Raw genomic sequence first — 109,246 nt, 5'->3', positions numbered from 1 at the left:
ACTGGATCTGGTGTTTATAATTTTTGATGCTCCGACTCAGATTAAAGAGAGGAAAAGTGAAAGTTGCTCAGTCGTGTCCAACTCTTTGCAATCCTGTGGGCTATAAATCCATGGAATTCTCCAAGCCAGAATACTGGAGTGGGTAGCCTTTCCCTTCTCCAGGGGATCTTCCCAATCCAGGGATCGAATCCAGGTCTCCCACACTGCAGGCGGATTCTTTACCAGCTGAGCCACAAGGGAAGCCCAAGGGAAGGAGAGGAAAGGACTTGAAATTTGGTGGGTAGATTTTCTCTTTATTATCCATGATAATGAAAGAGAAGAAATAAAGATAATCTCTATTTCCATGAAGGCAAGTCTGACCTCTAAATCCTCCTGGGAAAGCTGAACACAGAATACCCAGTCCCCAACACTGAATACGTAGTCCCCAGCAGATTACCACAATCAGCTCTCATAATACGTGGATCTTAGCAGTGTCTTAAACACATACCTGTGAGCATGCAGTAGATCCTCATGGAACATTCCTTTCGAGGATGAATACTTGTCCCCCACAACAGTCTTGCTCAGACTCCACTGCTTTCCCCAGGTCCTGCTCAATCGACAGGTGGTGAGCAGACAATGTCACCTTTTCAGAAGGTGGTGGTGGTCTTCACTGGGAACAGCAGTATTTGTGTTCAGATAGGGTGGTTGTGTGTAAGGCACTCAGGCGCTGTTCTTGATTTCTCTAGATTAATCCTGCCGGAAATGAGGTCTGGGGTAAGCAACTTCAGTGGTCATTCAAATTTCAAATTAATGACCTTCATCCCAGATCTGGAGAGTCATAACCCCTGAGTGTGGGACCCTAGTATCTGTTTTTTAATGAGATCCATAAGTGACTGCTATAGATGGGAAATTCTGGTAAGCAATGTTCAAAGTCATTTTCATCTTTGATTGCCCACTGGGATCATTTGTGTATTTTTTAGAACTACCAAAGACGAATTGACAGAACCCAGGATCAATGATATCTCAACGAAGTGGCCCAGGTTATTCTATCATAAGGCTGGGTAAACACTGGGAGGCTCCAGGTTCATTTCTGAGACCTAGTACAGGGTCTGGGCCCTGGGAAGGCCTGCTCCGTACAGACGTGAATGGGGGGCAGTCAGTCTATCTCACGTTCCCAGTGTCAGCGGACGTGCAGGTGTCTCTAGGAGACAAGGGAGGAGAAACCCACACAAACTCCATAAAGAAACTCTGTAAACGCACAGATTTTCCCAGGCCCCCCTAAGCAATGGAAGAGTTGGAACACCCCTCGCTGGGCGTGAGGAAGCCTCTGGTTCTCACTCCGATTGCCATGGAAGATTACCGGAGCAAAAGGAAACCCTTAGAGGATTTAGGACATGGGGAGCGGAGCGGGAGAGGGACCTCTGTGGCGGCAGGACACAGAGGCCTGGACTTCTCGAGGGAATCCCCAGTGAGCAGAGCCGCCCCAGCCACAGTTTAGGGCCTCGGCTCCTCCTTCACCTTCGGACATCAGCCCTGCGCAATCTGCCTTATTCATCCCCACCTACCTGGGTGTGTGACTGTTGTCTCCTTTTCTTCACATCCCAGGGCTCCTTTCTTTGTTCAAAAAAAGGCAACCAGGTTCAGTTCAGACACAGCAAGACCTGCTTATTTAAAAAAAAAAAAAAACGGAACATGACTCATCCCCGATATTCTACAATTTCTGATCTAGTACAGTGTTCAGTGGAGAAGACAGTCCACTCTAAGTTATAGAAAATTATTTCATCAAATAGTATTTCCTGACAGCCCCTTTAAAACACTTAGGAAACATTTCTAATTTGCAGTCCCTTAACTCTACTTCCAAGTACTATTCAATCAAAACTAAGGAATATACATGTATACATGCGTCTGAGTCCCTTTGCTGTTCACCTGAAACCATCACAGCACTGTTGATTAGCTATACCCCAATACAAAATAAAAAAGTTTTTTTAAAAAAAAGGAATAGATATCTGATTTTAAGATGTGGGCAACACCTCATTTCATTTTAAATATCTAGAATGATCACTGATCAAGAGTGAAAAAGCCAGATCAACTCAAGACATGAGGACAAGATGAAACATCCTGAAGATTCTTTTTTGCATCAACAAACCCCTATTTCCTTAAAACGATTCTACTTCTCACCTGTGCTGATTGTAGCATTTTAAGATACCTGAATATATACTATAGGAGTCTTGTTTTCTTTTCCTGGAGATTCTAACTGTAATAAAACGAATTCCTATACATGACTGTGGAATAAAATTGCAATTTACAGAACATTTACTTACAAAAGCCTGAACAAAGGTGAGAGCCTCCACTTTCAAAAGCCATCTACAAGTAAAGGAAAATGAAGCAGTCAGGGGGAGTATTCACATGAAATGTGGTGGGTTCTAACATCCATCGCTCAGTAAATCCCTCCAAGACCCTATTAATGATGACAGGAAAATTTGCTTTTCAGTCGAGGAACCTGGGCAGACAGCTCCTGAATCAAATGAATAAAATTAACATTAGCTGTAATGGGACAAACTGGTATCAGCTGACCAATGCACACATCATCACTGCTGGGATAGTTTTGACGAAAAATAATGACGACGGCAAACAAAAAAAAACATTAATCTAGGATATCCCCAGAGGTCCAGTGGTTAATCCTCTGACTTCCAACGCAGCGGGTGTGGGTTCAGTCCCTAGTTGGGGAATTAAGATCCCACATGCTATGCAGTTTGGCAAAAAAATTAATACAATTAATCACGAGAGCAGGTTAAACACATTTAAAACCATATATTAACTGTCATGTCCCGTACTTGGGTGTATTTTAAATAGAAGTGTTTCCTTGAGGCAACTGAGAGCTCTCTTAGAACTCTGAGTTATTCTAAGCCTTATAGCAAGAGCTTTACTGCTGGACTTTCATTATCCTTGTCTGTACAGACTGATGCCACATCCAGGCAGGACCCAGACATTGCATATTCTCCTTCTTCACTGAGATGCCAGGACCCACCCTCACCACCAGTGGGAACCTTGTATCAACACATCCCCAAGCTGACTTGAAAAAAGGGCACATTTTCAACATCTGCACATTGGTAATTCAGGGCAGGAATTCCTCATGCTCTGAAGAGACCTTGGATGGAGAAAATGGAGAGAAGGCGATGGGATATGAGAGGAATATCCTAAAGAGCGAACATGGGGTATTACTAGGAAAAAAAAAAAGTATTAAAAACTAAATTTGTCAGCACCACCCAGAGGTCAGAAGTAAATGTTCACAATTTCTAAGTACATGGGATTTCAGTAAGAAAGGGGGACCCAGCCTCTGATGTGGATCACAGACTTTACCTGAAAACCTGCCCCTTCCGCCTCCACCTCCATTTCTAGGTCTCTTTCTCGGGCCATATTATGCAGAGAAGTCACACCTGTGCATCTTTGAAGGCATCAGCTCTGCACTTTCACCTGTTCCCATGCTCTGAGGCAGGTGGAAAAGGGGACACAGCCTCTAAAGCAGGACAGGGTATTCAGCTGCAGACGATGGTTTAGTCACTGTGTCCGACTCTTGCTACCCCACTGACTGTAGCCCGCCAGGCTCCTCTGTCCATGGGATTTCCCAGGCAAGAATCCTGGAGTGGGTTGCCATTTCCTTCTCCAGGGCATCTTCCTGACCCAGGGATTGAACCCAGGTCTCCTGTATATTTACCTGAGATGCTGCCATTTCCTCTTCTTCTTCCTCCTGCTCCGAGTTCTTTTCTCATCAATATTGTGTTGAGGGGGGCTTCCCGGACAGTCCAGTGGTTAAGATCCCACGCTTCCAATGCAGGGGGTGTGGGTTCTGGTCGGGGAACTGGGACCTGGCATGCCGTGGGGTTTGGCCAGAAAGTTAAAAAAAATATATGTTGAGGAATGATATCAGCATCTTGAGATTATGGCTTGAATGGCGTCAGCACAGCGCCTTCCCCGCTTTCCACCAGACCCACAAGCCAAACTTTCAAAGCCCAACTTGAAAAGGTGATAAGGCCAGTCTCTCCACTCCTTTGTCTCAGGAGAGATTCAGGAAAAAACAGGTCCGACATGGAGACCAAGGTGTGAGTTTGTCCTTTGTTGTCTACACGTGTTCTCTCTTCATAAATGTCCCGAAATGCTGCAGGCAGGGTATGTGGGCTGCACTAGCGTTCCCCTCCAAGCCTGCGTAGAGCAGACCATTGCCTCTTTCTGAAGTCGGCCTCAGCTCTCGCAGATGTACTCAGAAGGCCACGTGCTTAACCCTGGCCTCGCGTCAGAATCACCTGGAGCACCTACTTAAAGCAACACTGACTCCCCCACAGGGCCAACAGACAGGCTCTGGGAATCACACAGCTGATGCTCCGTCTTAATACTGGTCATGAGATCCTAACAGGCACTCAGTTATACACTGAATACGGACATATGTAATCCCTACATATTTTGAATGGCCATCTCACATGCTGTTTCATTTTGTGCAGTTTTTCCCACAGTTTCCAGGCTGAGTCTATTTCTAGGAAAATGCATTATTTCAGATACAAAATTGCACACTTGGGGCTCTCCTCCTTGAATTACTTAACAGGCTTCTCCTTAACACTGCCCGCTCCACTGCATGAGTAAGATTATATTTATACATATGTGATAAGCACACAAGCATGCATTTACTTGATTTACTGCTCCTTCTGGCCCATAAAACTGTATCGTATGCCATTCTCTTATGAATGACTGTTTAATAATTACACTCAGGAATTACAGAGGAAAGAGTAAACTAAAACCTGACCAATGTGCAAACGCAATTTATATACATGTATCTCAGAAAATTAGGAAATCCTCTAATAATTATCCAAGAAAAACAACAGGGGGATTTCCCTGGCAGTCCAATAGCTAAGACTTCACCTTCCAATGTAAGGGGTGCAGGTTCGATCCTTGGTCAGGGAGCTAAGATCATACTTGCCTCAGGGCCAAAAATCCAAAACATAAAAACAACAGAAGTAATATTGTAACAAATTCAAGAGGCTTAAAAAAAAATGGCCCATGTTAAAAAAATCTTTAAAAACAGAAATAAAGGGAGTTCCCTGGTGATCTAGTGGTTAGGATCCAGCATTTTCACTGCCATGGCCTGGGTTCAGTCCCTGGTCAGGGAACTGAGATCCTGAAAGCTACGTAGTGCAGCCACCCCCAAAAAACCCTGGGGACATCCCTGGTGGTCCAGTGGTTGAAGCTCGGAGCGTCCACTGCAGGGGACTCAGGTTTCATCCCTGGTGGGGGAACCAGGATCCCTCCTGCCACTCGACCAAACAAACAAACTTCAGCAGTTCCTTGCTACAAACTGAATAAAGTTCAAATTAAAAAACCAACAAACAAAAACCTGAATACTCTGCAGTTATGAAACAAGAGAATGAAGGGGACTAGAATTAAGAATCAGTAATCAAAGAGACTGGCCTTTTAACATAAGAGTTATGCAAATATGGAACATCTCATGTATAAAATCTTGTGCATTTTATTAAATTGCAATTGGACATTTTTATTGATATTTTTTAAAAAGAGTGAATATCACAAGACACACTGGAGCCTGACTTCTGTTCTCTGAAATTCATTTGTATCTCCTTAAGAATTGATTCCTTTTCTTCAAGAGGGAAGGCCATCTCATCAAAATGACAGACCACTGACATCTACAGTAGGAAAAAATTTACTGTCTCCATTAAGCACTTCATACATCTTGAATTAGAGAACACAGTTCTATTCCAGCAACTGCCAAGCAAATGGATACACCATTTCTGCCCAAGACATAATGATCTCTGTACATTCACCTTACTCCTTTTATTATAAATGTCTGGTGTTACAGGCACATACCTGCATAATCCTGAAAATTTAGTGTTTGATTCTAGTCTTTAATACGAACGACAAATTGGTTCCAGTCCTTAAGAGTATATTAAAAGTCAGGCTGAAGTATTACTTGGACTCAACACCAAGACATCAAGGTCATTGTGAATTACAGATAGAGATTATAATCCCAATCTCTTTTTGCTAGTTCAGCTCAAGCTTCAGAATTATTTCATCTTCCTGTATGGCTGTGACACTAAACCAGAATCAAACCCTGAAGAATCACTTTCTCTGATGTGAACATGTACCTAAATTCCTGACACCCTTTCTTCCATTGAGAAAGGAGACTCATGGAGAGTACCCTTTCAGATTGAAAGAAAAAAATTATCACCTGACTCCTTTCTATGCCAGGATGGGTTCAGTGTGATGGTCAAAAGACAGCCAGCACTTACGCTGGAGGGAGGTAGTCATAAACCTAGGTATGGGTTTGTGGAACTTTCCTGGTGGGCCAGTGGTTAGGACACCGCCCTTTCACTGCTGTGGGCATTGGTTCACTCCCCGATTGTGGAACTAAAATCATGCATGCTACATGTGGCACAGCCAAATAAATAGACAGGAAAAAAAAAAAATCTAGGTATGGGTTTGTTATTGTGAGACTTCATCTTTCCTCAAAGAACAAATATCTTTTCAATGTAGTAAGAGACCAGTTTTGGAAAATGGAAGATATTTGTGAAAAACTTCATCCCAGTCATTAATTACTGAAAAACAACTACAATCTACTAGTTATTTCCAAAGACATTATTGAAGAGTTGTGAGAGACTTTTGTTTTTTAACTTTATCCCAAAAGTAAAAGTCAGAAAGAGTCTCAAGTGAAAGAAGCAGGAAATACTGAGTTGACCATGGAAACTGGAAATAAAGGAGACGGAAAGATCTTATAAAGGCAGTAAATAATCAAAAGTCTGGTGGCCCATCAAGGGGAAGGAGAGCCAACCTGAAAAAGTTCCCAATGGCCAAAGGGAGATCTCCTTGAACAACAAAATAAAGAGCACAGCAGTGAACGATAATATGACATACTCAATAAACACCTAGGGCTCCGAATCAATCTTAGAAAAATAACTACAGGAATAAGCGAAGAAATATATTTCTTATACAGAAATGAAGAATAAAATAGGGAGTTGTTCCTCTTTCATAATGGAGACGCTTATTCCAGTCTCCCCGCCCCAGCCTCTCCTTGAGTTATGAGATGCACTTAGTGATTTTTGGTGAAGAGGAGAGCATGGAAAAGGAAACCAGGCCTGTCATGGCATTATGGAAAAACCTATTTCAGGCCACAGTATAATGAGGATCTTCCATTTGCAATATCGCTTTCCTTTAAATTGATGTTTTTTATGTGTGCAGAGAGCGTGTCCTAGGGTCATTAACTTACTGAGCTCACCGGGCAGGATGTGGGCCTCAGGCCACCATTGTTTTTTCCTCTGGGGGCAGGCCCTGTTGCGTGGTTCTGTTGCTGATCAAGCCTGAATAAGTAAACCCGCTTTCTTGAGTCATCATTAACCTACAGGGGTCTCCCGTATGTTTTTTCCTATAACCCCCTAGTGGGGTTAACAATGTAATCACCTACTTTGTCCCATTAGTCTGTGTTATCTCAAGTATGACTAAATCAAGAATAAGGACTGAATATTTAAGATGTGGGCAATGATATTTTATGTCATTATATATTTTTTAGTATTTATTTATTTGGCTGTTGTGACACGCAGAATTCTTGATCTTCATGGCGGCATGTGGGATCTTTAGCTGTGGTATGCTGGGGAATTTTTCTTTTGTGGTGATAAGAAGGTCTGGAATTAGACAGTGGTGATGGCTGATAAGCATGTAAATATAATAACAAACTACTGAATTATACACATTAAGTGAGAAATAAATAAAATTCTAAAACCAGAAAAAAAAAGTAATACTGATCTATCAGGCCATGGGCTGTTGAAACTGGGCATCTAATTGTCAGTTCCAGGGCAAGGTTCTATTGATCATCCAGGGTGCACAGCAGAAAGACAAATACAGATAAACAGTTCATCCTCTTATCAAGATAACATATTCTGAAATGAGGAGACCCAGTGAACAGTTCCCCATCTTCTTAGATGGAGACATGTATCTCTCTGCGCTTTGAAAAATGACTAATCTTCATTCTAGAGAAACATCTCATTGTATCCTATGGTCTTCTGCGGGCACACCTGTTAAATTGAGAGTGAGAGGGTCTGGGTCAGCACCAACCATCCTTAGGTATCCAGCAGGTGTCTGGATAGGAGGTAGGGTCTCCTCAGGACAACACTGAGATCGACTTTTTGCCCTTTCCACGAACTGCTCAGGGAGGCCAACTCTCAGCACTCTTCACGTCTGGCCTTGGTTGGGTGCCTGACCCACACGTGTGACCACACACTGCAGGGCTTTGCATGGCCGTCATCTTCTTCATTGGTACAATAATTGGGTCAGGTTAGATCAGGGAGACCTGAAGATTGTTCCTGGGGGCATCAGGGACCCTCAAAGGGGTAGGAGGTGACTGGTGAAAGAAGAGTTCTGAGACCTGAAGAATGCTGGTAGAAAATGCAAAACAGGCTCCTCTTCCACAGGACCTCTCCAGGGCTTTAATGTGCTGATGAGGGAAGCAGGATAGTCATAGCGATTCAGAGCACCAAACCCTGGAGCCACACAGTCTTGGTCTGACCTAGTGATTTGGGCATTCATTATCTGTGTGATGTTGGGCAAATCACTCAACCTCTCTGAGACTGAGTTTCCTTACCCCTAAAATGAGCATGTCCTTTTCATTATAGGGGACTGGAATGCAAAAGTAGGAAGTCAAGAAACACCTGGAGGAACAGGCAAATTTGGCCTTGGAGTACAGAATGAAGCAGGGCAAAGGCTAACAGAGTTTTGCCAAGAGAACACACTAGTCATAGCAAACACTCTCTTCCAACAACACAAGAGAAGACTCTACACATGGACATCATCAGATGGTCAGTATCAAAATCAGACTGATTATATTCTTTGCAGCCAAAGATGGAGAAGCTCTATACAATAAGCAAAAACAAGACCAGGAGCTGACTGTGGCTCAGATCATGAACTCTTTATTGCCAAATTCAGACTTAAAGAAAGTAGGGAAAACCACTAGACCATTCAGGTATGACCTAAATCAAATCCCTTATAATTATACAGTGGAAGTGACAAATAGATTCATGGGATTAGATCTGATAGACAGAGTGCCTGATGAACTATGGACAGAGGTTCGTGACATTGTACAGGAGGCAGGGATTAAGACCATCCCCAAGAAACAGAAATGCAAAAAGGCAAAATGGTTGCCTGAGGAGGCCTTACAAATAGCTGTGAAAAGAAGAGAGGTGAAACACAAAGGAGAAAAGGAATAATATTCCCATTTGAATGCAGAGTTCCAAAGAATAGCAAGGAGAGATAAGAAAGCTTTCCTCAGTTATCAGTGCAAAGAAATAGAGAAAACAATAGAATGGGAAAGACTAGAGATCTCTTAAGAAAATTAGAGATACCAAGGGAACATTTCATGCAAAGATGGGCTCAATAAAGGACAGAAATGGCATGGACCTAACAGAAGCAAAAGATATTAAGAAGAGGTGTAAAGAATACATAGAAGAACTAAACAAAAAACATCTTCATGATCAAGATAATCATGATGGTGAGATCACTCACCTAGAGCCAGACATCCTAGAATTCGAAGTCAAGTGGGCCTTAGGAAGCATCACTATGAACAAAGCTAGTGGAGGTGATGGATTCCAGTTGAGCTATTTCAGATCCTAAAAGATGATGCTGTGAAAGTGCTGCACTCAATATACCAGCTGCTGCTGGTGCTAAGTCACTTCAGTCGTGTCCGACTCTGTGTGATCCCATAGATGGCAGCTTACCAGGCTCCGCCATCGCTGGGATTCTCCAGGCAAGAACACTGGAGTGGGTTGCCATTTTGGAAAACTCAGCAGTGGCCACAGGACTGGAAAAGGTCAGTCTTCATTCCAATCCCAAAGAAAGGCAATGTCAAAGAATGCTCAAACTACTGCACAACTGCAGTCATCTCACACGCTAGTAAAGTAATGTTCAAAATTCTCCAAGCCAGGCTTCAGCAGTACTTGAACCGTGAACTTCCAGATGTTCAAGCTGGATTTAGAAAAGGCAGAGAAACCAGAGATCAAATTGCCAACATCCACTGGATCATCAAAAAAGCAAGAGAGTTCCAGAAAAACATCTACTTCTGCTTTATTGACTATGCCAAAGCCTTCGACTATGTGAATTACAACAAACTGTGGAAAATTCTTAAAGTGATGGGAATAACAGACCACCCGACCTGCCTCCTGAGAAATCTGTATGCAGGTCAAGAAGCAACAGTTAGAACTGGGCATGGAACAACAGACTGGTTCCAAATCGGGAAAGAAGTATGTCAAGGCTGTATATTGTCACCCTGCTTATTTAACTTATATGCAGAGTACATCATGAGAAACCCTGGACTGGAAGAAACACAAGCTGGAATCAAGATTGCCAGGAGAAATATCAATAACCTCAGATATGCAGATGACACCACCCTTCTGGCAGAAAGTGAAGAGGAACTAAAGAGCCTCTTGATGAAAGTGAAAGAGGAGAGTGAAAAAGTTGGCTTAAAGCTCAACATTCAGAAAACGAAGATCATGGCATCCGGTCCCATCACTTCATGGGAAATAGATGGGGAAACAGTGGAAACAGTGTCAGACTTTACTCTGGGGGCTCCAAAATCACTGCAGTTGGTGATTGCAGCCATGAAATTAAAAGACACGACACTTACTCCTTGGAAGAAAAGTTATGACCAACCTAGACAGCATATTAAAAAGCAGAGACATTACTTTGCCAACAAATGTCCATCTAGTGAAGGCTATGGTTTTTCCAGTGGTCATGTATGGATGTGAGAGCTGGACTATAAAGAAAGCTGACCGCCGAAGAATTGATGCTTTGAACTGTGGTGTTGGAGAAGACTCTTGAGAGTCCCTTGGACTGCATGGAGATCCAACCTGGAGGATTCAATGTGTCAAAGTGGGGCTTATCAAGTCTGTATATCACAGCTTGGCCTTGGTCCCTGTGGGAGCTCAGAAGGAGCAGCACATAGTTCCCTGGGGGTTTGGAAGGATGACCAGGAGGTTTCCAGGGAGAGGGGAAGGGGGAGGGAATCCAAGGCAAAAGAAAAAGCACAAAAGCATGGAGGCGGGATGACAGGAGTGGACATGACAACTGCTGAGATGCAGACGTGGGGGTAACGCAAGCATGGTGAGCAGGAGTGTGAGGGAGGCAGCAAGGGAGAAGCTGGAGAGGTGGGTTGGACCAGAGCCCAGTCTCTAGGAGCCACAAAAGCACCCTAGAAAGCTCCTCTGTCAACTACAGCAAGTGGTGGAGGACAGCAATGGCGTGCCACATGCATGGGAAGGAGGGCCTGCCTGGGGACGACCCTTCTCAAGCCCAGCCTGATGGCTAAGATGGTCCTCTTTCTTGCAGGGATCACAGAAGGAGACCCGAGTCCAGCCGTCAGGCTCAGGAGAGCTGAGAGGGCTCTCAGACACGGAAGCCCCGAGGGACTGGAGTTCGGTGAGCATCACACTTGAAGCTACTCACGGAATGAAGGTGCAGGCAACGAACAGACGATTCTGACTGACATTCACATGATATAAGATACAAAGCACTCAACATCACAGTAATCTAAGTCTATGCCCCAACCACTGACACCGAAGAAGCTGAAGTCGAATGATACTATGAAGACCTAGAAGTCCTTCTAGAACTAACACCAAAAAAAAAAAAAAGATGTCCTTTTCATTACAGGGGACTGGAATGCAACAGTAGGAAGTCAAGAGATACCTGGAGTAACAGGCAAGTTTGTCCTTGGAGTACAAAATGAAGCAGGGCAAAGGCTAACAGAGTTTTGCCAAGAGAACACATTGGGTCATAACAAACACTCTCTTCCAACAACACAAGAGATGACTCTACACATGGACATCATTAGATGGTCAACACCGAAATCAGATCGATTATATTGCAGCAAAAACAAGACCTGGACCTTACTGTGGCTCAGATCATGGACTCCTTATTGCCAAATTCAGACTTAAATTGAAGAAAGTAGGGGAAACCACTAGACTATAAAGGTATGACCCAAATCAAATCCCTTATGATTATACAGTGGAGGTGATAAACAGTCATGGGATTAGATCTGATAGGGTGTCTGAAGAACTAAGGATGGAGGTCCAGAACACTGTACAGGAGGCAGTGACCAAAACCATCCCAAGGAAAAAGAAACGCAAGAAGGCAAAGTGGCTGTCTGAGGAGGCTTTACAAATAACTGAGGCAGGAAGAGAAGTTAAAGACAAAGGAGAAAGGGGAACGCAGACCTACCTGAAAGCAGAGTTCCAGAGAATAGGAGGAAGAGACAAGAAAGCCTTCCTCAGTGAACAATGCAAAGAAATAGAGGAAACCAATAGAATGGGAAAGACTAGAGATCTCTTCAAGAAAATTAGAGCTACCAAGGGAACTTTTCATGCAAGGATGAACACAGTAAAGGACTGAAATGGTAAGGACCTAACAGAAGCAGAAGATATTAAGAAGAGGTGGCAAGAATACACAGAAGAACTATACAAAAAAGGTCTTAATAACCCAGATAACCATGATGGTGCGGTCACTAACCTAGTCAGACATCCTGGACAGTGAAGTCAAGTGGGCCTTAGCATTACTGTGAACAAAGTTAGGGGAGGAATTTCAGCTGAGCTACTTAAAATCCTTAAAATGATGCTGTTAAAGTGCTGCACGCAGAAAGGCAGTAAATTTGGAAAGCTCAGCAGTGGCCACAGGACTGGGAAAGGTCAGTTTTCATTCCAATCCCAAAGAAGGGCAATGCCAAAGAATGTTCAAACTACTATACAATTGTGTTCATTTTACATGCAAGTAAGGTTATACTCAAAATCTTTCAAGCTAGGCTTTGGCAGTACATGAACTAAGAACTTCCAGATGAACAAATTCCCAACATTGGTTGTATCATACAGAAAGGAAAAGAATTCAAGGAAAACCTCTACTTCTACCTCACCGACCACACTAAAGCCTTTACATGGTTCACAACAAATTGTGGAAAATTCTTAAAGAGATGGGAAGACCAGACCACCTTACCTGTCCTGAGAAACCTGTATGTGGGTCAAGAAGCAACAAAACTGGACATGGAACAAGGACTGGTTCAAAATTGGGAAAGGAGCATAACAGGCTGTATTTTGTCACTCTACTTATGTGCCAGCGGCAGCCTGTTCATTCAAAGGCCTATGAAGGCCTGGTGCCCAAATGAGAAGACAAGAACAGCTCACGGCTCATCACGGTCACTCACTCACTCCAAGGATTCCACCCAAGATACTAACTTCAAGCAAGATACTAACCTCAACAGGATACTAACCTCAACCTCAAGCAGCTCCTGCTGGATTAGTCCAAAGTAAACTTTAAATCTCAAGAATCAGACTGCCTTACTGTCCAGGTCACAGCCTAACCCCGGGTACGCAGATACAAGGAAACAGGAGAAGCTGGCCTATGACTCGTGATGCGAGAGGCAAAAAAGTCACACCTCTGCAGAAGTGGGGAGCCAGTTTCGGAATTCTCAGCTTCGGAGGAATGTCCAAAACATTTCGTTCAGTCTTCCCTTCTACTCAAGATATCCCAAATTCCCAAGGTGTTTTTTTTTTTCCTTTTAGTTGCTGCAACTAATCCCCGTGCCGCAACTAACACCTGGCGCAAAGACAAAGATTTTTACCAGCGAGAGATGGGCAACAGGCTTCTCACCTTGAGTCACGTGGAAAGTAGTGTTCAGGCAAAAGGGCTTAAAATGAGAGAGTGCAGATAGGTGTGCGTCTTCCTCGAAAGAAGACTATCCCAATTGGAGAGCAGATTTTACCTTCCAGCTAAGAGAACAAGCCTCAGTCCCCGAAGTCTCTTCCCACCTACAATGGATGATTTAGCGACTTCGAGTCGACATATACTCTCCTGCTTCCGCTTTCTGCAGCTCCAGGCAGCAGACGAGGCGATTCTCGGCGTCCCCAGCCTCACTTCAGCCCCGCCCCCCGAGCCCCGCAGCGCCCCTCCTCCGCCTTCCCCACTAGACAGCCCTGGGCTCCCGGGCTCCACCTTGTTTCCAAAGGCCAGCTTCAGCGAACCGAATGTGCCCTGGGTGCACAGGAACTTGAATACTTCCCAGAAGCAGCACCACATCGCTCCACGCAGCAGGAGGTGCTGGGAGAATCCCGGGGAGGCGCCTGGGAAGGCAGCTAATCCCAAACGGCTTTCGGCCTTCCTGCCACGTGTGCGCCCGCCGCGACAGACATCAGGCTGGATCGAGAGAGCTCAGCGATTGGACGGCGGCCCCACGTGACGGGACGCTCACGTTGGTTGGGTGGCCAATAGAGGCTCAGCGAGGGCGTCGAGGGGCGGTCGCCGGCAGAGACGCCGGGGAGCCTTGCCTCCCTGGTATGCTGCTTTCCGCGTTAGGTTTAACTGCGCAGAACACTCCTGGCCAGATGTATGAGGTAGACTGTGGTACTGTGGTTGCTGTTGTGGAATAACTCTTCGTGGCCTAGCAGTTTGAATCCTTGTCGTTCGGTGTCAATACGGGCTTTCCCTCCCAGGTGTCGCCCCACATCTGTTCAATCAGACTGAAGACTCCCCAGAGATCTACATGCGCCTTAGATATGCTTGGGCACAGAGTGCCAGAGACCTGCAGACTCAGCAAGAAAGCGGACTTGGGTTAAGGCTTCTGACAATTCAAAAGGCCTAGATGTCCCAGTGCCCAATATTGTGAGCAGCTCATTACCGATGCTACAAATGTTTTGAGTGATAAGATAAAATTAAGAAAGTTACTAATACCATGATGTTAACTAGAGCACCCTGAACTGGGACTGTGGAGGGGAAGGAATACCTCATCCCACATTTATTTAAAAAGCAATGAAAACAAACCTCAGAGATGGCTTATGGACAAAAGATGACCCATTGAGTTCTGGGAGACCCACTCGAACTCTCCCTCAACTTCAGGGGTCAAAGTCACAAATTTAAGAGGCTGCAGGGGCCAGGGAGAGGATATGAATGTGCAAAATTCCCCATACCGGTTACAGTGAGTCAGGAAGGATGGGTGTGGCCTGTGATGACCTAGGGAGTGAATGGCTTGTGTCTTATGCCTTCTGTCCAACCTTCCCTCAGCCTCGTCTTCTCTTCACTCTGTCCATTTCTCAGTTAAACAAATGAGCTAATAATAATATATATTCTGGGCCAGGCCTGTTCCAGGCAGCAGAGTTGCCAGGATGACTTAAGGGCCTGGCATTCCTTCAGTTTTGGCTTTTTGCAAAACTCAGCTCTAACTCCGTCCTGAGCTGGCCTAAGGCTTTATCTCCTTTTCCTTGATCTGATTGACTTTATGTATTGAATTGTGGCCCCTAAAAAGACGTTTTCAAGTCTTCATCCCCAGTACTTGTGAATGTGACCTTATTTGGAAACGGAGTTTTCTCATCCTGCAGCGGCTTGAAGCAGGATTTCCGTGGCCAGCCAGAGTGCCATAGCTCCAGGCTGCAGCAGTAACCTTCATGGTAGTTGGAATCACTTTTATGGGGCATTTTTTCTGGCTTTTATGTGGTCAATCATCTTGCTTTGCCTGAAATGAGTATATACCAGACAGAGCAAGGTATATACCTGGTGTATCTCAGGGGCCTCTCATGTGTGAGCACATGCCTCTTAGCCAAGATGGGTTCTAGGGAAGAGGCCTATGGGTAGGTTGATATCACTTACATGAGGTGATGCCCCCTCCCTTTTGACCTCCGAGGAACCTTTCTGTGCATGTATTCTCACTGACCTTGAGAATGAGAAATTCGAGGTCTCTTATCTGGGCAGGGCTCAACTCTTCTCTAAGTCCTGCTACTTTGGAGTATCTGTCCACGGGGAACAATTCCAGCTGCTGAGCCTGGGGCCCGTCTATCTCTTGCCTCAGAGTCATTGCAAATGTAGGCAAATTAAGGTCATTAGAGTGAGTCCTACTCTGACTAGTATTCTTAGAAGGACATATGTACACCTATGGCTGATTCATGTTGTTTGACAGAAAACAAAATTCTATAAAGCAGTTACCCTCCATTACAAAATAAAAAGGAGACAGAGGTGGGAGAAAGCCACGTGGCCACAGAAGCAGAGACTGGAACCATACATCAAAGAACCAAGGGACCTTCTCCTGCCATTTGCCACCGAGGGCTGAGGCCTGCGGCCGCCGGGAGCAGACGAGCAGCATGGCCGGTGGTGCCAACAGCAGGGACGGGGCTCACGCCTGGCAGCACGTGTTCCTGCTCCCTGCATTCTCAAAATGACAAATTTTCGAGATGGAAAACAGATTAGTGACTGCCGGGATTAGGGAATATTTAAAGGATACTTCAAAGAAGATGAAAAGTGGGCTTATGTTTGTAAAACTGGCTAACCCATGTTCAGGGGAAGGAGCCATTTACTTGTTCAATATGTGTCTACTGCAGCTTTTGAAATAAAAGTTTTCAAGGAAAAAAAAACATTCTTGGTTTATAAATGAATCAGTTCCATCAGGAGGTCTTCTTCACTTTGCCACACCTATGGACCCACTGTTTCTGCTTCTCTACTATCTTATAAAGGCTGATACAGAGGGGAAGTTTCAGCCCCTGGATCAAGTTGTGATGGATGACATGTTCCCAGATAGCATCTTGTTGCTGAAACTTCCTGAACTTGAGAAGTTACTTCGACATGTGACAGAAGAAAAAGAAATAGATATGAAGAAATACTACAAGTACAGCAAAGAGAAGACCTTAAAATGGCTAGAAAAAAAGGCTAATCAGACTATGGCAGCATTAAAAACCAATAAGGTAAATGTCAGTGCCCGGGTACAGTCTACTGCATTCTTCTCTGGTGGCCAGGTTTCCAGGGACAAGGACGAGGATTATGTTTGTTATGCCCATGGTCTGATATCTGATTATATCCCTAAACAATTAAGTGATGACATCTAAATATTTAAAACTTCCAGAACCTCCAGCTTCAGTGCCGAACCCTCCATCAAAGAAAGCAAAGTTATCAGATTACACTAAGTTTAACTCCAAAGATTTCAAGACTGTAAAGGAAAATAGCAAAAAGACTGCAGCTCAGAAGGCTCTGGCTAAAGTTGACAAGAGTGGAATGAAAAGTATTGATTCCTTTTTTGGTGCAAAACATGTCAAAAAAACTTAAGATTTGAACCTTTGAAAGTGAAATTGAGCAAAAATATCTGCCTTCTTCATGTCCCACTTTCATCCTTCCTCCTTGCTACTATACTTCTGAACCCTTAATTACCACCGTTTGAAAAAAGATAGGATGAGGGCAATTTTCAGATTCACTCAAACATTTCTTTGAATTTTGTGTTTCCTGAATATGGGAAAAGTAATTGTGAAACATCATGGCTTATAGCCTTTGGAATTTATTTGACATCATGAAAAGTAATCAAGTGAGTAGGATTAACCTTTAGCATCACAAATTCCTCAATAAACTGACATGTGACAATGGAAAAAAAAAAAACAACAAAAAACCAAGGGATGCCAAGGGTTGCTAGTAACACCACAAGAGAGGAATGAAACAGATTCTCCTCTGGAGCCCTCAGTCTTGACAACACCCTGACTTTGAACCTCCAGTCTCCAGAACTGTGCAAGAATAAATTTGTTGTTTTAAGCCATCCAGTCGTTGCAGCAGCCCTGGGGAACACATACAGATTGTTGATGAATAAATCAATCTAGAAAAGAAACGGAAAATTTTGGTAGAGCCATAATTGAGGATTTATAATGTGGTTAAAACATCTCAGAAAGCTGAGAACTGTTCTACCTGTTAAAAGTCAAGGCACAGTTATATGATTTTGAAGAGGGCTGTACATCAAATGATGTATTATTGACAGTTTAGATAACCGAGAACTAAACACCATGTGATCCCTTATGAAATCAAAATGGAATATTATTTCAAGGAGTTGTCTTCCTGATGATAGAATATTGCCTTTTATGGTTCAGCAGCCATTTATGTCAATGGGGAAAGTTTGGCTGCCACACAATGCAGAATCAGGGCAAAAGATGTCAAAGAACAAAGATTTGTTTATTATATTTTTCTTGTCTTGCTATAAAATGTGACTTTTATTTCAGGAGGTGATAAGATTCACGTTTCTTTATTGCCAGCCTCACTGCACTACATTCTCCCACCTCTAGGGCAGTCAGTGTCTGTATGTGACCTTACACTGAATTTTTGTTCGTTTTTCATTTCTGTCTCTTGGGGATTTACTAGTATTATCTGTTGAGAATTCAACCATGCATCAGTTTTCTATTTTTTTATTTATTATTTTTGCTGCATCAGGATGTAGTTGCAGCACATAAGGTCTTCCTGTGACATACAGGATCTTTCATTTTGGTGCAGGGACTCCAGAGCTCATGGGTTCACTAGTTGTGGCGCTCAGGCTTAGCTGCCCCACAGCATGTGGGATCTTAGTTCTCTGACCCTGGTTCGAACTAACGTCCCCAACATTGGAAGGTGGATTTTTAACCACTGGACCACTAGAGAAGTCCCTGCATTAATTTTCTAATTTTTTTTTCTGCAGCATGACTGACGTATAATTTACAAACTATAAAATTAACCTATAGTGCAGGTAGTTTCATTTTTAGCAATTTTATGGAGTTGTACAAGCAGCTCCAAAAACCAGATTTACAACATTTCCATAATATCCCGAAGTTTCCTTTTGCCCATACAGAAATTCCCACTCCCACCTCCATGCAACCAATTATTTGCTTTCTGTCACTTTTATGGACATTCACATAAATAGAATCATATGTGTTCTTTTGGGTCCCTCTTCTTTCACTTATTATTTTTTTCCCCCAAGGTTCATGCATATTGTAGTATATGTTGTTGTTTTTTAATTTTACTGTTTATCATGTGTAGACACTGTTCAATATCATTAGTCTTTAGGAAAATATAAGTGATACACTACTTCACACCTGAGAAGATGACTACAGTAAAAACCTGACAATAACAAGTGTGGGTGAAGATGTGGAGAAACTGGAACACCCTACTGGTGGAAACATAAAAAAGCACAGTCGAACGGTACATTTAGAAAATAGGCAGTATCTTTGAAAGTTAAACACACACTCACCAGATGACCCAGCGATTTCACCTCTAGGTATCTCAAGAGATGTGAAACGTATTTTCACACCAAGACTTACATGGAAGTATTTATAGCAGCATTATTCTTAGTAGCTTCCAACTGCCAACACTTCAACTTATAACTGAGCAGGACTCTAAAGGGCCTTCCGAGGATAGACGCTTCCTCTGCTTTAGCTCCTCCCTAAGTACCTAGATAATAGGATCTGATGGCATATTTCCTGAGGTGCTTTATAGATGCCAAACCCCCTGCTAAATGGAAGGAATTAATGACCATGAGTGCATAGCCCCCGACCTTCTGGCATCTAAGGATTGATAATGTGATGTGATAGGACCCTGTTACCTCACTATCAGTCAATCAGAGTTCCATTCAGTGAGTCGCTCAGTTGAGTCTGACTCTTTGCAACCCCATGAATCGCAGCACCCCAGGCCTCCCTGTCCATCACCAACTCCTGGAGTTTACCCAAACTCATGTCCATTGAGTCGGTGATGCCATCCAACCATCTCATCCTCTGTCATCCCCTTCTCCTCCTGCCCTCAATCCTTCCCAGCATCAGGGTCTTTTCAAATGAGTCAGCTCTTCACATGAGGTGGCCAAAGTACTGGAGTTTCAGCTTTAGCATCTTTCCTTCCAATGATCACCCAGCACTGATCTCCATTAGGATGGAGTGGTTAGATCACCTCGCAGTCCAAGGGACTTTCAAGAGTCTTCTCCAACACCACAGCTCAAAAGCATCAATTCTTCGGTGCTCAGCTTTCTTTATAGTCCAACTCTCACATCCATACATGACTACTGGAAAAACCATAGCCTTGACTAGATGGACCTTTGTTGGTAAAGTCATGTCTCTGGGTTTTTAATATGCTGTCTAGGTTGGTCATAACTTTCCTTCCAAGTGTTATGCCTGAAGTCCGATTTACCAAAACTGAGGGACTAAGACATCCACAGCAATGCAAACGTACAAAGGGGTTTATTGCTAGCTCGAGCTAGGGCTCAAGTCTCATCCAGCGCAGTGGAGTCTTGACGAGAGCCCGGAGCTCTGAATCACATCACTTTTATACAGATGGTTCTTTGTTCCTGTAACAGCATAGCTGATTGGCTAAACCGTACGCGCCCACGGGACTTTTAAACCTCAGATCCCCATCTGGCCTGGCGCGGGCGGGGTTTTCCTGATTGTCTCAGGCTGGGGCTACGGGGATTTCTTCTGATTGGTCGAGCTACACTGCCTGCGGGAGTTCCCAGTGCCTTAGCTTTCCTAGAGACTAAAACTCAGACCTTAGCCTGCCCCTTAGAGCCTATCTTGGCTCCAGTTTGGTCCTAACATTCCCCCCTGTCTTTTGATCATATAGAGGAATCTTCCTCTTTATTTTGGGACAAGGCCTGATATTGTTGCCTGAGTATGAATAGCTGGACGGTATTGATACACTGTTTTACAAAGGTTACAAGCTTATTTAGGATACATGGGCCAAAGGTGAATATTAATAATAGCACTATGAGAGGGCCCACCAGGGTGGAAATCATCATTGTCAACCACAGAGACTGTTGGAACCAGGATTCAAACCATCCCTGCTGGGCCTCTCGCTCTCTTTTTCGTTGGGCTAGCCCCTCCCTCACTCTGGCCATAGATTCTCTTACTACCCCGGTGTGGTCTGCGTAAAAACAACATTCTTCTCCCAGAGCCGCGCAGATTCCCCCTTGTTGTAGGAAAATCAGATCTAACCTCCTTCGATTTTGTAGGACAACCTCGGACAGGGAAGTTAGTGATTTTTCTAGGTGACTAATTGATTCTTCTATCCGTGTAATGTCTTCATCTACAGCTGCCCGCAAGGAAGTGAACCCTTGACCTTGGAGAGACAGGGCAGCTATCCCAGTTGCTGCTCCGGCAATCCCAATCCCATGGTTGCTAATGTGATGGCCATGATGGGCTCTCTCTTAACTCTGTTCCCTCCCAACTGATTTGTTGTCTCCCCAGCCCAAGAGTTGTACATAACTTCTTCAGGGTGATATAAGATTTTGGGAATTACAGCCACCAATACACAAAACTCTTTACTCTGATTAAAAACTGATGCATGTAAACACGGAGTCAGCGTGGGTATGTGAACAGACCCACCATCCACCTGCCTCAGGCACAATCCATTTTGTTTTATCTAATCTTGTGAGATTGGCCGTTTGGGCGCACAAGGGAGTTTTTTTAGGTGGAACTTTACCTAAGCAAAGTCCCCTTCCCAAAACTTCTCTCATAGTGAGACCGACCCTATGTTCTCCCCAGTGACATTGAGGTGGATCTGTGCTGTTGGACAGGTTGTAAGAAACATTTAAGCCTATTGCTTCATAAAAGGGAGGGTAGAGAGCATAACAGAGCCAACAGGAGTTAGCTGCATTTGGGTTAGACTGATTTAAGGTTGTAAAGGCTGCCTTAACTAGAGTCCATAATGGGTCTGACACATTTTTGAGTCAGGGATGGGGGTCGAGGAGCCAGGGGCCTCTGTCTCATTGTTCTGGTTCCCCAGTCGGGAGACAAAGGGCATAGGGCTCAGTGTTGTAGCCCTCTGAGTCGGGTATACCTTAGTTACTTTCTGTGGGCCTGGATTCTCAACCCGATTAGGGCCTACACTTTGGGTCCGGATGGGTTCCACTGTCTGGCTAATAACTAAAATCCCTCCAGGGTATGGGCTGGGCCACCTGACGTTGAGCTGGAAACCCCAAGATAGCCCAGAAATCCAAGACCTCTCCTGCTTAGCCAACTCCTGATCGAACATTATTTTCACCTGATCAATCTTGTGCCAGGGTGTGTTCCGGGCTCTGCCTTCGATTATGTCTAGGGGATCAGGCAGGGGATAGACAAACAAAAAGTTGACCAAGTCCCGGTTCCCTACCTCCCATTTCGCTGCCCCGTCAGAGGAGGTCACACAGCTCCAAGACTTACAGAAGTAATGTTGTAGGCCCCCGCAAGTCCCCCAATTGTTTTTCACGTGTCCAGGGCATGCCCAGAATCCGTAGTCCCTCAGCCATGTTCCCTCCCAACCACTGTCGATCAGTTTCCCCAGGCTAAAGTACAGATCTGGCCACCAAGTGTTGGGGGGTGAATTCCGGTGATCGAATTGAATACCTCCCGAGTCAGTCCGTTCTGAGGTGTCCAGGTGATTTTGGCAGGCTGGTGCGGGTTGTGGCTGGCTGTCCCAGGAACGCAGAAGTAGGCCACTATCAGGAGGATCAAAGCGATTCGTCCGGGACCTGCTGCCGGATGAGCTTCAATTTTAGAGGATTTAAGAGATGTGGTGTCACCTTCCACTCTTCTCGGGCTGCCTCTCGTTCGTCTGGAGTGGCACGGCGTACGTGGTTACAGTGCACCAAGGGCCCAATGCTGTCAACCTTCAAGGCAGTGGGGGTAGTAAGAAGAACAACATAAGGGCCCTTCCACCTGGGTTCTAATGTTTTCGACTGATGTCGTTTGACCCAAACCCAGTCCCCCGGACCAATGCTGTGTGAAGGGATTGTCCCCTTCTCTTGGCCTTCATGGATTTCTTTTACCAAAGTCCAGTTGCGCGCACGCACCTTGCTTAAAGCCAGTATAGCTTCTTGGAACTGCCGCAACAAAGGAGGCGGCTTGATTTTTCCCTCACAGGTAGGGCATACGGGAGGGGGACCCCCATAAACAATTTCAAAGGGGGTCAGGTTCAACTTGTAGGGTGTATTACGCGCTCGGAAGAGAGCGAAGGGAAGGAGAGTCACCCAGTCCCCGCCAGTCTCTATTGCCAGTTTTGCCAAAGTTTCTTTTAGAGTCCGATTCATTCTTTCTACCTGCCCTGAGCTTTGGGGATTGTATTCGCAAGGAAGTTTCCACTTGGTCCCCAGGGCTAAGGCCAGTCCCTGAACAATTTGACTCACAAAAGCAGGTCCGTTATCAGAGCCAATAGTTACCGGCAGCCCAAACCTAGGCACTATCTCCTCTAGGAGCTTTTTAGTCACCATTACTGCTGTTTCCCTCTTAGTGGGGTATGCCTCCACCCACCCAGAGAAAGTATCAACCAGAACAGGTAACGGCACCCATACTTGCCTGGCCTTACCTCCGTAAAATCTATCTCCCACTGTTGTCCTGGCCTCTCTCCCCGGTACCTTATACCCGTATGCTGTCCTTTTCCTGGTCTCATCATCTGGCACACCTTGCAGGCATGGACTATGTCTTGTATAGTTTCCTTTTGTTGGGGAAACCACAGACGTGCTGTCTGTAGAAGTGCTAGAGTCTTTTTCTCCCCGAGATGGGTGGTCTGATGTAGGTGTGTGCAAAGGTGTCGACCCAAGTCAGCCGGAAGCAACAGGTTGTCATTTAGGTCCCGATACCATCCGTCTCCGCTCACAGGTCACTTGGTATTTTCTTGAATCCAACTCAGATCAGAGGAGGAGTACTCACGGGTCGGGGGCAGGGTTCCCATTCCCAGGGGTGGCAACCCCACAGTCAGTATGTTGGCTTTGCAGTCTCTGACGGCTGCCTCGCGAGCTGCCACATCGGCGGCACGGTTGCCTCGAGCCTTGATATCCTCTCCTTTTTGGTGCCCTGGGACGTGTACTATGGACACTGCTTGAGGCCGGTGGACTGCTGCTAGGAGTCTGCGGATCTCAGGTAAGTTTTTAACTTCCTTTCCCTCTGCTGTCAAAACCCCCTGCTCTTTATATACTGGGCCCTGAATATGCACTGTGCAAAATGCATACTGGCTGTCGGTATAAATGGTGACCTTTTTTCCTTCCGCCCTTTCCAGTGCCTGTATCAAGGCTATTAATTGTGCTTTTTGAGCGGATGTTCCAGGGGGCAGAGCTTCAGCCCAGATAACCCTTCCTGAGTCATCAACAATTGGTGCCCCTGCCATTCTCTGTCCGTCTCTCACAAAACTACTTCCATCTGTAAACCACACTAGTTCACTGTCTTTTAAGGGCACGTCTTTTAGGTCTTTCCGTATGGCCGCCCCATCTGCCAATATCTCACCACAATTTGGAGGGGGCCGTCTTTCTCCGGGGCGGGCAGGAGAGTGGCCGGGTTCAGGAAGCAGGGTGTCTGAAAGTGTATCCGGGGGGTATCCAGCAGCAAGGCCTGGTAATGGGTCAAGCGGGCACTGGAGATCCACTTACCCGGTGGCTGCTTGAGAATCCCTTCAATGGCATGGGGAGTGTGGACCAGGAGCCGCTGTCCATAGGTTAACTTGTTGGCATCATGGACCAGGAGAGCAGTGGCTGCGATGATTCGGAGGCAGGGTGGCCACCCAGCGGCCACCGGGTCCAGTCTTTTTGAGAGGTAGGCTACGGGTCGCCTCCAAGGCCCCCATTGTTGTGTCAGGACTCCCTTTCCTATTCCCTGTTTTTCATCCACAAACAGTTGAAAAGGCTTAGATGGGTTAGGGAGAGCAAGGGCCGGGGCTTCTAGCAGAGCCTGCCGGAGTTCTTGAAATGCCTGTCTCATTGGCTCTGTCCAAGTCCAGTTTTTACTCTCCCTACTTCCTTCATATAGTGGCCGGGCCTTTTCGGCGAACCCCAGGATCCACAGCCTGCAGGACCCAACAGTCCCAAGAAACTCTCTCACCTGGCGGGGAATTGCTGGCTCGGGGATCTGCAAAATAGTCTCCTTCATGGCCTGTGTTAGCCATCTCCGCCCCTGCTTTATCTTATACCCTAAGTAAGTGACCTCCTGTCTAGCTAGCTATTTGGGCTTTTTTCGCACTAGCCCTGTATCCTAATGTCCCCATCTGGAGGAGGTCACCTGTTGCCTCTAGGCATGCCCCCTGGGTAGTAGCAGCCAACATAAGGTCATCCACATACTGCAACAGCACATCGGGGTGATCAGCCCAGTACTCACGGAGGTCTTCGCCCAAGGCCTCGTTGAACAACGTTGGTGAATTTTTGAATCCCTGTGGGAGGCGAGTCCAGGTTAGCTGTCCTGTGGTTTGGCTGTCCTCATCGGCCCATTCAAAAGCGAAGATCTCTTGGCTTTTAGGGGCCAGAGGCAAACCGAGAAAAGCATCTTTCAGATCCAGAACTGTGTACCAGACACAGTCCGGCGGCAGGCCACTCAAAAGAGTGTACGGATTGGGGACCATGGGATGAATGTCACTCACCCGCTTGTTGACCTCACGAACATCCTGGACTGGCCTAAAATCCATTCCCCCAGGCTTTCTCACCAGTAGTAGGGGGGTATTCCATGGGGATCGACACCTTCTGAGAATTCCTGCCTTCAGGAGCCGTTGTATGTGTGGCGTGACTCCTCGTCAGGCCTCCTGACTCATGGGGTATTGCTTCACCAGTATAGGGGTGGCATCCGCTTTCAGTTCGACAATAATGGGGGGGGGGGTCTCTGTTTTGCTAGTCCTACCCCTGCCGTTTCTGCCCAGGCCAAAGGATATTTTTGAATCCAAGGTTGCACGGTAGGGTCCACAGCAGCCGGGGGGTGGGGTGGGGGGCGGTGTGTGGTCCCGGCTGGTACAGTTGGTATTCGTTTTCCAGTGCGAGGGGCAGGACGTGAACTGGATGTCTGGTCCCATCCATAACCGATATCCTCCCGTGGGTGAAGTGGATCTGCACATTGACCTTGGATAACAGATCCCTTCCTAGCAAGGGTGCTGGGCATTCCGGTATCACTAGAAAGGAGTGAGACACTCACTGGGTCCCTAAGTCCACCTGACGTTTAGGAGTCCAGCAATATCGTTTTGTCCCAGTGGCTCCTTATACCCAGCTAGTCTTTTTGGACATCGGTCCCTCTTTGCGACTGAGGACCGAGTACTGGGCTCCCATATCTACCATGAAGCTGACCAGTTTCCCCTCCACATAAATAGTTACCCAGGACTCGGGAAGGGGTGCCGAGTCTTGACTCCCCTAATCACTATTTTCTCCTGCATATAAAACGTGGGCTCCCGGGGAGGGTGTCTCTCTCTTGGGCGGTCCCCCCACTCTGTTTCTTTTAGGACACTCATTTTTCCAATGTCCCTGCTCTCTGCAATATGCACATTGGTCCTTTTTCAGCACCTGCCTGGCTGGTCTCCCTTTATCCTTTAACCTGGTGTCCTTAGTTCCCTGGGGATCGGGCCCCTGTCTGGTCCCCACCAAGAGAATCTGAGCCAGTTCTCTCTGATTCTTCCGGTTCTCTTCGGCCCTATATTCCCTTTCTTCCCGTCTGATCCGTTCCTCCCTCTCCTCGGGAGTCTCCCTATTATTAAAAACCCTTTCTGCCGCCCTCACTAGGTCTTGTATTGATTGCTCCCCTAGCCTATTTTCTGCAACTTTCTCCTGATGTCCAGGGCTGCCTGATTCACAAATGCTAGTATAACGGCCATGCGTGATTCATCGGCCTGTGGGTCCATGGGGGTGTATTGTCTGAAAGTTTCCATTAACCTCTCTAGGAAGGCTGCAAGGCTCTCGGTTCCTGTCTAACCAAATTTACCTTGACCAAATTCATTGGTTTCCTGGCGGCTGCTCGGAGGCCAACGATAAGAGTCTGGCGGTACACTCGGAGACACTCCCTACCTTCAGTGCGCTTGAAATCCCAGTGGGGTCACATCAGTGGAAATCCCTCATCAATCAAATTAGGCTGCATGGTGGGTCTTCCATCTACCCCTGGAACGTTTTTCTATGCTTCCGACAGAATCTGTTTGCGTTCTTCTGTGGTGAAGAGCACCTGTAACAGTTGCTGACAATCATCCCAAGTGGGGCTATGAGTGAATAGGATAGATTCTAGAAGGTCAATGAGGCCCTGGGGTTTTTCTGAGAATGAAGGGGTCTGAGTTTTCCAATTATACAGATCACTAGTGGAAAAGGGCCAGTATTGGTATGTTCGTTCTCCGTCTGAGCGGGACGGCCCTGCCTGAACGGGGAACACCCTGACTGTTGAGGTGGGGGCCTCTGAGTCACCATCGTCTGCCAAGCCAAGGACCCCCCTGGTCCTTCCTCGCATCCCTTGAGCAGGGCCCCCTTCCTGGTTTGGGGCCGAAGGTTCAGTGCCTCTTTGTGTTCCTCTGGAAGATATCTGCAGTACCTGAGCGAGTAAAGGCGGTTGTACATAGGGAGGTGGGGAGAGATCGGTTTCCAGGTCAATTAGGTTAGGATATAGTGAGGATTCCTGGAATACTGGCTTCACCCGGCCATCGTGATCTTTATGCTCTTCCCCTTTAGATGCGTCTACGACAAATACCTGTGGAATTGATGAAGTGGGGGAAGGGGGAATGAAGGATTTCAGCCAGGCTGGTGGATTTTCCACCAGATCCTGCCAGACTAAGACGTAGGGTGTCTGGTCCGGATGTCCAGAAGGGCTGGGAGCGAGCATCTTTTCCTTAACGGCCTGGATGGTAGGCAGGCTAAAAGTCCCCTCTGGCGGCCATCTGACATTAAGAGAGGGCCATTCAGAAGAGCAAAAAGTTATCAACCTGCTCTTTTTCACCAATAATGATAAGTTTTGTGCCCTAGATTTGAAATCAGAAAAGTGGTTAGCCATGATGGATAACGGAGTAGAAGCTCCCTGACCCATAATCACAGGGTTAATTACAGGAAACAAAAGGAACACACCGAGAGCAGAGACAATGCCGGCACACACAAAGACGCAACAACCGGAGGACAAACAGACGTCGGCGGAGAACACAACACTAGGTTTCCTTTGGGCCCCCTGAGTTTTCTTGCCTCCTAAAGTTACCTTACTGAAGGGCGTCCACTGCCCACCAGATTCGGGATCGAGGGAGCAGCACTCTCCCTCTCCCCTGCAAAGCCAGCTGCCTTCCAGTATGTCTGCAGGGCCTCGGCCTTACGCTAGCTAGGGCGACTAACCCGCCCCTGACCAGACCTGACACCGGCGTTCAGATACCCTTCTTCTAAGTGAGGATACCCCTTCTGCCAGGAGGGAGTTATTCTTCCCAGTTAAAGGGATCCCGGACGAGCCCCCAAATGTTATGCCCAAAGTCCGATTTCCCAAAACTGAGAGAATAAGACATCCACAGCAATGCAAACGCACAAAGGGGTTTATTGCTAGCTCGAGCTAGGGCTCAGATCTCATCCAGCGCAGTGGAGTCTTGACGAGAGCCCCAAGCTCTGAATCATATTTACTTTTATACAGATGGTTCTTTGTTCCTGTAACAGCATAGTTGATTGGCTAAACTGTAGGCACCCACAGGACTTTTAAACCTCGGATCCCCATCTGGACTGGCGCGGGCGGGGTTTTCCTGTTTGGCTCAGGCTGGGGCTACAGGGATTTCTTCTGATTGGTCGAGCTACACTGCCTGCGGGAGTTCCCAGTGCCTCAGCTTTCCTAGAGACTAAAACTCAGACCTTAGCCTGCCCCTTAGAGCCTATCTTGGCTCCAGTTTGGTCCTAACACAAGGAGTAAGCGTCTTTTAATTTCATGGCTGCAATCACCATCTGCAGTGATTTTGGAGCCCCCAAAAATAAAGTCAGCCACTGTTTCCACTGTTTCCCCATTGATTTGCCATGAAGTGATGGGACCAGATGCCATGATCTTCGTTTTCTGAATGTTGAGCTTTAAGCCAACTTTTTCACTCTCCTCTTTCACTTTCATCAAGAGGCTCCTTAGTTCTTCTTCACTTTCTGCCATAAGGGTGGTGTCATCTGCATATCTGAGGTTATTGATATTTCTCCTGGCAATCTTAATTCCAGCTTGTGCTTCCTCCAGCCCAGCATTTCTCATGATGTACTCTGCATAGAAGTTAAATAAGCAGGGTGACAATATACAGCCTTGACATACTCCTTTTCCTATTTGGAACCAGTCTGTTGTTCCATGTCCCGTTCTAACTGTTGCTTCCTGACCTGCATACAGGTTTCTCAAAGAGGCAGGTCAGGAGGTCTGGTATTCCCATCTCTTTCAGAATGTTCCAGTTTATTGTGATCCACACAGTCAAAGGCTTTGGCATAAGTCAATGAAGCAGAAATAGATGTTTTTCTGGAAGTCTCTTGCTTTTTCGATGATCCAGTGGATGTTGGCAATTTGATCTCTGGTTCCTCTGCCTTTTCTAAAGCCAATCAGAGAATGGGGCACAAACTGACCACAAACCCTGGGACACCTCTCCCTCACCTTACCTTTAAAAATGCTTTGCTGAAATCTGTAGGGGAGTTGGTGCCCTGCAATGAACCCTACACCTTTCTTTACCACAACCTGGTGTCAGTGGATTGGCTTTACTGCATACGGAGATGTGGGTGAGCTAACCCAAGTTTGGTCTGGTAACAAAATGTCTGCTGAGAGGTAAGTAAATAAAATGTGGCTTGTCTACAAAACGGAACATTCAGTTCAGTTCAGTCCAGTCCCTCAGTCATGTCTGACTCTTTGAGACCCCATGAATCACAGCATGCCAAGCCTCCCTGTCCATCACCAACTCCCGGAGTTTACTCAAACTCATGTCCATCGAGTCGGTTACTCCCAATAAATAAAAAATGCTGATACACAGAAGTTCTTTAAGGGTGTTACAGAGTCCAAGCTTGTTCTGCTCGCTGCATGACAGACTAAGTAACCAAGAGATGATGTGTTGAGGCAAGGAATATGACTATTTGGAAAGCCAGCAGACTGAGATGATGGTAGACTAATGTCTCAAAGCAACCATCTTATCAGGTTTTTTTTATAGAACAGAGAGTTGGGGAGGTGAAGAAGTAAAGTTAAAAGGCCATTATTCTGGCAAATATCTCCTGGAATGGCCAGCCCTGGGAGGATGTGTTAATTCCTTCCTTTCTGTAGTCATCCATAGGTAGACAAGATCCTGAACAAAGGCATTTTGGTTTAACATTCAGGCCAGAGGGACAGGGTTCTCTGAGGCAGGCTGTTATGTATGGACAATATCCTTTCAGTGAACAAAACTAACGGGAAGCAAAGGTTAAAATGAAAGAACAGATCCAACATGGAGTCAATTCTTCCCTGTAATAAGGGCAGGGTTTCTGTTGGCTTTGATCACTGATGACCAGTGCCTGGCATATAGTAGCTGCTCAGTAAGTATATATACTCAATAAGTATATGATGAATGAACACTATAAATTACATTATTAAAATGTATATTTTAAAAGTATTTTATTATATTTTTAAAAAGGCCATATTTACAGTAACAAAAAAGGCTCCTGAGAACACTTCAAGGAATATAAAAATAATCTATATTAACAAGTTTGCTATCCATACACACTGCGAGTCACTAACTTCACTGGAAGTTTTGAAACCCCTGTATATTGTTGGAGTTTCTGATGCAAGACTCAAAGGAGATTATGGCAGTATAGAAGGAAAAAATTAATCTGGCCAACATCCCTGTTTCCCTGTAAAGCCTCAGTTACAGGCTTTTATTTTAAAAAGGAAAAGGTTTTCCAATATTTACAGGTGACTTAAAAGGTTTGAAATGGCAGCCTCTAACTGCAGACTGCCAGTTGCCACAGGTATTTACAGATGCAGTGTTCAGAAACTTGAGGGTCAGCCAGCCCTCCCCCCCGCCACCCCCACATACACCATTAATAGTTATGGCTCTTAATTCAGTTCTACTAAGTAGGCATGGGTAGCTCTTACTTTTATAAAAGGGGAAAAAAAAGTCTCCCAACAAGGAAGGCAGTTGATCTGGATCTTTATGGCTCATTCTTTTTCCTTTCTTTTAAAAATAAATTTTCAGCACGCAACTTTTCTGACTCCTGGTAATTTTTAAGGAAAAGAAAAGAAAAAAATTTAGGCTCTAATTCTTACAGTAAGAAGTATTCCCAGCATTCATTAAGTTTAAATTTCCACTGATAAACTACTTAACAGTAAACAAGAATCTCATGGGTATGATAACCGAATTATGCTTGGACTAGCAATGGCCAATTTTTTTCCAAGCAGTTAAGTGATTCAATAATTAAATTTTAATTAAATAATCATTTAAAAATCAGAATGAGCTTATTTAGAACAATCAGGTGTTTACCTCAGTAAGCCTGACATTTTCCTTCTTCAACCGCACTACGTACTGGATCTTCTGATGGAGGTTTTGGTGACCCACCAACTTTCCATTCTCCTCGGCCAGACACTCCACCTGTTTCCTTAACAGTTCCATCTCCTGTAGGGAAATCAATCCGGGGAAGGTAAAAATGAGCTGCTTTGAATTTTTCATTTAAAATAACATTACTAAAAAAATAAAATAAAATAACATTACTGCATGCCTTCCAGGAGAAGAGGGAGGGAGAGACAGAGCCCTGGCTCCCAGCTTTCGTGACCACACATCTCTACATGCTCTGAGCAACTCTCAACTACAGGGTGCCCAATCGCAGCCAGCATCCTTATGCTGATCGGCTCTGTTCATAAAAACCAACACAGAAATGCACCTGGCATGTTCTCTCTTTTTCTTCATACAGCTCTTCCAACTTTGATCTCAGTTGTTGCTTTTCTTGGAATGCTTTAGACTCCAACATTCTGACTCGTTTGACTTCCTCAGTCATCGTCAGGTATTCAGTCTCTTTGTTCTGAAGGGTGCTCTGGAGCTGCTCCAGGCTGTAATGGGAACTATCGAGTTATAATATTCCAAAGGGACACAAGTGTAAGACAGTACTCAAATCAGACATTTGTCACCCAAGCCCAGGAGTTTGATTTGAAAGTATCACTAATATTTAGTCTTCCCCTTCTGACAGAACAGGAAGATAGCAAGCGTTGCATATAAGCTTTTTTTTTAATGCTTGCTTACCCCAAACTTACATTTTGCAAAGTTTCATAATCCATTTTTTTATACAACAAAAAGTTAGAATGCAGATTTTTAGATGTAGCCCTTGGAAGAAACTGTTATTTAAGTATTGTTAGAGTCTGCAAGATTTATTCAGTGCCACTTAGAGTAATCATTTCTGATTTCAAAAACTGGTTCTCAGACGATGGGAGAGTAGTCATTTCTTAAAGGATATGCACTTTATGCAACTATCACTTGCAAATAAACATTAAAAAGAAGGGTTACCCATGGACAGACCTAGAAATTGTCATATTGAGTGAAATAAGCCAGACAGAGAAAGACCAATAACCTATGCTATTGCTTATATGTGGAATCTAAAAAATAAAAATAAAAATTTATACAAATGAACTTACTTATAAAACAGAAACAGACTGATAAGACTTGAAGAATGAACTTATGGTTACCAGGGGGAAAGGGTGGCAAGAGAGAAATAGACAGGGAGTGTGGGATGGACATGTATACACCACTGTATTTAAAATAGGTAAACAAGAAGGGCCTACAGTATAGCATAGGAACTCTGCTCAATGTTGTGTAATAATCTAAATGGGAAAAGAATTTGAAAAAAGAACAGAAACGTATAACTGAATCACTTTACTGTACACTTGAAACTAACATAACATTGTTAATCAACTATACTCCAATATAAATAAAAAAGTTGAAGAAAAAGTGTTCAAAATAACTAAGTGTTCAAAAGGGAAAGAAAAAAGGATTACCAAAAAATTATACAGAATTTCACAAAACTAACTTAATCCTATAACCTTCCCAAAGAAACAAATACTTTTTATTTATTTTACAATGCATATGGAATACAACACTGATAATTTAAATGACGTAATACAGAGAATATATCATTTAAAGCCAACAACTCCTAGGGCAGTGTTTTCAGACTACATTCCATGGAAACTCAGGCGGACAGTGTGGGGCTGGCACTGATGTTTTCCTAATTCACCTGGAGCTGTTCTGCATTTGTCTTATGAATTTTGCTTTTGTTTGATGAAAAGGCTTTGTGGCATGGCAGACACTACAGTTTCCTACCCATTTAATTTTTATAAAAACTCAGTTTGGGAGAAGAAAGGCAGAGGACAAGCACACCCAGTTCCCGAAAACTAGTAAATAATAACTGGTCTGAGCTGAGCGTGGTTATCTCTATGCCACTGCCAGATACTGGTTTTCTCAATTTGCCCTGCAGGCATACTAATTTTGGCTAAGGAGACAAAATCTTGAGCTCTCCTGTGAGTATTTTTCCCCTGGTAAAGTCCTTTTGAACCCACCACACTGTAAACTGTGATCCTCCTGTGTATGTTGTTTGGAGCTGCAGCAGCCATCTTGCAGCCAAGAGGTCACAAGCAAGGGTACCAAATGCAGAAGAACAGAAAGAATCAATGATGGCATCGCTGAGTCAGTGCAACTCCAGAAACACTGCCTACACCACTGTTGGCTTGGTATTCAGTTCTTTGTTGCTTTTTAAAAACATCTCAGTTGGGACTGATAAAACTGTGTGTGCCATTTTCTGAAGACTGAGTCACTTGCCACAGTTTGGGCTCCTATAGTTCCAGGGACAGTGTATCACTGGAGATTCCTGGTTACTAGATCATGAAATAAATTACATATCAGCTTAGATGCTTTCATTCTTTTTAACTAGAAGGTCTCAATTGGGTATTATTTCTAAAATAGCTACACTTCTACAAACTATACAGCTGGATTATCATAGAGCCAGTAAGTGATCCAGAGTGCTGTCCTAGCCCTGCAACAAACTGGCTGGGAACCAGTTGCCAAACTGCTCATATGTAGATAAAAGAGTTGAACAAAGCTCCATTCCAAATCTATACTGTTAAGTATGTGATTCTATGAAGCAAATGACTCAATAACTGAGTAACAAAACTTTAACAAGTTAAGTGGTCTTTGTCAGCTGATCATTAAAAAGAATTTTTGATGAGAAATCACTATGTAATTTTTGGCGTATTAACTTGAACTAGCTTAAATAACTGAATAAAAATATTCTAACAAAACTTCTTCCATTGCCATTTAGTTACTATGTGAATAAGATTTCTCAACATTTATATCAATAGATCAAAAAAAAAGTAGGACTAGAACTGATAGTGAATACTGTCTGATTCCAAAATTAAGTGTAACAGAATGAGCTAAATAAAGAAAAAGCATTAAGATAAAATTCATTCAGCGATGAAGTTCCAAGAAAATTTTACCAGTATAATAATTACTTGTAAAAATTTACAATAAATTCAGGATATTCTAATAATTATAATGAATACACAATCCATAAAAATACTCAGAACCATATGAATATGATCCACTTTTACAAATTACTTATAATTTCCATACATATTTTCATTGCTAAGTTATATGACTGGGCCATCAACTAAAAGTTTTCCAAACACTATATTAAATTAGCATATAATTCTGCATGGGAACAGAATGGAAATAATTTCAAAGGAAAAAGGAACAATGTAAAATTACAGATTCAGGAATTTCTTCATGTATTTTTTAAATGGAGAGAAAGTATCAAATAATTTTGATAACTTTTAAAAGAAATCAGCAAGAGCTTTATTTCTAAATATCATTATTTTCTGTGCTCAAACTTCTATCCTTTGCAGTAATTTAAACTTACAATGAAAAATTTTAAAGTCAACTCCAAAAATGTGCAAGAGGGTACATGGTATTTCAAATGTTGGAGAACCTCTGTTCCTGATGAGATTTATTCTATTCAGAGCACACAGTAGCTTTCTAATGTTTTATCACTTTGTTAGTACCGACTGGTTTATTTATTTTGAACTTGATTAAAAAAATACCCTTTATTATGTTTAGCAAAGAATGAGGCAGTCTATTGACTATGCCAAAGCCTTTGATTGTGTGGATCACAATAAACTGTGGAAAATTCTGAAAGAGATGGGAATACCAGACCTCCTGACCTGCCTCTTGAGAAAACTATATGCAGGTCAGGAAGCAACAGTTAGAACTGGACATGGAACAACAGATTGGTTCCAAATAGGAAAAGGAGTACATATCAAGACTGTATATTATCACCCTGCTTATTTAACTTATATGCAGAGTACATCATGAGAAACGCCAGGCTGGAAGAAGCACAAGCTGGAATTAAGATTGCCAGGAGAAATATCAATAACCTCAGATATGCAGATGACACCACCCTTATGGCAGAAAGTGAAGAGGAACTAAAAAGCCTCTTGATGAAAGTGAAAGTGGAGAGTGAAAAAGTTGGCTTAAAGCTCAACATTCAGAAAATGAAGATCATGGCATCTGGTCCCATCACTTCATGGGAAATAGATGGGGAAACAGTGTCAGACTATTTTGGGGGGCTCCAAAATCACTGCAGATGGTGACTGCAGCCATGAAATTAAAAGATGCTTACTCCTTGGAAGGAAAGTCATGACCAACCTAGATAGCATATTGAAAAGCAGAGACATTACTTTGCCAACAAAGGTCTGTCTAGTCAAGGCTATGGTTTCTCTGGTAGTCATGTATGGATGTGAGAGTTGGACTGTGAAGAAAGCTGAGCGCCAAAGAATTGATGCTTTTGAACTGTGGTGTTGGAGAAGACTCTTGAGAGTCCCTTGGACTGCAAGGAGATCCAACCAGTCCATTCTGAAAGGAACACCCAGGAATCAGCTCTGGGTGTTCATTGGAAGGACTGATGCTGAAGCTGAAACTCCAATACTTTGGCCACCTCATGTGAAGAGTTGACTCATTGGAAAAGACCCTGATGCTGGGAGGGATTGGGGGCAAGAGAAGGGGACGACAGAGGATGAGATGGCTGGATGGCATCACCGACTCGATGGACATGAGTTTGAATGAACTCCGGGAGTTGGTGATGGACAGGGAGGCCTGGCGTGCTGCGGTTCATGGGGTTACAAAGAGTCGGACACGACTGAGTGACTGAACTGAACTGAGGCAGTTTATAAGATTACATAAGTTAAAAGATGAAACTATATGAATAAAATAAAATTATGTCCATAGAGAACATATAAAGAGACCCAAAGTCAAGACCAGAAGAATTCAGAGTATCCATCTATGGGTCTGAGAGGGCCTCGAGGGTTTAAATGCAGTGAGAAGGAAATCTGGTCGGTTCTCATTGGTCACACTGTCCAAGAAGCGAAAACCCATCAACTGCCCCAGGGAAACTAAGTTTTCCTGGCACTTACTTCTTTAAGACGCATATATATTTTTAATGGCTTCACATGAGGGACCCCTTTAGCAAGAGGCATTTAAGGCAAGAATTTTGTAACCATCTACTGTGTTCACATACTATGTTCACTATTACAGAAAGGAAAGAATTTTCTTACCTTGTGGTTATAATAATTATTTCTTCCTTTTAGAGGAATACTGCCTGGTATTAATAAAGAAAAGGTCAAAAACAACTTGAATTACAAGAGTGTACTTACTTTCCTTTCATTATCAGCATTTCTTCCACCAATTTATTCTATAAGAGGATTAAAGAAAGAAAAAGAGAAAATGGCTTAAGTTCTTAACAATGCTAAACAAAACACTGAAAGTAACCAGTTCACTCATGTTAATAAATCCATGATAATAACAAAATATTATAATAAAATACTGATAAATGATAAAATAATAATAAAAGCAACATCCTTTTTAATACAATCATAACTCAGTGTTCACAGAATCACTATTTACAACCACCAAGACCTGGAAGCAACCAAACGTCCATGAATAGAGGAACGGATAAAGAAGGTATGGTACACAGACAATGGAATATTACTCAGTCATAAAAGAAGAATGAAATACTGCCATTTGCAGCAACATGGATGGACCAAGAGATTGTCATATTAAGTGAAGTAAGTCAAACAAAGACAAGTATTTTATGGTATCACTTATAGATAGAATCTAAAAAAAATGATACAAATGAGCTTATTTATGAAACAAACAGACTTACAGACATAGAAAACAAATCTATGGTTACCAAAAAGGAAAGGGGGAGAGGGATAAATTAGGAATTTGGGATTAGCAGATATAGACTACTATGTGTAAAGCAGATAAACAACAAAGTCCTACTGTATAGTATAGGAACTATATTCAGTATCTTATAATAAAACACAATGGAAAAGAATATGAAAAAGAATACACATATAGATATAACAATCACTTTGCTGTATACCAGCAACTAACACAATGCTGTAAATCAACTATACTTCAAATACAAAAAAAATGGGGGGAATATCCCTTTCCATAATCCCAAATACACACATGTACTGTGCCCTTTAATGCTTCAAATAGGATACTTGCTTCTAAATGGAGAACTCTATGTGAACAACAGGCTTACTATTTACGCATAAAGACTACTTCACTCTCAATTTTCAACTATAGCCAAATAATGATAGTAAATATCAAACTTAAGTGGGAATACAAAAAAGGCAAAATTTCAATAATAAAATGATTTTTAAAATATATAACGATGAACGTTAACTATAAAAGCATGTCTCAGAGAAGGAAAACAACTATTATGTAAAAAAAAAAATCATACTTTAGCAAGTCTTTCTTTGATCACTTCTTCTTGTTCATTCTTCAGCTGTTGACTGTCTGAATGATTCTGTTTGCTGCATAGATTAGGAAGGGAGGATGGGAAACCACTGTCAAATTTATTCAAGTATCAATTTCACATCTACTACACATACAACAATGCCAAGGTGTGTGGTACTTGAAATGCAGGAATCTGACTGCTCCAATGAAAGATCAGTTATCAAACAGGCTGACCCCTGGGCTGTAACTTTCTTCTAATCTTTCATGAAGAAGGTTCTGTATGGCTCCTCATATAAGGAACACAAGGCTATGAAGTATTTTAAATTGCGATTTTATAAATGATCTGAAAATGTTCTGTGTTTCATGCTTAAACTAACTCTTGATAAAAGACAGTATACGATGTACAATGCTTTTCTTTAATATGTCTGGACATGGGGGTGGAGCATATGGAAACTAGGTGAGCAGACTATGAGCTACCTACATCAGAATCACTCAGAAGGGGAAGGTAAATCCCTAGAAGAGGATGCTTAACAAAATAACCATCTCCTTTGCTCACTAAAACTTGAAACATCTAGGAGGAACTCCCTGGTGGTCCAGTAGTTAGGACTCTGTGCTTTCAGTGCTAAAGACTCAGGTTTAGTCCAATATCACACGACTTTCAAGCAACAGAGAGGAAATAGCCCGGTTGTGGCTGCCCCTGACAAGATGCTGGGCCATTAGCAGATCCAACTAGAAAACTGCCTGAGTCAAAACCAACACACACACACCTACCCAGACCTAAGACCAGACCTAAGAGAACACCCCTCTATAAAGTTCTTCCCAGAAGCTTTCTCTCCACTGGAAGCCATCAAGCAAAACCAAGGAAATTCTTTTTCTGCAGGCAGAACCTTGATCCTTGTCTTGTTGACGTATATGCTCCCCGAGCTCCAACCCCTCTTTCAGATACAAGTAGACAGTTTGGTTCAACTATTTATTTCACACATTTGAAATTAATTTCAACAGCTCTACAGCAATAAAAAGGTCATCAGGGTCGGCAAGATCATGACGACCTTCTCCATCTCTGGAAAACCCCCTCATTAGACCTGATGGAGAAGCAACTGATGAAGCAGCTCCTGGATCATCGAGAAACATCACACATGCTGTGAAACCTACTCCGACTTCATTCACTCAGCAGTGCCCAGGCAGGCCAAGATTCAGCCCACAGAGTTCTTAAGGCTCTTTCTTACCTGTTGTCCTTCTGTCTTTTGATATCGTCCAGTTGACCTTGCAGGAGCCAGTTTTTCTCTCTCAACTGCTCAGCCTCCAGGCGTAGGTTTTCCATTTCACACAACTGCTCCTAAAAACACCAGATCAGGTCTTTTCAGAAAACGCATGACAGCAGACATGATTTTGCTCCCCAGGCCATATTAAGACAGGTATTCTGTTTCAAGTTCCCTCCACGCACTGAACACTGTTCTGCATATCACTGGATTAAAAAGTAGACGATGAGAAGCTCTTGGGGGCTCGGAATGTGATTGATTTTCATACCCCTATTGTCTTAAACATAGTTCTTTATCAATATCACATAAATCAGACTTCCCTAGTGGGCCAGTGGTTAAGACTCTGTGCTTACATTGCAGCGGGCATGGATTTGATCCCTGATCAAGGAACAAAGATCCCACATGCCATGGGGCAACTAAGCCTGTGAGCGACCACAACTAAACATAAGGACTCTGGAGCCTGCATGACACAACAAAAGATTGCTCATGCTGCAAGGAAGATCTTGTGTGTGGCACCAAAAAAAAAAATCACATTAAAATTAAAATTCATCAAAATTCCTTTATGAGAAAAGATGAACAAAACTTACCTACTTTGGTAAATATTCTATTTGATTCTATTTCATAGATTCTAATTGTTTAAAAAACTGACATGCCACAGCCTCAAAATCTTAACTGTATTCTAACTTGAAAATCATGAGCACAACCATCCAGAAGAAATAAATACTTGTCTGTAAGGAGTGTTCTTTTTTATTTTGTCTATTTTTGGCTGCCCTGGGTCTTCATTGCTAAGCAAGGGCTTTCTCTAGTTGTGGCAAACAGAAGCTAATCCCTAGTTGCGGTGCCTGGGCTTTTCATCATGGAAGTTTCTCTTGTTGCAGAGCATGGGCTCGAGGTTGCGTGGACTCAGCAGTTGTGGTGCATGGGCTTAGCTGCTCCGCAGCATGTGGGATCTTCCCAGACCAGGGATCCAACTTGTGTGCCCCGCATTGGCAGGGGGATGCCTAACCACTGGACTACCAGGTTAAATCCTGGAGCAACCATTTTGATTTACTTCTGCTGATCTATTTTTTTATTTCTTTTAACCTGACCCAATTTCTTCTAAGTACCAAGATTGTATCAATCCAGGTAATAAAAACGATCCCCTCTATCCTATTCGTATAGTAAGGTAACTTTGTTCTAAAACAAATACTCACTGCAGAGGGATGAGCTCACGGACGATCTTCTATGGAGCATCACACCCTCCCTACCCGCCGCCCCCCACACCCACACTACACTTACCCAGGCACTCCTTGACACACCTTACAGCCCTAACATCGTCCTAAACACACTCTCCCACACACAGAAACCATAGCCTCCACAAGTGAGGTGAAAAACCTTAGAAGGAAGTTTAAAGAAATGGCAAACAAGAGAAATGCACTTTTTCACTATCACAGACATAAAGAACGCCTGTAGCTCATTAAGAAAAAGTTCAACAACAGAGAAATGGGTGAAAGATATAGCTCATAGAAACAAAACACCAAAAGATGCTCAATCTGACTCCTAATAATAAAAGCACAAATTAAAAAATATGAGATGTGTTCCAGCTATTAAACTGGCAAAGATCTAAAAGTCTCACAGCACTGTCATGAGAGTAGCTGGTGCAGCCTATATGATATGATACCATCACAAGGCAAAAAAAAAAAAGGGGACAGGGAGACTGTGTTTAAACACCTGGCTACAGATGCATTGAAAAGCTCTCAGAAACTGACTACACCCAGAGCCTTCAGGGACAGCAAACCAGGTAGCTTGGAGCTGGGCTGAGAGGAAAACTTTTCTGCATCTTACACTTCAGTTTTGTTTCTTCTGAATTGTGGATCCTCAGTCACCATGAAAGATACTGCTTATTTTGCAACATTAAATTCATTGAAAAAAATTTACCCAGTTACCTTTATCCTGAGAATCTCAGCATTTTTGACTTCTCTCTCTTCATTGAGTTTTGTTATAAGGTGTTGCAAAGAAATCTTAGAGGCTCTCCAATCTTCTATCTCTTGTTCTTGTGTTTCCAGGAGTTTTGCCAAATGTGTTTGAAAATGTGGTGGTGTTTTAGGGCTCTAAAACAAAATCAAATTTCATCCAAATACCTGATGAAGTAGTTACAAAGATTTCATTGGTAAATGAAAGACGGTAAATGTATATGCCACCCATGAAGAAAATACACAGGCCACACATAGTTTGTCATCCTAATTCTTGTCCAAGTAAAACAAATAAAACACTGGTACCTTTTCATCAAAAGCAAAAAAACAGAGAAGGTGTTTGTGACAATCTTTTTCTGTAAAGACAAAGCTAGTCTTAGCAATTTTCAGCTTTCATCGTTCACAAAATCGCTTATTCCTCCTGAAATGCACTCTTGTTTATGACAAGTACCTGGGGATAATTGGCAGCAGAATCCATCACATGTTCTAGTTGCCTCATTTTGAAGTTATATTCATTCTTCTTCTGTTCTACTTCCTCTTTCTTTTGGTTTAGCTGGGGAAAATTGAACAGAAGGTTACAAATTGGACAATAACATGGGGACATGATCCAATTAGAATAGACAATCTTCCCTGGGCATGTGGAAATGGACTACTTAAGTTATTTTTTTCATGACCTGTTTGATAATTTGAAATTATTTCCACTTTAAAAGAAACTTCTTTTTAAGCTTCACAAGTAATCACATGGTCATCTGAGGAAAATTACAAAATATAAAACCACAATAGCCAAAAATGAGGATGGAAGTCTGCCATAACCTTTTGCCACAGTAGTCAGAACTTGCTGGCATGTGTCAAGGGTCGAGGGTGGGTAGGAGGACAGCCATGCAAGTCTGAACACAAGAAGCAACCTGTTAAAAGCCCACCTACACACCCTGCTAGCCTGCTTTTCTGAATGTGGAGAATTATTCAAGGCGGTGACCTCATGAACTCAACCACCATGCAGCCCTGCTTCCCCCACCACCATGCCCATCCTGAGTAATGCTCCCCCTGCATCTCACCTCGTGCTGAAGTTCCTGGATGAGGGCATCCTTTCTGGTCAGCTCCTCCTGGGCCGACTGCAGAAGCCCTGAGTGCTTTTTCGAGGCCTCGGTGAGCATGTTCAGCTGCTCAGTGGCGTGAGCCAGGTCCTCGCAGAGCATGTCCCTCTGTTAGGGGACAAGGCCCATGGAAGAAGACCCTCTTAATTGTGCCGCCGCAGTATCAATTTACAAATCATTACTCTGCAGAATTTTTAAAGTGCTAGGAAAGTGAGAACTTAAGTGCGAACTTTAAGTGAGAACTTTTTTTTTGGCTTGTATGCTAATCCATTATAAGACAAACCAAGCAGTTAATATTTAAGTCATCAGGTCTAGAGATAAATATTACAGTAAATTCATTTAAGTACCCAGATTGAAGTCTCACTGCTCTCTGCTCCTCTCTCCCCTCACCCCCATGTAATCAAAGCTGATCTCTCTTGCCCTGGGAGGACTCCAGGCACTGGTCTCTAGTTTACCTGTTGTCTCTCCAATAGATTCTATAGATGGGAAGGTAAACAGTTATAAAGACAAGTACCCCTCAGCTAACTGTGTTAGAGCATCACAGGCCATCAAAGTTTCAGGGGAGCAGCTTGATAGAAAATGGCAGAGAGAATTAGAAGTCCCAGAGGTTGCATGCACAATTCCTATGTCCACAGTGTATGTAATCTCTACAAATTAGAGCAGAATCTGTTCCACCTAACTTTCCAAATTTGCATGTATGAAAGTCAAAGTGGTACTTGCTCAGTTGTGTCCAACTCTTTGAGACCCCATGGGGGACTCTGCTAGACTCCTCTGTCCATGGGATTCTCCAGGCAAGACTACTGGAGTGGTTAACCATTCCCTTCTCCAGTGGATCTTCCCAACCCAGAGATCAAACCTGGGTCTCCCACATTGCAGGTGGATTCTTTACCGTCTGAGCCACCAGGGAAGCCCTGTGCATGTACATGTGTGCGTATAATAGTGTATATTACATATACATTAAACATACAATATTACATATACATCATAGTATGCACACCTATACTTGATAGATCACAATATCTCCCCATATACTTATTTTTATGACAGTAAGTTCCCTACATATGAACCTTCAAGTTGTGACTGTTCAAAGGTGTAGATGCATATTTGCACGTCCAATCATGGAAGTTAGTTCAGGCGTCGGGCATGCATTGTCACGTGTGCATCCTCTGCAAGTGGTTTTGTGCACTTCACTGTAAACGACTGTATATAGCGGTAGTAGTACAGTATCGTTATTTCAAGCCCAGGATGTCCAGAAGCAAGTGTAAAAGCAGGAGTGATGCTCATGTGCAACAATTACTGAAGCCCAAACACCCTAGAGCTCGGGCTCTGCAACAGGAGAAGCCACTGCAATGAGAAGCCCAAGCATCGCAACTAGAGAGCAGCCACCATTCGCCGCAACTACAGAAAGCCATGTGCAGCAATAAAGACACAGCACAGCCAAAAAATCTTTGTTGGACTTAAAAATGCACTCTTGAAACGGAACTCGTTCATATGTAGGTGACTTACTGTATATTATTTTCATTGAGTGGGCTCTATTTCATCTTATGGATGTATCTTTTAACCCTCCACTCAATATTTCAATTGATCTGAATTTCTCACTACTGTATGGATCTTATTCTCATATCTAGATTATTTTGTGCTGTGCTTAGTCACTCAGTGGTGTCTGACTCTTTTTGACCCCATGGACTGTACCCCGCTAGGCTCCTCTGCCCATGGTGATTCTCCAGGCAAGAATACTGGAATGGGGTGCCATGCCCCTCTCCAGATCTAGATTATTACTTTAGGCTAAATTTCTAACTGTGCAAATTTGAAGCATATGCAAAAAATTTAAGGCTACATGCTATTACCAGATCACCTCCCAAAAGGCTGAACTTAAACTTCACCGAAAGTTCAAGTAATCCTCTTTCTCTGCATATCTTCAAGTCTTAATATTCACCAGTTCTAACATCAAAAAATAATTCTTATTTCAATTTGCATTTTGCTGACTTCAGAGCGACTCCTGGGTCACTAGTTCTCCTTCGGGAAACTACTCTGCCTAAGCTCTTGCATCTCTAGCCACTCACAGCTAACTGTTCCTCTTGATGGGGATCCTTCACAAACATTCACAACTGCCATGCTTCCCTCCCTAGCAAAGTCCTGTACAAATACTATCTCCTTCTGGAAGCTCTTAGGAATTCTCCAGGCATAACTGCTTCCTTCTCTGGGCTCCCAAGTCCTTTATTACCTCATAACACATCTACCTCTTAAGCTAGACTGCATGCTTCGTGGTAAATAACTGTGTTTCAATCATTCTTCTATTCCCAAATGCAAAACAAGTACAGGCTGTATGGCAGGAGGGTTCAATAAATACTCGTTGAATTTGTTTCAAGGGTAGCAAGAAAACTATTTGTAAAGCAAGCGCGAAGCAGTATACATAGTAGGCTCCATCAAGGTATACAGGACTAGCCAAAAATATTTCTGGAAGGATACGCGAGGATATTGCTTTATATATTTTGAAGTTTGAACCACATGACAGTACTGCTTAATTTTTTAAAAAATACATTTACATCAACAACAAAACAAAATCTGTTTTAGCTAAAACACAAGAAGCCACTCTGAGGTTAATCAGCCCTTCCTTTGCTCCCTGTTGCTGCCACTACATCCAAGTAAGGGTAATTTCCATTCTGCTTCCTTTTCAGAAGAGGGTCAGTTATAAGAACTTAGCATGGTGTTAGCACATATGAATGAAGATAAATCAACTGAACAAAATATAACAAGCTTAGTGTTATCTACCAATTGTGTAACTACCTTAGGGAAAATGGTCCTAATTATGACTTACTCCTTTTAAAAAGTCTTATATTTATTCATGAATATACACATAAACATATTGACAACTAAAAAAAGCAGAAAGAGTCATGATGTGTTAACATTTACCTCTATGTCCTCAGAGAGTATTCTCAGTTTCAGGGCTTCTTTGAGATCCAGAATCTCCGCTTCCTGTCTGTTAATCAATGCTTTGCTCTCTTCTTTGTCAGCCAAAGCAGAGTTGTATTTGCCCTACAGAAAAGAAAATTATGACACAAGATCTGTCTGCCTTATTATCAGTTTATTTTTAGAGTAATAATACTCTAGTAACTGAAGAATGAGTCTGAGTTCTAAGATGTTGACCAGATTAACACAAATTAGTTTAATAACTACTTGTTGAATGAAGGAATAGAACAGTAAATGTATAAATTTCAAAAGTGGAAAAGTCCTGCAGGTATCAGTGAAAATACATCTGGTTTTGTCATCTTTATCAGAAATCAGTATGGAGCACAACAAGCTCCCTTTGGAGCAGAGGAATGAGGAACATTAACAAAAAAACTTTACCCTGACCCAAGGCATGGAGGAAGCATCACCATTTATATGCAGAAAAATTAAGCATTTACTTTAGGAAATGATAAAGTCCAATAATAGAAAAACAAACTCATTTTTTAAATCACTGACATTTCTGAACATCACTAAAATATGCTATTTTTTTTTTAAGCAATTAAGGAACACCACATACCCTTAACCATCAGAGACAACAGCCAATCTGTTTCTGATCTGGTTTGGATCAGCAATTCCCTACTGTGCAGACAGTGCACTCTTCTCCAGGTCAGTGAGGTCTGAGAAACACTACAAGTGACTTTGCCTTCCTGAGAAGCACACAGCATGTCAGCATACTAAAGGCTCTGCAGGTTCTGCAGATACCCAAGCATGCTGAGCTTTCACCAGTACATATTTCCAAACCTGGGTGAACACTGAACCTTGCTTTTGTGTGAAGCTTTTGTGTCTTGTGCTCAATTTTAATATCTCCTTGGCAAAAGAACTTACATTGATGTCCTCCAGTTCTTGCCTCAGGGTGTCTATTGTTTCTGTTTTCTCAGAGACTGAGGTTCTTAGCTCCTGGATCTGGCCCATGAGGTCAGTTACAACTTCCTAACAAAGACAGAGAGGTATCTTCATACCAAGTGACAGCAAAGAGATCATTCTTTAATGATAAATAGTTTACCTTTCCAAAGGACAACAGAAGTCAATTTTATTTTAGCAGAATATCAGGTATCACATTACATTATTAATATCATCACATTACATTATCAATTTATATTTTAATGATTTTCTAATATTTTCATCATTTGCATTGGTTTTATGAATGAATAAGAGCTGGACATAAAAGGAATGTATATCTAATTATATGTTCAGGCACACATATTCTAGTTAAAGCCAACACCAGGGATTTGAGTATTCACATCAGGGGACTGACAATCAATGAAAAAAGATTGCATTAATGGCATCTTAGTTAAAGGGGGTACAGATGTGTTTTAGAAACACTGCAGTTGTGACATAACATTTGGCACTTCAAGTTATGAGGAAAGTTAATTTAAAAGACCTCATTCTCAAAAAAAAAAAAAAAAAGACCTCATTCTCCAGGAACTTTGGAAGATGAGCATAGCCTAAATGCATACAGAAATGCTGGCTACCCATCACCTTGGGAGCAGGAAACCACAATGTGAAGGCCGCATTTATAAGGAATACACAGGGGGCTATAACCTCAACCTCTACCTACCTTGTCAGCATCTCTAGACTTCTCCAGAGAACTGATTATTTTTTCATTAGCACACAAAGTCTCCTTTAGTTTCTGTACTTTTGCCATCTATGGGGGGAAATTAATATTTTTAGAAAGAGCATTAAATCACAAAGTTAACCATGCACATATATCAAAAAAAAAAGGAGTTGGAATCTGCTTTTTGTATTAAACAGTATACACTAAGGTGTAATATTTGAAAATAAAAAGTTGAGCCAAAAGATAATGATTTTGTGGTCTCCATCAGGAAGCCACCAACAAATTAATATTACAGCCATCTGGGGGTCAGAAAAAAAAGAGCTGAAAAGAATACAACCAACTCCATCGTTTTATTACTAATATTCAATATCTGAAACATGGAACAATTTTTATAACAAAACTATTTAGATATCAGGAATAAAAGTTACAAACTTCAAATTTCATAGTTAAGAGTATAGGATATTTACCTGCTGCTCACACTTGGCCATCTCTTTCTGTTTCTCCTGACGTACAGCTTCAAGTACTTCTAAGATTTCTCTAGAAAACAAGAATTATCTTCTAGTCATGACTCATTCAATGGAAATGGGAACTGAGTCCATTCATGAAAAAGATATTCAATGCACCTGAACTTCCTATACAGTGTTAGGAATTGCATTCCACTTGGATCAGAAATTTGAACTAGTTTCTTCAGTAGTTATTTAACGAGAACCCAGTTTCGTGCCAGGACAGTTTATTTTTCTCCAGAGTACTTAGGACTCCGTAACATAACATCAAGCATATATTTATCACTTCTCTCTCATTTAAACCTCCTAAGGGTGGGGATATTTTGTTCATTGTCTTACCTCTAAATGTCCTGGCATTTACTAGAATAGTGCCTGGCTTGCTGGCTATCACTAAGCATCTGAATGAATGACTAAATGTTAACTGTCTTTCCCAGATAGATAAGAGTCACTACTGCATACCAGGAACTAGAAAAGAATCTGTCTAATAGTAAGAACTCTACAAGTATCTGCTGAATAAACTAACACAAATTCTTCTTACTATAGTAATTATCCTACTGTTGGCTGAAACGAAGAGACTGAGAGATCACCAAGGAGAAGGACTCTGAGAGAGGGAAGAAAGACAACGGCATTCATCCTAAGGACCAGAAAAATAAAGGAACAGAGAAAGAAAGAATAGTAGAAAAGAATAGAAATAACTTCTACTGGTTTATAGTAGCAATAAACCAGTTCCCATCTTCCAATAATAAATACCATGATTTATTTATAGAAGGTCCCAAGTTCTGATCACCACCAATTGCTATTCATTTAAAAAATACTGTAGGAAAAAAATAAAAAAAAATAAAAAAAATAAAAAATACTGTAGATAGTTATTAAATGTTTTGAAAAAATTAAGTTTCTCTACATAGCTATTTATACAAAAGAATCTGATATTCATTTTGAAATTAAAAAAAAAAAAATAACCTAACAGGCTATAGCAATTAAAAAAAAGGCCCCACAAGATAAAGAATGTAGTAGTAAATGATATTCTAGTCAACCATGGGAAAGATAAATAGCACTCACTTAGAACTGTTTTCTTTATCTTCTTCAAATTGTAATAATAATTTGTTATTGCGTTCTTTTTCTGCCTCAAAAAGCTCCATCAAATTCTAAAAGACAATGTTATATTAGATTTTAATGTGTAGTCAACAAACACATGGAATACCTTCCACGTGGTAGCCACAATGGGCCATTACACAAGTCAGGAATAGGTCAAATAGTCATACATCCAGGACAAATTCATCAATAACCAGTACCTTTCTTAACTTACATTCAGATCAGATTTCAGAGTTTCATTTTCTTTTTTGCAGTTTTGGAGGCTTTTTGAAAGTTGGTCAATTTCAAACTTCATTACTTCTTGTAAGTTGTCATAGGAATCCTGTAGGCAGGTTTTGCTCTCAAGCAGCTTTTCATTTTCTAATCTTTATCAGGAAAACATTTTTACAAATGTAAATAGAGATGTTAAATGTAGTTCTGCTCGCCAGACTTATCTGCAGTTCACTGATCCCATTTACAGACCATTCCCAACTTACAGAAGCCTGACTGATGTAAAGCTTCTCACAGACTTGTGTGAAATGGTCATGGTGCACAAACACTAGTGTGAGGGGGATGGAGAAGACAGGGTGAATGTGTCAGCCTGCAGCCACCTATTTCCTTATTCTTTCTCCCATGGAGTCAACCAGACATGCTTAATTGATTGCTAATTTCGGGTGATGAGACTCATTTAGGGAGGTCCAGACCTAACCCCTTTGTAAGCCAAAGACTGGCCACTGACTTAATTTTGTTGCTAGCTCAACTCTATTCACTCAGCACATATTCTCCAAATCCAGGAAGACTTTTCAAGATGGCAAACGTGGCTTCGACCTGAACAAGAGAATAAATTCCTTCAGGATAGAGCTATCTTTTTAAGTCACATGATTATTATTTACTGCTTTTTAGGTTTTCACCCTCTTATTCTGCTTCGCAACATACTGTGACACACTCAAACATCAAGAGTTCATCCAAGAACTAGTAAACAATGAACTGATCTCTGGACCACTCAAAACAGATGTCCCAGCTTGTATACAGAAGGCTAACAGATCTGGAACTATCTGGTTCCACAAACTCCAAGCAGAGTAGAAGCAGCAAATTATAAATTGCTAAAGACCATACATACAGGGAAGGGGAACATATGTGTTTATGATACAAATTGTATATATAAAACAGATCAAGTAATTCAAGAGTGCAAAAAGATCATACAAAATTCATTGATGACAGAGCCAACATAAGATTTCCTGATTTAGATGTTCAAAACAAATGCCAGGTCTAAGATAAAGGAACAGTGCACCAGTGTTGATAAATGGCCACTGATCACCAGCCTTGGTGCTGGCAGATGGTGCAGGGGAGTGGAGGCTGCACGAACTCAGCACAGGGTCCCCCTCCACTAAAGGATGGCTGCCAGGCAAGAATGTGGGCCCAGCGCCACCCACTTGTTGGATTTTTAAAAGGATGCTGAAATATGGATCTTTACAGGAAAGATCTCAATTTTTTTAATGCTATGCTTTTTTTTTTTAAAGTCACACTGGGGAACTTTCCTGGTGGTCCAGTGGTTTGGACTCCAAACTACAATCCTTGGTTGGGAAGCTAAGATCCCACATGCTGTGCAGCATGACCAAAAAATTTTAAAAAATGAAAAGAAAAAGAAGTTAAAATTTAAAAAAAAGACGTGACCACCACACTGGTTAGGTCCAACAAAAACATGTCTATGGATGATTTGGCCTGCAGGCCTCAAGTGTTTGCCCTCTATTTTTAATTCCTTATTGTATATTCAGAAACCACTCAAGCATTACAGATTTTAGTCTTTGCAAAGTCTATAAAAATGAAATTCAAGGTTGTCTATTAGTAGCCTTTCTAGAGTGAGGAGTCACACTCATATCACACTCAGAGCATCATGATCAAAATGTCCACTATTAAATTATTGTGATACTCGGGAAGTAGCATCAAAACCATAGGATAGCTTTAAGTTATATTTTGCAAAAGGCTGAAATTAGTAAGGAAAAAAAAAAAAAAACAACAGTGGAAACAAGCAGTTTACATCTTTAGGATTACTTTGTTTCAAGATGACCAGCACTTGACTAACTAGCCAGCCTCTGGCGTTCCAGTGGACAACGGGGACTACTACTGATCTGGTCTACCCTGTACTGTCCAGTAAGAGCACACCCTTCCCTCTCGAGAGGGAATAGGCACATGACCCAGGCTGGGCCAACCCTTGGTAAATGACTGGTCCAAAAGTAAGCAGATGACTCCAACAAGAATAACTGCAATTTTCTCTGGGATTGATATATGGCAATTGAGAGACACTATTTCTTTGCAGGGATTGTTACACCAGAAGACAGAAGATGGAGCTGTCTGAGGCAGTCTGCTCCCTGTCAAAAAGAGGAAGGTTCTCAACAGCAGAAGAGAACGAGGGCAATACACAGAGGCAAAGAGAGAGCCGAAGGAGGGAGGAAGAGAGGAAGAAAAGCTTGGCAGGGGTGGTGGGCAGAGAAGGGCGTGCATACTGACACTATTGTTTGAGACTCAATCTAGTCTGTCCCTGAAACCAAAATCTCCTCTGGGGCTTCCCAGTATCAATAAATTACCATTTTCCCCCCTGCGGCCGCACATGCTGGGCCCCACCTGGAACAGAGTGCTGGGTCTTAGTTCCCTGATCAGGTGTCAATCCTGGGCCCTTAGCAGTGAAAGCACAGAGTCCTAACCACTGGGCAGCCAGGGAAGTCCCAGTAAATTACCCCTGAATTTTTTAAACTAGCCTGAGTTGGGTAAACAGCACTTGTGCTTTAAGTAGTCCTAGATAACAAGCCGATCAGGCAACTTGAAAACAGAACAGAACAACTCTACCTGACATTATCCAGTTGAAGCTGGACCTGCATGTGTCTTTCGCAAAGGCTGTTGAGTTCTTTCTCCTGACTCTCTCTGAATAAACTGTACTCCAGTTTCACTGAAGAGAGCTCCTTGTCTGCAGAATGAAGAACGACTCGCAGGTCATGTACCTCACTTTTCAAAACTAAAACAAAGAAACACAAAATAAATCTTAACAGGCTTTTTGTCACATGTATTTTTACAAAATAGGCAAATAAATTTGATAGGTACCCTTCACACAATCAGCAAAAACAAGCTGAAGAGACCATTTTGAATGTAAAAATGTTGAACTACTAAGTGGGAGGTATCCAGGAACACTGAGATATCTATTTTCCTCCTCTCCCTCACCCATGGACTTTGGTATGTTGTTTCAGTTGCTAAGTTGTGTCCGACTCTTATGACCCCATGGACTGTAGACGGCCAGGCTCCTCTGTCCCTGGCATTTCCCAGGCAAGAATACTGGAGTGGGTTGCCATTTCCTTCTCCAGAGCTTCTTCCTGACCCAGGGATCGAACCTGCATCACCTGCATTGATAGGTGGACTCTTTACCTCTGAGCCACCAGGGAAGCCTGAATTCTGATATATTCCTATCCCCAAAAAAGTTAATATCTGACCTTCACATGTAGGTCATTTCATTTTTCTACATTTCTCCTGTAGAATGTGCATCAAAATTCTTAATATAAGAAAAAATGCAAGAGATTTTAACATACTTTAGGTGACCTAATCTTTACTTATTGAAAACCCTTTGGAGATGTACCAGAACTTTCCAACATAGGTTAAACACTCTGGTCTTCTAAAAAATTTTTTAATTTTTAATTTTAATTCCAACTGGAATTAAAACTGGGCAACTTCTAAACAGATCAAACAAAAGAGAATGGCTCTCTTTTTTGTCTTAGTAAACTACTGTAAATACTTTGATAAAAGGAGACATAAACTGGAAAAACTGGGAATTAAATGATATTCCCACATCTACAAATATATACAGATATATAATTTATGATTTTTTTTATCACTACTAAAACTCTTAAAACATTTGTCATATGCATTTAAGACACTGCATTTTCAAAGTGGTCTTCAAACTTCAAGCAAACATTTGTATCATTTTTTTGAGAGCAGTCTTGGAGAAAATGACCCTTTATATTACTATTACTCATCACTGCTGCTGCTGCTGCTAAGTCGCTTCAGCCGTGTCCAACTCTGTGCAACCCCATAGACGGAAGCCCACCAGGCTCCTCTGTCCCTGGGATTCTCCAGGCAAGAATACTGGAGTGGGTTGCCCTTTCCTTCTCCAATGCATGAAAGTGAAAAGTGAAAGTGAAGTCGCTCAGTCGTGCCCGACTCTTAGCGACCCCATGGGCTGCAGCCCACCAGGCTCCTCCGTCCATGGGATTTTCCATGCAAGAGTACTGGAGTGGGGTGCCATTGCCTTCTCCATTACTCATCTAGTCTAATTTAAAACAAACAGGACCAACCAACTAAAAACACAGACACAACACTAAGCCATATCAGTAAAAAGTTATTGAATTATAGCATTCAGATTAGGAAGCTCCCAGTGTTCAGACTCACAGTCATTCTTGGTCTGTGTGTCTTGAAGCTGCTCTTCAAGGACGTTCAACTGAGAGAGATGCTCCAGCTGCTGTTTGGTCCAATCAGTTCTTTCTGATGAGAAAAGCTTTGGGAAAGAGACCAATTTACTGGAAGAGGAATACTGGCAAGCTAAAACACACCCCAAACAATCACTTTGTTTCTGTTTTTCAAATGCAGTTTTAAATTCAGATTAGGGGTATGTGTCTGCTTATCAGAGGAGTCACTGAAATAACAAAGTAAGAGAATACAACTCAAATAGACCTTGACCCAAGCTTCCTAAGTCACTTCCTTCCTGGCAGGTTCTTACTTTGAGGTTCAGACATTTTCTGAGGTCACGCTTGCAATCTCACCTCCTGCATCTGAGTAGAACGATGTTCCAGTTTGTCAATCTGCTGCTGAAGCTTTACATTTTTATGCTCTTCTTCATCCAACTTGACTTGAAGGGCACTCATTTGTTCCTGCAACACAAGAACTTCAGGGGTCAAAAATTCTTTTAATGCATCTCAAACATTCCACCATTTCTCCTGCATTAAAAAATACACAACGCAAAACCTCATATGGACAAAGGTATCAAAAGCCAGTATGGAGCCAAAAAACAGACTATACTGATGATTTCTCATGGTTCAGAATTATACTCGTGGCCTGTCAAAGTTGGTAATTGAAGCACAAAGGAAACAATCGATTAAAATTAAAATCAAAGACTAAATCAGAGCCATCTTAAGACTTCTTTGATGCTTCCTCAAGCCTTTATCGAGTGACCTCACCAGAAAGGCCTCCATGTCCGTGAAAGGTAAACTTTCAGAATTTGGGGTGATGCAGCTTCAAGTCTTACTAGACGGTAGAAAAACTTGTACAAAAAATAAATCACTGAATTCTGAGGTAAACAAACTTCATGTGTTATTTCAAATATACAGAAAGCTGTCTAAAATTTGAACTATCATAAGATTCTTTCAAACTATTTCATTTTCTTTAGCATATATAAGTGTGTCTTATAAATCAGTTCTGGAACTAGAAGCTAGAGGCAAACTGGTCTTTTTATACACAAAAGAACCAAACCCCAAGGAGACCAGAAGGTGACTTGCTAAATGCTGGATTAAAAGAACAAGAGTAGGCTGATTTCTAACCCAAGGACCTTACATCCTTAAGAAGATATGATTTTGATACTAAACAGGTTCAAACACTGCAGATTACCAAAGAGTTAAAATGATAAAGAAAATTTATTGAAGTGAAAGTCTATTTCTTTCTAAAACTGAACATTACCTGCACCATTCTCAGCTCTTCGGAAATGGCTTCAAAAGCTTGTTCACTCATCTCAGGAGGCACTGGCTCATTTAAGATATCATTATCCAAGTTGCTAGAATCCTGGGTTTGCGCAGAGCCAAAGCTCTCTGGTTCAGGGCTGAACTTCAGTAGTGGCCGAGACCTAAGTTGATAAGCCTTGGTTGGTGTTGTTATGATCTGCAGCAAGAAATTATTAGGAAAACAACATTAGCACACATGAAAAGAATAACTTATTTAGTAATTATGTGAACAGAGAATAAAATTACAATTCTATTCATCAAGAGAATAGAAAAAGTATCCTTGAGAGCCAGCACAGAAGAAAGGCCCATGTGGAAACAAATTTATCAATTCAAAGCAGTCTCAAGCAAAACTGTCATAAGATTTTTAAAAGTAAAACTTGATAAGTCGACACAAAAACTTCATACAAAAAAATAAATGTGCAATAAGTCACTATTAAAAAGAACAATTTAGGAAGACTTCCCTGGTCAATATAAAAATAAAACGGTATGGTCATTAAAACAATGCATCATTATCATGTTATCAGTCAGAACACTGGAAGAAAATACAAAGTCTAGAAACAGAACAATTTATATATGGAAAGTTCAAATTAGTGAGGAAAGTAAGGTTGATTTTAAAAAAAGGTAAACCCAGAGGTCATGCCACTTAAAAACAAAATAGCAGGGACATCCCTGGTGGTCCAGTAGCTAAGAGTCAGCCCTTTCGATGCAAGGGGCCCAGGTTCATTCCCTGCTCAGGGAACTAGGTCCCACATGCTGCAACGAAGAGTTTGAATGCTGCAACTAACATCCAGCACAGCAAATAAATAAATACTAAAAAAAAATTTAGACACCACTGATTTAAGCTTCAGATTACATACCTTCAGTGTTTCAGCATGAATTTTACTCAGCTGAGAAACTTCTTGCCGCTGGCAGACTTTTGTTGCTTCCAAAAGGTTTTCAAGATTAAGGTTCGCTTTTTGCAAAGACTGAATCTCTGATTCTAATTCCACCTGCCTTTTTCTAATAGATAAGATAAAATGGAGTATTTCAGGTAATAAGGAATGCCATGCATTTGTAGAGTAGTTTATACTCTCACATAACTTTATAATTATCCCTTTAATCAGAGACTTTGGCAGATTAATACCCTCATTTTCCAACTGGTTGAGGTACAGTTCAGAGATTGATGACTGTTTAAAGTATTCAACTAGCAAAAGGTATGCTCCAACTCAAAAGCCCAAATAATTCAACAACAATTCCATGTGACACATTATTTTTAAAACAAGTATTTCTTTATCTTTTAGAATAGGATTAATCTTAGTTACATATAATATGAAGGTGGTTTATCTGTTTTCCTTTATACAGTATATCAAGAATGTTAACAAAACTGTAATTTCTAAAAATACCAATATAATTCATAACAGCAATGATTTAAATTTTGTGGTCAGATAAAGAATTCACAAATGAGTTTAACAGATACTCATCTCAATAGGTATATCCCTCAAAAGATTTGTATCACCTAGTTTACTAAATATATTATTAAAGACTAGAAGTTTAGGTCAATTGTACCTCAGTTTTTAAAAAATGACTGAAGAAAAAGAAAACAGCAAGATGCAAGCCCTTTTGCTTCATGTCAAAACAAGTTAGCTGCTATATTAGAATATTTAAGGTAAATGCTCAACTAAAATCCTAACCAGGTTAAACACTAGACAAACCAACATTAAAGGATACTGAAACAGTAAGTATGAATGTGTATTTATACTTTACCTAGTTAGTTCTTTGAATTCTTCATACTCTTGCTTTGAATTATTCAGCTCTGTGTGAACTTGCAGGAGTTGTGCTTTTAACTTCTCAGTGTTCACTAATAAACACGGCTCTTTCAGAGCTTTTGGGGAGAATCCTTGCTGACCTGATAAGGAAACAACCTGGCCTTTGAAAGACAGAAAATCACAGAATATAATTTCTAAGTTCTCTGCCAAGTATCAATTTTGAAGCACAAGGAGGAAAAACAAAACATCATTGGAAAATGAATCCTAACATACAAGAGCCTGTAACTCAAGAGGAAACAAGATACAACAGAATGTGTTGAAGAGTATTAAAAGTTGTTTTTGAGAAGCTGTGAAGCAACAGGATGAACGGGCATATTTAAAGCAACACTTTTTCCATTAAGAGAAAAGAACAAATAATGACTGAAGTATAACACCCACACTGCTGGATAGAGAAGTCTCACCAGTTGAATTCTGCATGAATTAGTGTCAGCAGTCAATGAATTTTTAGCAAAGGAGATAAACAGCAAAGGCAGCCAGTCCAAAGAACTTGGTATCATCTACCAAGTAGAAAATACTGATTTTTAGGAATTCCTTAGATGACTGAATTTGTTGAAGAGAGTGTCACTGAGTTTCAGTATGGGAAAATACCACATAAAAATTGTTCAGAGAATGATGTTTAGAAGATAGTGAGGTTTAGAAATTACCATTAGTATCTTTGGAAGATAGTAAGTTAAGGTACTATCGAGGCCAAAATAGCCAATGAAATATAGAGCACTGTAGGATATATAATACAAAAAATCTGATTTTAACTTTACATCTAAAATCATGGTCTCTCTACAAGCCATATTCCAAGAATTTTATTCTTTTGTTAATTCATAACAGAATGGAAAAAGGCTTGGAAAAGGAAATTTAAAAAGGCATTTTTTTCTTTATCATTGCAGTATAAAAAGATTAGAATTATCTTCATTTCAACTAAATTCATTTCAACCTAAAAAGAAACAAAGACTGAAATATATGATAAAAGGACATGAAAATACTCAAAGAATGAGCAAACAGACTATCACCAAATCCCATAGCATTAATACCAGTAGCTGCCAAGCCTGTAAGTTAGCTTAGTACTAACTAAACCACTTTTCAGAGAGTAACAGCAAACTTAAAGAACTAATGTATAACTAACAGAACCGAGTGGCAAGATGACCCGCAAACAAGACATCAGGATCAAAAACTGTGCTGGCTGGACCGTGAGTCTGACCGCTCTGACCAATCTCTCACACCAGGGGGATAAACATCTCAGCTCTACAGTCATTCAGACTGTCATTAGTTAAGTACTTTTCAAATACTTAACACAGGAAAATTCCATTTAATAAAAATGTAAAGTATCAAGAGCTGTAAGACAGAGATATAGGAGTATTCCCTTGCTCATGGGTATCTATTAGCCTACATGAAGAATAAGTATGTATATAGGAAATTTGCACACCAAGTCTAGAGGCTAAAGCGCAAACCCTCAGGGCAAGGCAATATCAAGGTCCTTATAAACAATCTCCCTGCCCCTAGAAGACATGTTTACAACAATCATGTCTTACTTTTGTCATTTTTCTCTGTTCCAGATACTTCGAAGAAGGCTTTTTCCAGGACTGCAATGGTCTGGGCATCCATTTCGTGGGCTCTTTTCACAGGCTCTAACAGTCTCAGTCTTCTGTTCTCCTCCCTGAGGGAATGATTTTCCATAGCATATTTTGCCACTCTGGGGTGGTGCTCTATCTGTGACATGGAAGAATTAGAGACATATATTTACAAATGTGACCATTTTAGAGAATAACTTTTTCTGAAAACCAACAGAAAACACTGTAGACACCACAGCAACTATGGAGCGTCTCAGTTTTTATGATCAGACTGAATATGTGCATATCCTACAACTCTCAGGTCTATGTTTGGGTCTGAAAATTCAAAGCTTCTCCATCTACTCTTGGAACTCACCCAGACACCTTCGATAAGCATACAGGGTGTACCCTGTGGCAGACTCTTCATGCAAGGGAGACTGCTTCAATTAACACATGAAAATGATAAGAAAACTCTCTACTGACTACAGCGGAATGCCCCTCAAGATATAGTAAATGAAAAGGTTGAGGCACAAAAAAGTGTATATGGTAGCTGTCTATTGTGCACAAAAGGAATAAAAGCCAAAATATCTGTATTGGTCTGAAAATGCATAAAAACCTCTTGAAAAATGTACACTCTGCTAAGAGATTATCTTTGTTTCTTAATAATGTGCCTGGTGTCAACTATCCATCCTCCCAGGGAAAAGGAAAAACAACAAAACTTTGATGAGCTCAACTGCAAACTGACTCTGATAACCCCAACTTCCCCTGGAAGGAACTGTACCTGGCCTGCCGGGGCTGAGTGCTACGGCAGCAGTATCACAACTTCCTCCCTCTTCCCTGCAGGTTTTACTATTTCAGAAAAATGGGATGTGTGTGTGTACACACACATATGTAGTGGGGTGGGGGGCTGTTTGAATTATATAATGATACTGTCAGTTCAATTCATTTAACTCACTTTCTCTTGCATTACATTACAAGAGTTTGCTGACCAGTTTGGTGACTGACTTATACTTGTCCTGAATCTCTTTTTAGAATTACTGTGAATGTCACGTACTCACTTGTTCTCGCAGAGTTTGAATCTCATCCCTCAGTTCCGACAGCAAACGGTCCTGCTCCTCGGGCAGAAAACTTCCCCGGGATTCCTTATGGAGCTTTTCCAGGCGCATTATTTGATCCTCTCGGAATTTCACGATCATTTTATTCGACTGAATGAATTTTTCCTTTTTGAGGGTGAGATCTTCCAATTGCATAACTTTTTCTACCAGAGACTTAAGAAGTTCAAAATTTGATAAGACATAAAAAAATAACTGGGCTTCCCTAAATTTCCACAAACCAAGCAACAAACACTAACTTCACATTTAATCTCAAAGTCAAAATTAAGTGTTTCAGTCTTCCTTTGTTTTACTGAATTTTGCCATTTATTTTACTCAGAAAAGTTCCATACAGTGAAAGCCTAAAATATCTTGAATCCCCTTTGTAGTAAAGTTTCCTACCTTCTTTTCCTGTTCAGATTTCTTAAAGAATAACATTGCCTCTCGGAAATACTTGATGTAGTTAGTCTCATCTTTATCTGTAATGGGTCCAGTAAAAAACAAAAGGAAATAGGAAAAATGTTTTATCTCTCAAATTTTAAGAATAAGCAATGAGCTGGAATAGCCTTTGATGGACTGCTCTCTATTACTCTAAAAGAATCAGACTCTCATCACCACATGATGAATTTCAAATTAACTCAGTCTACAAATTAGCTATTCTTTGAAGAAAAGTAAATCTCTGATATCCAATTTAGTAAACATATAAAGATTACATATGACAGAATCCAGAAGTGGATCTGAGTGATTTACCAGTATCTCTTTTTTTAAGCACTTATTAGGGATGCATTTTCAAAATTACTTCTACACCCCCCACCCACCACATCTCACAGAACTCAGCACCTGCAGTAACTGTGAATTCTGTAGTAACCACGTCTGGTTTCTATGCAGGTGAAATAAACAGGAACAGATACTCGTGGGAAATCTGGATAGCCATACAGTGCTGTGCCTGTTATCAGAGGGCTCCCATACTACATCCACACCCAGATCTCCTCAGCTTAAAGTACACTGAGCTCATCTTACCTACGGTGTGCAAGCTTTCTGGTAGCATCTGCCCTGCAGTAAGCTGGGCCAGTTGCTCTTTGAGTCTCTTCACTTCAGCTTGGAGCTGGGTCACGTTTCCTTGCGTGTCTTCATTTACCACTGCCTGTTGAAGAATTTTTTTTTTTTAACCATTAAAAGAATGCTTTATGAGTCATATAGTCTTCTGTTTATATTTGTTTGTATGGTCTGGAGTGTATGTATATTTGTTTTGTATGGTTTGTATGGTTTGTTTATATGGTTTGTATGGATGAAGACCAAACAAATTGACACTTGCCCCTCACCAAGAGTCTGAAGGCTTCCAGAATTGGTGTGCTGGCGGGAAGGGAGGCTTCTTTTCCCTGTACCATCACGCCTAGAACCAGAGACTCTTTCCCTCCCCTCCCTATGCCCCACTTAGGTCTCTAATCTGTTTACTAGCCCTGGGCCTTGCTGGGCTGGTTCACTCCTGAAGTGAAGTGAAGTGAAAGTCGCTCAGTCGTGTCTTGACTCTTTGTGACCCCATGGACTATACAGTCCATGGAATTCTCCAGGCCAGAATACTGGAGTGGGTAGCCTTTCCCTTCTCTGGGGGATCTTCCCAACCCAGGGATCGAACCAGGGTCTCCTGCATTGCAGGCGGACTCTTCACTGAGTTATCAGGGAATCCCGGTTCACTACTGGGGTCAGCATATATGCACCTAATACTGCTTCTTCCTGCGACCGACAGCCCCACCCCATCAAGAAGGGCAAACACTTCCCTTGGTGTCCCCTCCCCGTCTTTGTTCACTAAAGAGGGGTGAGAACTGCAGGGCTGGCCTGAGCTCCCCTGGCTCCACCCTCTCCAGAGAAATTCAACCCTGTGTCTTCCTAACAGTCCTCATAGAAGGGGAAGGTGGTTTGACAACTCCATTTTTGTTTTATTATCACAGTAAATGCTCTTTCAAAGAAATGTCTTCTATCAGAAGGCTTCTAAGGAGTTTATAGTCTCACAAAACCCACATGGTGTTAACAAGACTCAAGAGCTAATGCGGACTTCGCTGGTGGTCCAGTGACTAAGACTCAGTACTCCCAATGCAGGGGGCCTGGGTTCTATCCCTGATTAGGGAACTAGATCCCACATGCCACAACTAAGACTTGGCAGAGTCAAAAAACTTTTTAAAATAATAATAAAAAAAAAGGCCAAGAGCTGAGTACCAACCAAATCAAATACCCAATACTCCAGAGTGAGAGGGAAATCTCCGACAGCCCCAAGCTTCCCATGTTCCTCTCTTAGGCTGGGTCTGCCCACTGGGAAGGACTGTTCACTCTTAAGTCTCCAATATCTGAGTCACTTTTCCCTGGGAGGCTGTAGCAGAGGACTTACCATTGATAGTGACTAGTATAAGGTTCCTAGTTTTCTTATTTCATATGTTAAGAAGTCATTTCCAGTTGTTTCTGCTTCTTAAGGACAGCCTCATCACAAGGCACTCCTATACACTATGACATCACAATCTCACATTGGTGATGTCATAATTCTAATTATCCCTGCAGCTTTCCATTCTCCAAAAACTTCTAGTAAGTCCCAAGAGATAGGGTCAGGAAATGCTAATGATTTCTCTTCCTTGTATTAGAGATATCCTACAAAGAGGTCATAATCCAATCAAATGACTGAGTAACCAGACCCATACTCTTCTGACTTATCCAACGGAAGAAGCATCATGAACCTCTTTGCTTTTACCATGATGAGATGATCAGGGAATCTATTTTGTGGGGTAAGAATGACCACTGTCTCCTTTGAAAGAGAAAGGAAATTAATTTGCTAATATATGCATTTTGATTCTTCTGTTTAGAACCAAAGAGGCCTCCAACCAAACCTCTCTAAAACAAGCAGGGAACTCCTTGGTCTTTTGACAGTCTGCACCAGGGGTTAGCCAAGTGCTGCTTGACCATAACTGTCCTCATGTGTTTACACAGCATCTACAGCTGCTTTCTTACTAAAAAAAGCAGAGATGAGTAGTTGGGGCACAGACCATACAATACACAGTCCAAGAAGCTGGAATTATTTATCACTTGGACCCTTTACATGAAAACTTTTTGGACCACCTGTACAAGAATATCAAATAAACTTATTTTTTTTCCTCTTTCTTTTTGGCCATGCTGTGCAGCATGTGGGATCTAGTTCCCGGATCAGGTATCAAACCCACATCCCCTGAAGTGGAAGCAGAGTCTTAACCACGGGACTGCCAGGGAAGTCCCAGAAACTTCTGGTATAGAAAGAAAAACAAGGAATCCCTGGAGTTACAGACAACTTGAAAGACCAAGTTTGTCAAGGTCATCAGAATTCTTTTCCTAGTGGATCCTCTCACCCTTAGCACCAGCTCTGCTAGCATAGTTTAGGTACATAAATTTAGTCTCCAACCCAATTACAAAGGAAAGACTTTCCCTTCCCTTAAGAAAAAACAGGCCAAATAATAATGACCATAAGACCTAATCTAGGTCTCAAATTACACGATCTATACAGAAGGCTAGAAAAGATGAAAACAGAAACCTTGCTTACAGTTAGGCTTTTACAACACAGAAATAAATAAAAGTAATGCTAATTTCAGGGCAATTACAAAAGTGCCAGCTTCAATATATTTTAGTATATATTTATTATATTTTAATATATTTTAAATTTACTTAAATATACTCGGTATTTTACCTTATTTTTAATCAGCTTGGCTCTTTGAGCAAAATTAAGTGTTGATAGGGTTTCACCAAAACACCTAGATCCAGGATGAACATTTGCAATTATGACTGTTTTGGCATTACCTCCAAGGGAATCCTGTTTAATGATATAAATGGCACACATTTCAGGGCAGAAACCAAAAGATACGACATAAACGAACCTATCTATGAAACATAAACAGACTCACAGACGTAGAGAACAGACTTGTGACTGTCAAAGGGGAGGGGGGGTCGGGGAGGGAAGGACTGGGAGTTTGGTATTAGCAGATGTAAACTATTATACATAAGATGGATGAACAACAAGATTCTACTATGTAACACAGGCAACTATATTCAATACCCTGTGATAAACCATAAAGCAAAAGAACATTAAAACAGAATGTCATAGTGAGCATAACCAGAAAAGGGGCTCAGGAACCCAGTGATCTACTTTACCCGGAGTAAGAAGGTAAGTTTGGAGTCTCTGTAGCAAATATGTCTCTGTTTTCCATTACCCACATCGACAAGTGCAGTAATCACCTGGCCCAGGCAGCTCAATGATCGGTTTATGTTACCTGCTTCCTAGGGTATTAGGGAAAAAGAACAAAAATTGAGATGCACTGATTTCTTTTTAGTAATTTGAATTAAAATATACCTAGCAGGGTGGTAAGTCTGAATGGAAAGGCAAGACAGGGACAGTGTTAGTTAAGGGTAAGTAACTTCTCAGCAAAAAGATGTCCTCAACTGTGCCCTAACCTTCTCCTACTGAGGCACATACTGCAATTCTAATACTATTCAAATTCAAACACAAAAATCATTGAAGGAAAAAAATACTGTTATCAACTCATGATTGTAATAGTTTTCAACTGACCTATAGGCAGGGATAAAATCAAGAAGAGAATAGATGAAAACATGTTAAAGTAGTAAATTACAAGCATATTTTTCAAGTCTTTTTTATGTTAAAATGTTTGTTACATTATAAAGGTATGGTAACTAACATCCCACTCCCATGTCCCACAAAGCTATTAGTGAACATATTATAGATAAGAGAACATTCACTCTAATTCTGTCAATTCGAATTTACATATATCAAATGTAAATTAGAATTTACATTTATTACATGTAAACATAAAATGTCCTTAAAAGAGTGGTTTGGGGAGGAAAATGTTTGGGTTAAAACTTTTACTTTAGGCAGCATATTTTTGATAACTGAGTCTGCAGAGATGCGAGTACAGAAAAAAGAGAAGAGAAATGGAAATTATTAAGCAAGATGCACTGAGTTCAGAGCTGCCACACTGTTACCATTCTTAAAAGTGGTTTAGGGCCACAGTCGCGAGCACTGTCTGTGGAGCTGGACTACTGCTTGAATCTCAGCTCAACTCAATCACGTGCCCCTGGAAAATTTACTTCTGTTTCTTCAAAATAGAAAGGATAATAGTATCATGTCCTAGAATTATTAGGAAAGATAAATAGTTTGATATGAAGCATGTAGAATAGACCCAGCATATGTCCTATTATGAACATATGCTATTTTTCTTTGCTTTATGTCACCATGAAACACAAATGTGAGACAGCCTGAAGCTGTCTGAGAGCTCAGGAGGCTCAAATCCTCGCTTTCAAGGCAAACAGCACACTCTCCTCCACCATTTCTGACTCTTGGCTCTCTGCGCCCATATACCCTAACATGTGGAATCACACGCTTTGTTGACAGTACAGGTTACAATACACATGCATGTGTGCTCGCTCGCTTCAGTCACATCCAACTCTTTGCGGCTATATGGACTGTAGCCTGCCAGGCTCCTCAATCCAATGGAATCTCCAAGCAAGAATACTGGAGTGGGCTGCCGTACCCTCCTCCAGGGGATCTTCCCTGACCCAGGGACTGAACCCACGTCTGCACTGCAGGCAGATTCTTTAACCACTGAGCCACCTGGGAAGACCACAACACGTATATACGTTAGTAGTTCACATTGCCGAGAACCTCTGGTAATGCCTTAACCTAGAATGAAGTCCTTAACCCTTAACTCAAGAACTACTTCTTTCCCACGCTTCCCCCAAGTAAGGGGCATGTCATGTCCTCCTTCCTCTGAACCCTGCTACCACTTATACCATCGGCCCTTTTGGGTGACAGTGAATTCAAATACTCTTGCTCCTGACACTTGTCATATCCCATGTATGTTTACTGTCCCTACACCACAACAGAATTTTCTATACCTTTAGGATAGAACCAATTTCTTAATGCTTTGTAGCCATCAAAATACTGAGCTTGGTATTGACTTCTAATTCTCAGTCAAGTTGAACTGAAGACCGTAATTTCAATCTTACCTTTAATCTCATGCCTTCTGCATGGGTGTCCTTTTGCCTTTCAGATCCTGCCAAATCCACCAGATTGAGAAGGGAGGTCCGTATATTCACAGTTTCATGGCTTTTCTCCATTGACTCTATTGTAATTGTAAAGACTGCATGAGACCTAGAGGATTCTCTATTCATTGATGTCGAGGCGACACGTCTGTTTCTCCACCCTCCAGACAACACCTAGGCAAAAGGAAAATACATGATCCCAACTTCCACATTTTCACAACAGCTACAAACATCAGCAGGAAATCTGTAGAGGGTGGTGTGAGACTACTGGTCTACTGAGGAACATACGCAAGTATGAACGCTAACTTTCCTTTCCCTTTCGTTTTTTGTTTCTTCTCTAGGTCATGAGACCAAACAAGCAGGAAATCAGAAGGCATAGGATCTAGAATGGGTTTTGCCATTTCTCTATTTGTATTAACACAAGTCGTAAAATCTCTCTAAACCCTTTTCTTAACCAAAACTATGAGAAGTCAGATAAAGTAAATCTCAAAATTACCTTCAAGCCCAAAGCTTTGTCAGTCCTTTTGGTCTACAGAGTATTTGTTTTTACTTCCTATTCTGCTGGGAGCCAGCACGGGAGATCCCACCCATGACAAGGTCACGCGGAGAGGCCTGATGGGCAAGGCGAGTCAGGCTTCAGGGTTCCCCCTGGGTTTTCCTGAGCATCTACCCTGAAACCAACATCTGTCTGTTTACTGTCTGCTATACTATACTCTTCTGACATTACCACCTTTTCCCTGAAACCAAAATCTGTCTGTTTACTGTCTGCTATACTATATTCTTCTGACATTACCACCTTTTCTCTGGAAAGAGTTAATTCAGAACTCCAGTTAACAGTCTCCTGCATATAAAAAGAATGTTTCGGCTTAACTGACCGGGCTTTACAACTTATGGATTGTTTACAGCCCCCAACTGTGAGAGGCACGAAGCTCAAAACATCTTAAAGATATTAGAGCCTTTTGGAGCTAAGAATTAGTTTGGTGAAGAGTTTGTTGAGTTAATGTTTGCCGCCAGGCCTCCATATCCTTTATTTTTTAGGCACCTGAAGGATATTAATCAATGTAATTGGGATATAGAAAAAGAAATATAGTAGTTTTGATGTTAGCAACACTAGACTTTTGAGTTAATTAATTTTCTCTTTGTTATAAATCACTGTACTCCTTCATTGTTATAAATTGTTGTATTCTTGCTATGTAATAATGTAACTTTATTTGGTGCTTTCTGAAAGTGGCACCAGACTTTGGGAAGAACAACACTATAACCCTTATCAGAAAAGGGCCATAAAATGTTAATTGGCCTTCTGGCCAAAAGATGATGTAAATCACCTAAGACTTATGTATACAACTAGGTATGCAGAGAGAAAGCCCAGTCTCGGGGCGGTTGACACTGCATAATTTAGTATTATCCATTGATCTCTATGTGTAATCAAAAGTATAAAAAGCCTTCTGAACAATAAAGGACGGACCAGTTTCTCGGACTAGTCTCTTGAACTAGTTTCTTGGAAATCCGGCTCCCCCCGTGTCTCTCTCTCTCTCTTTCTCCCTCTCCTTCCCTCTCCTTTTCTTGCTGAATTCCCATCTGGAGCGGGGAGGGAGGCTCGCCATGTCTACTTATTTGCCCTGGCTTCTAAGATCCGTGAGAGAGGGAGCCCAAGGCGGGGCACCCTCCGCTATTCAAATGGGCACTGGTGGCCCAATGTAGATGGTGCAAATCTCTTGTCCTGAGATTTTATTAGTTCTCCACATAAACCACGTTATTCAGCCTCTTTTCTCCACTAAATTTTCCTACTACACTATTTCTTCCTAATCTCTCTTTTATATTTCTAAATAAGTTTTTCCTCACCACGCCGTCTCCCCTTCGAATTACCCTGGATCCACTGGGGCTGGACCCCGGCACTATCCCCTGTGGCAGGCAGGCTACATGAAGGTTCAGATAGCAGGCTCTAAAATCAGATGAATACCAGTTCAACCCTTGTCTCCACTATCTACCAGTTGTGTGGTCTGGGGCCAAGTGATCTTTTCAAGGCGCCGTCCCATATGCGTAAAATGGGAATGTGGGTACCTCCTCACAGAGCAGAACATCTCAAACTATAAGGTGCACGCTAACCACCTAGTCCCACTAAAGTTCACACTCTGATTCACTAGACGTGAAGTAGAGGCTGAGATCCTGCATTTCTAACAAGCTCCCAGGTGACACTGATAGTATGAGAACTACATTTTTGAGTGGCAAGGTCATGATATGTATTGGATAAATAAAGAAATTGGTCGGTCGGTCAGTTCAGTTGCTCAGTCGTGTCTGACTCTTTGCAACCCCAGAAATTAGTAGCTTACCTTAAAAAGCAGATAAAAAATTAAATGAAATAATATATACAAAGAAGTTAGTATAGGCTTCAACACATATACTCAATGAATAGAGCTGTTATAACCCTATTAACCAGTCACAGCATAAAAATGAAATTGTTTATACCTTTTATTTTTTGGTTAATTAATTCATGCTTCCTTTTCATAACACCAAATACTGTACATTAAATATCAGATAAATAATGACATTTACACAGCTGCAAAGAGAAAGAGCAATCCTCACTCAAACATGAGACAAATTTCAAAATACTATTAGCTTAAAAAAAGTGTGGGACTTCCATGTGGTCCAGCAGTTAAGACTCTGCACTCCCCATGCAAGGGGCCCAGGTTCAATCCTTGGTCAGGGAACTAGATTCTGCATACCACAACTAAGACCCGGTGAGACAGACAGACAGATAGTGAATGAATGGAATGAACAATACCAAACTAACCCAAAATCAAGGGGTCAAACATCTATTTTAACAAACGGGAAATTTATAAAATATGGTCATACTCTTTTTTTCTTTCCTTCTTATGAACATCCTGGCTGTGGCTTTACAAAATATCTTTAGTAACACAGTTCTTTCTTTCTTCACAGCACGCTATGCTGTCTGCGGAGCAAATCATTCAAAGTAGGGTACCTGATAGGCTTCAGCCGCTGAGGTCACCACCTGTTCTACCGCACCAACAACGAAGACCCCCTTCTTAATGTGCTCCCTTATGTACAGTCCAGCTGATGCAGAGTCCAGCAGGTCATAGATGTGCTCATTGTAGATCTCAATAAATGAACACTTACAAAGAAAACTCTTTCCAACTCCAGCCTGTAAAAGAGAAGCCTGGTTTAGTGATATTGTTTTCATGAGCTCATCCCTACCTTTCATGAGCACTCATCTTTCACTCACTTCACAACATATAAATTTCCTACAATATTATCCTTTACACAATACAAGATACTTAAAAGTCAGTTTTAAAACATAGGTTAGTAGTTTCAACACATCATTAACAGTTTTAAGCAGCATCAAATCGTGGTCCCAGGAGCCCTGACGTTTCCAACAGTACCTCGGAACCACGATAGGGAACTAGGACTTAAGCATGCCGAATGGGGAATTCCATTTTTTGCTTAATTGAGGTATAATTGATATAGAGCATTACACTAGTTTCAGGCATATAACACAATGATTTGATATTTGTATATACTGCAAAATGATCATAAGTCTAGTTAACGTCCATCACCATACATAGTTACATAACTTCTTTTTCCTTGTGATGAAAATAGCAATTCCATTTTCACCTGTCATATACTGGACTTCCTCATAAGTGTATCTCAATCAACTCTTATATTTTCCAAATGACAGAAAATAAGGCATTTTGAAAGTCTCTCTTACAAAAAATAAATAAAAAGCCTTGCTATAGGATTTTTAACCACAGAAATAAACGTCACTAAATCTAATTCACTGGCATGTAATATGCTTGTCTAACTGCAATGGTAAGAGACAGTTTCTGCAAAGGAGTTAAGTGGTAACTCAATGTTATATATCAGTCTCCCTGGCACATAGGTAGTAGAATACAGAACACTAACGGCTCTTAAGCCTGGAATTCACTAAGGTAACGATGCACAATAAAGAGAATGGCCCAATCTGGGAGCTAATGCAAAATGGAAGCCCACGTAGCCAGAAAAACAGAGCCACACCATGTGTGAAGCAAGAACATGGTCAGACGCTAGCGGGTAAAGCAGGTAAAGATGGCCCCGTTACTACTGTCAGCCTAGGTGCAGGTAGGTGACATGGCTTTATGAATCTGTTTTCCTCAGTTAAGATTTTCTTTACACTTTCTCTTCTGTAAAATCTGAGTATCTAAGAAGCACTACTTTCTACTTTCTTTTAATGTCAGGTCAAGGATGATGCATGTTTTATAGACTAAAAACCTTTAGAAATAGAAAACTCAGAATCCTTAATTTTATCTTGAGAACCGAAGGATTTATTAATACCACTCTAGCCTATCCACGTGTAGATGACCAATTATACCCCTCCATGTATCATGAACTATTAACTACTCAAAAGTAGATATTGCATAGAATTCTCTTTATTTTTACAATAAGTTTTACCTTCTCTTTTTCGTGTTCAATTAGGGAAAACAAATATTCAAAACTTCGAGGGATTACTCCTCTCAGATTATGAGAAAAATTATCAGATTCAGATGGTCCTAAAGAAAAACATAAAAACACAGATATGTAACTGCTCATTTTTATTCTGTAACAGGAGTCCTTCAAAATGGCAACAGTGAAAGACAATTTAACAGATGATACATTGTATAATCAGTTTCTTCTGGGCTCCCAAGCAAGTTAATTTGTGGTAAGAGATGGCATAAGAGAACCAATCAACAGGTGCATGATAGTCACTAAGCCATTTGAAAAAGCAGCTGTTGTTCGATAAATTTAAAAATCCATTGAAGTCCCAAGCTTGAAATGTTTCCTTCTGCAGATATCAAAATCAGCAGAAATAACAAGCAATTATACTTTACTGTTGCATAAGACAGTCAGTCATCTCAGATGACCTTTATATACTGGCAGTGTGGCCACGAGCTCATTAAATACTTAATCTCTTTGAGGTTTTCACTATAAAATGGAGATAACAATGGAAATAACTATCTCACAGGGTATAAAAATTAGCATTAGCTAGCATTCTCTTAATTGGGCAATAAAAGCCAGGGTGGTAACAAAGATACTGTAGGAATATATCACAAGATTTCTATACAGAGAAACTGAAGAGGAATCCTACCCTTATTTTGTTAACACTGGAGAAAGGGGGAAATGTAGTAGATATGTAAGTAGTTAGGAGTTTTTGGAATATTAATTCAAACAAGCTATATTTAGCAGAAAAAATTATATAGCTGCTGCTGCTGCTGCTAAGTCACTTCAGTTGTGTCCGACTCTGTGTGACCCCATAGACGGCAGCCCACGAGGCTCCCCCATCTCTAAAAGTTACTGTACGTATTAGTTAATTACACCTTAGAGACCACAGTAACTAAGAAAATGCTGGTGTATGCAAGAAAGCTACAGAAAATAAGTTTTAAAATATTATCATCTTGATGTGCTATATCTAAAATATATTAAATGGACCTTGTAAACTGCACCTTAAATATATGTGTGTGCGTATATATACATATGTATATAAACACAAACAGTAGAAAAATGGAAGAACATAGAAGACAGAATATTAGAGTATGCACAGATAATTTTTTAACATTTTCCTGCTAAATTCTATACAAAGATATTCAGCACACTCATTACAGTTACCTTATTCTTGCCTAGTCTCCTGACTCAGCTCGCAGCCCTCCTTCTGCTCTAACCCTTTCTTATAGTCTCTACTCCATTCAGCTGCCTGAGTAGTACTTTCAATTTAACTTCATTTCATGCAATGCTTCTTAAAAACAAACAAACAACAAACCTTCCCATGACTTCACATCCCTCATAAAAAAAATCCAAAATCCATGACTCGCTCTCTGGCTATAATTCCAACCTGCCCCTAATTCTGGAAAATTCCACTCTAGCCCCATGTGTCTTCTTGCTGTTCCCTGAATACTTTTCAGCATACTCCCAAATCAGGGCTTGCCTGTGAATTTGCAGGGACAGCCTCTCTGCAGAAGATTCTTCTACAGTCTCAAGGTTCCTTCTCATTTCATTCAGTAAGTCTCTTTATTATTTTTTTTTCTTTAGCCATGGACTTTATTGTCTGAATATTTCCAATTATTATTCTATACACAAACGTTAATTTCTTACAAAACTCTGTATTCCATATTGCTAGGTCACTTCACTCTTCATTTTATGTCACATTTCCCTCAAGAACTATTTCCCCAAATCACAATCTGCCTGATTGTGTGTTGTTGTTGTTCAGTTGCTAAGTTGTATACGACTCTGCGATGCCACAGACTAGCCACCAGGCTCATCTGTCCATGAGATTTTCCAGGCAAGAATGCTGGAGTGGGTTGCCATTTCCTTCTCCACAGTAAGTCTCTTCAAATGTCACCCCAAGAGGCCTCTCTGATTTACCAACTAAAACAGTACCCCCTGCTCCTTTTTATCCCCTTATTGTTCACAGCACTTATTACTGCTGCTGTTTAGTCACTAAGTCATGTCCAACTCTGCAACTCCACGGGCTGTAGCCCACAGGATCCTCTGTCCTTGGGATTTCCCGGACAAGAATACTGCAGTGGGTTGCCAGTTCCTCTTCCAGAGGATCTTCCTGACCCAAGGACTGAACCTGCATCTCCTGCTCAGCAGGCAGATTCTTTACCAATGAGCCACTAGGGAAGCCCACAGTACTCATTACCTCTGGCTTAAGTACTAGATATTTATTTGCTTTCAATTGTACATCCCCCCCATGAGAATTATAAGCTCCAAGAGAGCCTTGACATTGCCTTCTATTTGAACAGACCACCAGAGCCTTGAAGAGTGCCTGGCATATTTTAGCACTCATTTATATGCATGTTGCTGTAATTTCGGAGAAAGGAAGACTTTTTTTACTAGAACTTACAATTCAGAAACCATTAAAAATTCAACCTGAAATTCAACCATATAAAAATATTTTGGCATAAGAAATACTTATGTAAGCCAACAGAAAAAAAACTAGAGAAAAATCTGTCATTTGTATCATAGACAAAGAGCTCATCTATTTTATGAATCCCCACAAATGAGTAAGAAAATGATAAGCTAATTTTTAAATAAGAAAAACAGCTTGAATGTGCATTTAACAGACAGGCTATTTAAATGTTCAATAAATGTATAAAAGGTGGTCAGTGGAAATCAAGGAAGTGCAAATAAAAACACAATGAGACAGTACCACACACACTCCAGAACAACTCAATTTTTTAAAAGGACAATATGAAGTGTGGACATGTGCATGGAGCACTGGGAAATTCCACGCTGACACATCTCTATCATGTCCCTACCTACAAACGCTGGACGTACACATACTATGAGCCAGCAAGCCCACTCCCAGAAGTTTACAGTTCAACAGAAATGAATTTTAAAAGACACATACAAGGAAAAAATGTCCATAACACCATTATTCATGGGGTCTAAAACTCTCTCGCAACAGCAGAATGGAAAATGTGGTCTATTCATACAATCATATATTATACAGGAATGGAAATAAACTATATGCAATAACATGAGTGAATCTCAGAAACTTCATCCTGACAGAAAGACTCCAGACATAAAAGAGCAAACACAGTAAAATGTCATTCACAGACGTGCAAAAGCAAGCGAGACTAGTGACGACACAAGTCAGAGCAATACAGGCACCGTGGGGGGAGTGGGAGCAGCTACTGACTAAGGGTCTGGGTCAGAAGAGTGGTTACACGGCTATACAAATATGCAAAGATTCATTAAGCCCTCTTCAAAAGTTGTTAGTTAAGCACATATTCTGTGCTAAGCTTTGACCTGGAAACAGCCAATAACACAGATTTCACTATCATATAATGGAAGTCGCAATCTGGCAAGAACGTGGGAAATGACCCTAATTTCATGAGTTCAACATCATACACAGAAAGTATGACTTTCCAAAAAACATGCTAAGTTCTGTTATCACAAAACAGTAGACTAACCCAGTAAATGTTAATCTCTAGTTTACTTACCCATCATGGTAAATGTTTTCCCTGAACCAGTCTGTCCACTGTAAAAAAGAATGTTTTATATATTATTTTCAAACATGAAACTTAGAAGACTACCTAATTTTAATACGGTCTACTAGTATATACATTTTCCCCACAAAGAACTAATTTTCTTTCTTTCTTAAAATTTATACCAGGTAAAAAGTGAATGATCCATTTTCTTTCTCTCTTATTCTACTACTAAGAGCTAACTACTCTGAATTGTCTGATTAGTCCTTCCAGAGTATACAAACACAGCCATCAGAGTTTTCATTTAATTTTTATTTACAAAATTGGAATGATGTTATTCATACTTCTTTGCAATCTGTTTTTTCCCCTCTTAATTTTATTTCAGACATTTTTCTACATGGGTAAATAGAAATCTACCTCTTTATGTTTAATGGCTATGTAGTACTCCATGAATGTATCATAATTTATTGAACCAGAACCAACTGGATTTTTTTCCTAATTTTTTTCTGTTCTAAATAACGCCACAATTCTCCTAAATTCTACCTTTAAAAGATACTAAGATATGGTCATACTAAAAATAAAACAATTAAAAACAACCTTATGCTATAGGCTTATTTTGGGTAGTGTCATAATTTCTCAGGTACCCTGAGAAACAGGGGTAACAAACAAAATACAAAAATAAAAATTTAAGTTGAATATGGTTGTCAGTTAGGATGATAAATGTGTTTAGCTTGGATTCATAGCACAAACATAAAATTTTGAGTTTACTTTTTGGTTCAATGCCCCAAGAGCTAGAAAACAGCACAATCTACCTGTTTATCTATTTCTTTTGGAAGCAGGTTGGAAATAAGTTCTTTAGTTAACTCAGAATGAGAAACGGATATTGCTGAGTGCCCTACTTGAAAGTGAAGGGGATACTGTTAACAATAACTTTAGGAACTTCCTTGGCAGTTGAGTGGCTACGACTCCATGCTTCCAGTTCTGGGAGCTCACGTTCGATCCCTGGTCAGGAAACCAGATCCCACATGTCGCAACCAACAACTGGTGCGGCCAAATATATTAAATAAATAAATATTTTTAAAAATAGCTCATGAACCAGTAAGTATGCTCATTCAACCAATAAATCAATGCTCACTTCTCTCCATGTACTTCTCCTTTCTACCCTCAACTACCAAAAGTAATTTTCAAAGTAAATACTATGATTAGTATGCCTACAGGAAACACTTTGAAGATACATAATCTCTGGTTACTGGGGATTTCATTTTTGAGCTTTACCACTTAAAATATTCTGTGAGAAAGAATCCTTTCTTCTCTTGAGAAGAAATATGAGAAAATGGTTAAATGCTTCACTGATGAAGAGAGAACGTTTAGTTCTGCGGAACACAACTGAAAAGCAAGCATGAAAGGCAAAGGGAAATTTTCAAGGAAGAAAGTGTGTGCAAGATGAACCCAAGCTTCAGACTTCTGGATTTTTATTTACTTTTATTTTGAGCCTATTAAGGATAAACCAAGGGTACATATACACACACAACAATCAGCTATTCAAAATGAACTATATAATTCACTAAATTCACTACATTCTATTAAAAACTTCTGGTTCTAGACAAAATTAGGAAGTCTGTTGCTAGAAGAAAAGGAAAATATAATTATAAAATTCACCTTGTATACCTGCCAAGATTGTCAGCTTACATGCTAATATTAAATATAGAGCAATATTTGAAGGCTGTCAATACTTAGAAATTCACAATCATTGTGCACTTAATTTATTTTGGCTGCACTGAGAGGTCTACAGGATCTTAGTTCCCTTTCCCCAGAGAAGGCAATGGCACCCCACTCTGGTACTCTTGCCTGGAAAATCCCATGGACAGAGGAGCCTGGTAGGCTGCAGTCAATGGGGTCACTAAGAGTCGGACACGACTGAGCGACTTCACTTTCACTTTTCATTTTCATGCATTGGAGAAGGAAATGGCAACCCGCTCCAGTGTTCTTGTCTAGAGAATCCCAGGGATGAGGGAGCCTGGTGGGCTGCCATCTATGGGGTCACACAGAGTTGGACACGACTGAAGTGACTTAGCAGCAGCAGCAGTTCCCTTTCCCAGGCCACTGCAGTGAAAGCACCAAGTCCAAATAACAGGCCCACCAGGGAATTCCCATCATTATGCACTTTCAATACATGCCTTGAAGACAGTTTGATAGTTTCTTATACTATAGGACCCAGCAACTGTATCTGTAGGTATTTACTCAAGTGATTTGAAAACTTATGTTCACATAAAACCCAATATTCGAATCTTTGTACTAACTTATTCATAATCACTAAAAACTGGAAGCAATCAGAGAAAGACAAAAAGAAAGAAAAAGCTATTGATGCATGCAACAACACAGAAAAATCCCAAATACACTTTACCAAACAAAAAAGCCAGATCCAAAAGGCTACATATTGAGTGATTTCTTTGGAAAAGGCAAAACAACAGCAATGGAAAATATATTAGCATATCCAGCTGTTGGGAGAAAAAGAAGTGGTTGACTATGAATGCAAGAGGAACTTTGAAGGGAACGGGACTGTTCTCTTCAGGAGGCATGCCAAAAACATGACTCTGCAACTGTCAATACACTATACAGCCGTACATCACAAAGGGTGACTAATAAACAAGCAAAACACATCAAACTAGGATGTCAGAGACCCCAGGATGAAATGCATCTAACTGAATTACAAGTTCATGACACACTGAATTGAAGGCAGTAGGCAGAAAAGGAGCTGACCTAAGTTGACAAAATGAGGTTTTGATTAGAAATTGTAGTCCTTGGGGAAAAAAAGGGTCTGTGCATCAACAATGTACTCAGTAAAATTGTTTCTCACAGGGATCCAGGCTAACAATTTGGAAACTGCTTTACATGTGTACTGGGGCTGAACAAATAAATAAACGGATGATAGCAGTAGGAATCCAGGTTTCTGTCACCCAGGAAGTTACAGATAAAAAAGAAAGGAAGGTTAGAATGAACCCACGTCGATTCTCAACCGTTGGATTAGTCAGACATCAGCATGAACTGAAGTTTAGCTTACTGTATATATTCAAAAGAAACAGACAGAACAAAAACAATTGTAGATATGTGTCCACACATGACTCAGTGTATGTGCATATATTACCAAGCTCTGTCTCCCTAGATGGCCTGGAAGCAAAACACAGTCCTGTTGACACCTTTATTTTAGCTCAGAGAGCCTTGTTGGACTTCTGACTCACAAAACTATAAGATAATAAATCTGTGTTGTTTCAAGCCACTAAGTATGTGGTCATTTGTTACAGCAGCCATAGGGAACAAATAGAAGCACTTACTATCGTAACCTTGTATAAGAACACAGGGACAACTTACTAGGCAAAGATGGTACCATTGTAACCGCTCATGCACGACTCCACAATGCCTTTGGCCACAGTTGAGAACATAGACTCCTATAAATGTAAGCACCAAATATGTTAACATTTTACAAAAATGAAAACATTTTCCCTAAACGACATTCTAAAATATAATAAAACTTGTGTGTAAATTGTCATTTGCAATGTGAAAATTATATCCACTATACAAAAAAAGGCTAAAATATCTAAGATGATAAAACTGTAAACATAATTATATCCATTAATCTGCTATGCAATTATAGATTTAAACCCCACATCTAGACTTTATATAGAAATTTGCATGTTGCACACAATATTATACTGATATTAGCATAAAATACATACCCCTATATGTTCTTCAGTACTTTTCCCACAAACTTTTATCTGATTTTTACTTTCATTTTTATATACAAGTAGATGGATCATTAGAAAAGACCCTAATGCTGGGAAAGACTGAAGCTGGGAGAGGGGGACAACAGAGCATGAGATGGTTGGATGACATCACTGACTCAATGGACATGAGTTTGAGCAAACTCCGGGAGATGGTGAAGGGCAGGGAAGCCCTGCGGGCTGCAGTTCATGGGGTCGCAAAGAGCTGGACACGACTGAGTGACTGTACAACAACAGATGCACTTGTATTAACAAGGCAAGAATTCAGACACCTGCACTGTCCACTGTTAGTAGCCATGAGTCACATATGGCTACAGAGCATCTGAAATGTGTCTAGTTCAATTTCAGATGTGTTGTAAATATAAAACAATCATCAGGTTTGAAAGGTTGAACATGAAAAAAAGAATGGAAAATATCTCATTAATAACTTGCTTTATGTTCATTACATGTCGAAATGTATTTTAGATATACAAGGTCAAATAAGATATAGAATTAAAATTAATTTTACCCATTTCTTTTTAATTTTTTAAAGATGTAGTTATTAGGGAATTCCTTGGCGGTCCAGTGGTTAGGACTCGGTGTTCTCACTTCTGAGGGCCCAGGTTCGACCCTGGCCAGGGAACTAAGATCCTGCAAGGTGTGCAGGACAGCCAAAAATGTAGCTATTAAAAAATTTAAAATTATTAATATACATGTGACTCACTTTCTATTTCCATTTTTCAGACATGTCCTAGATGAAAAAAGACCTAAAAATCTATGTCTCACCAAAAATGCAAATCATGTGTATTATAAGAGAACAATCAATATGTGTGCTGTCCAATGCAATAAACATTAGCCATATGTGGCTATTAAAGTCAGGTCCTCAGACACACTATTCGTATTTCACGTGTAGCTAAGACATCTGAGAAACTAATAATCTGAAAAGGTGAGTTTTAAATTTTAATTAATCTTAATTAAACGTAAACAACCATGTGTGGCTAGAGGCCAATGGAATGGACAGCACAGATACAGAACATTTCCATCACCACAGAAAGTTCCAGTGAACAGTGCTGACTAGATTTTAACCAAATTGTTCTTAGTTAGCAAAAGTTATTGAAAGCATAGCAATTATTTTTTGGCTGTGCCCTGTAGCATGTGGGAATCTTAGTTCCCCCACGAGGGATCAAACCCATGCACCCTGCAATGGAAGTGAAGAATTTTAACCACTGGACCATCAAGGAAGTCCCAACACCACAGTAATCTTACACTGATCACTCTCTAAGTGGTTTTAGTCGGTAAGTCATATCCAACCCATTTGCAACCCCATGAACTGTAGCCCACCAGGCACCTCTGTCCATGAGATTTCCCAGGAAAGAATACTGGAGTGGGATGCCATTTCCTTCTCCAGGGGATCTTCCCAACCAAGGGATCGAAACCACATCTCCTGCTTGGCAGGCAGATTCTTTACCAGTGAGCCATGTGGGAAGCCCTTGAATGTCTATATCCTCGCTAAAATTCCCACGTTGAAATAGTAAGCCCCAGTGTGACGGTATTTGGAGATGGGGTCCTTGGGAAGTAATTAATCATGAGTGGAGCCCTCATGATCCAGTATGGACACACCTTGGAGATACTGGAGGTTCATTTCCAGATGAGCTCAATTAAGTGAATACAGCAGCAAAGCGAGTCACATCAACTCTTTGGTTTTCCAGTCCACATCGAAGTTAAATTCATACTACACTACAGTCTATTCAGTGTGGGACAGATTATTTCTAAGAAGACAATGTATATGTCTTAATATAAAAATACTTTACTGCTAAAAAATGCCAAGAGTTACAACAGTAACATCAAAGATTCCTGATCACACATCACCATAACAAATATATAGTTGCAACGGATATGGGGTTGCAAAGGAAAAAGAATGAAATATTTCAAGAAATATTGACCACAGTGTGACACAGGGACATGAAGTGAGCAATGCTATTGGCAAATGATGGTAATGGAGCTGCTCAATGCAGAGCTGCCACAAACTTTCAACTGTGTATAAATAAACCCAGTATCTGCAAAGTGCAATAAAACAAGGTATGCCTGAGTTCCCTTGTAGCAAGACACACAGAATTCTCTTTCCACCACATGAGGACACAGTGGAAGGAAGCTGTCTACAATCTAGAAAGTCCTCCTCACAAGACACTGGATCTCCGGCACTTGCTCTTGGATTTCCCAACCCCCAGAACTCTGAGAAATAAATGTTTACTGTTTAAACCACCCAGTCTCCTATTTGTGTAACAGCAGCCAGAACTAAAATATTCTTCTTAAACTAGGCAGTTCAATTTTACTTATCAATCATCCAGGGGTTCTCAAAAGTATACCTTCAATAACCTCCATCACTGGTTGGAGAGGGAAAGTAAAACAGGCTTGCCATTCTGTTGCAAACTTTGAAGGAGCCAGAAAAATACTTAATAAAATTAAATCTAAAATGCTAATGGAATATGTGAGCTTCCTTACTTATCTGAGATCTATCAAACTGATGAAATCAGAAATGAAATTCTCCCAAGTAACAGAATCTTGTAAGCTCCAAATGAAAAGTGGAGCTCCCCAAATTATCATTACCTGAGTGGTGTCCATGTTGGCCACATGATCAAACACGAAGGTCTTAGGCTCAGGGTTGGAGTGCAGCCGGAGAGTCGTAGAAGAGAGCACAGATAAGCATAAGTTTTGTTCTGCATCACCTGATCCAGAAGCCTCTGTAGGTGGGCGTATTCGAACGAAAACTTTGATAGCATCACCTTCATTACTAAAGACAAAAGACATAGCAGCTCAATTTACAGGAGAAAAAGAATCTGAGCCTCCTATTGCCTCTAGTGTTCCTGTATCAAGTTTCCCCACCAAGCCCAAAATCTGTCAATTGACACTGACCTCTTTTCAAGAGTCACACATGGCCCAAACCCTTTACTGATCTATAACTTCCTCCAATCTCTTCACAATTGCCATTTTCAAGACTTTACTCCTTGAAACTAACTGAAAGGTAGTTCCAAACTCTGATTATCTCTGGTTTCCATCTTAAAAGCAATAATAGACTAAGTCATTCTAAAGGAGAACTATGTTACTGATTCTATCTTTTCACCTGGAAGGTGAGGAGACAGGGCCAGAGAGGAGACATGATTTTTCTGTATTTCCAAGTAGCTGAACACTGAAACAAGGATCCCTTACTTACTATGCCAAACAGTTGTTTTTGGAATACTACATTCTTATTCTTTTGGCCTCATTCTTAATTTTTTTTTCCTTACCTTGGTTGGTTAGACTGACAGTTTGTCACATTGCGTAACTCAGCTAGAAAAAAAGATAAGAAGTCATTAAAGATTTTTTACAGTGCAACATAAAAACCTCGTTCTTCTAGCCTGTTCTTCAGTTGCTCACACTCATCAGTCTCCAGGCTCCCTGGCATGGGCATGACAGGGGACAGACCTCGATCTTCCTACCTATTCTAACTGTGAGCAGACGAGTTAAGGGGTCCCTGAAGAAAGTGAACCAACAATGGCTTTCTCAACATAAAAGAACTCATTGTGGCTTAAGCTATTTTGTGATCTAATCCTGGCCCAATGTTTGCCCTTCAACAGGTCTCAGTAATTAATGATCTTAAGGGAGGGATAATTAATTACCTCAGCAGGAGGGCCAAGAGGAGCTTCTCCACGTTCAAGGTCAGGAGGGGCAGCTATGAGAAGATACACTTAGTCCAAGGTAAGGAGCAGTGGCTGCGCTTTGCTGGAGCAGCCGTGAAGAGATACCCCACATCCAAGGTAAGAGAAACCCAAGTAAGACGGTAGGTGTTGTGAGAGGCATCAGAGGGCAGACACACAAACCATAATCACAGAAAACTAGTCAATCTAATCACATGGACCACAGCCTTGTCTAACTCAATGAAACTAAGCCATGCCGTGTGGGGCTACCCAAGCAAGACGGGTGGGTCATGGTGGAAGGTCAGACAGAATGTGGTCCACTAGAGAAGGGAATGGCAAACCACTTCAGTACTCTTGCCTTGAGAACCCCATGAACACTATGGAAAGGCAAAATGATAGGATACTGAAAGAGGAACTCCCCAGGTCAGTAGGTGCCCAATATGCTACTGGAGATCAGTGGAGAAATAACTCCAGAAAAAATGAAGGGATGGAGCCAAAGCAAAAACAATACCCAGCTGTGGATGTGACTGGTGATAGAAGCAAGGTCCGATGCTGTAAAGGGCAATACTGCACAGGAACCTGGAATGTCAGGTCCATGAATCAAGGCAAATTGGAAGAGGTCAAACAGGAGATGGCAAGAGTGAACGTCGACATTCTAGGAATCAGCAAACTAAAATGGACTGGAATGAGTGAATTTAACTCAGATGACCATTATATCTACTACTGCGGGCAGGAATCCCTCAGAAGAAATGGAGTAACCATCATGGTCAACAAAAGAGTCCAAAATGCAGTACTTGGATGCAATCTCAAAAACGACAGAGTGATCTCTGTTCATTTCCAAGGCAAATCATTCAGTATCACAGTAATTCAAGTCTATGCCCCAACCAGTAATGCTGAAGAAGCTGAAGTTGAACGGTTCTATGAAGACCAATAAGACCTTTTAGAACTAACACCCAAAAATGATGTCCTTTTCATTATAGGGGACTGGAATGCAAAAGTAGGAAGTCAAGAAACACCTGGAGTAACAGGCAAATTTGGCCTTGGAATACGGAATGAAGCAAGGCAAAGGCTAGAGTTTTGTCAAGAGAACGCACTGGTCATAGCAAACACCCTCTTCCAACAACACAAGAGAAGACTCTACACATGGACATCACCAGATGGTCAACACCAAAGTCAGACTGATTATATTCTTTTCAGCCAAAGATGGAGAAGCTCTATACAGTCAGCAAAAACAAGACCGGGAGCTGACTGTGGCTCAGATCATGAACTCCTTATTGCCAAATTCACACTTAAATTGAAGAAAGTAGGGAAAACCACTAGACCATTCAGGTATGACCTAAATCAAATTCCTTTATGATTATACAGTAGAAGTGAGAAATAGATTTAAGGGACTAGATCTGATAGACAGAGTGCCTGATGAACTATGGACAGAGGTTCGTGACATTGTACAGGAGACAGGGATTAAGACCATCCCCATGGAAAAGAAATGCAAAAAAAGCAAAATGGCTGTCTGGGAGGCCTTACAAATAGCTGTGAAAAGAAGAGAAGCGAAAAGCAAAGGAGAAAAAGAAAGATACAAGCATCTGAATGCAGAGTTACAAGAAGAGCAAGGAGCGATAAGAAAGACTTCCTCAGCGATCAATGCAAAGAAATAGAGGAAAACAACAGAATGGGAAAGACTAGAGATCTTTTTAAGAAAATTAGAGATATCAAAGGAACATTTCATGCAAAGATGGGCTCAATAAAGGACGGAAATGGTATGGACCTAACAGAAGCAGAAGGTATTAGGAGGAGGTGGCAAGAACACACAGAAGAACTGTACAAAAAAGAGCTTCACGACCTAGATAATCACGATGGTGTGATCACTCCAGACATCTTGGAATGTGAAGTCAAGTGGGCCTTAGAAAGCATCATTACAAACAAAGCTAGTGGAAGTGATGGAATTCCAGTTGAGCTATTTCAAAGCCTGGAAGATGATGCTGTGAAAGTGCTGCACTCAACATGACAGCAAATTTGGAAAACTCAGCAGTGGCCACAGGACTGGAAAAGGTCAGTTTTCATTCCAATCCCAAAGAAAAGCTATGCCAAAAAATGCTCAAACCACTGCACAATTGCACTCATGTGCTCACATGCTAGTAAAGTAATGCTCAAAATTCTCCAAGCCAGGCTTCAACGAACAAACAGTGTGCAGTGGCCCAGTTCCTGGAAATCTCCCCCTTTTCTGTGAAGTAACTGAAATAATCCTCCCACTCAACAGGCTATGAAATTACCCTGCCCATAAAAACTAACCACATGCCACATTTCGAGGCCCCTCACCTTCTGAGATGGTCCACACTCCATTTGTGGAGTGTGCTTATATTTATTTTATTTTTATTTTTATTTTTTTTTGTGCTTATATTTAAATAAATTCAATTCTTACCTATCACTTTGTCTCTCACTGAATTCTTTCTGTGACAAGGTATCAAGAACCTGAGCTTCATTAAGTCCTAAGACCAGGTAAGTGATCACAGACAATAAAATTCAAATTCACATGGAAAAAAATCAAAGAGCATCAAGTTACAGCAATCATATAATTATAAAAAAAGAAAAAAAAGTAGAAATGTCTGTTTTCTCCTGTTTATTTTTTAAAGTTGTAAACAAAAATGTATATAATATGTATAAAAGGTATCAGGCTTCCCAGGTGGCGCCAGTGGTAAAGAACCTGCCTGCCAATGCAGGAGATGCAAGAGAAGTGGGTTTGATCCCTATCAGGAAGATTCCCCCGGAGAAGTATTCTTCACTTCACTCCAGATCCCCACTGGATCCCATGGGGACCCCAAAATCCCCATTCCTGTATTCTTGCCTGGAAAATCCCATGGACAGAGGAGTTTGGCAGGCTACAGTTGGTAGGTTGCAAACAGTCAGACACTACTGAAGCAATTTAGCATAGCATATAAAGAATCATAAGCCTTTGTCAGTGTGGATCACAACAAACTGTGGAAAATTCTTCAAGAGATGGGAATACCAGACCACCTGACCTGCCTCCTGAGAAATCTGTATGCAGGTCAAGAAGCAACAGTTAGAACTGGACATGGAACAACAGACTGGTTCCAAATCAGGAAAGGAGTACGTCAAGGCTGTACACTGTCACCCTGCTTATTTAACTTATATGCAGAGTACGTCATGAGAAATGCTAGACTGGATGAAGCACAAGCTGGAATTAAGATTTCTGGGAAAAACATCAATAACCTCATATATGTAGATGACACCACCCTTATGACAGAAAGTGAAGAACTAAAAAGCCTCTTGATGAAAATAAAAGAGAGTGAAAAAGTTGGCTTAAAGCTCGACATTCAGAAAACTAAGATCATGGCATCTGGTCCCATCACTTCATGGCAAATAGATGGGGAAAAAGTGGAAACAGTGACAGACTTTATTTTTTGGGCTCCAAAATCACTGCAGATGGTTACTGCAACCATGAAATTAAAGGATGTTTGCTCCTTGGAAGAAAAGCTATGACCAACCTAGACAGCATATTAAAAAGCATACATTACTTTGCCAACTGGTCAAAGCTAGTCCATCTAGTCAAAGCTATGGTTTTTCCAATAGCCACGTATGGATGTGAGAGTTGGACTATAAAGAAAACTGAGCACTGAAGAATTGATGCTTTTGAACTATGGTGTTGGAGAAGACTCTTGAGAGTCCCTTGGAAAGCAAGGAGATACAACCAGTCCATCCTAAAGGAAATTAGTCCTGAATATTCATTGGAAGGACTGATGCTAAAGCTGAAACTCCTGTACTTTGGCCACCTGATGCAAGGAACTGACTCATTGGAAAAGACCCTGATGCTGGCAAAGATTGAAGTTAGGAGGAGAAGCAGATGACAGAGGATGAGATGGTTGGATGGCATTACCAACTCAATGGACATGAGTTTGAGTAAGCTCTGGGAGCTGGCGATGGACAGAGAAGCCTGGCGTGCTGCAGTCCATGGGGTCGCAAAGAATCAGACAAGACTGAGAGACTGAACTGATAAGGTATCATTGGATGTATAACATATAGAAACGTACTATGTGTATATTTGCCAAAATATCACAAAGAAGGTGAGTAGGAACAAACCTGTAATAGACTAACGAAATGAATAAGATGTAAAGCAACATACTGTTGAGTTTGTAACAATACATGTTAATGTGTTTAACAGCAATACCAGGCATTCCCTTGCAGACCAGTGGGTAGGACTCTGGGCTCTCACTACAGTGGCTGGGGTTCTATCCCTGGTCAGGGAACTAACATCCCACAAGACATTACAGCCAGATAATAACAATAACAATAATAACACCACAAAAAAGGGGATAAAAGGGAATATATCTATGCAGGAGTAATGTTTATATCACTGGAATTAAGCTAGTATAAATCTGAAGCTAACGCTGTTAAAATGGATATGTTAAACCCTAGAGCAACCGTTAAACAAAAACACAGTGAGCAAAACCAATACAGTATTGTAAAGTAAAATAAAGTAAAAATTAAAATTTAAATAAATAAATAAATAAATAAAAGCAGCAAAAAAAAACACAAAAAACCACAGTGAATGAAGAACAGAGGAACATAAAAGACATGAGACAAGAAAAGTAAAATGGCAGCTGTGAATCCCACCAAATCAATAACGACACATGAGTAGATTAAACAACCCAATCAAAAGGCAAAGATTGTTCGACTATACACTGTCTTCAGGAAACAGCCTTTAGATTCAAAGATACACTTTCACTTTGAGAGTGAAAGGATGAAAAAAAGATTATCTCATGCAAACAGCCATCATAAGAAAGTGGGAGTGGCCACACAGGTTTCAGACAAAATAGACTTTAAGACAAAGATACTAGAGATGAAGAGGAACTTTTTATAATGATAAAAGGGTCAAATCACCAGGAAAATAACACAGATAAAAACATATCTACCCAATAACAAAGAACCAAAATACAAGAACTGACAAGAAATGAACAGAAAACAGACAATTTTAGTTGGAGACTATTAATAGTTGGAGACTTCACCAATAATAGTTGGAGACTTCAACATGCCACTTTGAATAATGACTACAACTAGACAAGACAGCAAGCCAATTAGTTGTTGCTTAGGGCAGGTGGGGGAATGGGGAGGTAGCGGGTGAGAGCTCAAGGATATGAGATTTTTTTGAGGTGATGAAAAGATTCTAAAATTGACTACAGTGATAGTTGCACATATCTGTAAATATATTAAAAACCACTGAATTTAACATTTTATATGAGAAACTATATGAGATAATACGTGATCTATCTCAATTATCTGCTAAAAAAATTCTTTTAAAGAGGTCAGAAATGAGTACTAAATGCAGTGAAACTGCAATGAGAAATCTGGGATCAGATATGGTTTTAGGGAAAAACTATAAAAATACATCACTGGGACATCTAACAAACGTAAACTATGGGCTGTGGATTCGACAATATATTTTCCATTAAAGAAACAGTTGCTCTAATTATAGCACAGGCATCAATTCTCTTGCTTGAGTCCAGATTTACTGAACAAACACTGTGATTGTGCAGAAAGCACAATGAACATTTTGGTCCAATAATGTACCAATTTGTGCGCTAATATCCTCTGAATGCTGAAAATGTTGGAGAAAAACGAACATTTTAGATGGAAAAAGAGAGCATAATGATGTTTTAATGGTACGAGCGACCTAAAAGTAAGTGAAACAACATATTAGAAAAGAATTACGATTGACAGCTAAAAGCATTAACGTTATTAGAAGACTCAAACACCAAAAATTCACCATTTCTTTCATCTTCTAACATCGTCTCCTTACCATTCATACCATTCACTAAGATACATCAAGTTAGTCCAAAATCCAGTCCCTTGGCTTTAAAAACCAAGATTTCTTAAAGGGTTAGGCAATGTAAGACGTGGGGCACGTAGCCAGGAACAGCAAAGGACAATGGAAGGTTTTATCAAAAGCAAAAACGACAGGCTCCCCTCCGTGAGAAAAAGGAAGAACTTCCAGGGGTCTCCTTGAGATTGTGAGGGATTGTGAGAATGTAAAGACACCACTGAATTCTGTGCTTTAAAAGTCTCCTATCTAAGAAGAGTCCACAGCGGACCTTCCAAAAGAGAACGAGGTGCATAGAACAATATAGTAGGTTCTCCCCTTCAGAAAAGTCAGTAATGTAGAATTAAGCAGAAAGTGGGGAGAGTGTGAGCCGACCCTCAAGTGAGGATACTAAAGAGGCAGCCCCGACTGGGACTGAGGAAGGGACCAGCGACGAATGGAAGGTCCGAGATCGGGAGGGAAGAATCAGCACGTCGCTTAGGAGCGTCTGGATGACAGCTCTCCGTTTCGCTTTGCTGCTCAGCCCCAGTGCCTAAAACTGCGCCAGGCTCTTAGCGTGCGCCCAATACACAGATGGGAAGACAGCTGTTCCATTAATGTACTGTCTTGGGGAGACAGAGACGCCAAACACCCTCCCTCGCCGTTCTGTGCGCTCCTTCCCTTCACGGCCAGCAGGAAAGCTTGTACTTGTGGGAGGGAACGGGGTCACGAAGCTGGGGCTCCTCACTTACTTTTGCAGCCGGGCGCCATCGTGCCCTCAGCCCTCGGTCCCGAGATCTACCGAGCGACAGTACTCCCTTCCAGCCGCGCACTGCGCGGGGATTCCGCCCACTCAAGATGGCCGCGAATTTAAATTTGGCGCTCAGGTCTGACGTTGACGCCAGCATGGAGGCCGCCATGTTGCCCGGCCTTGGGTCAGGTGACGGGGCTATGTGACGTCATGAGTAGGCGCCGCCGCCTCTGTACATCCTCCAGGCGTCCGGGGAGGACTGTTTTCCCCCAGAGCAGCTATGAGCAAGCGGAACCAGGTGTCGTATGTGCGGCCAGCCGAGCCGGCCTTCCTGGCCCGCTTCAAGGAACGGGTCGGCTACAAGGAAGGGCCCACCGTAGAAACCAAGGTGAGCCCGGGCCTATCTGGTTACTTCAGAAACGCGGCCGGCTCCGCTACTTTCGGCTTCTGCCTTGGAGGCCAAATACTGACGGGTCCCGCCTCCCACCCACGCTGGGCCTTCAGTCCGAGGGTCATCGAACCCCAAGCTGCTCCTCTTCAAACAACTACAGCCTCTTGCCCCCAGAAAGCTGTTGGTCGTTTTCACAGTGTTGCTGTATTCTGAAAATGACTTGACGCAGGTAAAGCGCCCCATCCTTGGTAGATAGTACTTTAGGAACGATCATTTTTCTGTTTCTGCATTTTCACTTGCTCATTCCAAAACCTGTAAACACTGTAGGTAATACTGTCGTCCCCCTGGGTTGGGAAGATCCCCTGGAGAAGGAAATGGCAACCCACTCCAGTACTCTTACCTGGAAAATGCCATGGATGGAAGAGCCTGGTGGGCTACAGTCCATGGGGTTGCAAAGAGTTGGACACAACTGAGCGACTTCACTTTCTTTTTAATATCCTCTGACCTGCCTCTTGAGAAATCTGTATGCAGGTCAGGAAGCAACAGTTAGAACTGGACCTGGAACAACAGACTGGTTTCAAATAGGAAAAGGAGTACGTCAAGGCTGTATATTGTCACCCTGCTTATTTAACTTATGTGCAGAGTACATCATGAGAAACGCTGGGCTGGAAGAAACACAAGCTGGAATCAAGATTGCTGGGAGAAATATCAATAACCTCAGATATGCCGATGACACCACCCTTATGGCAGAAAGTGAAGAGGAACTAAAAAGCCTCTTGATGAAGGTGAAAGAGGAGAGTGAAAAAGTTGGCTTAAAGCTCAACATTCAGAAAACGAAGATCATGGCATCCGGTCCCATCACTTCATAGGAAATAGATGGGGGAAACAGTGTCAGACTTTATTTTGGGGGGCTCCAAAATGACTGTAGATGGTGACTGCAGCCATGAAATGAAAAGACGCTTACTCCTTGGAAGAAAAGTTATGACCAACCTAGATAGCATATTCAAAAGCAGAGACATTACTTTGCCGACTAAAGTCCGTCTAGTCAAGGCTATGGTTTTTCCTGTGGTCATGTATGGATGTGAGAGTTGGACTGTGAAGAAGGCTGAGCGCCGAAAAATTGATGCTTTTGAACTGTGGTGTTGGAGAAGACTCTTGAGAGTCCCTTGGACTGCAAGGAGATCCAACCAATCCATTCTGAAGGAGATCAGCCCTGGGATTTCTTTAGAAGGAATGATTCTAAAGCTGAAACTCCAGTACTTTGGCCACCTCATGCAAAGAGTTGACTCATTGGAAAAGACTCTGATGCTGGGAGGGATTAGGGGCAGGAGGAGAAGGGGACGACAGAGGAAGAGATGGCTGGATGGCATCACTGACTCGATGGACATGAATCTGAGTGAACTCCGGGAGTTGGTGATGGACAGGGAGGCCTGGTGTGCTGTGATTCATGGGGTCACAAAGAGTCGGACACGACTGAGCAACTGAAATGAACTGAACTGAAGCCTCGAATCTAGAACATCTTTAAGAATGTCTTAGATCTACTTCTGTCCTTTGTTCTTACAAAAAAAAAAAGATGGAAAGCAAATACGTTTCATATCCTAGATCTGAATAGGATCATGAGAGTCAATTTCTGTGCCCTCCCAAGCTCCTTCCTGAACTGATTCACATCAAAACCTGCCCTATCTCTTCTAATAGAAGGAGACTTGCCCTTATGCTTAAGACGTGTGGAGAAATAATTTAGCACTTTATCTAGCATTTACAGTAAGACCCACTCCCTTGTCACCTAGTAGAACCCAAGATTGACTCAAGTGCAGTTAGTCCAGTGAGTATGTGTTAACCCCAGGCACTGGGCCAGACTCTGAAAGGACAGAGATGGATTTCCAGAATGCTATGTTCTTTAATTTTTAAATATTTATTTGACTGCATTGGGTCTTAACTGTGGGACGCAGGATCTTTGTTGTGGGATGCTAGCTTCTCTCTAGTTGTGGTTCTGAGCTCCAGGGTGCACAGGCTCAGTAACTGCCTCTAGTGGGCTTAGCTGCCCTGCATGGCATGTGGGATCTTAGTTCCCAGGCTAGGGATTGAACCCACATCCCCTTTGTTGGAAGGCAGATTCTTAACCACTGGACCACTAGGGAACTCCCTGCCATGTACTTAAACAGCTTCCTGCGTGCCTTATTGCGACCTTCACGGGTCACCATCTCAGTGAAGTCCTTTGAACCTCCCCCTCAACAGTTACTCCTCTGTTCTCTTCACTCTATCCATATCTTATCTGTAGTACTTACCATTCTGCATTGCAACTGCTTGCTCTCCTGTATATCTCCATCACTAAATCTAATTCTTTAAGTATCTTAATCCATCTATATTTTCCTAGTACAGTGTCTGTGACCTCAACTAGTGTGTGAGAAGTTACAATGGTTAAATGACTGTGCTTATCATCCTGTTGGTCAATGTTTCTTGTCTCTGCTGTTTGCCAGGCTCTGTGCCTTTAGATACAGAGAAGAAACACATACTGTGTTGCCTAGTAGAGTCAGGAAAACATTGATGACACGGTGTGGTACATGCCACCTGTGAGCCATAGACTATATGAAAAGAACAGGTGCGATCTCAAAAGCACTGCTGAAGGATTTGAGTCTAGAAGGCAGATTGATTAGGAGTTGGCCAGGGTCAGTGGGGCCTTCTAGGCCCTGGGAATTTACGCAGTGACAGGGGAGGCAGAGGAGCTAATATGTTCAGGGATCTGCAAAACTCAAACCTGTCTGGAGCCCAGAGGCTATGAGCATGGCAAGAAGATAAGACTGTGCTTATAGCTGTGGTTATTGACTCAGGCCAGATCCTGCAGGGCTTTGATGCCCTGTTTGGGGGACAAGGAAGGCTCTGTGAGAAGTGGACTAACCAGCCGTTTCAATACTGTGTGTGGAGTGTGCAAGCCTTGAAACCTAGCATTTCCATTCAGGGAATTTCATGTATAAGTTTGGAAAAGTGAACAAAAACATGCAAAAATTTTATCATAGTAGAAAAAACTACAAACAACTAAAATTTTTGCTCACAAAGAACTGATGAAATAAACCATGAGATAACCATATATAGAGTTAAATAATGGTAATTTTTTTTTTTTCTTCAGCTAAGACAGCAAAAGAGATGATTTATTGTACACGTTACATTCAGCCACAACTGAGAAGAGAACTAGTCCATAGTTATCACAGGTCCAAGGCAATAAAAGGGACGGCTTTGATATGAGCAAGGTAGGTCTCTCAAAGGTGGTCAAGGCGATCAGAATGGCCACAGATGTTCCAGATCCATTGAGAAGTTCTAGATAGTAGGCATGCAGTCCACAATTTGTACCAGCATCCCTGGCCTCTGGCTTCCCTTGTTTCTGCTTCTGTGGCTTCCATAGGTGTACAAGTTTACTTGGACCTCTGCCTCATCTTTCTTCTTTTGCGCTTCAGCCTCCGCATTCGCTTCTTCCTCCACTTCGCTCTCATGGCGCAGAGGTTTCTCAAAAGATGGCGCTAAGGCCGAGAGCTAAATAATAGTAATTTTTAAAAATAGGTGATGCCATATGTATCTCAGGGTATTGTGCAAAGCGGTTTGTTTTTTCTTTGAATAAAAAAGTTGGGCAAGTGGAACTTTTATGGTGTCTGATATTTTTCTTAAAAATCTCAATTAGCCAAATGTTACCATGTGTTACTTGTGTAAAGTGAGTACATGGTTTCTGTTACATTATTCTCTGTACTTTTTTATGTTTGGGAATTTTAATAATTAAAAAAGAAAAAAGAAATCAAGTTATATAGTAGTATGTTTAGCGTCCTGTTTGTATACAAAATGTTTTCTATACCTCCACATTTTTATACACTTAGAACAGCTGATGGGATACCCACCAAACAAGCTGCTGGGAGGGAAGAAAGATGAGCAGAGAAGGAGGACCTTTTACTTGCTGTTTCCTGTACTTTGGTGGTGTTTTTTTGTTTGTTTGTTATGCTTTGAGAAGAGATGGAAGTGAAAAGGGTTGATGAAGAGCAGCGAGAACTGGTGCAGCCCAGCACTTCCCTGAGTAGACTGGGCATGGAACAGAGGGCCCCTGACATCAGGAACTGCAGGTTAGGGTCCTGCTGGGATGGAAACTGGTTCCCCTGGATAGGCACCCCAGAATAACTGGCAGGTGGACCTCTTCCCTACTCTGGCGAGGTTAGATTCTTAAGAGTTAACTTGAAAATTCACTGCCAAACACATTTAGTCAATAAGGTTACTCTTCTCACTCTACTGATTACAGTTTCTCACAGACAGTGGTTGTATTTAGTTCAGGGTCAGAACTAAATTTGTTGTGTTTGTGTTTTTTCCTAGAGAATCCAGCCTCAGCTCCCAGAAGAAGATGGTGATCACAGTGACAAAGAAGATGAACAGCCCCAAGTGGTGGTTTTAAAAAAGGGAGATCTGTCAGCTGAAGAAGTCATGAAAATTAAGGCGGAAATAAAGGCTGCCAAAGCAGGTATGTCTGAAAGTAAGCTGGTTTTCCCACCAATTTAACGTTAGGTATGAAATCATTTTATATAATGGTATGGTATGTTTGATATTTGTCCCAGCAATCTTGATTCCAGCTTGTGCTTCTTCCAGCCCAGCGTTTCTCATGATGTACTCTGCATATAAGTTAAATAAGCAGGGTGACAACATACAGCCTTGATGTACTCCTTTTCCTATTTGGAACCAGTCTGTTGTTCTATGTCCAGTTCTAACTGTTGCTTCCTGACCTGCATACAGGTTTCTCAAGAGGCAGGTGAGGTGGTCTGGTATTCCTATCTCTTTCAGAATTTTCCACAGTTTATTGTGATCCACACAGTCAAAGGCTTTGGCATAGTCAGTAAAGCAGAAATAGATGTTTTTCTGGAACTCTCTTGCTTTTTCGATGATCCAGTGGTTGTTGGGAATTTGATCTCTGGTTCTCCTGCCTTTTCTAAAACCAGCTTGAACATCTGGAAGTTCACGGTTCACATATTGCTGAAGCCTGGCTTGGAGAATTTTGAGCATTACTTTACTAGCATGTGAGCACATGAGTGCAATTGTGCAGTAGTTTGAGCATTCTTTGGCATTGCCTTTCTTTAGGATTGGAATGAAAACTGACCTTTTCCAGTCCTGTGGCCACTGCTGAGTTTTCCAAATTTGCTGGCATATTGAGTGCAGCACTTTCACAGCATCATCTTCCAGGATTTGAAATAGCTCAACTGGAATTCCGTCACCTCCACTAGCTTTGTTCATAGTGATGCTTTCTAAGGCCCTCTTGACTTCGCATTACATGATGTCTGGCTCTAGGTGAGTGATCACACCATCGTGATTATCTGGGTTGTGAAGCTCTTTTTTGTACAGTTCTTCTGTGTATTCTTGCCACCTCTTCTTAATATCTTCTGCTTCTGTTAGGTCCATACCATTTCTGTCCTTTATTGAGCCCATCTTTGCATGAAATGTTCCCTTGGTATCTCTAATTTTCTTAAAGAGATCTCTAGTCTTTCCCATTCTGCTGTTTTCCTCTATTTCTTTGCGTTGATCGCTGAGGAAGGCTTTCTTATCTTTCCTTTTTTGCATTTGTTTTCCATGGGGATGGTCTCCTGTCTCCTGTACAATGTCACGAACCTCTGTCCATAGTTCATCAGGCACTCTGTCTATCAGATCTAGTCCCTTAAGTCTGTTTCTCACTTCTACTGTATAATCATAAGGGATTTGATTTAGGTCATACCTGAATGGTCTAGTGGTTTTCCCTACTTTCTTCAATTTAAGTGTGAATTTGGCAATAAGTAGTTCATGATCTGAGCCACAGTCAGCTCCCAGTCTTGTTTTTGCTGACTGTATAGAGCTTTTCTATCTTTGTCTGCAAAGAATATAATCAATCTGATTTTGTTGTTGACCATCTGGTGATGTCCATGTGTAGAGTCTTCTCTTGTGTTGTTGGAAGAGGGTGTTTGCTATGACCAGTGCGTTCTCTTGGCAAAACTCTATTATCCTTTGCCCTGCTTCATTCCGTACTCCGAGGCCAAATTTTCCTGTTACTCCAGGTGTTTCTTGACTTCCTACTTTTGCATTTCAGTCCCCTATAATGAAAAGGACATCTTTTTGGGGTGTTAGTTCTAAAAGGTCTTATAGGTCTTCATAGAACCGTTCAACTTCAGCTTCTTCAGTGTTACTGGTTGGGGCATAGGCTTGGATTACCATGATATTGAATGCTTTGCCTTGGAAATGAACAGAGATCACTCTGTCGTTTTTGAGATGCATCCAAGTACTGCATTTTGGACTTTTTTTGCTTACCATGATGGCTACTCCATTTCTTCTAAGGGATTCCTGCCCACAGTAGTAGACATAATGGTCATCTGAGTTAAATTCACCCATTCCAGTCCATTTTAGTTTGCTGATTCCTAGAACGTCGACGTTCACTCTTGCCATCTCCTGTTTATTTGCCTTGATTCATGGACCTGACATTGCAGTTTCCTATGCAATGTTGCTCTTTACAACATCGGACCTTGCTTCTATCACCAGTCACATCCACAACTGAGTATTGTTTTTGCTTTGGCTCCATCCCTTCATTCTTTCTGGAGTTATTTCTCCACTGATCTCCAGTAGCATGTTGGACACCTACTTACCCAGGCAGTTCCTTTCTCAGTATCCTATCATTTTGCCTTTTCATACTGTTCATGGGGTTCTCAAGGCAAGAATACTGAAGTGGTTTGCTGACCACTTCAGCAAGGAGGTTGAGGGCAGAATGAGAGGGATTGAGGGCAGAACGAGAAGGGGACGACAGAGGATGAGATGGCTGGATGGCATCACTGACTCGATGGACATGAGTCTGAGTGAACTCCAGGAGTTAGTGATGGACAGGGAGGCCTGGCGTTTTGCGATTCATGGGGTCGCAAAGAGTCGGACACGAATGAGCGACTGAACTGAACTGATGGTATGTTTGAAGGAGATAGTCCTAGTTCAAATTTCATTTACCAGATTTGTGACTCTGAACAAGTTTTTTCACCTCTCAGTCTCAGTTACCTCATCAGTAAAATGGGGACAATAATTGTGCCCACCTTACTGGGTTGTTAAAAGGATTAAATGCAAATTTAAGTAAAAACATCCTTTTTTTTTTTTTTTTTTAAACAGCTGGTTAGGTTTACACACTAGTCAGCAGAGGTCTATTTAGTGCCTGAAGTGTGGTATGCTATATAGCATTTTATTCATTATTTGTAAGTTTTTATTACATTGCTTTAGGAGGAGAAGTTTCAAACAATCACTTTTCAGAATACTTAAAAATACAGCATGATTATGTATAACCAGCAAGGACCTACTGTATAGCACAGTATTATCTGCCCAATGGTATGTGGCAGCCTGGATGAGAGGGGAGTTTGGTAGAGAATGGAAACATGTATATGTATGCCTGAGTCATTCTGCTCTCTGCCTGAAACTATCACAATATTGTTAATCAGCTGTACTCCAATATAAAATAAAAAGTTTAAAATATGTATGTGTGTGTGTGTGTGTGTGTGTGTGTGTGTGTGTGTGTATCTCCTGATTGTTTTGAATTGTGGACTGCCAGTATTACAGTATACTTCAGTAAATGAGTTTTTATTAGGTTTTTTATTAAGTGACTGCATGTCTTGTGGGTACATAGCTAGAGGGAGCAGAGAACAGGCTGAATTGACTCAAGAACATCCATAAATACAGTATGAGATTTTCTTGCCATCTGACTCTCCAATAAAGTCAAAAATAATGAGAGAAAGAAAGTGTTTTAACTTTGTTTTTTGGTGCAGATGAAGAGCCAGCTTCAGCTGATGGAAGAATTATGTATCGAAAACCAGTCAAGCGTTCCTCAGATGAAAAATATGCGGGTTTATCAGCAAGCTCAAAAAAGAAAAAGACAAAAGAAGAAGATGAAAGAAATGAGCAGGACTCAGTTGAAAAGAGCTCACGAAAGCAGATCAAAAACAGTAGCCTCCTTTCTTTTGACAATGAAGATGAAAATGAATAAATACATATTATGGACTTCTTTAAGAATATATGGGATTTTTAAAAAATAATATCTTTTTTCCTATTATAAAGTAATATAAGTTCATTGAAGAAAATTTAGAAAATTCAGAAAACATTCAGCAAGATAAAAACTGTATCTATCCATCAATACCCTTTTGACCTGAACTGCTAATTCTCTAACATTAACTACCACTAACATTTTATTTCCTGATGTTTGATGTGTGTGTATGTAAATTATATTTTTGTAACCAAATTTTTACTGTATTCTGTATGTTCTTGTCCTGCTTCTCACTTGACATTGTACGTGAGCATTTTTCCAGGTCAGTAAAATTCAAAATCCTGACACTAATAACTACAGAGGATTTTGTAATTAAACAGCTCCCATGTTTTATCGTCCTCTTCAGCAGAACCTCACTTTGGATGAGGGAAATCATCGTGGGCCTAGTTACCAATACTTCCCCAGCTCCTGCTAAGGACAGCCTTGTGACAGCTCCGATAAATTCAGAGATACAAGTAGATCTTGAGCAAGGATCTAATACAGGGGACCATGATACAAGTTCAGATCTACTATATCACATGGTGACTATAGTTGTTACATGATTTAAAAAAAAGGTACAAGTGGAAATCTGCTTCCTGTATATCTGATACAAAAGGACAGATTTGGCAAGCATGAACGGTTGTCCTCTCTCCATCCTGCCTGGAGCACAAACAGGCAACCAAGAAGTTCCAGAACCATTTGGGGGCATGAAAAAGACAGCCACTTGTTCCGGCTGGTACACTGGACAGACTCCAGGAGCTTGGATCTTGATGGCATACCTAGAGGATCTGCTGTACCAGCCTTGGACTTACTGATCCATGAGGATAAACACCTCCATAGTTAAACTTCAGTCGGGTTTCTGTGACATGCAGCCTAATGATACAATGGTAGAATGTGTATGTATAGAAACCTCCAAGTGTATTTCTGATGATTTCCTTAGAATGAGTTGCTAGAAACAGAATTACTGGATCAAAGTATTTGAATATTTCTAAAGCTTTTGGTGCTTTCAAATTGCTTTCTAGGTAGGTTTTACCATTTTATTCATACCACCTACAAGAACCCACATCACCTCATCTCTGGTAACAGTGTACCACCATTGGACTAGCACCTTTACATTTTTATCAATTTGATGTATTGAAAATGGTGTTTAATCTATTTAACCAGCATTTTCTTTGACCAGGGAAGCTCAACTGTTTTTCATGTTACCTAAAAATTTTCCTCATTACAGCAAGTCCACCACAACTAGAGACTTGTCAGGATCCCATTCTTCACCAGCCAGAAATTAGGATTTTCAGAGCTTCCATGTACGAATTTGGTGCTACATCTGTCTTTCAGTCATTTTAAGACCTAATGTAAAGAGTCTCAAAAGTGATACAAGTGAGTGGGCTCGCAAGTCTTGAAATAGGCTCTGTAAGTTACAGACTAGGCTCAAAGCCATTCTGCAGTGCTATCTTTAATGTGTACCCAACTTGTTATATAAACCAGGGTTTTTCTAGTCTGTATCATTGCTATATCTATTCTTGTACCAACACCCCACTGCTTTAATCACTGTAAATTTTAATATGTCTTAGGATCTACAGGTAGGAGTCTTGAGGACAGGGACCTTGTCTTACTTATCTCTGTATCTTCAGTACCCAGAACAGTACCCAACATATTAAGAGCAAAATAAATACAGTGAGAATAACTGTTTCTCTAATATTTTAATAGGCCAGTGATTCTCAAAGTATAGATCCTGGACAAACAGCATCAGCACCTCTGGGAACCTAAAGATGCAAATTTGTATGCCTTGCCTGAGAACCAGAAATTTAAGGTGTAGGGCCCAGCATTCTCTGTAACAAGCCCACTTGAAGGTTCTGATGCTCACTCAAATTTGAGAAATACTGATAAAGCCTATAGTAAGGGAGATGAAGCCAAAAATTTAAACAAAACATGGAAGACTGGTTAAAAGATCTTAAATTTAAAAATTTATCATGCTGATGAAGTCCTGACTGTAGGCGATACTTCTGACAGTGTGAGTGGTGCCAGCCAGGAAGCACATCTGACAAAAGCCCAAGATCAAGGTAGAGTGGCAGGTGAGAGATGCTGAGCAGCCTTCACAGCACTGTTTCATCTCTGTAAACTGCTTTCTAAGAACAGTGGGTCCTGTTAACTGCAGAGTCTAGTTTTCTGAGAAAGATGAGTGAGTTTGGGGCCAGAGGGGAGAGGATAATCCTTCCCCCCACACCAGCCGCAGACTACCTCCTTGCTTCTCATGAATGGACCATATGTACAGGTTAGACAATTAGGCAAATAATGTGATCCCAAGGCTGAGGCAGGAATCATATTAATAAAAAGACAAGCATGGGAACTTCCCTGGTGGTCCACTGGCTAAGCCTCCACACTCCCAATGCAAGGGACTGAAGTTCAATCCCTGGTCAGGGAACTGGATCCTACTTGCTGCAACTAAGACTTTGCATGCTGCAACTAAGACTCAGTGCATCCAAGTTAGTTAACAAAAGACAAGCATGGAACATCTTGTGCCCCAAAGTAAGGAGGTCCTCAGGGAGTAATGGGGGTATGTCAAGAGGACGGAAGGAGAAGAGAAGGGATAGGTCTTCCTTGCAAAAGAATCCTAATTAATCAGTGTAGCAGGAATGATGGAAATAGGAAAATCACAGGTCTTCCTGGTGGACCAGTGGTTAAGACTCCAGTTTCAATGCAGGGACACTGGTTTGATCCCTTGTTGGGGAACTAAAATCCTATGTGCCGTGTGGTGTGGCCACCAAAAAAAAAAATTGGCAAATTCTACAGTAATAAGGTCCAGTGGGCTGAATGGCAACCTCCAAAGAGTTTGGTCCTAATTCCTCGGAACCTGGGAATGTTACCTTATGTGGTAAAGTTTTTGCAGGTATGATAAATGTTCTCAAGAGAATCCTGGATTATCTGGGTAGGCTCTGAAAACCATCACATCTCTTTACAAGAGAGAGGCAGACAGATTTAGACATAGACAAGAAACTACAAAGAGAGGCTATGAATGCTCACAGCCACCAGAAGCTGTAAGAAGACGACGCCCTCTGAAGTCTTCAGAGAGACAGCAGACCTGCCAACACTGACTTCAGCCTAACAAAACTGATTTCAAACTTCTGACTTCTAGAACTCTAAGAGAATACATTTCTGTTCTTTTAAGCCACTGAGTTTGTGACAGTTTGTTACAGTGGCCATGGGAAACTAACACGTGGTGGTGGCAAGATTCATCAAAAGATATCAAAATTAGGGACTTCCCTGGTGGTCTGGTAGTTAAGACTATGCTTCTACTGCAGGGGGCTCAGTTTCGATTCCTGTTCAGGGAACTAAGATCCAACATGCCACATGTCACAGCCAAGAAAAAAAAAAGGAAATTAGTGGCCAGAAATATGCTGAAAAATGATATTTGCATAGTATCAAAGTATAGTTCCACCAGAGACTGATTAATTACAAAAGGAAAACTAGTCACTTACAGTGGAGAACCAGGCAGGTGCCACATTATCTAAATGATCAAAGTAACATCACCAGTATACTCTCATCATGACTTCCTGACATGCTGAACTGAGAAGGGCATATCACTTTCCAAAAGCCAGGAAGATCCCCCTAGGCCCTTCCTGATGCCCTTTTCAAAGACGGAGCTCAAGTCTAATACCGAAGAGACCCAAATCCTAGCAGCTGACAAAGCACAGAATGTCAGTACAGACACCAGAGCTTCTCTGCCAGTGTCAGTGCAAAGATGCCAGCTTATACTTTCTTCTTGGAGAAGGAAATGGCAACCCACTCCAGCACTCCTGCCTGGAAAATTCCACGGATGGAGGAGCCTGGTAGGCTACAGTCCAAGGCGGGGCACAAAGACTCGAACACAACTGAGCGGCTTCACTTCCTTTCTTTCCATAGTTTCTTTTGGAGAAGGAAATGGCAACCCACTCCAGTGTTCTTGCCTGGAGAATCCCATGGACGAAGGGGCCTGGTGGGCTGCGATCTATGGGGTTGCAAAGAGTTGGACACAACTAAGCAACTAACACACACACACACACACACACACACACACACTTTCTTCTGAAGAAGTCCTTTATTCTGAGCTAGGTTTCTTATCTCTGGTGTTTCTTCTATGAAACAATGTTTATAATAAATGGTAGGTTAATTTAATATGCTTACTCGTCAAATTAAAAGGCCAATAAATCCGTATCAGCTTCCAAAAAATATTTTGAAGTTCATGGCCAAGGAAAGCCAAACATCAAGGCCAGCTGTTTGATAGACTATTCCATAGTAACAGAAATGTTTTATATCATAGCTTAGCTTTGCTTAGCCACAGGTCCATTGAGCACCTGGAATGTGGCTAGAATGAGAAACTTAACTTTTCCTTCTGTTAATTTTAATTAGCTTAAATAGTCACATATAGGAAATTCCCTGGTGGTCCAGTGGTTAAGATTTAGCACTTTCACTACCAAGGGCTGGGGTTCAATCCCTGATCAGGGAACTAAAATCCCATAAGCCAAAGTATTAACATGTAATTAGCGGCCACTGTATCGGACAGTACAGTTTTAGGTATTACTGGGGTAGACAGGAATTTTTTAACTCATTAGGAGTCCTGCAGCTCATGAGGAAGTCTCTCCCACTTTGTAAAGGTCAGAGATGTTTTTACATTTAACAACAAACAGTGCAAAATGCAATTATATCTGTGTGGCTCAAGATAACCAGGCCCATACAGTCAAATCAGGCAGCAGGCTCCCGTTTCTGTGACCCTTTCCCCAGTCCTGGGCCCTGTCTCTCCAGAGATTGTTGCTTTCAGAGCCTCACACTGCTATGGAAACAGTCTCTTCACAGTATCTACTCTCACCAACCTACTGCTTCTCCCGAGACATACATGAGGTCTTTCAGACAAGAGAAAGGCTAGACAGAAGGCATCTGTCCAAGTCTCAGGTTAGGAACTCTCCACTGCCCCACAATCATTCTAGGCTAATGGGAGCCCCAAGTTTAACATGATTTAGGCATGTGTGGTCCCAGAAGCTGGCACAGAAGGACCATTTAGTTATCATCATTGATTCAAATGTTTCCTTAGAGACTGGCAACAGTGACAGCACAGTCCTGGTCCCAGGAGCTGCTGGGGGAGAGCTGAACAACTTCATCAGCTGCAGGATGGGACCCTGAGCTTTGTATCCATGTAGCTGATTCCCCAAATTCTCCAAGTCTAGTCATACCTTCTCGTGCTACTCATCCCATCACAGCCTCCATTCTCTCCAGAGCCTGATCCTTCTGAACCTGCAGTGTCAGGTCTGAGAACACAAACTGTCTGTCCTACCACCTTGACAGTGAGTCGTTCCCAGCCTTCTCCTCCCTACACCAATCCAGCCATGCACCGCTACACTCCTCCTCTCCTACCTGGTGCCCTGAGGAGACGGTAGCAGAGAGTCAGTTTTCCCATTGCCCCTACCTCTCCCTGGGTCAACAAGTCAAGCCGGGTCTCTGGTGTAACTGAGACAGTATTGTCTACCTCCTGGAGACAGTTTCTATAAACTTGTATGCAACAGAAGCTGGACATCCCATTAAAAATGAGGAAACATCCTGAACAGATACGTCACCAAAGAAGCTATACAGACGGCAAGTAGGCATAGAAAGATGCTCCACCTTGTATGTTATCGAAACACAAGACAATGAGCTACCACTACACACATATTAAAATTACTCAAATCCAGAGAACTGACAACACCAAGTGCTAACAAAAATGTGGAACAATAGGAACTCTCATTCATTGCTGGTGGGAAATGCAACATGGTTTAGCCACTTTGGAAGACAGTTTGGCCCTTTCTTACAAAACTAAACGTGATCCAGCAATTACAGTTACCATTTCCCTCTCATCTTCCCAACCCAGGGATCAAACCCAAGTCTCCCGCATTGGCAGGTGGATTCTTTACAACTGAGCCACCTGGGAAGCCCATACATATGTGTATATACGTTTACACACACACACACACACACACACACACATACACACACACATATGTGGCCTTCCCAGGTGGAAATGGTCACCCACTCCAATATTCTTGCCTGGGAAATCACATGGACAGAGGAGCCTGGTGGATTACAGTCCAGGGGACACAGAAGAGTCAGACATGACTTAGTGACTGAGCACATATGTACATATATATCTGAATCATTTTGCTGTATACCGGAAACTAACACAACATTGTAAATAAACTATACTTTAATTTTTTTTTAAGAGTCAACCCTAACTTAAAACTATGAGCTTTTAGTTCATGGTATGTAGGTTCATGACTGTAACGACTGTATCACCCAGATGCAGGACACTGAGAGTGGGGAGATTTTACATGTGTGGGAACTCCATGTATTTCCTACTCAGTCTTGCTGTGAACCCAAAACGGTTCTTTAAAAGTCTGTTTTCGGGACTTCCCTGGCGGTCCAGTGGTTAAGACTTCGCCTTCCAATGCAGGGGGTGAGGGTTCAATCCCTGGCAGGGAGTTAAGATTCCACATGCCTCAGGGCCAAAATAAATAAATAAATAAAAGTCTGTTTTCAGGGACGTGTCTGGTGGTCTAATGGGCAAGACTCCGTGGCTGGGAATCCATGCCTCTACTGCAGGGGCATGAGTTTGACCCTTGGTTGGGGAACTAAGAATCTGCAGCATGGTACAGCCAAAAGAAAAAAAAAAAGAGGCCTGTTTCCAAAAAAGGAGGAAAACACATTTCCTTGCTTATAATCATCTATCTCTGGAAGGAAAACAAGGAACTGATAATATTGGTTATCTGGAGTGGCTGGCAAAAAGGCTTTTCACTGTTTACTTTTGTACTTTTAAAACGTTAAACCATAAGCTTGTATCATCCAGTCAAAAAAATTAATGAAATTTAAAAAATTAAATCCTAAGGCAATAACTTAAAATGATGAAAAAGCTTTATATACAAACATGTTTCACCAGTGAATTAATAATATTACTAACAAGAGAACATACCATGTGTCAGGCAATGCACTAAGTGGACAAGCGGATTTATAAGAAAAAAAAATGGCATTAATTTAAATATCAAACAAGAGAAACAAGTCAGTAAATAATGAATAATTCAGTAAAATGTTAGGCAGCCATTGAAACAAGGTTTATAGGAAGTCTTTAATAGTATGTCTAAATCCTTATGTGAAATCAATAGCAAGATATAACACAATTATCATAGTTACTTTTTTTTCTTGCCATGCAGCTTGTGGGATCCTAGTTCCCTGTCCAGGGATTGAACCTGGGCCCACAGCAGTGGACATGCAGAGACCTAACCACTGGATCACTAGGGAATCCCCCAGTTACTTTTTTTTAATGAAAGAAAGAAAAACTAAGCAGAGAAGAAAGGCTAGAATAAATATACTAAAGTAACTATTTTAGTATATTTATTTGATAAAAGCATATAATTTTAATTTTCCACTCTTATAATTGTGTTTCAATAAGTACACACTACTGTAAGTTAAAAAAAAAAAACCCTTTTTTTCCTTTAATGGTTTTCACAATTTTGGCATCTCACATAATGGAAAGGTTCAGTGATGGAAAATTACCTGCGAGTTTGGTACTATAAAAACCAGGATCTAGACTGAAATTCAACTCTGACGTTACCTATTTGACTTCAAGGAAATCAAGTTCCTTTCTATTTTTTCTTGACTCTGGAATTTGGAAAACAGCTCCTGCTTTTCTTACAAGGGTACATTTTAGTGTCAGATATGCTTGTTTACATTGAGCAGCTTATTAGCATTATATGAAGCACAATCAAAAGTGTCCTTTGATTTCTTTGCTTTTATTGAGCCTTAAGAAGCCATTCATTGTTGTGAGGCACTCCCATCCACATATCTCTGTATCTCCAGTATTCTTGCCTGGAGAATCCCACAGACAGAGGAGACTGGCAGGCTACAGTCCACAGGTTTGCGAAGCAAACTTAGCACAGCATACAATGGATCTAAAAATCTACATAAAGCTCTTTAGGGTACCCAAAATGTTCACTCAAATCCCAGTAATTTCTTCCTTCTCTGATCAAATTTGGATTTTTTTCAAGGAGAAACTGTCTTAAATGTGTTCTCCTATTTAAATCTTCACATCATAGCATAAATAGCCTTCTGTAGATTAAGTATGAAATCACAGTCCAATTACAGGAATATTCTTTAGAAAAAATACATTATGGAACCAAAAGAAAAAAAGATGTTGAACTTTGTTTCCAATAACAATATTGACTTCTGGAACATCTATCAATCATTCAAAATCAACTAACGGCAGCTAGTTATTATATACAATTCATTTTATTCTCAAGATAACCGTAATAAGTATCATCATAATTTTTTAGGGGGGATGGGAAAAACTGAGGCTCAGACAGGTAAGGTCAGATAGATACCCATTAAGTGGCAGAGAAGCCCTCAAAGTCAAGACTCTGTAGGTCTATTTTCTTAACTTTTAGGACACAATTGCCTCTTGTGCAACACACAAAATATTCATCCCAGCCAAAGACTGAATCCTAATCTCCTAAGAATTTTGAAAAAAAAAATTGTTTTCATATTTCATCCTAGTTGTATCTCAAGTTTATTCTCCAGCATGAAGCCTCTGATGTCGCCCAAGTGCTAAGCTAGTGCTGAATCCTAATCTAAGAATTTTGAAAAAAAAATAAAAATTGTTTTCATATTTCACCCTGGTTGTATCTCAAGTTTATTCTCCAGCATGAAGCCTCTGATGTCGCACAAGTGCTGAGCTGTGCCTGAAGGATTTCCCACAGTCAGCACACTCATAAGGTTTCTCTCCAGTGTGAATTCTGTAATGTTCACTAAGGTGTGCTTGCTTGCGGAAGGTTTTTTCACACTCACTACACTTATAAATATGTTTCTCTCCAGTGTGAGTCCTCTCATGTTCAACAAGGGAAGAGTTCTGAGTGAAAGCTTTACCACATTTGGTACATGTATAGGGCTTCTCTCCTGAGTGGATCCTCCAATGCTGCATGAGGCATGTGCTCTGATTAAAGGCTTTCCCACAGTCATTACACTGATAAGGTCTATCTCCAGGATGCCTTCTCTGATGACGAGTAAGGCATATACTCTGACTGAAGGCTTTGCCACACTCACTACATTTATAGGGTTTCTCTCCAGTGTGAACTCGCAGGTGTTTAATAAGGGATGGACTCTGACAAAAGGCTTTGCCACACTCACTGCATTTATATGGTTTTTCCCCAGTATGAATTCTCAGATGCTGGATGAGGACTGCTTTTGTTTGAAAAGCTTTCTCCCATTCATTACATTTATAAGGTTTCTCTCCTGTATGAATCTTAAGATGTTGAATAAGATTTGACTGTTTACGGAAACAAGTTCCACATTCAGTACATACGTAGGGCTTCTCTCCTGTGTGAATCCTCTGATGCTAGGTAAGAGGTGATCTCTGAGTAAAACACTTTCCACATTCACTACATTCTGAAGGTTTCTTCTGCCTGTTAAATCTCTGATGTTTCATGTGCAGTGAAATCTGGCTGGAACTCATGCTGTCTGTAACAATAAAAGGACATCTGTCTGATAGGCTCCAGTTTATAAGAAATGTTCTGACAAATTCATAATATTTACAAGGAACTTTCTCAAAGATGATTATCTTTAGAGTAACACTGCTCTCCTATAAAAGGTCTGTGTGCACGTGGTGTCCTCCCAGTCATTGCTCGCAATTTCCCTTCCTAGTTCTTGTTCAGCATGCATCTTCAACTTCTAATGCAAACCTCTGATGACCAGGCTCTCTGATCTTCTGCATCTTTTCAAGTCATTTAACACTGCGCCATCAGGCTTGGTTTTCTCACCTGAAAAAAATTCGCAAAGGAAAATATCCTACGTGCAGATCAGAGGACCTGCATTGTAGAGCCCTGATTTTTATCTTCTTGTCAATAACAGAGGAAGATTACAATGATGGGGGGAAAAGATTAGAATAGGTGATTGGCAGAAAGAGATTAAGTAATGACAGGTCTTGGGAAATCTATAAACTTCCCTATTGTGATTTATTCTGAAACACACAAATACTAAAACCTGATCCAGTAATTTAGGATTATCCAGACTGATAAATAGAATAATAAAATACTAATCTTGGGTAACTTAAGTGTTGGGGAAAATTACTACTCACTTAGTCTCTAGTCCTCAAAAAAATGGGTGAAAAGTAATGATGTTCCCTTCAGTTGCCTGTAAGTAGTATCTTCACAGACTAGTAATAACTGAAGAGCTTCTCTGTCAAGATTTCAAACATGATCCAGGCTTTAACGTTTGCTAGGTCCATCTCACCAATCCTTCCCTATTCGCTCACCTTGATAGTGTCTCTTTGGACCTCTCTCTCTCCAAAACATTCAGCATCCATTGCTCTCCCCCTACATACAACTGGGAAATCTCACAGGTTTGGAAACTAGAGCTCTGCTCAATGAAAGAAAATAATATACCACTGTTTTGTTTACAGAAAAATAAGATAGAGGTGGTCCTTAAGGAAGAAGACCCTACTGGATAGTAACTTCACTACAGCCAGGATCTGGCCCTCACCTTTGAAGCCAAAAAAATTCTTCATTATCTGACAGGTACTAATCAAATTCATAAGGAGAATGATGTAGCAAACACAAAGTCACTTTACTAGTTTACAGTGAAAATTTTTTATGCTTAACATCCAGCTGGTTAATACATTCTCCCCACTATAGAAAAACTGTATGACAACCAAATTGTTGTCATCAGGACACACCTCAGGAAGCACAGAAATGGAGAAAGAGTGGACTACTTAGACAATCATAACAGCATCAAACTTTGATGCACTCATAAAGCTGCACAGAATCAGAGAACAAATATTGAGGCACCCCACCATCAGAGCGTTCTCTTCTCTAGATGGTCTGGAGACACAAACACATTCTTATTTCCTGAGGTCACCTTCTATGTTAATTATACAAGTTACACATGAATGTATCTTCACTTTAAAATATTATAACAACATGAAGGTATATAGGATAAAACTGTAATTTGTATAACCATCACCACCCCACTCTACCATAACAAACCCATCTCCTTCCCAGAGATAATTTGGAGTATATACTTTCAGTCTTTTTTTCTACATATTTTTTATACACATATAGCATTTGATTTTTCTACATAAATAAAATTGTTCTATAGATGCTGCTATGCAATTTGATGCTTTTTTCACTAAGGAATATGTCTTTGAGATCATTTCATGTTGATACATACAGATCTACTGGGGCTGAGAGTCAACTGGTATATACTGGTATATCTGCACAAATGGTTTACAGTCATAATCTCCAATGTATACAAACAGATTATGCAGTTCTATGTCAAAAAAATCAAAAAATAGGCAGAAGATCTAAATAGACATTTCTTCAAAGAATTACAGATGGACAAAAAGTACATGAAAAGATCTCAACATCACTAATTAGAGAAATACAAATCAAAACTACAGTGAGATATAGCCTCACATTGGTCAGAATGGTCATAATCGAAATACAAACAATTAATGCTGGAGAGGGTGTGGAGAAAATGGTGCCCTCCTATACTGTTGGTGAGAATGGAAATTGGTAACAGCCATTATGAAGAATAATAGAGAAGTTTCTTAAAAAAACTAAATGTAGCCCTATCATATGATCTAGCAATCTCACTCTGGGGTATATCCAGAGAAAGCCATCAGAAAAGGTACATACACTCCAATGTTCACTGCAGCACAATTTACAATAGCCAAGACATGGAAGCAACCTAAATGTCCATCAACAGAGGAATGGATAAAGAAGATATGATACACATATACAATGGAATATTACTCAGTCCTAAAGGAGAACAAAAGAATTCCTTTTACAGTAACATGTTTGGACTTAAAGATGAACTAAGTGAAGTAAAATAGAGAAAGACAAATACCATATGATATCACTCATATGTGGACTCTAATTTTTAAAAATGATACAAATGAACTTATTTACAAAACAGAAACAGACTTACAGATTTTGAAAACAAATGTATGGTTACCAAAAGGGAAACGTGGGCAGAAGGGATAAATCAGGAGCTTGGAATTAACATACACACACTACTATTTATAAGATTGATAACCAACAAAGACCTACTCTACAGCACAGGGAACTCTATTCTGTATTCTTTGATAACCTATATGAGAAAAGAATCTGAAAAAGATTGAATATATGTATATGTATAACTGAATCACTTTGCTGTACACCTGAAATTAACATAACATTGTAAGTCAACTATAATACAATAAAAATTTTTTAATGGTTTATGGTCAGAGACTGATCTGATTGGGCAGTCTTGTACCACAATGGTTGTTAATAAAGTGACTATTTTGTGTGAATTTATCTTTATCTGCTGTATAAACTTCCATTATGAACATACTAAACACAAAAATAAACTCTAAGTGGTTCACATAGCTAAATAGAAAACCAAAACTCAAAGCACATCTTTATTTCCTCTAATTTTATTGTCCCCAAATAAAAATCATTTTGTTTTCTTAATTATATAGAATGAAACATATTATAAAAAGTGATTAGGCCAAAAATGAAATTACTTGAAATCCTACCATCCAGAAGAAACTGTTGATATTTTTCTTCTAAGATCTCTCAGTGCACACATAGACACATATGTATACATGTATTATGTGTACATATTAGACTAGAATAGTCATATCTATTCACAGAGTTCCCATTACCTAAAAATCCAGTTCACCTAGTACTATTCTTACTGACTGTAACGGATACCCAGGCTCCACACTGATTGCCTTCTAATGGCAACACTGGTGTGATTACTCTAGCTCTTGTTCCAAACAAGGCCAGGAACTCATTGCATACCCTCTGGGGAAACATTTAATTCACCTTTACAATGGTCTTCCAATAATTTACTATCAGTTTCTTTCTATCTACTTATTTGGCTGTGCCAGATCTTAGGTTTAGCATGTGGGATCTTGAGCTGTGGCATGGAAACTCTTAGTTGCACTATGTGGGATCTACTTCCTTGACCAGGGATGGAACCTGGGCCTCCTGCATTGGGAACGAAGTGTCTTAGCCACTGGACCAACCAGGGATGTCCTTACTATCAGTTTCTGACCACTACACGATTAGACCATCATACTTAGCAGTTCAGTGAGTGGTTTCAGGGCGTTCCACCTGACTTTGGTTTAAGTATCCATGATAAGAAATTACTGCACACTCTGATCTATCCTGTAACCAATTACCCCAGAGCCTTCTTTCACAGCAAGCCACTTTCTGATTTGAGTAAGATAGCCCCATTTCTGGAGAGTTCTGTGTTCAGTCTGCAAGGTCTAGGTTCAGTGGTCACTTGGTGGTTGCCACCTTAAGTCTGCTTAATGGTGGCCCATAACACTCCCATAACAACCCATCTGGGGCTCTAGTTAGATTTCACTTGCCCAGAGACAAGTTGTTAGGAACACAAGCAACACCGGTCTCCTGGACACACTTCCCATGAGGAAGAGTAGGAATCTGAGGTGCAGAGGGAAGAGAAAGACTACCCATAAACTGTCAGTTTACTTTACTTCCTTCATACTCTAGATTCAGGGGAATTCAGGGATAGCCCATCCATACCCAAATGACTATTTTAAGTCTAAATGAAAGCATGTCGTTCTCCTGGGAGAGTATCACTAATGACGAAAAGTCAGGGAGAGGTGACGATGCACAAAGAAAGAGGGCTGGTGCTCTTAAGGACCAAGCATCCTGGGGTAAAATTTCTCCACCAGGAATAAGATTGGAGCCCACCAACACCCCCCCAACCATACACACACTCCAAACCTAATGGAGAAGCCACTGATTTCAAAAATCAAAGACTGTGGGGCAATAGTGAAAGGCAATGAGACAAGCACTAGACTGAATCAAAATGTCTGGGTTCTAGTCTCTGCTCTTCCACTATCTCATTCGGTAACCTGAAGCAAGTCACTCTACTTCAATTGTGATTTCTTTTTTTTTTTTAATCTGTGAAAAAATAATATTTAAAGCTTCCTCTAGTACCAACATTTTGTGATCCTTTGACTCCAAAGATAGATGGGGAAAAAGCAAAAATCTCAAATCAAGCCCTTTCACTCCCTCTTTGATTGAAGCTGGTTATTCATTTATATGAAAAGTACTAAGTGAGCAGCCACTATTTGTTAAGCAGTGAGATGGTTTCTTGTTAAGAATAAGCTGAGGGACTTCCCTGGTAGTCCAGTGGTTAAGACTCTGGGCTTCCATAGCAGGGAGCATGGGTCTGATTCCTGCTCAGGGAACAAAGATCCTGCATTCTGCCTGGCATGGCCAAAATAAATAAATAGGCTAAGTGTGATAGGGCCCACATGGGGTCTCATTGATAAGATAGCTCGTTATGTCAACCTAGAAAACAGATAATAAATCAGGTGATCTGTGAGACTGACCAAATTGCCCAAATGGCATCCTGTTATCTCACTAGTGTCTATCTTCTCAAAGCTGCGAGACCACCAGATTCCAGACCTCTGGCTACATGACCATCCCTTCAGAGAATTTTTCACTGGTGGAGTATAAGAAGGACTCCATCAGAAAGGGAGAATGCTGGTTCTCCTGAAGAGCCAGTCATCCTCTCTTTTCCCTCTAATAAATCTCTTTTTCTTGCCTGACTGCCCGGCTCGCTTCTTTTTCTCTGCACTTGCCTTACAAAGTGAACAACAGGACAACACCTCAGTCTCACAATCAGAGGCTGATGAATTTCAGGAAAATAAGACAGTCTTAGTGTGAAGCAGAATCTCCAACAAAAGACAGGGAGCCTATTGGAAGATGTTAGGGACCTCCTAAGAGGAAAGGGTTTAGGAACCCCTATGAAGAAAAAGGAAAGAATATTGTATCAAAAGACAGTGACAGGGTTACCAGTCTAATCTGTCCCAATCCACTAGCACCTCTTGACACCGAACAAGTTAATTACCTTCAAATTTCTAATCAGATTAATTCACACCTCT

General features: G+C 41.2%; 3 protein-coding genes and 1 pseudogene across 3 annotated transcripts; 2 read left to right on the top strand and 2 right to left on the bottom strand.

Annotated features, from left to right (window-relative positions):
- Positions 1 to 16,094: 16,094 nt before the first annotated feature.
- On the top strand, positions 16,095 to 17,085 carry LOC138087771 (ribonuclease H2 subunit B pseudogene; annotated as a pseudogene).
- Positions 17,086 to 30,592: 13,507 nt separating this feature from the next.
- On the bottom strand, positions 30,593 to 85,890 carry KIF15 (kinesin family member 15). The gene is made up of 35 exons (XM_068982560.1): positions 85,872 to 85,890; positions 78,918 to 78,960; positions 78,241 to 78,424; positions 75,245 to 75,321; positions 71,891 to 71,928; positions 68,361 to 68,458; positions 66,898 to 67,077; positions 63,882 to 64,091; positions 62,013 to 62,138; positions 61,552 to 61,674; positions 58,872 to 58,995; positions 58,254 to 58,330; positions 57,819 to 58,028; positions 56,743 to 56,920; positions 55,158 to 55,299; positions 54,272 to 54,413; positions 53,374 to 53,571; positions 52,464 to 52,571; positions 52,093 to 52,198; positions 50,506 to 50,671; positions 47,897 to 48,047; positions 47,650 to 47,735; positions 46,555 to 46,624; positions 46,091 to 46,177; positions 45,358 to 45,462; positions 44,437 to 44,559; positions 41,485 to 41,631; positions 40,881 to 40,982; positions 40,403 to 40,567; positions 38,445 to 38,554; positions 37,223 to 37,295; positions 36,126 to 36,163; positions 31,319 to 31,484; positions 30,922 to 31,053; positions 30,593 to 30,655 (listed from the first exon to the last, which is right to left on the bottom strand). Exons 1-35 carry the CDS (start codon positions 85,888 to 85,890, stop codon positions 30,593 to 30,595), a joined length of 4,167 nt encoding a protein of 1,388 aa, XP_068838661.1.
- A 227-nt stretch (positions 85,891 to 86,117) lies between these two features.
- Positions 86,118 to 94,710, top strand: KIAA1143 (KIAA1143 ortholog). Its single transcript, XM_068982897.1, has 3 exons — positions 86,118 to 86,258; positions 90,606 to 90,750; positions 94,040 to 94,710. Exons 1-3 carry the CDS (start codon positions 86,151 to 86,153, stop codon positions 94,255 to 94,257), a joined length of 471 nt encoding a protein of 156 aa, XP_068838998.1. The 5' UTR covers positions 86,118 to 86,150; the 3' UTR covers positions 94,258 to 94,710.
- An 8,266-nt stretch (positions 94,711 to 102,976) lies between these two features.
- On the bottom strand, positions 102,977 to 103,795 carry ZNF501 (zinc finger protein 501). The gene is given in 1 exon segment (XM_068982864.1): positions 102,977 to 103,795. A coding segment is annotated over 1 exon segment (819 nt).
- Positions 103,796 to 109,246: the final 5,451 nt, after the last annotated feature.

This window comes from Capricornis sumatraensis, chromosome 10 (assembly GCF_032405125.1).
Source record: "Capricornis sumatraensis isolate serow.1 chromosome 10, serow.2, whole genome shotgun sequence".
NCBI lineage: Eukaryota > Metazoa > Chordata > Mammalia > Artiodactyla > Bovidae > Capricornis > Capricornis sumatraensis.
This window is presented reverse-complemented; position numbering and strand designations above follow the sequence as displayed.

Excerpts from the sequence above, each read along its gene's own strand:
- KIF15 (XM_068982560.1), bottom strand. Across the intron at positions 62,139-63,881 it reads CAGAAGGCATGAGATTAAAG|GAAGCAGGTAACATAAACCG; the intron begins GTAAGATTGAAA and ends CTAATACCCTAG. Across the intron at positions 50,672-52,092 it reads CACACAGACCAAGAATGACT|TTTTGAAAAGTGAGGTACAT; the intron begins GTGAGTCTGAAC and ends TCTTTGTTTTAG.
- KIAA1143 (XM_068982897.1), top strand. The coding sequence starts at position 86,151 with ATGAGCAAGCGGAACCAGGTGTCGTATGTGCGGCCAGCCGAGCCGGCC. Across the intron at positions 86,259-90,605 it reads GGCCCACCGTAGAAACCAAG|AGAATCCAGCCTCAGCTCCC; the intron begins GTGAGCCCGGGC and ends GTTTTTTCCTAG. Across the intron at positions 90,751-94,039 it reads AATAAAGGCTGCCAAAGCAG|ATGAAGAGCCAGCTTCAGCT; the intron begins GTATGTCTGAAA and ends TTTTTGGTGCAG.